At 35.3% G+C, this 106,293-nt stretch overlaps 2 protein-coding genes across 2 annotated transcripts; both read left to right on the top strand.

Moving 5' to 3' along the window:
* Positions 1-650: 650 nt before the first annotated feature.
* LOC129225240 (protein amnionless-like) lies at positions 651-67,054 on the top strand. The gene is made up of 12 exons (XM_054859815.1): positions 651-763; positions 16,899-17,068; positions 19,509-19,599; positions 28,413-28,639; positions 46,042-46,182; positions 48,395-48,488; positions 49,870-49,949; positions 55,872-56,007; positions 59,175-59,279; positions 62,384-62,474; positions 62,974-63,148; positions 66,876-67,054. The coding sequence occupies exons 1-12, from the start codon at positions 697-699 to the stop codon at positions 66,975-66,977; spliced, it is 1,479 nt and encodes a 492-aa protein (XP_054715790.1). The 5' UTR covers positions 651-696; the 3' UTR covers positions 66,978-67,054.
* Positions 67,055-73,415: 6,361 nt separating this feature from the next.
* On the top strand, positions 73,416-106,083 carry LOC129225238 (WD repeat-containing protein 26-like). Its single transcript, XM_054859811.1, has 14 exons — positions 73,416-73,811; positions 80,392-80,491; positions 80,678-80,734; positions 80,820-80,956; positions 84,971-85,068; positions 85,446-85,602; positions 85,692-85,830; positions 87,258-87,398; positions 91,992-92,111; positions 92,816-92,961; positions 94,662-94,740; positions 99,279-99,408; positions 103,540-103,722; positions 105,868-106,083. The coding sequence occupies exons 1-14, from the start codon at positions 73,615-73,617 to the stop codon at positions 105,894-105,896; spliced, it is 1,713 nt and encodes a 570-aa protein (XP_054715786.1). The 5' UTR covers positions 73,416-73,614; the 3' UTR covers positions 105,897-106,083.
* The last annotated feature ends 210 nt before the right edge of the window (positions 106,084-106,293 follow it).

Genomic DNA, 106,293 nt, shown 5'->3' with positions numbered 1-106,293 from the left:
GTACTTAATAACATTCTAAACTACTGGGCTTATACATTTTTCTTTTTAGTTTTTTTGGTTTTAACGCAGTCGGGTTTTTTGTTTTTATTTAATAATTTTTTATTAAAGCTTCAGCTACGGATTTGGTACTCCCCTCCCCAGGTCCACTATTTAGGAGTGTCAGGGGAGGTCAATCGCCCCCTCCCCTGTTTTTAAGAAATTAATATTTTTGCATCATATAAGTGGGCGCGTTTTTTCTGCTTTCCAATAAAATTTGCATTGTTTGACACATCCCCCCCCCTCCCGGAAAAATTCGAAATGATGGGCCTTCCCGCCTCTTTTTCAATATTGTTGTCCGGGGCCTGTGTGTCATTTTGTTATGTGTTAATATGCCCCTGTCCTTGATAACGAAAACATCAATTTGTCGGAATCAAATTATTATTTTTTTTTCTAATTAGATTTCTTCTTTTCGTTTTTCTATTTTCCCATTGTTTTCGGTTTCCAATTTTTTCATGGAATCTCAGAAACTTTAATGGAGAATAACTTTCTTCGTAATTTTAACAGTACCGTACCAGCCTCAACAGAGCCCATCTCTTCCGTTGTGCACCGCCTGGCACGTGGTGAGAAATGGAAATATGATGCGGAGGAAAACACTGAACGAAAATCGAAACCATTCTCCTTCGCGACGCGGCGCGGTGTGAGTTAGGACGTGTAACGATGGAAATTTCTTGGAAACGAGTTTTGTGGATGTATTTGTTTGCTTTTATTGGAAGTCGATTTAACAGTAAGTAAACTATCTGATTATTGTAAACTAGTGGTACCCGCACGGCTTTGCCCGCAATAGAAAATTAAAAGGTCTTTTGGTTCGAATGTATATTTACAAATAATGTATGGTGAATTTTCTCGCCAATTGGCTTGTGCCCATGTTACGGTTCCACTTTATCATAATTTCGTAATTTACTCGTCCATCTTATGATAATTTTGTTCTTAAAATTGGAATAGAAAAAGAACCACACCGAATTGTCGAAAAATCGCTGCGAGGTGCACACCCCTATGCTACAAATTAACTTTGTGCCAAATTTCATGAAAATCGGCCGAACGGTCTAGGCGCTATGCGCGTCACAGAGATCCTGACAGACAGAGATCCGGACAGACATCCTACAGACAGAGAGACTTTCAGCTTTATTATTAGTAAAGATAGTGCAAAATTTAACTTCAACATGTGGAAAACAACTATTTTATGATTCAAAATTGAAATTTAGGCTTTTTTGATTTTTTTAAACTCCAAAAATTTAGTCATTGTTATTAAGCGTAAACATTTCGTTTCACGTATTAGCAAAAACCCCACTAAGGAGGATTTGACCCTCCATGGGGCGAAAAAGCCCCATGTGAATTCCAGAGCATCAAAGGACCTCTGTGAAAAATGACTCAAATATCCGACATAATTGGATTTTTATAAGAAAAACCCCTGTATGGGAGATTTTTGCCCCATAGGGAGGCGAAAAACCCACTATGGGCAGGGGCGTGCACAGAAATTCTGGGGCGAGTTGCAGATGGCTTTTCCGAGCCCCTCTCCATATTGTTTACCACTATATTTCACCCATAGTTTTTAAAATATTGGGCCCCCTTCAGGCTTGGGCCCGGTCAACAAGTGTCCCTTCTCCTCCCCTGTGCACGCCCTTGCCTTTGGGAATTATTGAGCATCAAAGAAGCTTGGTGACAAATTTGGAAAAAAAAAACCGACGTAAACTGTGGATTTGTATCAGGAACAAGCACAAACCAACATGCGTTCATTTTTATATGCGTGTTAGATCAATGAGTAGGGTAGGTGAGGGTAAAGCCCCGCGATTTTCAGTTTTTATACCACCATGGTCAATAAAGGGCATGCATTCCCATTTTTTCAAATTAGAGTCATTGGGTGGGTTGTTACCTATAATCCTCCAAAATTTTAGTTACGTCTGATTAGTAATAATTGAGAAAATTACAATTTAGCGGGAACACAAAATTGCGGGATTTTGCCCCACAAAATGGGGTAAAACCCCGCAATGCGGATCTTTACCCTACTCAAAATGAATGTGAATAAAAAGAGTGACTGCTTGGTAAAAACACTTGAAAACCTCCTTGAACCATTGGTTTATTGTTATTCAGCAGTACCAAACTTAAATATTTCACACTTTTAACCTTTTTTTTTTTTTTCTTTTTAATTTTGTCACGAAAATATTTTCTTCTCCACAAAAGGAGGATTAAGTGCCCGGGAAAAAATGACAGCCGCATTATAAAAAATAATTTGAATGCCTGAAGTTATAATTTAATTGAATATCTAGTACCCAGTGCTTTAAGTTAACAGTACACTAGGTTGAGTTTTCTAAAAATGTTATTGCGTCGTGGATGGAACCGTGTCCTGCTGAGGTTACGACAATTTATTTATAACGTCTTCATTTCCAATGACTCTTCTTGTGTCTCAGCACATTTGCAGGCTTCTAGGTGTTTTACGTAAAAAAAACTCTCTACATAACCTCCCCCTTCTTGTCATATTGAAGTTATCTTGGCCACATTGTGCAGGGATAAGCTTTGAGTTATTCTCTACAGTTTCACTCGAAATTATAGGGAAATTTGTTTCTTCTTCGAAGTCCCAAGCTTTTGTTCCATTTTTCAGAGAAGTCTTCAATCGATATTTTTGAACCTAACTTTAATGTCTACCATACAGAACGAAGAGATGCCTGCAATTAAGTTACGTGCTTCATTAAGCTCAACATTTATCATGGTTCTGAGTTGCTTTTCTTCTGAAGGTACTAGAATAAAAAATTATTCGTACTTAAATGTTCAAAAAAAAAAAAAAAAAAAAGAGAAGAAATTATTACATTAATGAAAGCACATTTGAATTGAAATGAATGTAAGATTTTACCTAACAAATCTTATCCGAATTAAAACTTCATGAATTCATGTCCACCAACAATTAGTTTTTAACGATGAATAAGCTGTACAAAACACCATGCTAAACAAAGATATTAATATTTCAAAAAAGAGTCAATTTTAAACCGAGTGGAGAGAATCTTTGACCTTTTGGCGATGCGGGGTTTTACCCCAAAACAACTGCGGGGATTTTCCCCATTTTGTCACTTTCTGAAAAACACCCCATGTTGTTTTTAAGCAGCCATTAGAATAACTGTTTTCACGCGAAGGTGAAGCTTTAATGTACCAGTACTAACATGTAATTCATTGATTCTTCTTTTCAAATTCTACATTTTACAATGTTCAAATAATATATTAGAAAAGTTAGATCAAAGTAGTAAAAAACAGACTTATCCCCTTTCTCGTCTCTGGAGTGCCTAGTCAAGACAAAATTTCATTGATCAATAGGTTTCCATAGGACAAACCCACCACCTAGAGGTAAATTTCTTACTCCAAGGTGATCAAGTTAAAATGTCGGTGCGGGTTTTTACCCTACGCGGGGCTTTACCCGCACCTACCCTATTTGATTCAATCGAGTTTAGGAAATGTGTATTTCTTTCTTTAAAGCAGCTTCATAATCAAAAATGTGTTTCCGTTTTTCTAAATTTGCCTCCTCAGCAACGCAGGTCATGAGCAGAGGCGCCCTAATGGAATGTCACGGAAAAATCATGACCTCCTAAAAATTCAACTTTTCAAAAAAAATTTCTTATGAATCGGTAACTTTGGAGACAGATTGCAACATTGCGATTTTTTTTCTTTTGAATTTCTTACTGTTTACTATCATTATTATTTTTAAATGGTACGTACTGTTCCTTTTCATTCGATACAATTACAGTATGCGTGCATGTTCGCATTTTATTATTCAATAAATTCAGAATTTCATTCGGTAAAATGAGGATCCCCCCCCCCCCAAATTTAAGATCGGACGTCCCTTCTCTTGAACTTCCCAGCTGGTGACCACCCGTAGAATATTACAGCGACATTGTAACTGAGCTATTGCGTATTCGCTTGTAATTCTTCTACCTGAACTCAGCCTATGCACTGTATAAAAGAAATAAAAAAGGAAAAATTAACTTGAACTCTGAAATTTTGAATTCAAATTATGTTTTTCGCAATCACGAGTTGCGACAGGACCCTACTCATTGGAGGCTATTGTTTCTAGAAACAGCTCCTGTCCCCCCAAGACTACCCCTCCTCCTGGGCGGTTCGTGTGTATAGTTGTGTGTGTATGTGCAGGCGTGTGTGTATGCGTAGGCGCGCGGCGTGCGTGCATGTGTAGACTTGTGTGTGTGTGTAGACCTGTGTGTATGCACGTAGGCGTGTGTGTATGTGTGTTAAATCTTGTGTGTATGAGCGTGTGTGTATGTATGTGTGTGTGTATGAGCGTGTGTGTGGGGTAGGACATGGATGCCATTGATCAGGAAAAACGGATTCCAGGAGGCAGTGCTCGGAGCCGCGCCTGCAGAGGCCGGTGGGCGGTGGTGCTGGTGTCCCTGGTCCAAGCTGAAAATGGAACCACAACATCAAGGACGGTGAAATAAAAGCAAAAAGCAATCGTGATTGCTCAATAAATAATAAAATCATGTAAACTTCTTGGAAATCTATGGATAGCTAATTTTGTAATATCTGACAACAACATGTCTGCCAAAACAATAGGAAAGTTTCCCGCTTTAGCTCAGTTACTTTCCTGAAATTAACCTGGACAGTTTCTGATGAATTCAGAAACCTTCCCATCAAAAGCAAGTGCTGTATGTGGATTAAATCAGGAACCTTCCTAAAAAACTTATTATGATTATAGTAACAGCCTGGCACCTTCGTGATTTACCAAGAGTTTCTAAAGCATTTTAGCAAATATGGCAAAGCTGAAACAAAATTTCAAGCAAATACTGAACATCTTATTTACTTGCCTTTCACTCTCATTTGGGGTTCAGTCAATCTGGACGAGCCGTAACTTAGCTGAAGGAGATACATTTTATAACGCTGAGTATATACAGGTAGTTATCAAAATAATGGAAACACCTGTGAATAAAAGTAATTTTTGAATGTGCTTCGTAAGTAATAAAGAATAAAACTAGGTATCTGTTTTTTTTTCAATTTTTTTAATTTTTTTTTAATATAAATAGCAATGTACATATTCTGGTAGTATATGGCGGTTTAACTGAAATTCTGGAACGCTTGGATTTTTTCAAGCGCGTGAAATGTCGGACCTTTCAAATTTTAAAAGAGGCCAAATTGTTGGAGCGCGTCTAGCTGGAGCAAGTGTAATAGAAACATCATAACGTTTTAGCTTTTCTAGAGGTACAGTATCCAAAGTCATGACAGCATATACAGAGCTCGGTAAGACAAACTCGGCAAAGCAAAATAGTGGGCGGAAAAAGAAACTCAGTGAAAGAAACCGACGGGTATTGAAGGGAATTGCAATGTCTAAAAAGCGAACAATAGAAGCAAAAGTGGGCCGTGGTACGACGATCGGTAGAGTGTCGGATTCGGGGCCGGAGGGTCCTGGGTTCGAACCTCGATGGTCGAAGACCCACCGTCGTCATTAAAGGGGACTGGGCGACGTTAAATATGCTCGTGGTCTCAATGTCCTCCAAGTGAAACGATACCTCTGGGGGTGCTAGCACCAGGCAGCTATTAGCTCCTGGACTAGTTCTAAATTCACATTAACTGTTCGATCCGGTGATGGTGCTGCCATCTATCGGTATATAAAATAATGGAGGCAAGGCACTTAGTATGCAGTCCTCGACATAAATACAGTTGTAGTCAGTTGTGACTCGGAATAGGAATAGGAATAGGAATAGAAGCAAAAGTGACCACAGAACTTGATCACCATCTGGATTCACCAGTGTGAGTGATTACAATCAGAAGGCACCTTTATTAACAGAATATTTATGGCAGAGTGCACTCTCAGAAATGGACTTTCAAATTTGACGAAATTTTCTTCGTTTTTGACGAAACCACTTCCAGGGATATGCTCCGAGCGAACATTTCGTCAAAATGAAGAAACTGCTTTTGTTAGTGTTTTGAGGATGCGAATTTCGTCAAATGTAACGAAATATTTCTTCATTCTAGTTTCATCAAATTAACAATCATTTTCGTAGTTTTGAGAGCATTAGTTTCGTCAAATTAATTTCGTCGTATATGAGGACGTTAATTTCGTAAATTTTTAAGAAAATTTATTTCCTTTTTTTTCCCCTTTGAGCACATTAGTTTTTTTTTTTTTTTTGAGAATACAGTCGAACCTCGTTAATTCGAACACGCTTAAAACAAATAACTGCTGAAATGAACTTTTTTGCAATCCTTGTCTTATTGTTTATTGTTTTTTGGATAAAGCGAACCACGTTTTATAATAATCGATTTTAATGGTTCCTTTAAGTTCGTTATAACGAGGTTCGACTGTATTTTAAAAGATTTGTGTGCGTGTGATCAAATCCTAACTTCAGAATCTTACCACCGTAGTTTCCCACTTTATTGCATATAGTCACTTTCACAGGCCCGTCATTTACGGGGTCAGGGGGTCAATTGATCCCCTCCCCCCCTCCCGTCGTGATTTTTGAACATTCATGTTTTTACACATGATTGGCCGTTGTTTTAGTTCGTTTTCTGTAAAATTTTTATTGAGTACAGACTCTTTGTCATATTTGGGAAAAAATTGAAACAACGGGCCTGCAGCCCCCCCCCCCCCCCATAAAAAAAGACAAGTAATTGTTAAAAAAAGAGGCACATAAAATATGTCAAGCAAATTTTTATTTATGTAAAAATGCAAACAAACAACTTCTTAAAAAAGGTAAAACAAATCATAGCAGATTGAACTCCCCATGGTATCTAATTAACCTCCCCCCCATAATGGGGTTTTCCTTCAAAAAATCTAATTTTTGTCGGATATTTTCCAAATTTGGCACAGAGGTTCGTTATTTGAGGCTCGGGAATTCACACAAGGTCGTTTATGTCCCTCTATGTGGGGGGTGGGGGGGACAGACGACCCCGCATTGGGGGTTCTCCGTATTAAAAAAAGTTTTTGTCCGATCTTTTTTAAATTTGCCACAGAGGTTCTTAGATGCTCAAGAATCACGCAGGGTAGTTTTCATCACTTTATAAAGGGGGGGGGGGGGGGGGGGGGGGGTCCTTGAAAAAATCCAATTTTTGTCGGATCTTTCCAAAATTTGACACATAGGCTCTTTGATGCTCGGGGATTCACGCAGGGTGATTTTCGGCCTTCTATGGGGGGGGGGGGGCAACCCCTATAGTAGTTTTCCTACAAAAAATTCAGTTTTTGTTGGATCTTTCCGAATTTGGCTGAGTTTCGTTATTTGATGCTCAGGAATTCTCATAGGGTGGTTTTCTTTCCGCAATGGGGGGCAACCCCCATACGGGAGGGGTTCTTATAAAAAAACAGTTTTTATCATATCTTTTCCAAATTTGGAACAGAGGTCCTCTGATGCTCGGGAATTCACACATGATAGTTTTCAACCCTCCATGATGAGGAGGGGGGAGCAACAGCAACCCCGCATTGGGGGTTCTCCTTATATAAAAAAAGTTTTTGTCCGATCTTTTCTAAATTTGCCATAGAGGTTCTTTGATGCTCAGGAATTCACGGAGGTTAGCTTTCCTCAATGTATGGGTGGGGGGGCAACCCCGATGGGGATTTTCCTTGAAAAAAAATTAGTTTTTTGTCAAATCTTTCCAAAATTTGGCACAGAGGTTCGTTCATTGATGCTCAGGAATTCTCATAGAGTAGTTTTCGCCCCGCTACGGGGGACAACCACCAAATGAGGGGTTTTCTTACAAAAAACCAGTTTTATCATGTCTTTTCCAAAATTGTCACAGATGTCCTTTGACGCTCGGGAATTCCCGTTTTCGTCCCGCTATGGAGTGGGAAACCACGTGTGTGTATGTGGGGGGGGGGGGGGGGGGGGGGTCTGATCTGTTCCGAATTTCGTACATTTGTCTTTTAATGTTTCGGAATTCTCAAGTGTAGTTTTCATCCCGCTATGTGTGGCAAACCCTATAGGAGTTTTCCTTATAAAAATCCAGTTTTCGTCGGATCTTTTCCAGATTCGGCCCAGATATCCTTTGATGCTGGAAATCCACATAGGATAGTTTCCCATGGGGTAGTATTCATATGGGGTACTACCCCATGTGATTAAAGAACCTATGTGCCAAATTAGAAAAAGATCTGACAAAAGCCTGGATTTTTGTAAGGAAAAACTTCCCTAATGGGGAGGGGGTGCCCCGAAAGGGGAAAGAATATTTCAAACTGTTTGAACTACATCGCTACACCGCGATGCAAGGATGGTGATGCATCACGATGTGGAAATTCCTACATCACCCTGCCCCTACTGGGAATATAAAAGTACTACTTCCTCAGCAGATATTGGGTTCTGGAAAAATAAATCACGTGCTACTTTTATGCACAGTTAGATCGATACATGCTCGAAAGAAAATTGCTGAAAAGTTTCTTCTTCATTGAATCGCATGAAAAAATTCCAGAAAAAAAAAAAAAAAGATTTTTATCCAACTTATACCACAAATTTCAAAGAAAAAGTACAATAAAATGGACACCTTTAAGTTAGTACATATTTGTTCTAAAATTAGATACAGAAAATAAAATTAGATAATCTTAAGAAAAAGCTTACCTTTTTCAAATTAATTATTTGTTTTATTAATTTTGCTTGTATGTAGAATGTTTATTTGGCCAAATTTATGTTTAATACAGGAACTTTATTATTGCATGCATTTCATACTTCATACTTTGAAAACAATTCTCTGCCAAAATTGCAAAAGGTATTTGAAAATATAAATCTTAAAAAAATGCAGATGTGAAATAAATCTTTTGGTAAAATTAATTTAGTGTAATGTTTGTTAAATAATTATAAAAATATATCTTTGCTTTTTACCCCTAAGTTTTTATTTTTATTTCCAAACATGTGTAACATGAAATCAATGTATAATATACGAACACTTAGAATATTGTTATAATTAGGAAAAAGTCTTCGTCTGTCCTTGTTCCGATTATCTCCGTGATGTTGGATCCATCCTAAAAGAGTTTTAAAAAGAGAATATATACATAATAAGTAAAAGTTTAAGTCGATGGGTGTATGCCCTCATGCACATGGATCTTTTTTCTATTTCGAGGAAAGTTTTACGATTAAATTCAGCAGTTTATTTCTGAAATAAAACATGTTTTCACGATTTCTTTCAAAATCTGAGGGGTTTTTTTTTTCTTAAGTTAAAATGCTACGATTCGCTTGTGACTTTGAAAAGCATCTGATTTAATTTTCATATTTTTCAAAATATATGATTATTTCAATGCTGACAGCTTTTTTTCAAGCAGATTGCAAGAATGAGTTATTTTTACAGCGGATGAACAAAATTTTTATTTAGGCAGCTAGACTCTCAGTTAGTTTCTGAAATTAATTTCTGAATAATATTCTAGAATTAGAGTTTCTTCAATTTATCGAGAATCATCATTATTTAGCCATTAAACGAGTTAATTCTTTTGCACATCAAGTCGTGAATTTTCATTTTTTTTTTTTTTTTTTTGAGTTATAAAAAAAATCAAAAGTGCGAAAATTGTTGATCTGTGATTTTTTTTAAATTTATTTTTTATTTTAACCGATAGCCAAAATACACCGTTTTTTTTTTCGATTCTCGTGTTCCGTTTTCTTCACGAATGTTTTCTGAAGTACTCTCCTCCCCCCCCTACCTAAATTAGTTCCAATAAAGTACTTATGAATTAAGTAGTACTGAAACTGGTGATTATGATTTTATTTGCACATTTTTCAGAGATTTTATTGTGCTATGTTATCAATAAACAACATTTACTTACCGAGCTTTACCTTCTTAAACCACTATCAAATTAGAGTCAAAAACCCAGGGCTCCAACACTCGAAGCCACGCTCCATTTCATAAGATAACTAGTAATTACATAAAGCTACTTTCTAGCTGATGGATAGGGATTTAGTAGAAAAAAAAACTGATTTTTCTGCTATACTGGGGATAGAGTACTTACAAAATGAGGCGTAGCTTAAGGGAGTGTGTACTTCGGATTTTTTTAACTCAGCTGGTAATGATTTTAAGAGAGAATGCTTGCCAAGTATAGTTGTTAATTGATAGTATGGTACCTTGAAATCTTTAAAAAATATTCAAACAAAATCATAAAATCATCAGAATTAATCACTAGTACAAAAATATTCAAACGTAGCTCTACTTACTAGTTTGGGACGGAGACGAAGGGAGTATCACTTTTTAACTAAGAATATTTGATTTTTAAAATATGCAATTTTCACGCAGTAAATAAAAAAACGCCAAGGAAGAAGAGCTGCCAAAGATAGGGGAAACCCAATAACAAAGTGCACTTTCTTGTTTGTTTGTGTCTTGAGAACTAATTGACTGATATCAATGGATTTTTTTTCAAAGGTATATAATGAAAATAGGGACTAATGTGGTGAGCTAAACTTGTTACATATATAAAGCTTATCATATATTTCCATTATCCTTTCAATTTTTCAATTGAAGTTCGGTTAAATTTTCAGACATTTTACTTTATATCCAGCAAAATCACAACTCCAACTAAAAGATTTGGATTTATTGGAAGTTCATCTATAAAATGCTTCTTAGTCTGATTTAATGTAGACCGGGATTTCTCACTTTTTGTTGACAATATCTTGAGGCGGCAAATATGGCAATAAAATTAATGCTGCATTTATTTTAGCTGTAGAAACTATGTATAATGGAAAAATTCATAATTATGACAAATCATGTAACCCAAATTGACATAGAAAAACTTATAAATTTAGTGCATGAAGTGGGAAAATAAACAACAAAAAATGCTTATTATTATTACAATTTTCAAACATGCTATAGGATCTTTTCTTTTTTTTCTTTTTAAATCGAGGTTAAACATTAAAACTTCACTTCAATAATTTATTTTAATTTGCGGAAAAATTGAAAAAATATTGAAAATATTGTGCTGAAATATCAAGCACAAAGATAATGTTCTTTATGGAAATTAATATTTTCTCTATCTTAAAATGATTTCATCAAATTGATATTTACTTTACTTCATGTTTTATGCAAGTAAAAAAAAAGGCTGCACAAATAATGAACATAAGCACCTATTGCTAGAAACATCTGCCGCAGGGAAAGAGATTATATAAACAACGTGGGGTAAGCTGGTAAGCATATTGGGGGATTGGTATATAGTATTTGCTTAAGAAAATAAAAATGCAGAATGAAACAAATTTGAATTATTAAACTAAAAAATACACTTCGTTTAACAGAATTATTTTTTTTAAATTCATTGAGGAGAATGAAAACACATAACCATGTAATATATTCCATGTTGAAATTAAAAGTTTCAAAGTTCTATGCCTTTTATAAAAGCGCTGTATTTATCATCTGTGTTAGTTAAGCTACGGTGGAGGGTTTTTTTTTTTTTTTTTTTTTGTAAGTTTAAATTCGTACAAACTCTTTAGTCATGTTTGTAATTTTTTGTAACGAAATAAAGGAAGTACCCTTTTGGAAACAAATGTCAACAAACCAACATTTTCTTTTACAAATAAAAAAAAACAACGCTAGCTAAGCCTAACGTGGAGGTGACTCAAAGTTAACACACACAGAATTCTAAACCTAATCGAACCGTTCATTTTCAATTTTAATGTGTTTTAAATACAACTATAAACACAACACTAAACAAAAATGTAACAATACACAAAAGAAGGCACATTGCACATACAAATTTCAATAAATACTAACCTTTTTTATGAATCCTTTAGAATAAATTGAGGTAAGATAATTTAACGAGCAAGTACAAGATTGAAACGAAAACTCCCAGAATTCACTGCAATGTGACGAAATCGGGACGAAATAATTTCGTGAAAAATTTGAGATTTCTGGTTTCGTCAAATATCGCGTGATTCGGTGACGAAAGGATCGTCGAAAATAACGAAATAGTGCTCGAGGATTGCCGGATCGTCAAAATTGAGCGTTTCATTTTTGACAGTGTGGCGATTCCCAACACAGTTGTCACAGAGTGTTTCCATTATTTTGATAACTACCTGTATCTTTTAAGTGGTAACTATATAAAAATATTCTTCACGACAATGGGAAGCAAGTCGACCACCGCCACAGGTCACCCATAAAAAAGTACAACGTCGTTTATGCGTCTTTCAAGGGAACGTTTACAAACTACGCTTGAACAAGAAAGATATATAAACGAAAGCATTTACGATGACCTAACTCAGTCAGGTGGATCTCATAAGTGGGGGGCGGGGAATACAACTAAAAGCTATAAGACTTTTAGCGGCAGCAAAAAATTAAAAAAAAAAAAGAAGAAAAAAAAAATAACTTGAATTCTGAAATTTTGAATTCAAATTATGTTTTTCGCAATCACGAGTTGCGACAGGGCCCTACTCATTGGGGGGTATTGTTTCTAGAAACAGCTCCTGCCCCCCCCCCCCAAGTCTACCCCTCCTCCCGGGCCGTTACGTGTGTATAGTTGTGTGCGTGTGTGTATGCAGGCATGTGTGTTGTGTAGGCGCGCGTGCGTGCATGTGTAGACTTGTGTGTGTGTAGACCTGTGTGTATTCACGTAGGCGTGTGTGTATGTGCGTAAAGGCTTGTGTGTATGTGTGTAAAGGCTTGTGTGTGTGAGCGTGTGTGTGTGAATATGTGTGTTTGTAGGACATGGACGCCATCGACCAAGAGAAACGGAATTCAGGAGGCAGTGCTCGGAGCCGCGCCTGCAGAGGCCGGTGGGCGGTGGTGCTGGTGTCCCTGGTCCAAGCTGAAAAAGGAACCACAACGCCAAGGACGGTCAAATGAGAACAATAAGCAATCGTGATTGCTCAAAAAAAAAAAAAAAAAAAAAAAAAAAAAAAAAAAAAAAAAAAAACAGAAAAACAGAAAAAAAAAGAGTACAAAATTTTGTTAGGGCTGATTTTGAGAGTATTGAAGCAGACAAGAGAGTATTGACACAAGCCTATCAACTTAACTCACCACATAGTATTTTGAGAAGTAACAAACACTTGTTAAACATTTAATTAAGCAAGTATGACTTGTTTAAGTAAAACAATTGATTTACTAATATCTAAAAAATGAATACATAAATTAAAAGTTACTGCTTGTGCTAAATCATGTTTTGTAAACAGATATACAAAGTAAAACAAATAATTATGCTCTGAAAACTTTGACATTTCTGCTTTTTTTTTATTTTTATAACTTCTAGTTTCGGTTTCTAAATTAGAAAATAAAATAAGTAAAAGAACCATAACAAAGGGAAGAGAGGCATTGCCCCCCCCCCCCCCGGTTTGCCGCATTGAACTCAATTGCAATTTTTGATACTAACGGGGCTGTTAACCGGGATTTTCTCACCAAATACAAAACTGGCGTATTCCCAAGGGGCTAGCAGGCGTCCTTTCTTTCATATGGTAAAACTTTCGGTGGATGCCAATATCACTTTGACGTTTTGACGTCAAGTTTCCCACCAGATGGAGCCATCTCAGCTCACACGACGCGAAACTGCACTAAGTTTTGTGCTTCCGAGAGTGTTTAAAACAAATGAATGCTCAAGGGATTTTTAACATTCTGCATAATTGCGCGATGTGAATGCTGACGATTTTCTGCATCTTCAGCCGCGACCTGGGACGTCAGAGACTAAAGCCACTTTACTGGTTTAATTGCTAAGTGAAACATTTTGTTTTGGGTAAAATTCGAAACATTATCATATTTTGATTTGTTGAAAATAATTTCTTTGTGTTTACAAATGCTACTTTTTAGCCTACTTTCCCAGTAAAAGTCAGAAAAAGAAGAAAAAAGCATGAAAAAAGGCTTAATGCATCTTAAAAATATCGCAAAAAACAAAAAAAAAGTCAAAAATAAATAAAATAATTAAATAAATACTGAAAAATTAAAAATTGGAAAGTAGGGATGGGGAAAAATGTCTGTCTGTCTGCCCCCCTCCCCTAATAACTTTTGAATGAATCGTCTGATTCGAACAAACTTTTTTTTGTTCGAAAGATCTCGACAAGGACACCTCATTCCCATATTTCACTTTTTGATTTGAACTATTTTTTGTTCAATTTTGAACAGTTCAAAAAAACTTAACATTAGCGCCTACGGGGAAATTCAATGCAATTCCGAATTGTGAGGCGAATTTGCTTCAAACAAACTTTGTAGGAAAAAGCGTTTGATGAAAAACTTGTTATAAAATATCTTTTTGATTTGAACAATTTTCTGTTCAAATTTGAACAGTTCAAATCCCTTAACATTAGCGCCTACGGGGAAACTGAAAGTCAATGTAGATTCCGTACTTGAAGGCGGATTTACTTCAAACAAATTTTGTTGGAAATAATAGCTCTTGACCCCAAACTCCAGACTTCGACTCCGAGAATTTAGGGACACTTGACTCCGACTCCGACTCCTGTGTCCGACAATTAATCGGACTCCGACTCCCCGACTTCGACTCTGACTTCGTAGCCTTGGCAAAAATTTATACACGGAGGACAAATGACTGACTCCGATTCTTAGATACTCGACTCCGACTCCTTTATCTCAAAATGAGATTGACTCCGACTCCGACTCCGCAGCTATGGTTTTGACTGAGAAATAATTATTGTTGATCTGACTTGTTTTTATTTTTACGCTAAAGTTTTAATTTAGGTATTCAGTTTTCGGCGAATAAACTCGAAGTCATTTATAAACCTGGCAACGTGTCGTACCGCCTGGAGGAAGCAGACGGAGAAAGCCTTGGCCTGCACCAGGCTGTTGTGCTGATGAAGAAGAAGAAGAGGAATATTTTATTCCTAGAAATCAGCTTAAAGTATTTTAAAAATATGTTTGAAAAAATTCGCGATTTTAGCTATTTTTGAGTATATTGATCAGGTACTAGAAAGTAGCATGGGTATACGGGAAAGTAGGCTCGTCTAGTTCTAGACAGAACCTCTTGTTTCTTAAGGGAAGGCTCTTTTCGGAATTCGTACTTTTCAACGCCACGAAAACTGGACATTTGAGGCAGTGAGAAGCAAAGGGATGTTAGTGGCAAAATTAATCACTTGGAGATAACCAGTACACATGATAGGTGAACCTCTCCTCTGTCTTGGGGCAAGGTGGCACTAATAGCCCTGGTAGTTGCTGCTATACAGCATGATTTAGAAAAAAAAACATTCAATGAAAGACAACCTAGGCTGTTATCTTTAAACTCAAAACTTGAAAATGTCCACTTACATCCCTTTGCTTCTGACTGCCTCATTTGTGAAAAGGAATCTAGTTGAACCTATTCAAAAATAAATTGCAGTTATAAAAATTCTAACTCGACGAAATTAAGTGCAGTTATTTCTTCCCATTGCAAGGAGCTATCGAACTGCTCAGTTACAGTATCAAGAGACTGCAGTTCCGCCCATAGAGTAGAGAAATTACATAGAGAGGCCCCGCTATACTAAGAAATTGAAGCCAGAAGTTGCACCGCTGTATCCCAAGATCCTTAGCTTCTTGAGATACATCTTGATTCAAAACACTCCATTACTGAATCGCAATCGGTTGTTAATTTAAACTTAGTTATCGTTGCAAGTTTATGAAGCGCGTTTTTGAAATTGCATTAAAACATGAATTAAAATGATAACCAATCCGCAAGCTACTTTATACGGTCCTTTTGCGAGATTGGTAAAAACTGTTCTCGCGAAGCGATCATGTTATCATAACTCCGCTCATCATTGCACCGCTGTATCCCATAATTGCGGCTTCAATTTCATCTCCTTTTTACCATGGACGGGGCCTCTCTATGTATGTTTCTTTACTCTATGGTTCCGCCCTTGTTTTTGGCTCATCAGCTTGAAGTAGTCGTACCAGAGCAAAAGACGAAAAAACCTTCATAATAAAACTGAGTTCATAATAAAACTTTTCAAATTTACAGCTAAAAATATTTTAGCATGCCACTGGAGAGACGTCCGCAAACATGGTAGGGCTCCATTTTGAAAAATGAAGAAAAAAGCTAGGGTACAAACCTACAAATTACCTCCTAGACGGAGCAAGGCAAAAAGAATTGCAAGCAAATACTGATGAACAGCATTCAGGTGTGATAACAAATTTAAAATACACAATTGTAAAGACACACTCTGTTTCTTTATGATCTATCTTGCATTCAAGCACGTAGCACGAGTCGCATTGCATACTTCTAGATGCTGTAACGGAGCTGTTTCGTATTTAATTGTGATTCTGCGCAACATGCTGAATAAAGCAAATGCTGCATAACATCCTGGTGGGATAAAATTTTCTTGACTACCAGTGTTGGAATACACTCAACTTCTTTAAGATTTTTTTTTTTTCGTCTTAAATCTCGCAGCGCGTATGTGCCCGTTGCTGAATTCTGAAACTTAGCTAATCCGCATTCAATTCACGTGTTATTCTTCTGCCTTAACTCAATCTATGAAGCGATAATTTGTACTGTTTGACTATTGATTACATGGAAAGGCTAATGTCCGGTTTATAGGCGGAAATGGACGTATCTATTCGTTTATAGGGATGATGGTTTGTTTCAGATGTGCACTTTTGCATCTCTGTTATTTAGCCTTATTTTTGTAAAAATGAAAATTTGCTCACAGCAACATTTTTTAAATCTAAAGTATATTCGATCTATATTCTCACGGCAAAAACTAATTGATTTATTTATTTGCAACCAAGTTTTGAGCTTACCATTTTGCTTTTACATTCCTGAACGAAATGAAAATGTTTTATTTTCTTTTTGTTGTTTCCATGGAAACTATTTTTGTTTCCTCTTATTTTACTTTAGAGAATGCAATAAATGAATAAGGCACTACTGACATTATAAAACGCGTGCATCAAAATCCCATCGTTATTTTCCCTTCTCCCCTGCTAGATTTATTCAGATGGAATCGTCTTTACTTGGCAGATTGCCAAATTACATACAATCCATGGTCAAACAGTAACTTTTACTTCTTCCTCTGTTGTAGTTACGCTGTCGAGGGCACAAGACGTGAAAACTTGGCGCTTGACTACAAACTTCGACAACCCCCGGGTCTGGCAGGATGGAGTTCTACCCTGTGCGAACGACAAAGTGATTTTTCCCGCTTCACTCCCCATCACTGTTTACATGCCGGAAGTCTTCTCAGTACGAGAAATGGTAATGCACACTTTTTGCCTTATGATATATACTGTCTGACCATGGATTGTATGGAAAGGCAAACATCCGGTTTACATCCGGGCGGAAATGGATGCATCTATTACTTTTCATGGATGCCAGTTTTTACTTTGGTGTGTACTGTGTAAGCCTCTAAATTAAGCGGAGTATCATTCAAATGAGCGGAACACGCGCATCAAATTTTTACTCCCCCCCCCCCCTTCAGATAGGCTCGTCTTAACGTTTGCCGATTCCATACAATCCGGGGTCAAACAGTATTCTAGTCCGACCGCGAATGAAATTCGAAGTTAAATCCCGGTTATCACAAATTTGCCATTTCAACTGCGCTTGCGCGCGGACTTAGCTGATTTCAAAAATCTTACTAAAATGAATTACAAACGTTTTAAATTTGGCAATAAGCATGATATGGATACAGATAAAAATTAGAAATCGCAAAGTTTTCTCTGATTTAGTTTTTAGGCCTCGGTAAAGATTGAATTTTGCGTCTTAATTATTAATGGATTCGGTGTCTGATTTTTCTGCCCATTTTCAGACCAAATTTTTAACCTCAGAAGAGCGTACTAGAAATGCAGTATCACTTCTAATACAAAGCCTAACTCTCAACCTAAATAAAAATGTATTATTACTAAGTTGTTTACGCCTAACGTAAAATATCCGCAAAAGACGGATTTCTGTACTAATATTCCAATCATTTTTGAAGTACACAACGTGTTTTATATTTATGTTAAATAAACACTTCCAAACTAATAAATATTGAAGTGTCATTTTTCTCTTAAGATTATCAGTTATTCCTATCCGTATTTTCATATAATATATCATGAAATCGGTGTGAAAATATTCTAATCGCATTCATTAATTTGGTGGGACTCTCGCTCAGTCTAAATATAAACAAACAACACGAAAACTTAAAACAGAAAGCCCAAAAAAGCTAAGTCCGCGCGCAAGCGCAGTTTAGATGGCAAATTTGTGATAACCGGGATTTAACGTCTAGTGCGAATGAATGACCCTTGTCAATCATTTAAGAATACGAGTCCATTCCTTAAAATAGGTAGAGAAGGAAGAAAGGCCGCGTGCCATATGTTGGAGTTAGCAACATTTTGGTGATATGAAAAAAAAAGTACTCCTAGTATTTTTTGTTGTGTTTTTATTTAGACCTGAAAGGTTTTTCAGTTATAACTGCATTGAGTTGGCGAAAAGGGTAAAAATGACAAGCTTTGCATTCTTTATTGCAACCCTATGCTAATCTCACCGGTTTTCAATTCGCAACTCCAGCGCTCGAATACGCTACCTTGCGGTGATTTACAAAACTGCCGAAAAAACTAAAACATTGCACTCGACGTTAAATCCCGGTTATCACAAATTTGCCATTTCAACTGCGCTTGCGCTGACTTAGCTGATTTCAAAAATCTTGCTAAAAATAATTAAACATTTTAAATTTGTTAATAAATTTGAGATAGTAACAGAAAAAAATTAGAAATCACAAAGCTTTCTCTGATTTAGTTCTTAGGTCTCGGTAAAGATTGAGTTTTGAGTCTTCATTATTAATGGATTCGGAGTCTGATTTTTCTATCAAAGGCCCTTTTCAGGGTCAAATTTTCAACCTCAGAAGAGCGTACTAGAATTGCAGCATCACTTCTAATACAAAGCCGAACCATCAACCTAAATAAAAATGTATAATACTGCTGTTTAAGCCTAACGTAAAATTCTTAAAGATCATTTCACCTCAATTTAAAGCTCGAGAGTGATAAATACTTGGTACAGTTTATATATTTTTTCTTCTTTATCTTTCTTACTAATAATAAAGCTGAAAGTCTGTCTGGGGGATGTCTGGATCTCTGTGACGCGCATAGCGCCTAGACCGTTCGGCCGATTTTCATGAAATTTGGCACAAAGTTAGTTTGTAGCATGGGGGCGTGCACCTCGAAGCAATTTTTCGAAAATTCGATGTGGTTCTTTTTCTATTCCAATTTTAAGAACAAAACTATCATAAAATGGACGAGTAAATTACGAAATTATCATAACGTGGAACCGTAACATGGACACAAGCCAATTGGCGAGATACGAAATTATCATAACGTGGAACCGTAACATGGGTACAAGCCAATTGGCGAGAAAATTCACCATACATTATTTGTAAATATACAGGCGAACCAAAAGACCTTTTAATTTTTCTATTACGGGCAAAGCAGTGCGGGTACCACTAGTGATGCATGAGTTCGTTACAAAAGAAAGTTGGCTACTGAATGTGTTTAGTACTTGAGCCCATAACAGCCTCCTCAAAGCGCTTGTTGAAGAATAATTTGGTTCATTTGTAGATTAATAAATTCTAGGCTCGTCGTGTCAAATTTTCCCAAGGGGCGTAGAGGTTATAAACTCATTAATAATGTGACTGAAATATTTAAATACTTTTTAACTGTTGCAGGTGTTTCCACGCGATGGTCAATTTATCTTCCCAGAAAATGCGAGTATAGCTTTCACGGGTGGACGACAAGAAAATGCTTGTAAAGGCAAAGGTAAGTTGGGAAAAAAATAAATTGTACTAGACAACAAGATACTTTACTACACTTATGGCCACACAAAACGCAACACCATGAAGGAGTAGGCAGAATCAGGGCTGCCCACCCCCTTAAGAGCAAGGGCGCACCCCCTCCCTAAAAATCGCAAAGACCTACTAAAAGCAACAGCCTCTCTTCCCCCTCCCCCAAAAAAGGAAAAAACACCCATAAAAGCACCCCTAAAAATTTAAATGACGCAGTCTGCGCCATGACCCCCCCCCCTTCTAGGTGGGCGCCCTTGGGCAGAATGAAGCGAAATTTTGCACACGTGATGGTGACATTGATATTAGTAAGTGATTACAAAATGAAAGCAAAATGATCATTTATTGCTGAAAAAATCCCAAATGAATGGAGGTTTAAGTAAAGGAATCGCCTGGCATCCTGCACACAACAGTCAACTGGCCCCGCACGTCAGGCACATGTGTCGCTACCATCCTCATCCTGATGAGTAGAATCAACTAAAAGGACACTGCCACGCGCTCGCTCTGCACATAAGTAAACTAGTTGAATCAACTCGGTTCAGTTTTAACTGCGTTGTGGAGCAGTTGCTCGAAAAATAAACGAGTTGAATCAACTCGGTTCAGTTTTAACTGCGTTGTGGAGCAGTTGCTCGAAAAATAAACTAGTTGAATCAACTCGGTTCAGTTTTAACTGCGTTGTGGAGCAGTTGTTCGAAAAAATTCAGCTCATTCCAGTGATGTGGGACATAAAATCATTATTTTTTTTAAATGTGCCCTTTTTCTTTCAAAAATAAAAGTTGAGTCACCTGTCTTGTGTGGACACAACAAATAACACTAGTCAACTAGCTGACAGGCAACTTTTTAAAACTAAAAGTGGATTCAGGTTACCACATCTTGTGTAGGAGGCCTTACTTTTAATTGACTAGATATGGATACATTAGCTTGAAAGGATCTTAAATATCTTAATTCGTTTCTAAAATAAACCCAGATGATCGGGAAAAAAAACCCACAAGGAATGAGTACGAACAAATAAAAACGGGATCTGATTTTTCAAAAAACAGCTAAGTCAGGTTTATAGGAAAGAAGTCCTTCGAAAATTCAAATGCCAAGAAAATTCACTATTGGCGACAAAAAACATTAACGTAACAAAGCACACAGCAGATAAAAATTTATATTCCAGTCAATGAGTGCTCAAAACAGGGGTGTAGCGTGCAAGGCATATGCGATAATTTTTGACTTCAGAATATTGTTAGGGGTAGTTAGTAAGTAAACATACTAAAAATCCCCGCCCCTAGGGGGTGAGCTAAAGGTGAGAGGGAGAGAAAAAGAAAATGTTAGGTTTTTCGAGAAAACGTCGGAAACGGTGGGCAAAATGCGTTAAAAATTAAAATTCAAACAAAATAAAATTTCTATGAAACTGTGTCTACACATATTTGTCAAATTTCCACTACTTTTTCGGGTATATGTTAGCAAAAACCGATGATTTTCGGAAAAATTCTCTCTTTTTGTCAAACAATTGCTTTGAGTGTCTACCAGGATCAGTATTCATGAAAATTGTCAAAGATAATGTTGTAGAGCTTTAAATTTCCTTCAATTTGATATGCTATTTTGTTATATTTTATTCAACCAATCAAAAGTTACAGGATTTCAAACACGCACTTTCATGGCAAAAACAGGAACACTTGCCATTCACAAATTTCAAACCGACTCGAAAGGGTCGCACACTTTCTTTTTCCTCAATGAATTCAACAGTCCTGATTGACAATAAAGAAGTATTTGTGGATTCCTCCAACACAAATGATGTTTAAGGAGGGGCGGGGGTCATGAAATTGTGACTTTGCGACAGGGGGGAAGGAAAAGTAAGAAGTGTGACATCAAGCATTTTTTAATACGAAAATGTTTATAAAAATTAGTTTATGAAAAGTACCTTGTGACAAATGGGGAGGGGTCAAAAATGTTGAAAAAAAGTGTAATATCATTTATGGACAGCTTCTTAGCAAGAAATCAGACGGAGATTTGCCGAACTACGTATATGCAGTATGAATTAGCTCCATACTCATGGCAATGTTTAACGAAAGTGAACTGAGGAAGTGCAAAAAGCCAGCATTTCCTCGGTAAGAAATTTGTTAGAAGTAATTAATAAGTAAACAAACTAAAAGCCCCGACCCTAGGGGGGAGGGGAGTTAAAGGTGGGGAGGAGGAGTCTAATTTTGTGGTTTTCGATTATATCTCGGAAACAACAGGAAAAATGTGTTCCGAATAAAAGTGAAAGTTAGCTAAATTTATTGTGAAATTGTTTTATACAGATATGTCACATTTCCAGTGTTTTTTTAGATAAGCGTTCTTGAAATCCAATACTTTTCAAAAAAAAAAAAATCGCGTTCTTATTGTCTCAGAGTGTCTGTGCCAAGCAGGCGCTCAAGGGATCTTGTGCAGCAACCATGTGATAAGGACCCTGACTGTTTTCTTTATTTTAAAAATCCCCCGGCTGAACACTTGAACTGCAAATTCAAAGCTGATATCAAAGAAGCCTCCGCGACACCCAGCTGACAAGCAATCAAAAACTATGAAGTTCTAGCATGGTCTCAATTTCGTTACTTTTATTGAAATGAATATGTGACGCTATAGCATGATAATGAAAATTTTAATAATAGAGGGGTAATGTAAATGTAGCTGCCCGGCAGCACCTTTTTGTAATTTTAGTTCTCATTACATTATTACTAATCATATTTTGAAAGTGTTTATATGGAATATGGACTGACAGTAATTAGAAAATGAAAATATCATCTTTAAGGTGACAACTTGGTTCTATTCTGAGGCGGAAGGGTCATGTCACCAGCAGTGGAAAAGTTGTTCTTAGAAATTTTTAAAACCGTTTACCCGCCAATGTTCCAAAAATGGAACATCATATTTAAGTGAAAATTTTCCCAAGAAATAACGTTAAAATAAACAAGTTTTTTTTAACACAGTTTAGTCTTATTTCAAAGTATTTTTTGATTTCCTGCTTGATTGTTTATATGTTTTCAATTATTTATTGCGATTTTTCAAAGATGAGTGTTTTTTTAGCTTTTTGCAACTTTTTCTTATAAAATTTACCAAAAATTGGTTTTTTCAGAAAATGTGATGATATTCATTATAGTTGTGAAAAATACTTCAATATATGATTTTAAAATGCTTGTAGAAATGTACAATGATATTTCCGAAAGGTGTACCCCTTCAAAATAGCATGTTCCAATTTTGGAACATTGGCGCTTTTAGGGAGTCAAATTTCCAAGAAGTAAATCGTTCGACTTACAAGGGGAAATTTCATTTTTCATAATATATGTTTCTTTTTTTTTCTCATTTTGAATGTACTCTGATGTAGATGCTGGCAAAACCAAGTAAGTTTATATTTTGAAAGGATATGACGTTTCGTTAGCAAAGAAAATAATAAGTCTTCTGTTTGACGGACTATATGGCTCCGAATCCACACCTGCTCGGACATTTGCATTGTCACGTAATAATAAAAAATAATATTAGTGAGAGTTTTATTCTTCATATTTTAAATGCAGTTCAATAATTCGCTAGCTTTGTTTTCGGGCGAAAGGAAATTCTGTTTGACGTATACCAACTGTTCATAAATGTTAAAAAATGTCTACAAGATTTCTTACTGTAGAACAAGCTGTGGCTTATTTAGAGACATTGTCAGATTCGGATTTGTCAGATGTAGATATATGCCAATTACCCCCTGATGAACTAGGCAATATCACTGAGGAAGAATAGATGTTGACAGAGATGAAATCCTACAATTTTTTGGTTTGTTGCTATTGAGTGGGTACCATTCTGTTCCTTCTGAAGATATGTATTGGAGCAGTGCAGAAGATACATCTGTGCCAATTGTACTAACAGTTATGCCTCAAAATCGTTTTCGAAAAATAAAAAACAACTTTCATTTGATGGACAACCATGAATTAAAACAAAATGACAAACTAAGAAAAGTTTTCCTTATTTACGAAGAATTGTGTAAAAACCCTCAACAATTTGGTGTATTTCATGAAAAATTAAGCATAGATGAATCTATGGTTCCCTACTACGGTCGGCATTCATGTAAAATGTTTATTAGATGAAAACACATAAGATTCGGCTTCAAAATTTGGATGCTGTGCTCTTCAAGTGGATACCCATATTCCATGGAGATTTATTCAGGCAAAAAAGAAGGATCCCCTGATGTGCAATTAGGATCCAGAGTTGTAAATGATCTATTATCAGTTTTGACTGACACGTCTAAGCATGAAGTATACTTTGATAACTTTTTTACATCATATGACTTAATTTCTCAGCTATCAAAAAAAAAAGTGTACGAGCAACAGGAACAATTCGTGAAAACCGAACTGGCCATTGTCCACGGAAATCCAAAAAAGCCCTTTCTAAAGAAGATCGCGGAAATTTTGACTATCGATCCGATGGATCAGTGTACATGTGCAGCTGGAAAGATAATGCAGTGGTTACAGTAGCATCTAATTGTTATACACATGAGTCACTTGCATCTGTAAAATGTTACTCAAATGCGCAGAAATGCAAGATAGATGTGCCACAACCTCATCTTATCAAGAGATACAATGAAGAAATGGGGGGTGTGGACGTCTTGGATAAACTTTTAGGGAGCTACAGACCTCATTTGAGGAGTAAAAAATGGTGGTGGAATCTTTTTAGTAATGCGCTGAATATTTCAGTTGTAGCTAGTTGGTTACTTCATTGTGATTTACACGAAGTCAAGATGAAGCATTTAGAGTTCCGAAGAGAAATAACAACTCACCTCCTAAGAAGAAAAGTACGAGTGGAAAGTCCTCCAGGGCCTCGTTGTCATTTACATAAACGGTCCAGAGTGTCTGACGGACATTATATTGTATCTGCATCCCAAGGACGTTGCGCGGTGTGCAAAAAAATACGACTAAGAAATGTTTCCATTGCGACAAACGACTTCACCAGCAACGCTTCCTTTCATATGATGGGCAATATTTCTGTATTGGATTTTCTGAATTCTGATATGTACACAAATGCAATTTCAAATCTTATTTTTTTCCACAATAAAGTATGCTAAGATAAAAACCGCATTCAAAACCTCTTAGTTTAAAAAAATTCTCTGAAAAAAAAAAAACTTCATGCAAAACGCCAATGTTCCAAAAATGGAACACACTGAAAATCATAGTAAAAATTTTTTTTCTGGAAATTTTATTTTATTTCTGTATTTACTAGACATAAATAGACATAATTTCAAAAAATTACTCAAATTTGATCATCCGTCAATAGTTCGGCGGTTAAACGGTTTTAATGTATTGATGTCTTCATCGTCCCCTTCGTCTTGGATAAATATTTTGATTCCGTTGTTGCAACTGCCCTTGTAATGCAAGCTTGCAGCAGAGTAGTTTAACTATGATTTCTACAAGTGACCGGAAGGTCACTTGTAGAAAAGCAATCGGTCAAAATCATCTTAAAGATTCCGTCAGGAGCAACATCCGATTCCGAGAGTTTCGGCACGAGTTGGTCATTCCTCCTTTCCCAAACCCCCAATCCGGTACTTCACAATTCAGTTCCTAGCTACAGGTGTACCTGGTGGTACGGCAGAGTTAGAGATCAGTCTTGATGTTGGTAGCTACTTTGATAAATGATCTGTAATAGAGACGTACCGAGTAGCACTTTGGCCGAGTAGCCGAGTACCGAGTACTCGGCCTTTCACTCCTCGGCCGAGTACCGAGTTACCGAGTACTCGGCCTTTCACTACTCTGCAGAGTTACCAAGTACCAATTACGTTTTAAGAAGAACAACCGACATACATGCGATGAATTTTGAACTTATTGGAATAGTAGTATAGACCTCCTTGGTACATATAATAGTTTTTAAAACTAAATTCCTGCTGAAATTTAATTACGCATTACATAAAGAATTTTGTTTGTGTCAAAAATTTTACAAAAAAATATTTTTAAAATTAAAAATAAATAAATAAAAGGTATGATTAATCAAGTTGGAATTAAAACAAATTACAGTAAAATCCCTCTAATGCGGACACTAACAGGACGATTTTTTTTGTCCACAATAGAGAGGGGTCCGCAGGACAGGGGTTTAATAATGTTATTTGCATTGGAACTGGGGAATTAAAAATTGTCTGCATAAGAGGGGTGTCCGTTAGGAGGGGTTTCACTGTATACCAATCAGTTATAATACTATTCCGCCAAACATAAATAATTTTTAAAAGCAGATAAAACAAATGTGCAGGAACACTGCAGACACGTGTTTCACCGCCCCCCCCCCCCCCCGTTACAAGGAACTTCTTTTTGAGTGCATAACATATGTGAGCTAAAGAATGTAAAATTCGACAAAAAAATCCGACTTTTGTCGGATGCCTTTAAATCCATGAGCTCCCATTTTGTGCATTGAAAAAGGAATTCCTTGTAACGCCAAAACACGTGTCTGCAGAGTTCCTGCACTGTGCTTTTAAGGTTGTTTTATTTTTTAAGCAAAGGTATTTTTATATTTTTTATAACTAGTTTTTGTTTGTAGCAAAAATCCATTTTTAATATAAAAATTCCATATTTTTCTATACTTACCTTTTTTGCATAATTTTTAATAAATAAGTTTTATTTACTTTGGGGACAATAAAATAAAGATTTATTCCATTGAAGCATTACAAACTTTATTATTCTCAAAATTTAAATTTGACTTATAAATTTTAATTGTAAATGATTGCAGAATATAATGCTTGCTCTCTTTTTTATAAATTTTAGTATCTGTCTTGTACAATATTCAATTTTTTGCAACTACTCGGTATTGGCCGAGTATCTGATCAGAATTTGGCCGAGTACCGAGTAGTTACCGAGTACTCGGTAAGTCTCTAATCTGTAACGGAATTCATTGAGGGATTTTTCTGTGGCTTGAGCACCATGCCATGAGAGATATATATGACCCCAGCAGCCTCTATGGATTCAGGGGAAGAAGAATTGTTGATGTATACCTTAGGTACATGTTGCATGATTTTAGATTTCTGGTACATTTTGACAGCAGAATGTGGTGATCAGTTGGGGATTTGGCTATCAAGAGAACAACCAGGAGGACTTTCTCTCAAATGATAGCTACCGAAGAATTTTGCCATCTTATACTAGCCGTTTTCGCAATATCAACGTCAACATCACTTAAAGCTAGGAGCGTATTTGTCTCGTTTTTCAACAGCTTCATCATTAGCAGATTTAACAGCTGACTGTTATTAGGGAAGTTGGACAGAAACCTTCTTGTTTGACCGTCGTTTCAATTGTCTAACTGACATTGAAGTTCATATGGTTTATACAGTCGTCTCTTTTTTGCCTAACAGTTTTGTAGACTAGGTATCCTCAGTAACAACGAATTCAAATTGAATTAAATCAATGTCGTTATCAATTTCCTTAAACAATATGTATAGTGCTGACTTTCTGCACGTCATCAGTCCACCAATTCATACTGCATACACATAATTTTGCAAATCTTTGACCGATTCTTTAGTAAAGGGCTGTCCATATAAATAATGTCACACTTTTTTTTAAACATTTTTAAGCCACTCAGCCCCCCTCCCCTTTGTCACAAAGTTCGTTTTACAAGCTATTTTTCATAAACATACTCGACATCAAGCATTTTTTAATACGAAAATCATATTCGTATTAACACTTCTCATTCACACTTCTTACTCTTTCCTACCCCCTTGTCCCAAAGTCACAATTTAACGCCCCCCCCCCCCTTAAACATCATTTGTGTTGTAGTAAAATCCACAAATACTTCTTTATTGTTCATAAGGATTGTCGAATTCATTGAAGGAAGAGGAAGTGCGCGATCCTTTAGAGTCTGCTTGAAATTTGTGAATGGCAAGTGTTCCAATTTTTGCCATGAAAGTGCCTGTTTGAAATTCTGTAACTTTTGATTGGTTGAATAAAATATAACAAAATAGTATATAAAATTGAAGGGAATTGAAAACTCTACAACATTGACAATTTTCATGAATACTGATCCTGTGAGGCACTGGGAGCAAATGTTTGACAAAAAGAGAGAAGTTTTCCGAAAATCATCGATTTTTCATAACATATACCCCGAGAACTATTTGAAGTTTGACAAATATATATCTGTAGAAACAGTTTCGTAAGAAGTTTATTCAGCTTGCATTTTTATTTTAAACGCATTTTTTCAACCGTTTCCGACATTTTCTCGAAAAACCCAACATTTTCTTCCCCTCTCCCTCCAACCTTTAGCTCACCCCTAGGAGCGGGGACTTTTAGTGTGTTTACTTACTAACTACTCCTAACAATATTCTGAAGTCAAAAATTATCGCCAAAAAGTTATTCCATGCACGCTACAATGTGCTCATTGACTGGACTATTATGTTAGGGAAAAATGCGTGTGTGGAGGTAGGGGAGAGGGAGGGAGGTGCTCTTGAAATATGCTATTTTGACAATCCACTAATAATGGTTTTCCTCCTGGAATATCCATCATAAACTTAATATGGACAGTACAGGACAAACGTGCCCATAACTACTTATAACCTAATACCCTATTTTTACATTGTTTTTGTAAATAATCAAAAAGCGGAAGTAATTGTTAGGCGTTATGACAGAGAAAGTAACTTAAGGAAAAAGGGTACAGGAAATAGGGAATAGGGCAAGACAAAAATCGCGTTATACAAGCACTATACAAGCACATGTTTCAAATATGATAAATAAATACAAACAATCGATAATAATTAACAAGTATTGAACAAATACGCATAAATATCTCATACTTTTCAGCCACACTTTAATACTTCATTCTACATCATAGATATCTTCTTTCGACGACCTGTTGATTTCTGGTACGATCCGTCTGGCTGGAACATTACATCAGACAGTGCATTTCCACGGGTACCCTCAAGAAGAAATGGCGCAGTCCCTCACGCTTTCCAGGTTCCATGTCGAATGGATAAAGTGCATTTTCCATCCAAGATGTCCTTCCAAGTGCACCACGACTATCCTTCAACAACTGTAGCTGGCTTGCAAATCAATGATATCGTAAGTGGAAAATTACAGTCGACTCCCGCTACAACGCGATCCGACTTGCGCGAAATGGCTATAACGCGAGTTTTTCAGGAGCAAGGAATTTTAGAGGTAAAGCCAATTTATCGCTCTCAACACGAAAATATTTGGAAAGGAGTCGTGATGCTAAGTTTCGGCTTTGTTATTGACTACTAAACATTAATTCGTGAATGTACTTCATCCTTTGAACGTAATTGTACTTCATCCAATGAATGTTCATCCTTTCAGAATCACAACTACGCAAGTTCCCACACACCGCACTTCTAAACATAGCATTGTTAACGTGTATGTTTGTGTGTGTGTGTGTGTGTGTGTGTGTGTGTGTGTATCACCACTCCTCATTTTTATCTTTACTAATAATAAAGCTGAAAGTCTCTCTGTCTGGATGTCTGTAGGATGTCTGGATCTCTGTGACGCGCATAGCGCCAAGACCGTTCGGCCGATTTTCATGAAATTTGGCATTTATTATAGTTACTGGGTTATTCTGTAGCATGGGGGTGTGCACCTCGAAGCAATTTTTCGAAAATTCGATGTGGTTCTTATTCTATTTCAATTTTAAGAACATTTTCCGGAGCAAAATTATCATAAGATTCATGAGTAAATTACGAAATTATAATGACGTGGAATGGGAGAGCAAATGAACACAGCCAATTGGCAAGAAATTCGTCATCCATTATTTGTAAATATACAGGTGAACCGAATGACCTTTTAACTTTCAACTGCGGGCAAAGCCGTGCGGGTACCACTAGTTCAAAATAAGAAATGTGATGAAATATCACCTAGGCACGGTTTTTCACCTAAAGTTTGAAGACGGAAGCAAAAAGCGAAAGTTTGCAATAATTTAAGAAAAGATAAAGATTCCTGATACGCTTGAACAACTAGAAAGTGGGTCGAAGGTAGCACGGCAATTAGGTATGGGTGAATCTTTCATACGTTTAATTAAAAGTCAAGAGAAGGCAATCCGTATAAGTCCAGGGGGTCCCAGAGGGGTATTACCATAGATGTAAATGTATATATCTCTCTCCCATTGATCATTGATTTTGTGCATCGTAACAGTATTTTATGTTCAACTAGCCGCCTGCGGCGACCAGCTGGTTCGCTTTCTTACGCAATTCGCCTTTTCTATGCAAGCAGCCACCTACGGCGGCTGTTTGACTAACTTGTAATTTACCTTTTCACTTCAAGTTTGCCGCCTTCGGCGGCTGTTTAAATAAATTTGGCAGCAGTATTACTCAATCCATCTCTGCCTTTTTTTGTGCCATTCACATTTTTACGCCAAGATTGCCGCTTTCGGCGGCTATCTACCTTTACGGTCTATCTCTAAAATTTCTTATCCATCTCTATTTATTTTAACCTCCCCGGCCATTTCCTAATAAAAACAAAAAGATCACTCAAAAAACCGCCTTTTTTATTTCGGTAGAGCAAAAATAAAGGTTATCTCCAAAATTCCCCGTAGCGTGCAAGTAGCGTTTGACAAAGAAAAAAAAATCTCGCTGTTTTTATTGAATTTAATGTGCACAACTATGAAATGTAACGTAATATAGATACAGCAAAACGTCCAGCTTGGGGGGGGGGGGGGGAAATGGAAAAAGAAATAAATGCAATCTCCAAATAAAACAAAAAGGAAAGAAAAAAATCAAGCGCTGCCGGAAAAACACATGGTCAACACGTCATAAAATGTAGAAGTAAGCTATATAGTAAAAAAAAAAGATTAACATTGTTTGCAATTAAGATTCCATCGTAAATATTGAATCGAAATCCAAGTAGTGACGTCAGAGGCATAAAAGATTGAAGAACGCTTTTTTCGACCGATGCGTGGAAAGACATAATGTGTTCAGCATTAAAAAAATTGTAAAAAAAAACTATTGCGTATTTTTAAGAACTTTTTTCTTTTAAAGAGGGCGAAATGTTTTTACTATTACCAACTTAAATTTCAGAAATAAGGCTTTGATACTTCTCGCAGGATGATATTAGAAAAAAATAAAAACCAGGAAAAAATGCAAATTAAAGGTTTTTTCAAAAATTCATTAAAAATACAAAAATTGCTCTATCTTCAAATTTTTTTCGTTCATCATATTTAAAATTAAATTTCCTACACTATAGTACGAAACATGTTTGTGTGGTGCGATTGGTTCGGGGTCTGTAAGGTAATAAGTACTAAAAAGTGCAAAAAAACACATAAAATATTAAATAACTTTTTTCTAATTAAAATATCAAAAATCGAAGCCCGAGGTGCACATCTTCGGCAAAAACTGCACCTGTATACCAAATTTCATCTTTCTAGTCCTTACCGTTTTCCCGGGAAGCGCGCCACACACACACACACAAACATCTTATTTTATTATATGTATAGACTAGCCGCCTTCGGCGACCAGCTGGTCCGCCTTTTTACGCCAGGGTTGCCGCCTTCGGCGGCTGCATAGATAATTTAGCGACGGTATTAATAAATGTTTTTCTCTATATATCAATATTATCATATGCTTTTTTACGCCAGTGTTGCCGCCTTCGGCGGCTGCTTAAATAAGTTTCGTGGCGGTATCAATCGGTCTATATCTATATCATTATTAATTTAAATAAAATATTTTCTAGACCTAACTCCAGTTCCGTCGTTTGGAATATTTTTAAAGGAGGGGCAGGGGAGACACAAACTGCTTGCACTTCATGCAAATTTTGTCGAAAAATAACAAAAAACACTTCCACTTTTACTTGAAAGCATTGTTTTTTCAAAGTCATGGTGTGTGTGGGGGGGGGGGGCATTGACACCCCGTTGAAGTTCCTTAAATAACGGGCATGTCTCTTTCTTACTCTCCATCTACTATATCGACCTCTGCATTTGTCTATCTATCTATCTATCTATCTATCTATACGATCTATGCGTATCTACCCCTGACAGTAATTAACAATGTTTTCAAATCGCAGCGGCGCCCCCCCCCCCAATCCCCGTTGTTGTTCTTTAAATAACGGGGTCTGTCTATCTCTCACTGTACATCGACCTGTAGATTTATCTTTCTCTAGATCCATGGAAATTTACTTCTGATAGTAATTAACCATCTTTTTTTCAAAGAAAAAAAGTATTAATTCGAGAACAAAATTAAAAAAAAAAATTTTTTTTTTGTACACTCAATGTATATCTATCTACCTATTCGATCCATCTCTAAATTTTCTCATCTATCTCTATTTATTTTGATATAACCTCCAATCTTATTCCCTAACAAAAAGAAAATCATGCAAAAAAAGCGCGCTTACTTATTTATTAAAATGCACAAAAAATTGATGTCTTTGTGGTACCCGGAGTTTGCCTAAGTATAAAAATCATTGTTTTTATTTAAATTCAAAAAAAAAAAAAAAGAAAAAAAATAACTTTTATTCACATTATAGAACAAAGTAATGTACCAAACCGCTAAAAGAAAAAGAGCTGAATTATATTACACAACAATGCATCAACTGAAACCAAATAAAAATAATTAATGAAACAAAAAATGCATTCAGTTTTTAATATTAATAATCAAAGATATTTATGATCAAAATCTTAGCTTTAGCAATGACGAAGTCACAGCATGGCCAACTTCAGAACATCGCTAATAAAAAAACACAAGACCTTAAAAGCACAGCTTGACATAATGCAAAGAAAATTCGTTCCTCCAATTACAATTTAGCGATTAAGATTCGATGCCTCACATCGAATCGAAATCCAAGTAGTGACGTCAGAGGCATAAAAGATTGAAGAACGCTTTTTTTCGACCGATGCGTGAAGAGACATAAAGTGTTCAGCATTAAAAAAATTGTTAAAAAAAAAACTATTGCGTATTTTTAAGAACTTTTTTCTTTTGAAGAGGGCGAAATATTTTTACTATTACCAACTTAAATTTTAGAAATGGGGCTTTGATACTTCTCGCAGGATGATATTAGAAAAAAGTAAAACCCGGGAAAAAATGCAAATTAAAGGTTTTTTCAAAAATTCGTAAAAAAATACGAAGATTGCTCTGTCTTCAAATTTTTTTCATTCATCATAGTTAAAATTAAATTTCCTACACTATAGTGCAAAAAATATTTGTGTGGTGCGATTGGTTCGTGGACTGTGAGGTAAAAAGTACTAAAAAGTGCAAAAAAACACATAAAACATTAAATAACTTTTTTTCTAATTAAAATATCAAAAATCGAAGCCCGAGGTGCACAACTTCAGCAAAAACTACACCTGTATACTAAATTTCATCTTTCTAGGCCTTACCGTTTTCCCGGGATGCGCGCCACACACACACACACACACACACACACACACATACACACACACACACACACAAACATCTTATTTTATTATATGTATAGATAATGCAACTTTTTTAAAAAAATACGGTAAAAATTCAGCTCTTCATGTTAGAAACTGTAATATATAGTTAAAAAATGGCCAAAAACAGTTTAAAAGGTGTTTAAGTGTATAAAACGATTGGGTATGTTAATGAAAAAATCATATACACAACACTTTTCTACAACGCGAAATTTCGACTTACGCGAGGAGTCTTGGAACGGAATCCCTCGCGTAAGTCGGGATCCGACTGCACGAACTGGTTGTTTTCGTTGCAGGGATACAGTCCTAGTAGAGAAACAACTTTTACGGAGATCATTTATTTCATTGATAACTGCATGCAAGGTCAAAGAGAGAAGAGCAAAAAATAGTGGTTGGCGACAAAATCTATTCTCTAGACAATAACAACTTGAGACGGTTCTAGAGCCACATTAGCTGGAGATACGTTGCATTAGTTAAAGTTTTTTCCGGCTGCATGGCTCCTAGGCGTAAATGTGAAATACAAAAGTTCTATTAGATCAGATGAGAGTAAGAACTGAGTAGCTTACGTTTGGCTGTGACGATTTTTAAGCATAAAATGTTATAAAGGGAAAGCAAAACTAGTCAAATTATACTTAGACTAGCAGTACCCGCACAGCGATGCTCGTGCTAAAAATTTAATGGAAGTCCGTTGAATTAAAAAAACTGACGCCCCCCTTCCCTTCTAATGTGAAATGATCGTTTCTTTGTATGAAATGCGTACACACCTTTTTTTTTTAAACTATTTAAGTTTCTTTGGAATTTAAAACTTTTCTTCAAATTATTAAATTAGATTTATAGTTGCTTTAAAACTCTATTTAGCGAGTGAAGCGGTTTTTACTGCAATTTAAAATATTTCGCCAAATAAACAAAAAAAGACATCAAATAATATCGTTCAAATGTAAAAATAATTCCGCAGCTCTATTGTTTATCGCCAAACATGCCCAGCAACCACGCTATCATAATTTATCCGTCTATATATATATATAAAAAAAAATCCCATGGAACATTCAAAAATCATCGGAAAAAAATAAAGATAATTAATTTGAATTCTGAAATTTTGAATTCAAATTATGCTTTTCGCAATCACGAGTTGCGACAGGACCCTACTCATTGGGGGCTATTGTTTCTAGAAACAGCTCCTGTCCCCCCAAGTCTACCCCTCCTCCTGGGTGGTTACAGATGTATAGTTGTGTGTGTGCAGGTATGTGTAGGCGTGCGTGCATGTGTAGTCTTGTATGTGTGCATAAGCCTGTGTGTATGAGTGTAGACGTGTGTGTGTGTGTAAAGGCTTGTGTGTATGAGCGTGTGTGTGTGTGTGTGTGTGCAGGACATGGACGCCCCTGACCTGGAGAAACGGATTCTAGGGGGCAGTGCTCGGAGCCGCACCTGCACGGGCCGGTGGTGCTGGTGTCCCTGGTCTATGCTGAAAAAGGAACCACAACATCAAGGACGGTCAAATGAAAGCAATAAGCAATCGTGATTGCTCAAAAAAAAAAAAAAAAAAAAAAACATCATCCCGTGGAACATTCAAAAATCGTCGTCGGAAAAAAAGAAGAAAATGTCGTCCATTTCACTCGGATAAAAACAAATCAAAAGCTTCTTTTCTTTCAAAACAAATCGCCAAAACAATGAATTACATTAACGGTTGCCTTGGAACTATAATATAATCCTAGACTGAACTGCTCAGCGCCTAACGTGCCTTAAGAGCTACGTTGCCCGATTTCGCTCGGTCTACCTTGAGAACAAAAATTGTGTCAAGTGAGATATATTCAACAATTAATTAAAAGAATGACTTACTAACTTAAAGAATAACTTAAATAAAAGAAAAAACACCATGCAAAATTACCCTTCCAAACAATGACGACAGATATTAAAATATTTTTAAGAAATTAAAATGCGAAAGATTTAAAAGCGTAACCATGGAAACATGAAATAAGTTTAAGAGTTGAAAATGAGAAAGATGGAAATAACAAAGACTAATATAATAAGAATAGACTGAGCTATGGCAACCCTTTTGCTGCTCATAAACCAAACCATGTGACTGGTGGATATCCTAGCAACAGCGGGCGTTGATTGTAGCAGACGATCAACGTCCGCGAGAAATAAAATAAATGGAATTGATGGAACACGGAAGAATGATCTTTTATGGAGTCCGATTTGTAAATTTGTTATTCTAAGTGGTAAATATTTTTTTAATATAGAGAATTTTTCGTTTAGATCGTATTGTGCATTTTCTTTAGTCAATTTCAATACCTCTATTAGCAATTAAAGATGCAAGCGCCAAAAAAGAATCGGCAAACGGTAAGATTTTTACCTAAAATTTCAGTTTAAGATACCGATTAGTACATTTTTGCGTTAACGCAAAACGTTTACGCCATTACGTTCACGCCAACGCTGACGTAGCAGTTCCAAATGAAATAAAAGTTACTGAAAACTGTAATCAAAAACTAATGCCAAAATAATGCATAACTAAAAGAAAAACAGTTCAATCTCTGCAGCTGGAAAAAAAAAATTATAATGAAAATACTGTAAGCAAGAACTTGGGTTATTGAGAATGGCAACGATGGAGATTGGAATTACGATTTTTGTGAGACGTTGGATGTTTTTCGGAATTATCGAGTTTGAGAAAGAGATTTACGTTTGATGATTAAGTGATGTAACGTTTTTGATGTTTACTTTGTTATTGAATAAAAGCTCTTAAGTTTTACACTTCAGAAGTGGGATAATAAAATTTTTTTTGAAGCAATGTCCTATTTATCAAGAGTCAGGAAGAGAGATTTGCAATATATTGCCACTGAGTTAGGAGAAGATGATGTTAAAAACCTAACAGTTATACGTTTGATCAAAGTTATCTTAAGTAATGACAATTATGAAGAAGAAATAGTTAAGGGCATCATTTCGAGCTTAGATGTCGAACGACTCAGTGAAGAAGAACGTGAAAAGCGCCAACATGAAAATGAACAGCGCCAACAAGAAATTGAAAGGGAAAAGCGCCAACATGAAAATGAACTGCGCCAACAAGAAATTGAACGGGAAAAGCGCCAACATGAAAATGAACAGCGCCAACAAGAAATTGAAAGGGAAAAGCGCCAACATGAAAATGAACTGCGCCAACAAGAAATTGAAAGCGAAAAGCGCCAACATGAAAATGAACTGCGCCAACAAGAAATTGAAAGGGAAAAGCGACAACAGGAAATCGAACGGGAAAAGCGCCAACAGGAAATTGAAAAGTTGCAACGCCAACAGGAATTTGAAAGGGAACAGCTCCAGTACCAAAAGGAAATTGAGCGAGAAAAGCGCCAACATGAAATTGAGCGCGAAAAGCGCCAACACGAACTTCAGTTAAAGAAATTAGAGTCAGAAGCAAAGACTATTACCAGCAGCGCAGTGTCAGAATTACCAAAGGTGGATTGGCAAGCTCAGTTAAGAAAATTCGATTCAATTAACGACGACATAGGGTTGTATCTTGTCCATTTCGAAAGAGTGATGACGCGAGTTAAAATGGAATCGACATTGTGGATGGCGTGTCTTACTGGAGTATTGCCAAGTGATATTGTTGAATTAATTCTGAAAGAACCAGAAAAAAATGCCGAAGATTATGCTTACGTGAAAGATTTGCTTTTAAAGCGATATAAATTAAGTCCCGAAAAGTTCAGACAACTATTTTACTCACATAAGATTAAGGATGGAAAGAGCTGGCATGAATATTATTATGAGTTAGAAACATATTTTACCGGATGGACTACAGGACTAAAAATTGAAAGTGTGGACGACTTAAAAGGACTGATAATCTCTGATCGTATCAAAGAGGTGGCTCTTTCTGCAGTAAGAGATTACTATTTGAGCACATGGTCATCATTAAATACACCAATTGAATTGACTAATAAGATAGATGAATACATAGAACTGGACAATTCTTTTAAGGGTAAACTTCAAGTGAATGACCGTCCAGAGTTTATTTTGAGAAAGAATCATACTTCAAACGAAAGTTGGAATAAAGACATTTCGCGTGTTAGAGCTACAGAATCCATAGTATGTTATAACTGCAATGAAAAGGGACATTTTTCTCGTGACTGTCTAAAATTGAGACGACCCAAGTTGTGTACCAGGTGTAGAATGGAAGGTCATGGAACAAAGGATTGTCCACAGAAACCCTCTATTTCTCCTCTAGTGAACATTTCTCATTCGAATCCTTCGGACAGAAACGTAAGTACTAAGACTATCGTTATTAACGGCATCACTACGGAGGCAATCATGGATACCGCAGCAGACATATCAATGATTAAAGAAACATTTGTAACTAAAATAAATGCGATCATCTTAAGTAAAATTTCAACCAACATACGGGGTATCGGTGGAGTTACGGAGTCTTTTAAAATAGTCACAGCACAAGTAACAGTGGACAATGTACATTTGACAGATGTCAAGCTTTATGTGGTGTCTGATGGCACTTTTGAGGGACCTAATATTCTCATTGGAAATGACATTATAGATTTTCCCGATTTAGTCATGGTTTTGACAAACGTCATTGCGAAGCTTATAAGTATTCAGTTGGCGATGTGGTTGTGATAAAACGAGCGCCAGAATGTACTGGAAGTAGCACTAAAACTCAAGTCAAGTACCGAGGTCCTTTTGCAATAATTAAAGTCCTACCATCAGATGTGTATCAAGTTGCGGACTTCCGAACACAAGGGCAAGGGCGCAAAAGGCGGCCACATACGACTACTGCACACGCTTCACAAATCAAACTATTTCACATTGTGAACGAAGAAGATAGCACACTAGACAATGTGACGTGCAGCTATTCAGATGATGAATTACAAGCTAGCGAACCGTTACCGTCGAGCGAACTCATCTCCCCGTTTCCCGAGACTGATGAGACTACACAGCATATGAACGACGAAGTATATACATTCCGTAAGCAAAGAGCCAAGAAGTTGCCTATTCACTTGCAAGACTATATACTCTAGGTCGTGGACGACTAGATTGTAGGATGGCCGATTGTAAGCAAGAACTTGGGTTATTGAGAATGGCAACGATGGAGATTGGAATTACGATTTTTGTGAGACGTTGGATGTTTTTCGGAATTATCGAGTTTGAGAAAGAGATTTACGTTTGATGATTAAGTGATGTAACGTTTTTGATGTTTACTTTGTTATTGAATAAAAGCTCTTAAGTTTTACAATACATTACGTCTTAAAATACATGTCGAGTGCCAAACTATAGATAATGTTGCCATCTAGCAACCATACCGCCAAAGTTTTTGCCAAGCCTTCCACCAGTCACATGATGTATCCATGAACCAATTTTTTCATCAGCAAGTCCGGGAAAGCTCGGTCTACTCTTATTATTAGTCTATATGAAATAATCAATGGATTCAAAAAGCGTAACCATGGAAACACGAAAATAAAATGGTTGAAAACCTGAATCAAAATGACGTGTTTCGAAATTGATTTAAAAACGCTTGTAACTTTTTTTCCTTTGAAGATAGAAGCTAATTTTTTCGACCAAAGGTCGAGAGAGATCTGGAGTAAAAAATCTCGCCTTTTTCAATGGAGTCAAAAAGAAAACTGTGGGACAATTCATTCACTTTTTTTTGATAGATTTAATGAAGAAAGTAGTGCCTAAATTTCAGCTAAACCTAAAAAAGTTCGAGCTGAAAATGCAAATTACTCCCGTCGTAATGAAGTTAGAGCATCGAAACAAACTCCTTAGAATGCGGAAAATTGTACCCTTTTCAACGATATATAATATTAATATGTGCAAGTCATTTTTCATCCCTTTAATAGCCAATAATAGGCAATTTACGTGAAATTTGGGCCTAAATTTGAATAAAAAAAGAACTATTTAACGGATTTTTTCGAATTATAGCCTATGTTACTCAGCAAGAAAGCACCTTTCCTATAGTGAAAGAATTTTTCAAATAGGTGCAGTGGTTGCGGAGATTACCTCGAACATATAAACACACAAAAATCCGCCCTCTCTCTTTATAATATTAGTAAAGATAATAAAATGGGGTTGTTTCCTTCAGTCAAAAGTAGTACTTTTAGTCATTGAAATGAATAGAATGAGCAAAAAAAAAAAAAAAAAACGTGGACTCAGAAAATACTTTCATTTTCCCAACGGTTTTTTTTTTTAATTAACTTTTTAAAATGTCCGATTTTTCAAACAAGGCGGGGTCTTGATGACGTCACAAATGATGTTCTTTGCCGCACCTTTCTACCGCGTTTCCACGTTATGATAATCAAGAAGCGAATTAACATTGCGCTCTACGCTTGCTATAAACCATGTCGTTGCCAATACACGTGAGTAAAGATGCGAGATAAATATTTTTTCCTGTGAATGGCAACACTGAATGGTATTTCATCATTTGTGACGTCATCGGTAGAAGCGTAAACAATGAAAGCGCACCGATTCAAGTTATTTTTTAAAAATATTAAACTTAGTCAAATTTTTTAAAAAAATGTCAGCTCCTCTGTTTTTAAGCATGCTATTTCAGAAAAAAATACTTTTGAAATTTTGGAAACGACCCCATTCTCGTTCTAAACACTAAATTCCTAACTCCAGCGTTCGAATACGCTACTTGCGGTGATTTATAAAATTAAAGAAAAAGGTAAAACATTGCGTTCCACGTGTGTCTGTTGGTAAACATAGGCAGTTTGTTACGAGTGTTAATTAACGCATTCGATGTGTCTTAGATTGCTGTCGGCAACAGAAATTGTTTCGTCCCGTAATTGTATTCTCGGGTTTCTCAAAGTAATGTTAGTTTTCATTATTTCCCTCTAAAAAGTGAGTTGATTGTCGTAAAAGACGAAAGCGTAAACACAAGAAAACTCTGGATTAACAAACTTCGCCTTTGCATGAAATTATGTTTGTCTGTCCGAAGCTTTTTTTTTTTTGTGAAAAAGATAACGTTATACCAGGTAATTTTTTTTTATTGTTTTATGTGAATGGGGTCGTTTCCAAAAAATTTTTAAGTATTTTTTTCTGAAAGAGCATGTTTAAAAACATAGGATCTGACCATTTTTGGATAAATTTGTTTGCGTTTAATATTTAAAAAAAATTACTTTAATCGGAGCGCTTTCATTGCTTACGGCTTCTGCTGATGACATCACAAATGATGAAACGCCATTCAGTGTTGCCATTCACAGTGCAAAATATTTAATTCGCATCTTAAATCACGTATATTGGCAACGATAGGGTTGATAGCAAGCGTAGAGCGCAATTTTAATTCGCTGCTTGATTATCATAACGTTGAAACGTAAGAAGGACGCAGCAAAGTGCATCATTTGTGACGTCATCAAGACCACGCCTTGTTTTAAAAATCGGACATTTAAAAAAATTAATTAAAAAATAACTGTTGGGGAAATGAAAATATTTTCTGGGTCCATGTTTTTTTTTTTTTTTTTTTTTTTTTTTGCTCATTCTATCCATTTCAATGACTAAACGTAGTACTTTTGACTGAAGGAAACCACTCCATTGTAAAATAAATTTGATTTATACCTTTGAAGGAAATCGTATATAAGAATGACCAATTATTTTTTACTTTTCAGTCCCTCTTTGTTTTTGAAGTCGGTTCTTTTTTTTTTATTTAAAAATAATTTATTTTCAAAAATGAATGCATAATAAGGTTCGAAGAAAGGAAAAGGAAAAAATTTTACTCACACTCTTTCAGAATGCAAACAACAGTTAACAAAAATAGTAGCATTGAAAACGATCTTTTTGCAAAAGTCCCAATCGCTAAGCAAACCCTTCATAAAAACGCTACCATAATAAAAATCGCAATCGTAAAAAACGAAACTTTTCGTACAAAAATAGCAATATCATACATTTCTGATCATAAACATGTTTTATGACATTCCATTTTCCTATTTTTTATCACATTAAAAACTAGTATGTTGTGGCCATCACGAAACTTTCTTCTATATTTTTCTTTTTTTTTTTTTCTGATCCCTCCCCATGCTTGACGAGGAAGCAATATTCCCAACAAAAACAAAATTACACATGCAAAAACTTGACGACCATCCCAATGTCTGAATTATTGCAAAAGCAAAGCAAAGAGCGAAAATTGAAAGTTATTTTAAAAGCCTTGCTTGAATTAATTACAAATATTTTATTTGTTAACAAACATAAGATGGCAACAGTTAAAAATTTTAAATCATTGAGATAATATTTCCGATCATTTCCATACAATTAAAATCACGAGAAATACGCAGACGACAATCTATTACGATTTATCTTTCTTATTGTTGCATTAATAAAGCTATTTTTATTCGCAAAAGAAAAAAAAATCAACACCTCTTGGAGCGATCGGCGTCAAAATTGAACCAAAGCCAGTTTACATATGGATTCACATATATTCCAAATTTCAACCAGAACGTAGCATTACTTCTTGAGATAGGGCACTCAAAATGGAAAAAAAGAACGGGTGATTGCGCTACCCCCTTTTTAGCTGTTGACACAAAAATAAAATCAGTTCTTATACCCACTAAGGGCTACTTGCCGATAAATTTTTCTTTCATTCCGTTCATTATTTCTTGAGATACAGCAGTCACAATTGACGACAAAAAACGTTCTATAGCTCAACCCCCGTTTGAGTTATTGACACCAAAATTGAATCAGCACCTGTTCCTGTTAATACCAACATATGGACCAAATTTTGTTTGATTCCGCCAGTTACTTCCTGAGTAATAGCAAGCACGCGTAACTCGAAAAACGTCCCATTGCTCCACCCCCCTTGGAGGAATTCGCGCCAAAAACTAATGGGCACAAGTTCACATAGGGGCACATATGTGTACCAAATTTCGTTCGATTTCATGCGGTAGTTTTTGTTGTAGAGCGGCCACAAAAAACTGGTCACACACAGACGTGACACACATACACACACACACACACACACACACATACACACACACATACAGACAGACATTTTCCAAAAATGGTCGAAATGGACTCAGCACACCTCAAAACGTTCGAATCCGTCAAAATTCGAAATTCGAAAATTTGCACGAATCCAATACTTTCTTCTATATATTAGATATAGAAGAAAGTAAAAATCTATACATATAATAAAATAAGATGTTTGTGTGTGTGTGTGTGGCGCGCTTCCCGGGAAAACGGTAAGGGCTAGAAAGATGAAATTTGGTATACAGTTGCAGTTTTTGCCGAAGATGTGCACCTCGGGCTTCGATTTTTAAAATTTTAATTAGAAAAAAAGTTATTTAATGTTTTATGTGTTTTTTTGCACTTTTTAGTACGTTTTACCTCACAGACCCCGAACCAATCGCATCACACAAATATTTTTTGTACTATAGTGTAGGAAATTTCATTTCAAATATGATGAAGGAAAAAATTTGAAGATAGAGCAGTTTTTGTATTTTTTATGAATTTTTGAAAAAACCTTTAATTTGCATTCTTTCCTGGGTTTTATTTTTTTCTAATATCATCCTGCGAGAAGTATCACAGCCACATTTCTAAAATTTAAGTTGGTAATAGTAAAAACATTTCGCCCTCTTCAAAAGAAAAAAGTTCTTAAAAATACGCAATAGTTTTTTTTAAACAATTTTTTAATGCTGAACACATCACGTCTTTCCACGCATCGGTCGAAAAAAGCGTTCTTCAATCTTTTATGTCTCTGACGTCACTATTTGGATTTCGATTCGATATTTAGGATGGAATCTTAATCGCAAACAAATGTTAATCTTCTTTTTTACCAATATAGTTTACTTCTACATTTTATGAAGTGATGACCACGTGTTTTTCCGGCAGTGCTTGCTTTTTTTCTTTCCTTTTTTTTTTGTTTTATTTATGGATTTCATTTATTTCTTTTTTCAATCCCCCCCCCCCCCCGCCCAAACTGGACGTTTTGCTGTATCTATATTAGGCTACATTTCATAGTTGTACGCATTTATTTCAATAAAAACAGCGAGATTTTTTTTCTTTGTCAAACGCTACTTTTTGCACACAATGGGGAATTTTGGGGATAACTTTTTTTTTTTGCTCTACTTGAATTAAAGAAAAAGCGATTTTTTGAGTGATCTTTGTTTTTATTAGGAAATGGGCGGAGAGGTTAAAATACAGATGGATAAGAAAATTAAGAGATAGATCGTAAAGGTAGATAGCCGCCGAAGGCGGCAATCTTGGCTTAAAAATGTGAATGGCACAAAAAAAGATAGAGATGGATTGATTAATACTGCTGTCAAATTTATTTAAACAGCCGCTGAAGGCGGCAAACTTGAAGTAAAAAGGTAAATGACATGTTAGGCAAACAGCCGCCGTAGGTGGCTGCCTGCATAGAATGGCGAATGGCGTAAGAAGGCGAACCAGCTGGTCGCCGCAGGCGGCTGTGATGAAATAAGATGTTTGTATGTGTGTGTGTGGCGCGCTTATCGGGAAAACGGTAAGGTCTAGAAATTATTCTATTCAAATTAATAATAGTATAGATATAGATTGATTGATACCGCCACGAAATTTATTTAAGCAGCCGCCGAAGGCGGCAAGCTTGGTGTAAAAAGGCGGACCAGCTGGTCGCCGCAGGCGGCTAGTAAATAAATAAATAAACCGCGGTAAAACTTTTCCGTTTTTTTCCCCCGGAATGTAGGGGTAAACTTATAAGCCAATTTTGTATTTAGGTCGTTTATGTTTACTCTCCAAAATAGTCGCTGTTCTTTACAGTTTACTACAAAATACTCGTTTTTGCCCATAGTTAGCTAAAATAAACATTATAGTCGTCTTTGCTTCAAAATAATTAGCTTTAGTCGCCAGTGAGAAGGGGAAATGGGTGGAGAGCGGGAACGTTATTTGGCCTTGACACGCCGATTCTCGTAACATGGACTATATAGCGTTTTTTTTTTTTTTTTGTATTTTTTTCATTTTTACAAATTGATTTTTTCGTTAGAATTGCCTCAAATGATGGAGTGGAAATATGATGACTGCTCCTTACCTGTTACTAACTTAGTTATCAACTTTGGTATAATTCACCTCAAACTTATGTGATTTAAATAAGGATGGATTTAGCTTTTGGTTTTGGAAGGGCTTTTTAGCTTTTGTGCATATATGGAGGAACTGGGCGTCAAAATTCTCGTGGTAATGGTATCCGCCGATAGCGGTGCTATATGAAAGAACGGATGCTATATCGGTGGAACGGTCTGCAAAAGACAGTGCCTCGAATGCATCCCCATTAGAAAGAAAACGAGCTGATGTGTGCATCACATGACTTCCTTTTACTCCAATTTTAGGATAATAGTGCCTCTGAGTGAGTAAAAAAACACTTTAAATACTTTCATTCCAAGTCTGTTGCGAACCGAAGCAAAGAAAACGTTTTATACTTATAAATTTTCCCAATATTGGCAGTTTTAATGTGATTCATTGGTTAACTTACTCTCTAAATAAGTTCAAATTAAAATCAGATTTAAAAAAAAAAAACCGCCAAATTCGTCGCCAAGTTCGCGACAAAACTTGTCGTCCAAAAGCTTGGCGATATATTGCCAAGTGTTTGCCAAATTATAGCACCGATTGAGTTTACATTGAAATTAACAATGATTTTACCCAAAAAAGGTGTAAAAGACCCCCTTTGGAGCATCCAAATTCAACCAAAAGAGAAGGTGCACAACTAGACCCCACTTGGAGTCTATGTGCCAAATTTCAACTTTCTAGGACATACCGTTCTTGAGTTATGCGAGATGCATACACACAAAAGGCACGTACATACGGACGTCACGAGAAAACTCGTTGTAATTAACTCGGGGATCTTGAAAAGGAATTCTTCAGGTGTCTATACGTTCTTAGGCATGTGTCCACGTGTGGTCGGGTTGAAAAGAAAAATCAGTATTCATTCGGGGACGAGCAAAATGGAAATTAAGGTCTTTTTTTGAGTGAAATTTTTTTCGCGAATACAATACATTGAGAAGGAATACTAATGGAGGGAGCCACAGCAAATGTCTCAGTGAAATAAACTTGGGACCCAATGTTTCCCAGGCCTGGTGACTTGTTTGGCTGGGAAGTTGTCGCGTTTTAGCACTCAATCGCTCTTTTGGCATTAAATATTTTTCAGACGACGCGACGGCGCTTATTATGAAGTCGGGACTACGAATCAGAGAAACTCTGGCTCCAACTCCTTTACCGCATAACAAGAAATAAATAACGGATACAAATACAGGCCTATCATTCAAACTCCCTCTCCCCATTTCTTTCCGGATTTTAAAATATAATGTAACTGCACTTTTTAAGTATTTTGATGTTTATTCCCTGAAATGACGGGCATGTACAAATAGTTTAAAGTGTTCTGTTATTGACCGAAAATTTATGGATTCATATGTATTGTAATCAATGTTTTGAAATGATTTCATACGCAGGCATACTAGTATTTAAATTGAAGCATAATGAAAATAGCAAATCTTTATTCTTGCGCATCTGCTGTTCACAGGAGCTTGTCGAGAAGATTCTCGCCAACAAAGCAAATGTACACAAAATGCTTAAGAGCCGTTAAAATAATTACTAGTTAAGTAAAAAGTGTTTTTATGGAACTAAAATGTTATTTGCACTCAAGATATACAATGTTTTATAACTTTTATAGGTAAAATAAGTACAAAAATTTAAAAATTATAGGCAACTGCGGAATATGTACTCGTTGAATGCATATAAATGTTATTTTTTCTCTATTTAGAAGTAAAAAACATTTGTACATATTAGGGAAAAGTTACTGGACCTCCTGGTGTGGCTTTTTCCTCACAGTTTACAATGCTAGAATACTGCACTATTACTCTAAATCTAATTTTTCCCTTCTACAGTTAAAGGTTGTTATCATGCATGGCTTCAGCTAATGAAAACTTTTTCAGCGGTTACGGTCAACTCGAAATTGCTCCCCATGTCACATGGTACTGTTGCCGCATCAGGATAGTAGGGTTGCACTCTCTCTATCTATTCCTTCTCAATGATACAATACTTCTTTTTTTGTTAAAGGAAGTAAAAAAAAGAATATTTCTGACGTTAAATATTTCTCACTCATGAGTAAACTTGTAATGTTTAAAAAAAAAAAAAACCTTTTTTCTTCTAGGGTTACACCGAACAGCAGTTCAGGAGCCTGTTAGCCACTCCTGTCGGAAAGATGTTGTTTCCGGATAATCCCGGAATCCACATTGCGCCTGTGGAGTGCAGCGATCCGACAGGATGTGCCTGCGGAAACGACAGTCCACGGGTGAGTGGTGAGATGCCTATGTTTAGAACTTAGAAGTCGGAAGATATTTATATACAGGCTACGAAAGATGCCAATGACAGAGATCAAATGCATTGGAAATGTTTGGCTTTAAGTGTCGATGGGTTGGATGTTGGATCCCGGGCAATGATGGGATTCAAATTATTGAGGACTAATTTATCGAAAGTGTTCTTAAGATGTACAGGAGGTGAGAAAAACGAATCAGGGTAAGAGCAAAATAGTTTTATCAACTTCTCTGGGTACAGAATGGAGCACGAAAGCACAGAAAATCATGGCCCAGAATAAAAAATGTTTGTGTAAAAAAAAAAATTTTAAAAAAATTTGAATTTTGACATCTTGAATTCAAATTATGTTTTTCGCAATCACGAGTGTGTGTATGTAGGCGTTTGTGTTTGTGTGTGGGGGGTATGTGTGTTTGTGTGTAGGGGGTAAGTGTATGTGTGTGTGGGGGGTAAGTGTATGTGTCTGTGTGCTGGCATAAGTGTGTGGGTAGTTGTGTGTATCAATGTGTGTGTGGGGGGGGGATATGTATGTGTCTGTGTGCAGGCATGAATGTGCGGGTAGTTGTGTGTATATGTGTGTGTATGTGTTTGTGTATGTGCGTAGGTGTATGTGTGCGTAGGTGTATGTGTGTGTAGGTGTGTAGGTGTATGTGTGCGTAGGTGTATGTGTGTGTAGGTGTGTAGGTGTATGTGTGTGTAGGTGTATGTGTGTGTATGTGCGTGCGTGTGCGTGTGTAGTTGTGTACGTATGCGCGTGTGTGTAGGACACAGATGCAACCTGGAGACGTCTTTGGCTGTAGGAGCAGCAGCGTGAGGAGCCGGTCGACGGTGATGGTGCGGAGGGTGGCGGTGGGAAAATAAAATGATAGCACGCCAAAAACAGTCAAATGAAAGCAATAAGCAATCGTGATTGCTCAAAATAATAATAATAATAATAATAATTTGAATTCTGAAATTTTGAATTCAAATTATGTTTTTCGCAATCACGAACTGAGACAGGACCCTACTCATTGGAGTTATTGTCTCTAGAAACAGCTCCTGTTCCCTCCTCCAAGCCTGCCTCTCCTCCTGGGCGGTTACGTGTGCATAGTTGTGTGTGTAAGTGTGTAGGCTTGTGTGTGTGCGCAAACCTGTGTGTATGCACGTAGGTGTGTGTGTGTATGTGTGTGAGTGTGTGAGCGTGCGTGTGTGTAGGACATGGACGCCTCGCAGGCGGCTGGCAGGTTGCTCGCTGGTCCAAGTTGAAAAAGGCACGGACGCCAAAAACAGTCAAATGAGAACAATAAGCAATCGTGATTGCTCAAAAAAAAAAAAAAAAAAACAACAAGGAGATATTGCCATCTTAATTTTGGATATGTGCCCTTTTGAACGAAAACCTGAATGTTGAGAGTTCCAATTTCACCAAAACCCTAATATTTCACCTTCTCATATTCTCTTATCGAAGTGCATGGACCTAAAAGTAGTGGATTAAAATTTGATGATTTTGGACATGTGTTCCTTCGGATCCAAAAGCCCTCGTACTACAGATTCTTTCAAAATATGTCCCCTTTTGTTCAAAATAAAACGTGCAGAGGATGGATTTGTTACCTTTTGATCAAAAAGCTGCACTTTACCCTTAAATAGGATTTTCCACGTTTGGACTTCTTGAGATTAAGTGATTTGATATAGGTCATCTGAAAGATTTAGAAAATGTCATTAAATAGTTTTTTCTAAAAAGTGGATAGGTTCCCTTTTGATAAACTACTTAATTCACGAATCCGTATGCTTGTTATTTTTTCAATTTTTATTGGCGGGGGGGGGGGAAGATAATAATAAAATATTTAAAATAAATAATAATTAAATAAATAAATGCTCATTTATTTCAACAAAAAATAAAAAAACGTTTTTAAATAATAATATTTTTTTAATAGCGTTTTGGTGTTCCCTAGCAGACATCCGACAAAAGCATTTGTCGGTTGTCATTTCATCCAGAAGCTCACTTATTTTGCATTGAAAACGGGATTCCTTATAACCCTGAAACACGCGTAAGCAGTTTTCCTGCATTTTTTCTGCAATTATACGTTGTTATTTCTTATTTTTACTTTTCATGCATAAAGGTATATTTATTTAACTTTGTATGATTGCCTAGGTAGAGCACTTTGGCTCTCCAACAACTAAAAAACTACTTTTTATTTCTATGTTTCTTTTCGAAGGTACTGCCTACAATTTGCATGTTTGAAGTGAAAGATAAAGCTTTGGATTGCTCTGATCCAATCGAAGTAGTAGGACACTGTAATCCAATGTGTGGTGAGTACTTTCTGTGGATTCTTAATTCATGTAACCACTAACCAATATAAACTTCGTTAAGTTTTCATCGCAGCAGGGGCCGACTAACTAAAAGTGGGGCCCAAGGCCCACAATGCTTTGGAGGTACCCTCTGCATTTCATCACTTTAAATCAAAGCACTTTAAGTCAAAGCAAAATGATGTCTAACACTTATTTAAAAGAGGAATTTTTATTGCTAACACAAAAATACACATATTTCGGTTGCTATGCATAAGTTTTTAAAACATTTGGGGCCCCTAAGGGAGATGGGGCCCCAGGCCTAACTGGCATGTGCGGTAATCAGGCCCTGCATCGCAGCATTCTATTTTCCAGCACCAATTACGGCGTGCTGCGGAATGGCGCGATTTAGAAATTGGTCGATCGTGATTGAACGTGCCCAAATCTCAGAGCAGACGTCCAATAGAGATAGCGTAGTCTGGCTGTGGTAGAAAGATGCTTGACTTTGAATGAGCTCATTTATGTCTGGTTTAAGGTCCCTATGCACAGGGTGTTCCGTTTTAACCTGCATTTAAAATGTTTTAATTTTGATTACGTTTTTGAGATTTTAATATTTAAATAAATTATTTTACGGAGTGAGGGACGTCTTTCAGTTCCAGCTCCCAATAATACCTGCATTTGCTATCACCACAAAAAGATCTCAAGGTGAAACTTTTGATAAAATTGACTTTTCAATTGGATATTTTCAATTCGCAACTCCAATAAACTATAGGGAGCGCTGCAGTCACTGTCTAATGGCGGATGAAGAAGGTAAAACAAACATGAAAAAGGTAAAATAAACGCATGCCGTTACTTATAACTTGCTTTGACGCTTAGTGAATGACAGTATTCTCCCATCGTGTTTGTGGGAAGCTTTCTTTTCTATTCTTCTGAAATCACATTACACCACAAACTGTCTGAAGCCTGCAATTTACCCCCGAAGAAAACACGTGGAATGGAATGTTTTACCCTTTTCGGTACCTAGTAGTGTTAACCGCGTATTCGAGCTCTTGAGTTGCGAATCTGTGGGATGTTCTGTCATATGAGGCAGTGAGAAGAAAAGGGATGTAACTGGCAAAACTAAAAATTTGGATAGAGCCAACACAAATAGTAGGAGAACCTCTCTTATGTCTTGGAGCTAGAGATAGTACTAGTAGCCCTGGTAGGTGTTGCTGTACAGCATAATTTATATTTAAAAAAAATACAGTGGAAACCTACATTATCTTTAAACGCGTTTTACTTAAACTTGAAGATGTCCACTTACATCGCTTTACTTCGCACTGCCTCATATGTACTGTATTAGAGCTAGAATGATAAAGTAAATAAAACACAAACTATTTCTAATATTTTTAATTCATATTTAAAGGTGCAAAGATTACAATGAAGTATAAAAGTGGCTTTGCCCTTAGCACAGTTTTGGAACTTCATGAAAGTGTATTGTCCAAGGTAAGTATACTTCGTATTCTTTTTAAATTAATACAATGGTTAAGGAATAACTTTTAGCATTGTAATGGAATTGATCTTTGATCAATAAAATCTTCCCTTTTTTCCTGTTTTTCACTCCTCCAAAATGAATGTCACTCTTCTAAAAAAATGTCGAGAATTTTCACATCTTTCAAAAAATAAACCCAACAACGTCTCTGTATAATTAGTATGTTATTCAGTGTGACTTCGTTTAACCAGCGAGACCTCAATTTCTTCAATCGTTTGTCCTAAATGCATATTTCCAATTGCAAATATGGAAAAAATATGATGCTGAGTTTAGATATTAGAACTTTTAAGTGAAAAAATACAGAGTCTAACTTTTTATACGGCCCCTAGGTCCTGACGATTATATTTAGGGAAATAATATACATCAACAAGTAAAGCCAACAAAAAGTATTAAAACATTTGCCACAAACAAGGAAATCTTTGAGTTTAAAATTCGAAGGAATCTTGCTGAAAATGAGGTGGGAATATGAAGATGTGACACAATTTAAAGACGTGCCGTTAAAGTTTAAAAAAAAGAAAAAAAAGAAAAATTAATTTGAATTTTAACATCTTGAATTCAAATTACAATCGACTCCCGCTACAACGCGATCCGACTTACGCGAAATGGCTATAACGCGATGTTTTTTAACCAGTCAAGAATTTTAGACATAATGCGAATTCCTCGCCCGCAACACGAAACTTTTCGGGAGGGAATTGTGGTGGCGGTATTGGCTACTGAAAAATGTTTTTTCGTGAATGAACTTTCATCCCTTTAGCATCACTGAGAGTGAAAGTTCCCACAGCACTAGTCTGATACATCGCTTATACAAATAACTACTCCTCATTTTCCATTTTTTTTTTCATTCTAAATGTGAGAGTTGTTGAAATATAATGACACCTAAGAGCGCTGTTTCATCTTGTGAAGATAGAAAGAAAAAGAGAAAATTTCTGACAATTAAAGAAAAACTAAATTATGTGATTGAACAAATGCGTCGAAGGTAGCACGACAATTAGGCATGGGTGAATCTTCCATGTATAATTAAAAGTTAAGAAAAGGAAGTCCATCAAACTTCACCAAGTAGTATCTAAGCAAAATTCCAAAATTATGAAAATGGAAACTGCTCTTGTATTGTGAATTTAAGAAACCAGGAAGAGGGGTGTTGCATTGCCAATTGCCATAGATGGAAACGTTATAAAAGAACTAGTGAAGCAACTGTATTGTGTATTTAAAAACATAAAAGAATAACGATTTGAGATCACGCAGCATAAATCATCATCATCTTCACTTTTTTAAGTTACAAATATCATTACTGGATCCACTGTCCAGTTAAACTATAGTGCATTTGTTTTTCTTATTACATACTGTATGTAGTGTACTGGTTTATTTTATGTCTTTCTTTCCCATCGATCATTTATTTAGTGCATCGTAACAGTATTTTATGTTGAATAAAACTTTTTTTTTTAATTTAAAATATAAATAAAAATTCAGTTTTTTATGTAAGAAATTACTGTATAGCTAAGAAATGGTTTTTAACAATTTGAGGTGGTAAATATCTTTATAAAAGTTTTTACACATACCTTTTTCCACAACGCGAAATTTCGACTTACGCGAGGGGTCTTGGAACGCATCCCTCGCGTAAGTCGGGACTCGACTGTATGTTTTTCGCAATCACGAGTGTGTGTATGTAGGCGTGTGTGTTTGTGTGTGGGGGTATATGTGTTTGTGTGTAGGGGGTATGTGTATGTGTGTAGGCATGTGTGTTTGTGTCTGTGTGCTGACATAAGTGTGTGGGTAGTTGTGTGTATGAATGTGTGTTTGTGTGTGGGGGTATGTGTACGTGTGTAGGCATATGTGTTTGTGTACGTATGCGTGTGTGTGTGTGTAGTTGTGTATGTATGCGCGTGTGTGTAGGACCTGGATGCAACCTGGAGATGGCTTTCGCTATAGGAGCAGCATCGTGAGGAGCCGGTCGACGGTGATACTGCAGAGTGTGGCGATGGGAAAATAAAATGATAGCACTCCAAAAACAGTCAAATGAGAACAATAAGCAATCGTGATTGCTCAAAAAAGAAAAAAGATCTTTTTCGCTGCTTTTGAAAAATTAATGCAATTTTATAGTATTATGATACGTGAAAGCATAATACGCAATCTCATGCAACTCGATTCTAAATAGAACTTTAAGGACCTAGGAGCTATACAAAAAATTAGTTTTTTTTTTGAGCAATCACGATTGCTTATTGCTTTCATTTGACTGTTTTTGGCGTCCTTTGATTTTATTTCCCCACCGCCACCCTCCGCACCATGACCGTCGACCGGCTCCTCACGATGCTGCTCCTATAGCGAAAGCGGTCTCCAGGTTGCATCCATGTCCTACACACACGCGCATAATACATACGCAGCTACACACACACGCACGCACACACACATACACACAATTACCCACACATTTATGCCTGCACACTGACACAAACACATATGCCTACACACACATACATACACACAGTGCTCGATTTCAGGCGGAACGCGGCGGAACGGCGTTCCGGAACCTCTCTCTGTAAAAAAACTAAATTATTTGAAAACAGTTAAAATTCTTTGTCAGTGAGTAGACTCATCCGCCGCGGCGCACGTGCACCCCTCCAGGTTAGAGATAGACTCGTCCGTCTGGCGTCTATTCCCCATTTCGTTCATCACTAGATGCTCAGTTGCTCAGTCGTAGTCCCGTAGTCAGGAGTCCGTGTTGTCCTGTACTGTACTCTACTACGCGCTACCCACTTGCACACACGGTCGTCTTTTATTTATCTCTGTTACGTTACTTAGGTTAGTTGTGTTGAAGTTTATCAATGTATGCGAGTGTGATTGTTGTGAAATAAGATGAACAAAAAGTTAACCGATTTTTTTTTACCCTCGGGTGATACTAAGAGACTTAAGCGAACCATTGATTGTGAAGACAACCTCACGCAACCATCTTCAACGACCTTACAACTGTCAACGAGCACTGAAAAGGTAACCAGTTCAGATTCTGACGAACATCACTCTAAAGAACAAGGACAAAAGGTTGAGTGTAACGACAATGCCTTGCCAGATTGTTGGACTAATTTTCAAAAAACTGATTTTTGCGAAAAATATGACTGGTTGTTAATTAAAAATGGAAAGTTAGGATGCAGTACTTGTAAAGAAGTAGGGATCTTATCTGTTAAGAAAAAAACAGGTATGAAAATTTCAAAAGAATGGGCAAATGTTGAAATAGACAGTTATGGTGACACTAAACAGAAAAAGCAAACGTCTTTAAGGAAAAAGATTTTTGACCACAAAGAGAGTGCTGGTCATAAGGCAGCTGCTGAAATCCTAATCGAAAGTAAAGACGGAAGACTGGAGAAAACTATTTTGAGACAGAACTCTCATGAAAAAGAAATAACGGGGAAAATTTTCCGAACGGCGTACAAGGTTGTTAAAGAAAATCAGTCTTTTAACAATTTTGAAACGGAAGTTGATTTGCAAGAATTAAATGGGATTAACATGGGTCGCATTTTACACTCAGACAAAGCCTGTGCTAAAATTGCTTTGCATATCAGTAAGGAAATGAAGAAAACCTTTGTAGATGAAATCATTAAGAATGATACAAAACTTGGTTTGATAATTGATGAATCCACGTCCTTAAGTAATAAGTCAAGTTTAATAGTATACGTTCGGTGTTCTTTGCCTAAAACCGGTATGAGTGGCTCCACTAACGTCTTTTTGGATCTAATAGAACTAGATGGCGTTACTGCTAGAGCTGTTTTTGACTCTTTGATGAACTGTCTTCGGTCTAATGGACTATCTGACGTATTTTTAAGTAATAATTTAACAAGCTTAACTTGTGATGGTGCTGCTACTATGATCGGTAAGCACAAAGGCGTTGCAACATTATTTCGTGAGAAATTTCCTTCTGTTATTGTTTGGCACTGTGCAAACCATAGACTTGAGCTGTCAGTGTCAGACGTTATTAAATCTGTTTCAGAAGTTAATAGGTTTAAATCTTTTATTGACAAACTCTATGTTGTCTATCATGCTTCACCAAAGAACAGCAGGGAACTTCGAAGCTGTGCAACTCTTTTGGATACAGAAATGTTAAAAATTGGAAGAGTCTTGAGCACCCGTTGGGTGGCATCTAGTTTTAGATCTGTGTCAGCTGTTTGGACGTCATATGAAGCATTAGTCGAACACTTTAAAGAAGCTTCAAATGACCCATCTAGAGACAGCAAAGATAAAAGTACTTTTTCCGGACTTCTTAACAAAATCACAGAAACTAATTTCATTCTAGACCTGGGATTGATGGCAGATGCTTTGCAAGAACTTTCAGAACTAAGTGAAGCTTTACAACATCGTAATGCAGATTTGAACTATGCGAACAGAAAATTGCTAATCACAGTTGGTTTATTTGAAGAAAGAAAAACAGTTCCAGGGTCCTACTCAACAATGGCTCAAGAAGCAGTAAACAACTTGTCTTTTTTCGGAGTTCCTCTCCACACAAAAGAAGGGAGATCAGACAATCAGCCGTTGAACCCCAAAATATTTTACGAGGCCCTTAAAACTTCTATTGAAACGAGACTACTTGATGACAAAGATGTTGAGTTAGCTACAACTCTTGAAGTTATGGATACCAAAACCTGGCCGACGAAACTCCCAATAACTTTTGGGGAAAATGAAATGAGGAAACTTGCTTCCAGGTTCAAACTTAACGAAAGACAGTTAATTACAGGTTTACGCGAATATATCTACTCCAGAGAGTTACCAGAAAGCCTCAATCCTGTAAAACAATCAATTGACTCGGTTGCCATTTCATCAAGTGAATGTGAAAGAGGATTCTCTCAGATGAACTTAATAATTACACCGCTGCGATCTTCACTCAACATAAGAACGGTTTCTGGCCTGATGTTTTTGAAAATTAATGGACCTCCTCTTAGACTGTTTGATCCAGAGAAGTATGTTAACTCTTGGCTGGTTTCTGGACACCACTCGGCGCTAGCTGTCAAGAGTAAGGAAAGATCAAGAGAAGGCAAATACGAAGAAAACATGATGAAGTTTTGGAGTATATTTTAAGAACAATTTTTGAAACAGTTATGTTGTATTGTTTTACTGCTTTTCATTATGTTTATTAAAAAGTTTGAGTTCAATAAAATATTTCTTTCTTTTTAACCGAATACTCCCTTTCTTACGTGGTTGGCAGTTTGACTTGTTGATTGACTGTGTTAAAGTGTTGATGTTGCTGACTGAAATTTCTTCTTACTTGATTAGTCAAAATATTTGTTTCAAGCCTTACTTTTTGAACACTAAACTATTGTTGATTGAGAAGTAAAAACAGCCTAAAAATGCGTAATTTTAAACTGAAATTTTGAAAATTTTCCGAGAGCCCCCGGACCCCCCTTTAGCTGGGGGGGGGGTATGGATACCCCTCAGACCCCCCGGTGTGTCCGCCCTTAACAGAGTTCCGGTACCTCAATTTTTAGAAATCGAGCACTGCATACACATACCCCCACACACACATACACACATTCATATACACAACTACCCGCACACTTATGCCAGCACACGGACAAACACACATGCCTACACACACATACACATACCCCTACATACAAATACACATACCCCACACACAAACACACACGCCTACATACACACACTTGTGATTGCGAAAAACATAATTTGAATTCAAGATGTCAAAATTCAAATTAATTTTTTTTTTCATTTTTTTTTTCTAATTTTTATATCGCTTCAAACTTTTAATATCTTAACTCCTTAGTAGGTCAATTTTGCAATTGGAAGTACGTACAAATTAGACTAACGGAGAGAGGTCTTGCAGGTCAAACGTGGATGTGCTGTTGATACACGTATGACAAAAAAATAAATGTTTTCAGCCCGAGTTCCTGGCAGTTGATAGTTTCACTTCGAAGACTCACGACGGACTCATCCAGTCCATTTTTGTTGATGGCTCTGAAATAAAAGGATTGGCGAACAAAGCAGCTAAGCTAATTCATGAATATCTCAGTAAAGGTACTTGTACTGTTCATAAATTGTAGTTTTGTAAAGTGAAACATCTTATGCAAGGGATTTGGAATTCTAATCCGTATGCTTTTTGTGTAAATAGTTGTTTGTTAATTGTTGACAAAAACAATAAAAAGCTGAGCTGATTCATGAATCTCTCAGTAAAGGTGCTTGTACTGCTTTCTTACATTCTTGTAAAGTGAAACATCTTATGCAAGAGCTTTGAAATTCTGATCCGCAAGCTTTTTTTGTGTGACGGAAGTGACGTAGTTGTTTTTTAATTTGTTTGTAGGGGACAAAAACAATGAAAAATTATCCTTTTATATTATTTCTGTAACCTGTTTTTTGTTCCTACGCAAGATTTTCCTCAATTCTTGATCGATTTCTTTGATTTGCATCTCATTTTCAAGCTTATCGTGCAGGCTAATGACGAAAAATAGACCCACGGTCTAAAAATTGTTTTTTTTTCTATCAAAAAAAAAAACTCTTTTAAAGCACCGAACTGAGGTTTTCAGTTAAATTAATAAGTTTAATTTGCGCTCCGGTCGACAGAACTGAACAGCTCGATCGGCAAAGCGTTCGAATGATAACCAGAAGAACGAGTGTTCGGGCCCTGCCCGGACGATCTGCATCAAAAAGTTAGCCAGATATCAAGTATTACATAAAAACGATAAATAATGCAAAAGAGATAGTAATTTAAACGAGATTGATACGCTCCTTGATGTTACGAAAATTTGATGCAACATGTAGCTTTATCCATTCTTAAGCGTAGATTTTTTTTTTAAAGCTTTGACTTCGGGCAGAAAGCTAAAGCATAATGTAAGCGAAAATATAAGTATCAGTTTTAAGGTTTTAGACTACAATGGAATAGTTTTTTGTTAGGAAAAAAATAAATCCTATACTGAAATGTAGATTGTTCTAATGACAGTTTTTGACTCTTTGTACAAATAAAAAAATTTCTATCACAAATTGAAATTACGCTTTCATTCAGTTCAACTATGAATATGTATTAGAATACGAAGTAAAACATTAAACTTACTAACAACTTGATAGGTAAAATATCTTTTTTTTTTTTTTTCTTCTTTCGGCAAAATAAAACAAATAGTCACATTTATACCACATTCGAAAAGCTACGCTTAAAAAACAAACTTAGTTCAACTGATTTTGTATTTTAACTGTTCGGTTAAATGATGAACACGTGCTGCCATCTAAGCCATAAGGGTTCAAGCAGCCTGCTATAACACTTCTCTTCAATATCTTACCTTATATATTATTTCTGTGGATTATTTTTGTGCCTGTATGCGAGATCTATCTTATTTCTGGAAGAATTTCCCCCCTAATTTTAAAGCTTATCGGGCCAGATAATGATGAAAGACTTACGGTCTAAAAATCAATTTTTCTGATGCGCCCCTTGCTGTTGCAAAACCTTGATGCAGCCTGTAGTTCTTAAGCGGATTTTTTTAAGAAAAATTTTAATACAATTTTCCATTTTTTTTGCATCGCTTTCAGCGAAAAAAAAAAAAAATACAATTAATTTTTATTATTATTTTTTTTTAATAAAGCTTAAGGCACTGGACTTTTTGGTAGAGCGTCCGGCTATAAACTAGCTGAACTTCGGGCCTACCCGGGCTGTCTGACATTATAACTAATATAGATTAATATTACGCATTACATGTACTCATAACATACAACATATAACACACGTAAGGAAATAAAATCAATACGACTGGAATGCTACTTAGCGTTTCGACTCCTTTATGCAGGATACACTTATTGTTCAAATAAGTTGACTATTAATCGAAGGATGTTCTTTCTTTTTTTTTAAAGCTTTGATTCCGTTCAGACCACTAAGCATAATGTAAGCATATAAAAGATATTAGATTAAAAAATTCAATTTTCAAGGGAATCCTTTTTGTGCAGAAAAACTTTTTCATTGTATGCTGAAATGTATATTTTTCTCATAGGAGCATTCGACCTTTTGTATAAATGAGAAAATGATCATGGATGCGTTAATGCTCTGCAAAGAATTACAGAGAAAAATTCTTGATGACTGCCAAAAGACTATCATAGCCAGCTCCTCTTTATAAACGGAACACGAAATTAATTTATGTTTTCTTTATGCATGTTGTGCATAAAAGTTGATATAAGTACACATTAAACTTATCATATAATTAGTCATCACTAGAATGAAGTATTTTGTTACCTACGGAACCAAAACCCTATTTTAACACTAGTATTAGATCTCAATTTTGGCGGTTTCGATTTACGCGGCATTTCCGTGGAACGTAACCCCCGCGTAAAAACGAGGGCCTACTGTACTACCTAACGTAACTGAGTAGGTTTAGTTATATATATATTTTTTAAAATACTGTATTTATTATTTTTGCTTAAAAATAGAAGACCTATTTAATTGTAATTAAAGAAGAACAGATTTTTTTTTAAATACCAAGCACTTTTCATAATGCAATTTATGAAGATTTTTTCAAAAGGAAAATTATTTTCAAATGAAAAAAGAACCGACTTCAGAAAACAAAGAGGAACTAAAAAGCAAAAAATAACTGATTACACTTACATTCTATTTCCTACCCAAACGTATAAATCAAATTTATTTTACAATTTCAGTACAAAAAACAACTAAACTAACCACCCAATTATGAAATAAACACTGATTTTAATTACTATACGATGACTTATTTTAATACCTAACTAATTATATACGATCTCTTAATTTTTAATAGCCATTTGAAGTCGGGGCCTCCTATAAACTACTACCTAACGTAACTGAGTAGGTTTAGTTTTAAAGACTTTTGGTTTTGTTAAATTAGTGTTTAACTCAGGATTTGCTGGGTTGTCTGTAACGTTAGATAGTAGTTTATAGGAGGCCCCGACTTCAAATGGTTATTAAAAATTAAGAGATCGTACATAATTAGTTAGGTATTAAAGTAATTCATCGTATAGTAATTAAAATCAATGTTTATTTCATAATTGGGTGTTTAGTTAAGTTAATTTTTGTACTGGAACTGTGAAATAAATTTGATTTATACGTTTGGGTAGGAAATCGTATGTAAGTATGACCAATTATTTTTTACTTTTTAGTTCCTCGTTGTTTTCTGAAGTCGGTTCTTTTTTCATTTGAAAACAATTTTTCTTTAAAAGTATCTTTCCTTATTTCACAGATATCAAAGAAAAGGGAATGTACAAAGTAGAATCGGCAGAATTGCAAAAATCAGAAGAATGGGCATCCGGAATTATGACATACGATCGCTTGGGAACAGATGACGGTAAGATTCAATCAAAATACTCATATCCTTTGAAATTCAATATTTTCAAAGTCTTCTTTTTAGAATGGAAAACAAATGAGCTAAACGTCTGCTGTTTCCATGGTTCCTTTACGGCAGGGGTTCCCAACCAGTGAGTTGCGATTCGATTCCAAATGCGGACGAAAATTATTCTGATGGGGTCGCGACATTATTCTTATTATCAAAATACACAAGATTGCAACTGTATTGTGGTTATACAATGGGGTTGTTTCCTTCAGTCAAAAGCACTACTTTTTGTCACTGAAATTGATAGAATGAGTATAAAAAAAAAAAAAAAACATGGACCCAGAAAATACTTTCATTTTCCCAACAGTTATTTTTTAATTAATTTTTTAAAATGTCCGATTTTGAAAACAAGGCGTGGTCTTTATGACGTCACAAATGATGCACTTTGCTGCGTCCTTCTACTACGTTTCCACGTTGTGATAATCAATGGCGAGTAATTTTCAAAGTGTCACGTTCTCAAACTTGACCGTGACAAATTGACAAATTTTAAACAAATACAACTGAAACTGAAATTCTTTAAAGTTATGCAGTGCTTTAGTGCAAATTTACTGCAAAGCGAATGTTAATAAGTGAGTTGAATGGGTTGGTTTCCTTCAGTCAAAAGTATTACTTTTAGTCATTGAAATGAATATAATGGGCAAAGAAAAACATGGACTCAGAAAATACTTTCGTTTTCAGAACAGTTTTTTTCAGTTAATTTTTTAAAGTGTACGACTTTTCAAACAAGGCGTGGTCTTGATGACGTCACAAATGATACACTTTGCTGCGTCCTTTTACTACGTTTCCATGTTGTGATAATCAAGCAGCGAATTAAAATTGCGCTCTACGCTTGCTATCAACCCTATCGATGCCAATACATGTGAGTAAACATGCGAATTAAATATTTTGCTCCGTGAATGGCAACACTGAATGTCATTTCATCATTTGTGATTTCACACGACAGAAAAGTAAACAATGATAGCGCACCGATTTAAGTAATTTTTTAAAAATATTAAACTTGGACAAATTATTTAAAAAATAGTCAGATTCTATATTTTTAAGCATGCTCTTTCAGAAAAAAAATGCTTTTAAAATTTTGTAGACGACTCCATTGAAGCTTCTAAAATCATGGTGCAGTTATCGCGCATGTCAGTTATTTTTGGCTATTTTCGAAGTTTTTCATCTGACAACCCTAGTCTGAGAGATGTAAATAAAGAGCACGTGATGTATGAAATCTCAGATTAGGTTTAATATTAATAGTGATTGACTCAGCTTATTATTATACGTGCGTCGATTGAAACCTGAAGTGCCATTTTTCTATTTGATCTGCTAACATCGGTTCAATAAAAAAATGCTTTTTTTTTTTTTAATTTTATTTATTTTTTATTTTTTCATATATCTTACTACTATTATATTTGCGAAAGTTTGTCTGTATGGATGTATGGATGTATGGATGTAGGGATGTTTGTTACTCTTTCACGCAAAAACTACTGAACGGATTTCGATGAAACTTTACAATAATATAGCTTATGCATCAGAATAACACATAGGGTAGTTTTCGTCACGTTATGGGGGCAAAACCCCCTTAGGGGAGCAATAAAATACAATTTTCTTATAAATTCTCTAATATAGGGATGAAAAAATACTTGCACATATTTACATTATATGTCCATCGAAAGCTCTGATTTTTCTGCTGAAAATGGCACCTGTTCCAAATTTCTAAGTAGAATAAAAAACGAGTTATGACCTTTTTAGTTACATGCTCGAAGGCTTTCCTTAACACAATATAGTATTTAGTGTATCATCTCAACTCCCTGTCGATAGCGACAATTGTTGCATTGTTGACTATCTTTGATTTTCGTGCCTGTTCAAGGCTTTTCTCAAGTCAAATCTTGAAGTAAGATTTTTGCACAAGATTGGCAAATAATATATGATTTGTCTAATCATTTTCCATTTAAACAGAACTTTAATGTAATTGATGGTTTTTATTCTTATTTACGCTGATTGAACACTTACTCATTATCCAATCAATCAGCAGATCGCCAAAATTTTTGCAGAAAGATTTCCGTAGCTGATGCATTTGGCAGTTTTTTTCAACGTCGCTGTTTTTGAAGCCGAAGACTACGTCATAATGTTTCTCAGCTTTCACCATGTAAACAAAATATCGCCAATCAAAGAATCTTTAAAAAACTTTTTTTACTGTGTTAAATAATCCAGCAACTAAATTAGGCAAATCCATAAACAGCACAAAAACTTCCATTAATTTTCCTTTTTGCACAATTTCAAACAATCACCAAATTGTATTACTTATTTTGGTAACATTTCGGATGAAACTGTTTAGCGCCATTTTATGGTGACCAAAAATATCTCAGCATCTAGCGACGATATCTCTGTAACGAAAATTAATATCATATCGTTTTACAAAGTAAGGAAAGAAGGGGGGAGCATCATCGAAGGTATCCCAAAACGATTCCCGCAAATTCGGTAAAATCGCACCAAGAGCCCACAATGATTGAAATTTCCCAAAATAACTAAAGCAAGTATAAGGGGATTACGAGCAACTTCAATAGCAATACAGAGAAGGTTTTAGACTCCATGTTAAAAAAAAAAGTATCAACAGATTAATCTGTTTAAACATGAGAAGAATAATTTCATGTTTTGGAAATTTGTATATGCTTAAATATAGTGCTTTCGTTTCTAAATCAATACTATTTTGTTCTTTATACTTATTGCTATTTTACTTTTATGGGTAAGGAAGAAACTCTTATTTTTAATCACGTCAAAAAGATGTGTTTTAAATTCTTTCACTTAAACCAGAAAAAAAAAAAAGCAAGTAACGATTTTTCTCATAATTATTACTGACCCAGGCAACGCCGGGTATTTTTGCTAGTTAACCATAATCTTGCCTAAAATTCTAAAGCTTCTCGTTTAGAGAAAAAAGTTTCTGGTCACCTCAGTCATGGGGTGCTACAGTATGTGAAACATGTATTGATCCACAATACCATGACAGCCAAACGGTGCATCCGTGGTATGTATGTAAAAATTATTCTAATATGATTTCTCCATTCCACATTTTTTAGGCTTGTCTTCGGGTGGAGTAGCAGGAATAGTTATTGTCGTCATAGCATTGATTGGTACTGCTACAGCATTTTATATTTACAAGAGGAGACAGTAAGTACATTCTTCGATGCTTTTCACTTCTAAATAATGCTAACTGGCCTTTTTTTTTTTCCAGCTAGATCAGAGTGATATTTTCAGTTGCTTCATTGTTGCCTCGATCCTCTTCCAAAACGACTCCGACTGCTGCTAGGACACCCTTAATATGGAGGAAGTCAAAGATGTGACCAGGGCTATGGTCCATGCTTCTGTCCCCATTTGACTTCTAGTTTTTTCGTACCTCTTTGCACTTGTCATACGACAACAGCAATAGCAACAACAACTGAGATTTTGATGCTTTTGCTGCTTAATTTGTCGCACGAACCAGATGAGATTCTTTAGAATTTCGGTCAGGTAAAAAATATTGAATTTGGTTTTTCAAAAGGGAAGAAAAAATCGACAATTGATTTTTATCTTCGATTTAAATTGAATGTGTTCAGAAACTATGTTTGAGTTCAATGTTCTGTTACAGTTTTAATTTCTCTGAAATTCTAAATAGCCTGTTTTTCAACAGAATCCCTGGATTTTCATTCGCCAGATTTGATTTACGTGCTGACAAAATAGAGCTGGAACTGGGAACCACACCGCACGAGGATCTGCAACCTGGGGACATCCCTACCTCTGGCGACGCACCGGTCAAGGACAACGCTTTCGATAATCCTGTTTATGGCACCAGCATCACTTCGGAAGTATGCTCATTCGTGAAATCTTTGCGGAATGTTCGTATTCTAAGCTGCTGAGGTCATTTCACAGAAATAAAAATTTTATTGCTTTTTGCCCCATGAATATCATTATTCATGGAAAGAGGGCTGCGTTGTCTCGGCAGGTTAGACATCTAACAGAGCAATGATAATTTAATTAGCCATCCAAAGATGGTGCCACCAGTCATTCCCAGATTTTAGACACGAAACTAATGCGGATGGAAATTTATTATTCTAGCTGTAGCAGAGGATCTGTTACTCTAGACGTACAATTACACAATAGATGGTGTCACTGAAATCAATGGTTTTTAAATGTTGTTTAAGATGCCATCTAGTGTGTAACAAGATAACTAGAGCGGTAGATTTCCTGCTAAACTAATCTCGAAATTTCTCCAGTCTCACAAGTCAAGTACAGTCTCCCTTATGAAAATGGTCTATAGAATTCTATAAAAAAAATTCTTTAGAAATACCTATATGGAATCTTATAGAATTATGGCCCAATTTTCTGTAGGCCGTTTTCTATAGAATTCTATAGTGAAAAATTCTATAGGTTTCTATAAAATTAGTTCTATAGAATTCTATAAACTTCTTATAGAATTCTATAGAGTTATTTTTATAGAATCCTATAGAAAATTAGGCCATAATTCTATAAAACTCTATACAGGTATTTCTTATAGAGCCTCTATAGATCTTTTTATAGAGCCTATATAGATCTTCCTATACAGCCGCTAGATCCTATTAAGAGTCTCATAAACCAAATTATGCCTAAAAATATTAGGTGCAGCAATTTATTACTACGATTACACATTATTGTTAGATAAAGACTCTTCATAACACTGGACAGTGATACCATTTGGGAGTGCTAATTAAATATTAAAACCCCTATCAGTATACTAAACAATGTTAACACGTCCAAACTTTCGGTTATTGTTACTTACACATAAATTTATGATGCAAAAATCACTAGTAAATTAATAATGTTATTACTCAGTTATAAGCTTTATTTATTTAGCAAAATCAAATGCTATTTCCGATGCATAATGAAGTTCATTCTGGATTTAAAAAATTCAAGTTTTGTTTTATAACTACTATTTATAAATTTTTTCATTCCCAATTTGTTTAATATAACAATAAAAATATAAATATAACAAAACAACACAAAAATAATACATACTTTCTAACGAATTCGGCAAGATTCAGCCATTTTCATTGCAACCCTTAGAGGATCGCACGTGCAAGATGGACGCGATCGCCGTTCGGGGCAGAAAAGGGAAAACAGACTGGCGCATGCGCAAAGAGATTGAGAGAAATACTACTGGCAAACTCTCGCGACAAAATACGGAGTTGCATCTTGGAATTTTGATTATTTTATTTACTAAGCAATGTGACAAGAATTTTTACGAATTCTCACATTTTTAGAATTAATTTCAATGTTTAGAAGTTTTATTATTACTATACAATAACTTAAACATTGTAAATAATAAATAATTTTTAATCTTTTATGATTATATTTTTTATTTAATTAAGTTTGATTTTTTTCATCGAACTATGACAAAATGCAACAGTATTATTATTAAAGACCATACTACAATCCGCCGTTGTAAGAAAAAATATGACCTTAACAAATAATTAATTGTTAAAACAATTATTCTTAAAATTAAATAGATTAATTAGGAATTAAACCATTTCATTTTAGGGATTAAACTTCCTAATTAATTAGGACTTTTTAGCCTTTCCAAAGAAGTATTATATAAACACTAATGAAAACTATAATTGTAAACAAAATGAACGAATTCTCAACTTTTTACAAAATTCTACAGTAAGGGAAGTTTTCTGATCAAATTCTATAGAAACCTTATGCTCAAATTCTATAGCAGTTTCTATAGAACTTTATAGAAGAAATTCTCTAAAGAAACTTCATTTTCAAGCTCTATATGGATATCTATAGAATTATATAGAAATAATTTCTATAGGAACTTTCTTATAGACTTCTATATAATTTTCTATAGAATTCTATTAAGCTCTATCAACCATTTTCGTAAGGCCGTAGACTCTGGTAGATTTTCAACTATCGACACACAGGACTTTCGGGTCCGCAGATGTTACGAGACAGTACCGCGCATGTACTCGAAAAAATTTTACGACCTCGGGCATCAAACCTGAGATATTCCAATCGGGGATTTTCCCATAGGGTATACTCTATATACGCCAAATATTCTCAAACATTTTTAGACACATTATGTATAGGATCGCATACACAAATCGTGCATAATGGATGACTGAGCGTCGGGGGGGGGGGTGCACGGGGGGGGGATACACCTGTTGGCCTGGGCCCGAGCCTGAAGAGGGCAAAATACTTTTAAAATGAGGGGTGAAATATAGGGGTAAACAATATGGAGGAGGGCCCGTAAAAGTAATTTGTGGGCATCAAAATTTTTGTTCACGCCCTTGCTGAAAGTATACCCCCCTGAAAAATTGATGGGAACATCACTGATACCAATCACGTGTCTGATGTCGTAAGGCTCCCCACGGTTCTGAGTGAAAGTTCTATTTAGCAACAAAAATAATGTTGACTCCAGAGCAATGCGTCCTCGGGGTGAAGAATATTTGGAAGATAGTATTCTTCTCCAAAATGATTATTTACGTGCCAGAATGAATTCTGTTCAAAATTTACGATTGCTAGGGCTGGTCCGTTACGGAAATCACGAAAACGGTCTCTTAACAAAATTATTAGCTTTTATTATCAATTAAAAAAAAAGTCCCAAAAGGCTTATGAGAGACAGTAAGAGTTTTTGAAAATAATAATTACAATAAAAGCACTTAGCAAAATGGTTGAAAATTCGAACGTACCCAGGGGGTCTGCACCTCAAAGCCCAAATTCTAAATTTCTAATTAGTTTTTTTTCATAGTTAAATGTTTTACGTGATTTTTAGCCCTTTTTTGTGTTTATTTCGTTACACATCCCAAACAATCGCACCATACAATTTTTTTCGTACTATAGTGTAGGGAATTTAACTTTAAATAAGATGGCAGAGAACGTTTTGAAGACTGACCAAAAATTTTTGAAAAAATCTTTATTTTGCTTTTTTTCCTCGGTTTAACTTTTTTCTAAACTCATCGCGCACAAAGTATGAGAGATTTCTTTCTGAAAATTAAGTATATGTAATATAGTAAAACATCTTTTGAATGCAACTTGACAGCATTCAAATGAAAAGGTCTCGAAGAGCCCATCGCCAGACGCAGGTGTTTTTTTTTATTATTATTATTTTAAGGAATATTTGACCGGCGCTAAATTTTGTTCCCTCACAGGAGAGATAAAACCCCCTGTCATCCCCATTGCCACGTCACTGGGATGCAGTGATTCGAAAAGAAAAATGTTTGCACTGATTGAAATTATAAAGCACACACGAGAAAACAATAGTAGAATACAAAGTTCAAATAAGAAACACGGAACGATTTATGAACTCCTCGCAAAAATGTACTGATACAGTGACCCATATATGCAAATACAGCAATCTCTCCCCTTGTTACTTTTTCTCCCCGTGAATAACTGAACTCTCTCAAAGTCGGGCCTCTTCTCACCAAAACTAAACTATCCATGGTCGTTTTGCACTGAATAAATATCATTAATAAATAGAAATGTCATTGTTTTGCCCTATTTATTTCTTAGTAATAACTCTGTCAAGACTGATATCTTTTAAACTTCCATTTTCAGTCACCAGAAGAGGTCCAGAACATCAGGGAAGGAAATGACTTCATTGAAAATCCTATGTTTGTTATTTTCGACGATTCGTCTTCAGAGCAAGGAGAAAAATGAACTGATTTTAAAATTATCAGTGTTCTTTTGTTCTCTTTAAGAACGTTCGTCATTGCAATAAATAAAACTTTGTTTTACCCTTTTTGTCATGTTTTTGTGCAATTCGGATAGTGAGCTTGGTTTAATGCATTACCATAGGGAACCTTAGAGCAGGGATCAAAATGGAGGGATCAAGACCAATCATTGGCTTAGCAAAACCTGACCCAAAGACCCCCAAAGTCACGTGACTCAACAATGACGAATGGCTGGCATGTTTTGCGTGAAACAAGCGAAAGAAGCCTGATTTCTTCCAATGCTTGGCTTTAAAATCTATCACGTGATTTGGGGTCTTGGTTTCATGAATGAAAGTCTTCATCCATTTTTCTCAATGTAAGTAACATCCTTTCATGTATTTCAGAAAAAAAAAACAACGGCATTACAAAATATATCTAGTGACTTTTTATTTATTTAGTTATCCTTTCTTCATTCGCTTCGCGTGCTGCAGTAGCTTATGAAGAGTTGCAAATTTGGTGCTCATTTCGGACATGATGGCAATAATGTTTTGTTAGCAATAACAAACAAATATGGAGGCAAGCAAGGGTCATCAGATAAAATGTGTACAGAGAAAATTCCGAAACGTAGCAACATTTCTAGCAACGCTTCGGGATTTCACAGATTTCCATCAGTTTCCCATTCTTTGTGAAAAGTTTCCTGATTTCAGAAATTGGGTGGGTTTTTTTTTTCGTTAATTAGCATCACTGCTTTTAACTTTAGCACTCAATTGTTCTTGTCGTTTTGAGATTGTCAATCTGGAACATCTATAACAAAACCGAAGGCAAAAACTTCACAAAGAAGTAAGTATGTATTAAGCCCAGTAGGTGATCTACCGCTATAGTCTACCGCTATATATCTAGCTACTCAATAGATGGAGCCACTAAAACCAATTGTCTTTTATATGCAATGAAAGTGCCGCCACCTATTGAGTAAGTAGAGTACTTGAGTGGTAGATCACCTATTGGGAGAATACCAACTCTGTTTGCCCACTGTTGAAATGGAATTGGCAAACGTCTAGTTTAGATGAGTCTATCTGAATGAGTGGGAAAGTGAAAAATTTGATGCGCGTGTTTAGTTAATTTCACTCTTTGACTGCTTGATTTTGAAGCAAACTCACATCTGCAAACGCTGGCATCCCTGCAAACTAATAGACGTAATTAATAGACCAGATGTTCGCCATTTCTTGTCAAATGTAGTCCAAACTTTTTCATTTCGTGGCACCCTTTGAAGAAGTAGAATATTCTCAAAGCACCCTGTCTTTTCTCTGCCGTATTATATGTATTCATATTTATACCATTGACATTTCCTGACACACCTCGTCTCTTGGGGCATCCCAAGGTGCCGTGCCCCCCACCCCCCCACTTGGGAACCTCTGTTCTAGGCAATTCCAAAAAGAAAGTGACGAGAAAATGTTGAGTCTGTCCTCTGGTTTGGTTAGAATTGAATGGCTCTGAGCAGAAATGTGACAAGCCACAAGGAGTGGCTTTTCGATCAAAATTTTTGTTTCTCATAACTAAAATTGAAATAAACATGACAATGTATTATGTCATTTGGAGAAAAACACATCTGGTTTTAGTATTGCAAAATATAGAATGCATATTACCTTTGAAAAAATCTGCAAATATTTTTTATACGTTGGAAATTGGCCAACTGAAAAATTCACATCATGTGGCATATCACATTCTTACCAAGAGCCTTTCAATTGTTCATTCACTTAGTTGTTGAATTTTTTAAAATTTAAATTACCCAAACAAATTCAGAGCAATCAAAGTTTTGAAAGTTCCACTACCCTGATCGCTTCGCTCGCCTACTCCTGTTCGCCGCCTGCGGTTGCTCAATGCCGTTTGCGGTGGGTGAAAATTGAGGATTTTACAGTCGAAACTCGATATAACGACCATCTCCGTGCCGGAGAAAAAGGTCTTTATAATGAGTGGTCATTATAAGAGATAGAATTTTTTAATAATATACACATGCATCATGCATGTTCCGTTGTTCAAATACAATTGTTACTTTTTTAAAGACTCCAGTAAAATGCCCAAATTATTTTTTATCATGGGAATTTTTTTTTTAAATTATGAGTGCAAAATGTAATGACAAAGTATTTCTAAGTAGAAAATATAGGAAAAATTGTATTACAGTACTTAAAAATCATTTATTTTCTGAAGATAAAATCAGAAACAGTTGCCTATTTACACATGTAATTTTTACAAAACATAATTTTCCATTTCAGTTATAGATGATAAAAAGTGTTTTTCTTGCTTTTCAAAGAAACACTTAAAAGTCTCTTGAGCATTTGAAACATTTTTCATACTGGGAACTTTGGTCTCAATTTCTTCTTCTTCATCTGATCCTGATACATTAATTTGTTTTTGTGCACAATATCGAGAAATACTTCATTTTCTGACAGACACGTGTTTGTCACATTCTAAATCATAATTGATTTTAGCATAACAGTCAAAGTTTAACACTTCTACCAATTTCATTTTTTTTTTTTTTTTAGAATTTTTTTACAGCGTTTCATTTTCTTCGTCGAAATTCTCATCTTGGATTGTCTGACAAATCATTTAAGCATTTTTCCTTTGCTTTTTAAAATCAACATGGTGGATGCAATTCTCGATGTGTCTTTTCTGAATTCCATGCTGTTTTAGAAAGATGCAAAGCTGTAAGGATACCCACTTTGTAATTTTCACCTTCTTCCAGTCTGTAAACGATAATGAAGGTCATTTCAAGTGACACATTAAGTATTGTTGGAAAAAACACCAGGAATAGTGTTTGCTGAATTTGGTCGCTGTATTGAATTAGATGATGCAGAACGGTCGTTATACCGGAAGTAAATTAACATAGAGTTCATTGGAACAAAGTTGGGACTTTTACCACAGGTCGTTATAATGGATTGGTCTTTATAATGAGTGGTCGTTATAATGAGCGCCGACTGTAGTAGTATTTTTATCGATTCATATCTTCGGTTCGGTGAAGAAGGTGCGACAAGGTCCGAGAGCTACCTCTGGACGTACCGTTGTATTCAACTGTACCAGCAGTATTGACCTGGTAGACATGGGCAGTCCGGAGGAGGAGGGTTTACAGACTCACAGAGAGAGAGAGAGACGGGGTTATCGCCAAATCCTAACTGCCTGCGGCGGCTGGCCATAAACCCCACCTTCGGCGGTGTATAAAGGGTGATCCGTCCCTTACCGCCTTTCGCTTTACGATACATTACCAAATTTTAGGGTTTAGAGGGGTAACACAGAGCAGAATAGCTGCCCCTGGATGTCCTGCATCTAACGGTACCAGTATTGACTTGGTGGACATAGCCAGTCCGGAATAAATAGGATTACAGACATACACACAGACAGACGCGCACAGAAATGTATAGTATAGAAGACTATAAATTGCACATGTCATTAAAGATGTTTTTTAATGTCTTAAACAGAATACTAATTATTAACAATTTTTTCTGAAAAAAAATGGGTTTAGTTGTTCATTCACTGATCAGGTTACCGTGAAGTAGTTAATACATATAAGATAAAATCTTTTTAGCTATCTGTGTGAAGATATACTCAGCTTGCATATGAGGTATTTTCCCTTCAGCTCTGCTGTGACTGCTCCAGATTGATGAGACAGAAACAATGGGAAATAGCAATACCTAGAAATGTGCAGTGTTGCAAGGTTTCTGAATTATTCAGAAAGATTCCAGGTTTATTTCACAAAGGTTTCACAAAGACTTTTAGCGTACCGTAAGAAATTCGCACTCGTCATATCATGACTAGTAATTTTCTATATAGCAAAGAAATGGTAATTGCGATGCGGTAATATAGATATACATATTATGACCACTTGCACATAAAGATTATATTTACAGCGTATACCGTTAGAGTATTTTATTTCTTATCAATGTTAAATGATGGGAATGGATTATCTGGAAATTTTGTATTTAGATAAAGTTTTGCCAATAAATTCATCTGTATAGATGTTTTTTCTGAAAAAACGTGATCATCATACACACACACACATACACACATATTAAAAAAAATTAAAAAAAAAAAAACAAGTTTTTAAATGCAAAATCTGTTTGAGTTAAGCCTTGAATAATCGCATGCGATTTGTAACCATGAGGACGAAAATTGATCTCTCGAAATAAATACTGAAAACAACGAACTAGGCATAATCTCATCGTCATGGTAATCTGAAAAGTCACAGGAACGTCGAAAGCGGTCAGATGAACGGAACTGGCCGACAGGCTTTTAATGAATAACAAAGCTTTTACAGTAAAATCCCTCTACTGCGGACACCAACGGGACAATTTTTTTTTTTTGGTTCGCAATAGAGAGGTGTCCGCAGGACAGGGATTTAATAAGGTTATTTGCCTTGGAATCAGGGAGTTAAAAATTGTCTGCATCTGAGGGGTATCCGTTAGGAGGGGTTTTACTGTAAGTCGATGTTGGATCATGTTGAGTGTCGTGCACCTTCGTACCTCTTGCGCCGCGAACGTTCCGGGGGTGCTATGTACGCCACTGGTAATGCGGCTGAAATCCAAGTGCTCCGGCTCTGGGGGAATTTGCACCCCTGGTCTGTTGTAGTGTTCAATTCTGTTTTTGTGTTATCTATAGAATTTAATTTCGCTGCATTTCCTGTCAGTTATATTTTCATTATATACTTTGAACATTTCCTTTCTAAGCAATCATGATTGCTTTTATTGTTTTCACTTGAGCGTGAAGAATAGCATCCTATCCTTTTGAGGCCTCCGCGCGCGGGTATCCTCCCGGGTGGGGCGCACTCCTCCAGCTCCTCGTCTATATTCCCCGAAATCGGCTTTATTCATACCGGACTCTCTCGAATTTACACAATCCTTTTTGAGATAAAAACAGCATCCAACAAACAACATCCATCGTCCAGCGCAATGACATATAATATCCAGTCCCTTGCATTAATTTGAATTTTGACTGCGATAGGAACCATTTGTGGAAACAAGAAATCCAACGAGTTGGCTCCGATCGAAATTCGCGATTGCGAAAAATATAGTTTGAGTTGTCAAAGTTCAAATGATTGCCAGGGCGGGTTGGATTCTAGATGTTGTGCGCTGAATGTTTTTTTTCCCTTCTTATTTTTATTACCTTTTTTTTTTCACTTTAGAAGTTCTTTTTGTGTTTAAAAAGTAACACAGTGGGCTTTTGATTTTGCTTTATTTCTATATTTTAGAAAAATACGGATCTACCTTTTGATATCGTGGACACTTCACGGCATCCCTGATTCCTTACCTCCATCTGCGGCACATTCTTCGACAACCTCTGGTTATAGTATTCGTCAATACAGCACGACAACATTGTCGAAACGTTAGGTATGAGTACCTGCCAGTGTTGCAAATAAGTATGTCTTTCGATAATGGCGGATCCAACTCTATCAAACATTGGCCATCCTTTGCTTCCAATATTGGACGACACCTCATCACAGAACCTTATCATTGAATAATACTGAACTCTAGTGTATGCCAATATTTTAAATATGTTTACCTTTTGATTCTGGCCGATCCAACTTTGTCTTTCCTTGTTTTTTGTTTAAATGACACAATTACTCGCAACCCAAGAATTGAAGACGTTTTAAACCTTTACTAGCGTCCCTGTGACCAAACAGAAACATTTCAGTAGTTTCTATTTCATAATTGTATGAAAGGCAGTTTTTCTTTTCAATTCATCTGAAAAATTAGTTTTTAAAATTTTAATAACGAACTGCCTTTTCTCTGGATTGTATTCGTTCACTGATGTGATTATCTCATAACGAAACATCAGCGTTCAATCTTCGAGTTGAACCGAACCATTGCTTCGGTCACTCGTCTGGTCTGCTAATTCCATATTAGCTACCAGTTAGTTTTGCACTCTTCGCTTTCTTAAGAGGTTTTCCATCTTCAGCTCAGTCACTTTCCTATGCCGGGCTGATGAGTGCTAATAAGCACGAAACTGCAGTCCTCGGCTGGAAATGACTGAGCTGGCGGTGTATTTCATGTATCATCAGCTCTATCTTGTTTCTCTTTTTTATCCCTAGGCGGCGTACTTCAAATCTAGAATGTCATCAAAACGTGTCAGCAATCGACAATTAGTGTCTTTCGTAAGCTAAATTTTCAGCCTATATTACTCCTTGAATTGCAATTTAATTCACTTTAGAGAACTTTTGGCAGTAACCTAACAACAGCTTCGGAAGTTTGATATTTATTTACTTTTTTCCCTACCTTGAATAATTTATTCGGAAGAAAAGCAAAAATGTGACATTGAACACGAAAACTAGTTATTACGGGCCGCTCATTGGTTCATTACTGTGCATCCCACAATTCTCAGCTCTGACGTCAGATTTTGCGAGAGAAGCTACAGCTGAGATTTCGCTATTGGCTATGTTTACAAAAGTTGATGGTGGCGTACGAGGACTAGTGAGTTCTGCGAATGAGGTATTTAATGATACCTTAATGGATATCGTTTGAAGTATTTGAAAACGAAATTAAAGTGGATTCAAAAAAGTCGCATTTCAAGCAAGCCTGGCATCGAGTGCAGATTCCGACGACGGTGGAGTATCTCCCCCACCCTTAAAAAAGCAGCGCCTTTCTGCAGTCAGTACTAACATGCAAGCCAGTAATGGTTGTCACAATGGTGAATCTGCTTCAACTAGTAATGACTTGCAAAACGGTAGTTGTTCCTTGGAAGACAGTGGTGAAATTAATGGAGAGGTTCATAAGACGATATCCTCAAAGATAAGATCCCAAACAGATCAGGACATAATACGTCTAATTGGCCAGCATCTCCGTGGTCTGGGTCTAAAGTAAGCTTGATGTCTATTAATTTACATTAATAATTAACTACCTCTAAACAGCACGGTTTATTTCCTTTCCCTTTATCACCGTAAAAAAAAAACAGGACTTAAATTATAGCTTTCGTTTGCATTGCTTGAAATCGAACTATCGTGCGTCACACTTGTGTTTCGTAGAATGTTTACAATATATTTTGTGTTCGAATTTGTTTCTTGCACCATGTGTAATTTCATTTTTCTTTCTGCGTTTTACTGTGAACACAACAACAACGATATTTAAAGCTTTGTCAAATGCATGCATTGTTCGATCGTTATCGATTGTTTACGTACACAATTTTAAACCTCATCTCAGATCTCAGAAAGTTCTCTCAAGAATAACTCCGTTATTTTCTGAAGAATTTTCGAACGTGTCGCATCAGATGATTTTTATATTTCATTTTCTCTTTCTGCAGTGCTTCCTCAGCGATCTTTGGAATATTGACGATCTTTTTTTATCTGAGGCACATTCTACAAATGAAATTAATTTTAATAGTTGGGATTGCAATTAACTACTCAGATGTGTTGCTATCAATTCTTAAGTTATCCTTTTTAACTACAAATTATATTGCTTCCATTAAATTTATTCTGTGCTACTGTTGTAGTGTAGTTAGTGATCCTTAATTATAGTTATTACATAACTTTTGTTCATCAAGAAAAAATGCTCAATTTTGGTACAATACTTTCGTTTTAGTTTGAAATGTTTTGACTTTCTTGTGAATCTTCTATTAAAATGATTTGGGATACTTACGTTTTTCTAAGAATATTAGAATGTGTTTGATGGGAGGTTAAATACATGTTTTCTAGAAGCATAGTTTTCTAGAATTAGGTCCCTTAAATATTTTAATAGGTATTTAAAAGCAATCTATAATTACTTAAGCTTTATTGTTATTGATTGAATTAAGAAATAAAGTTAAAAGCTTTATAATCTTTCCTGAAACTTTAAAGTTTCACAATGAGACATGAAACTTCACATGTCAGGAACCAAACAAAGATCTGGCTGAATCTAAGAAAAACTGAATTTTCTGTATTTTTCACTGTAATACTATCATGCTGTGAAAAGTTTTCAGTTTCTTATTTCATATTTGAAATCTTCTATCACATGCCAATTGCTGCTATTTGTAATATGACTAGGTGTTATTTGTGACTTCTTTACTTGTTTTTATGTCATGAAAAGAAATGGATTTTAAGAACTAATTCATCATAACTTAATAGAAAGTCAAAACATTGTGAATATCAACTAATTATGAAAATGCAAAACACATTAATTTTATTTCCTGTCTTGTTGATGAATTTTGAATTGTTTTCTTCTTTTTCATTTATAGAGTTTGAAAATTGTAAAAAGGAAAATATGTATAAAATGTCTTTGCTTGTATTGGGGAAATACTGATTTTTGAGAAATGTGTAGTTCCTCAGCTTAATTTATGTACTTCTATTATTATTTTATTTAATCTATTGTTCTAAATTGCTGTTCTTTAAAGCTGAAGTTTCCTAACTTAAAACATTCAAATTGTGTCTTACCTTCAATCATTTTTGTGTTATAATGTGATGTTTATACCTATGTAAGTTGAATATTTGATTTTAAAAAAAATATTATATCAAAAGAAAAAAAGCTCCAAAAGCTTTAGTGAAGGACCCCCCACACACTTTTTTGGAAACCTGTTAACTACAAATTCTATTGGCTGTAAATTGTTATTATAGTCTAAAGGCAGGTAGATATTTTCATGCAATTCTTTAAGAATTATGAGATTGTTTTAGGTAACCACTGAAAGTGCAACAACTCGTGTTTTAACTTTCTACAAAAATTGTATCTTTGTTTTCTCGTTAGAAAACAAGCAAATACATTCATGAGTTAAATTCACCATACTTCTTGTGTGTGTCAAGAAAAAAAAAACATAGGATCTAATCTGGCCTACCCTGACTGAAGAGTACTTTATTTTCTCTGGAGCTATTTTTTCTAGTGATTTTGCGTTGTCTTATCCCATAACTAGAAATGATAATTTAATCTAGTTAAACAAAATCAAATCATTAATTAATTTACTAAAACTAATTTTAATGTAAGATATAAGTCATTGTATAATTGTGATGACAGGCCAATCTAAAGGTTGACATGTTAGCGAGATTTCACTAGCACTTGTTTTGGGGACAGATCATTTATGCGCACTATTTTTAATTTTGCTGAAATTTGAATGGTAGTTTTTTATGATATATACAATATTTTTCTTTTTCTTCAAAACTTTTTTTTTATTTTCTGTGGTCAGCCCATAAACATTTTGAAACTAGTCCCGACTTATGGTTTGCTTCAAATTGCAGGGACCACGTTAAACGTTTTCCATTGCACCAAATATGATAAAATCGTAAGCTCGGTGAAAAAAAAAATCTAATTTGGCGAATTTATTGGCAAACAGAAAATTCTCCTAACTTTCCATAGAAAAAAATATCTCCCTCCTCTTATCCTCAAAAGAGTATCAAATAGTATTTTAATATTTTAATACTTTATCTAGAAAGAAAAATCATTTTTTTTGTAAAAGAGTAGCCATTTTCTCAATTTTAGTTCATTTAATCTCGTTAGATTTATTAAGCACAATGAAATAGGCTTTTTCTGTACTGTTCATTGGTGGAGCAGCTTGGGACAGTGTCCCCCAACCTGCCCTACTTAAATTGTTATTACAGTAACCCCTCGTTATATCACGCTTTTCGGGGAACAAAGAAAAAGAGTGATGTATCCGAAAGCGCTATATAACGGAGGTCATTAAAAAGTCATAAGTCCAATGCACAAGTAAATTAGCATTCGTTCTTTTTGACATGACTTTTTAATGGTTTCGATGTAGTTAACGAGTGTACTATCACGCCTATTAAAATTTAAACAAGATTTAAATTTAAATAAATTTTCACCATCAGAAAGTTAAAAACATCAAATGGCGAATGAAGACGATCTTTCTGAGCTACCGCGAGATAAGAGTGAGCATTCCAATACTCTCTTATTTCCAATAGACTTTCTAATCCGTTTGACTTGCTGTAGAAAGCATGTGAAAAGTAAAAGTAACCACACTGTTTATCAGAAAACTCTTACCCGTTGAAATCATTCTTCCTTTCTTTTATGCAAATCCCAGTTTGTGCAACCAAGCACAATTCTTTTCCCTACTAGTATGACACCTGCTTGATGTCTCTCACTCATTGTAAAGGCAATGTGTCAATACAAAAGAAGATGTCAAGTAGTTTAGACTATCTTAAACTGAAATATACTACGTGGGTATGTACATTTAGATGACATTAATTGCTTCTGCTTTTCCAGTGAATTCAGAAGAATAGCTTCTTTTTGTTCATTGACAAAATAAAGAAGAAAGAGACCTCTGATCAATACTATATGTTTTCAGACATGGTTTCAAACTTAAAGCAAAGTTTTTTTTTCTTATTTTAGGCTTTAATGTTTCGGGAGACCCAAAAAAAGAGCGATATATCCGAATGAGCGATATAACAAGGGGCTACTGTATATATCAACTTTTTGAAGGTTAAGACTTAGCAGCACAATACATTTTTTAACCTTTAAATTATTATGAAAGGACATTTTTTAATTCCCACATGCTCTGATTGAAATTATTTCATTTCCTACTTAAAAATGTCAATAATGAAACCATCTATTAATGTAACTCGGAATCTCTCAAAACAATGAAAATTAGATCCGTCTTTTCCTGTTAATGTAAGGAATTTCAAAGTACCTTGAAAAGTAGATTCTGCTGTCATCGATGATGTCCTAAGAGAACTAATTTCTGTTTACAAAACTAGGGGACTCTGCCCCCTGCTCGCTGATGCTCACCAACCCCTAAAGATTGCTTTGCAAAGATTTAAATAGTCAAGAAACAGATTAATAATGCATTTTGGGCTCTCTTTGGATCAAAAAGCACCCCTACCCCGTGTTTCAAAATAACTTGTACCAATTTGCCATAAGGGCTGAGCGTTGCATCACTGCAGTTTTGTTCGTTTGAAAAATCTCTTTCATATTTGTGGCCTCTAGTAATATATTTTGCTCTTTATCTCGGGGCTTGAATAGAGTTGAGCCTAAGATTTTCCGTTAAAATCGAAACCTTTAAAGTTTGGGAATAAGAAAGTGGAAACATGCAAATCGAAAATACTTAACTATGGCAACCCCAAATAAAACATCAATAATTTTAATGGAGATGAAATTATTCAAACTTAATTTTTAACTGCTTGTAACTTTTTTTCTTTTGGAGATAGAAGCTTATTTTTTTGACCATAGTTCGGGTTATATCTGGAGTAAAAAGACGCTCTCTTTCCATTGGTGTCAAAAAGAAATCTGTGGGACAATTTCTTTGCTTTTTGCTAATAGGTTTAATAAAGAAAGTAGTGCCTAAATTTTAGCTAAGCCTAAAAAAGTTAAAAACGCAAATAACTTCCGCCGTATTTAAGTTGGAGCATTGAAACAAATTGAGTAGAACGAGGAAAATTCTACCCTTTCCAACGATATATAATATTAATGTGTGCAAGTAACTTTTCAGCCCTTTAATAGGCAATAATAGGCAATTTACGCAAAATTTGAGCTTAAAAAATTAAGTACAAAAAAACTAATTCGAATTTTAAAAAATAAAACTTTCAGGTGCACACCCCCGGGGCTCGAAGTAATTTTGTACAAAATTTAAAGGCTGTAGGTGCTATGGGGTCTCCTGGACACACGTCCGCCACAGACTTCCTTACAGAATTTCTTTGAAACCTTACTTTTATTTACTATAAAGAGATTAAAGCTGAAATTTATGGTGTCCCAAGGTGCCCCACCTTCTCCTACTATAAAATATTTAGCTACAAAAGGGGATCTGCAGCATTTACATCACAATCAGATATTTAGTCCAAAAGACCTATTTGAATTTGCCAAAATTCATACTACAGGAGTACAATATGTGACCCCAAATTCAAAATGCTTGAGGCCATGACCTTTCCGAATTTGGATTCAAAAAATAGTGAAAACTGTGCTGTCATGTAGTATTTGTCACATTTCTCCTTGCTTCGATGTATGCTTGCACTAAATTTCTTTTATTTTTCGATCAAAGAATTATCGTTCACCAAAACTGGATGTTAAAAGATTACTGCACAATTATAGCAAACAGTTAAGCAGTTTAGGAATAACATCAAGAAATGTTTTTTAAAAAGCTGAACTGAACTATGTTTTCAACAAGTAATTTCCGAAAGTGAACAGTTTTGAACTTTCAAAACTGAAAGAAAAAAACTTTTTTTTTTTTTTTGAGCAATCACGATTGTTTATTGCTTTCATTTGACTGTTTTTGACGTTCCTTTGATTTTTCCCACCGCCACCCTCTGCACCATCACCGTGGACAGGCGGGCTCCTCACGATGCTGCACCTCTAGCGAAAGCCGTCTTCAGGTTGCATCCATGTCCTACACACACGCGCATACATACACAACTACACACACACCCGCACACACACAAACACATACACACATACACCTATACACACATATACCTACACACACCTACACCTACACACGCAACACACACAAACACATACACACATATACACCTACACACACATGCAACACATACACACACAAACACATACACACACGCATACATACACACACATACACACAACTACCCACACATTCCTGCCTGCACACAGACACAAACACATATGCCTACACACACATACACATACCCCCCACACACACATATGCATTCCCCCCCCCCCACACTTATGCCAGCACACAGACAAACACACATACCCCGTACACACATACGCATTCCCCCCCCCCCACACACACAAACACACATGCCTACATACACACACTCGTGATTGCGAAAACATAATTTGAATTCAAGATGTCAAAATTCAAATTAATTTTTGTTTTCATTTTTTTATCATTTTTTTCATGAATATTTAAGGAAAAAGTTCCGGATTTCAAGTGTTCCAGATTTTTGGATTCCGAAATTGGGGTCTTCATACTGTAGCAAGATGTATTTTATGCTATATAGCTGAGGAAATAAATTTCATAACTCTGCAAGAAAAATGTCCCAAAAATGTTTCTTCAGTTCCTGGGACAAGAGTAAACAATTTTTTCCAGCCATTGAATGAAAAGAGGTTGATAATGGAACGTGTTTTCTCTTTTTTAACAGAGTGTTTTATAGTCACTAAAGTCTTGAAAATATAACATATTTGAAAATTGATCATGAAGGTAATGAAAAACTCCCAAAAGTTGGGACTGGGTTATAAAAATTTTCCATTCAATCCTCCACAAACCTTTCAAATCACTCCGATTGTGTTTTTCTCTCCCATCTCAATAATGAATTAGGGATCAAAGTGCAATAAAATCAAGCCTGAAATACCTGTCTCTTTTCTTTATTTTAGTTTTTAAAAATTTGCTTCCATTTTGTAAGTTTTTAAAAAACTGAATTTTTACTTTTAGTATATCATATTTGGTTTGGTTGTCATGTTACTGTGTGAAAATTAGTTTTCCTCAAATTAACATTTTGATTAAGAAATTAAAAATTATTCACAAGGCGTTACACCTTTCCTTTGTTCTTCTAGCCGTACAGCAGAACAGTTGATGAAAGAATCGGGTTGTCGATTGGATCATCCTTCTGCAGCCAAATTTCAGGCCCATGTCATGGACGGTGATTGGACAAAGGTAAAACTACATAAAGTCAATCTTGGTTCCCCCCCCCTCTCTTTTTTTTTTTTTTTTTCAGCTGCAATTTACAACCCTCATTTTTGTCCATTTATGTATTTTGTGCTTTTAAATAGTTTTAAAGTAACACTTAAAAAGTGTTCAAAAGGATTTTAATTTTGAATGGAATTTTTGTGTTGTCTACAGGCAGAAACAGATCTGGGGGACTTGAAACCACTTCTAGAAAGTCATCATTCCCTTGTTGTAAGCATGTTGAAACCAGATATTTTCTTTATTGAGCCCTGTTTTCTATGTACTTTCATTGAACCTTCCCAAAAATTTTTTTCAGGAGATGAAATTTTTATTACTGGAGCAAAAATATCTTGAATATCTTGAAGACGGACATGTTTTAGAAGCATTACAATGTCTAAGACATGAACTTACACCTTTAAGGTTTAATACAAACAGAGTACATGAGCTAAGTAGGTAAGAGAACCTTGAAAATTTCTCAGCCATGTTGAGGTAAAAAAAATCTATATACAGTAAAACCTGTCTACAACGATACTGTTGGGACCTGTGAAAACTATCGTAATAGACAGGTTATCGTCATAGACAGTTTGATTATTCATGCTGACAATTTGCTAGAGCCCAAAAAAAAAAGATTTTTATAGACAGGTTATCGTTATAGACAGTGTCGTTATGCGCAGGTTTCACTGTACAGTATAACCCTGATTTACGATTGTCAAGGGACTGGAAAAAGTTATCGTTAAATTAAGGATATCGTTAAATTGAGGAGCACAGACATTCAATGCAGACAAATCCGGACCAGTTAAATATATCATTAAATTGAAGTTATACTGTATATATATATTTATGCAAATATTAATTTTGATAGACGTGAAGTGCGGGAAAAAATCATTTTTTCTTTTGGGCCTCCAAAAGTTGCTACCATTTCAATTTAACTAACTTATATTCTTCCCTCCTTGAGAGGAAAAAAAATACTTATCAAGTGTACATAAAAGTTTCAACATACAGGAAGAAATTCATAAAACTCTTGCGGCAAATCTTAAACTAGGTAAATTTTAATGCATATTTCAAACCCAACATCCTTACAATCATATAAAGCTAAGACAAACTAAACATGTTCCTTCTCAGAACTTAATGATTATCAGGGAAGAATTAAAATAAAAAATTACTGATCTGCTGGTCAGGGATCACAGAAACATCCATTGACCAGCAGAATATAAATTTTACTGGCCCATGGGACCAGTGAATTTTTGTCCCAGTTTTCTTTTCAAAATTTTTAAGCATGAATTAATTTTTAAAGTGTCGAGGGAAAGGTAATTTTATTTACAATGTTACAACATATTGTTTTGGCCCCACCCTATTTACACCCTCCCAAAGCAACAATAGAGATACAATTTCGTTGACTAAATTCTCTGACTAGTGGTGATGTTTCTGGAAAATGGCCTTGCTCTTTCTTTCCCCAGTCACTCAGAAATTGTTAAAAAGAGCTGATTTACTCTATTTATGAAGTCAATATTGTTTTGCTTAATTGTGTAATATTTCTTTAATTTTTCCATTGTTTAAAACCAGGACAGGATTAGACCATTAAAAGTATGTACGAACCAGTGAAATTTTGTAATACAGTGAAACCTGTGTAAGTTGACCACTTGCGGTGCAGTACTTTGGTGGTCAACTTAGACAGGTGGTCAACTTATAAAGGGGGTAATGATTTTTTTTTTGTCATTTCTTGCACCATGTATTCATTTTTTGACTAATTGACACTTATTCTTTCCGTTCAACTCACTTTCATCGTTTAACGTTACTTTGAAACAATAAATTTAAAATGTTATTCAAATATTTTTAGAGGTTATTTTCTCAGAATGACGTATAATGTGTCATGTAAATTTAAAATTTCAGTAAATTGATCCAAAAAAAAAAAATCATTGTTTATAAAAAGTTATTTGATATTAATAGTTCTTAAAAATTCATAGCTAATCAAAAATAACAAATATTTCGCTTATTTTTCTTTCTCATATACATTTATAACCATGATGATCTACTTTTCAACAAAATTACTCCTTATTGAAGTTTGGTACACTTATTAGACACTAGTTTTGGAAATTCCATATGTGTCAGCTGATTTTCTCTGGATTTCTCCCTTTTCAATTAATTTTAATATTTCATACTTTTTATAAATCTCAAGTTCAACTAACTTTCTTTTTGAAGCCATTTTATGTAAAACTATAACACAAAGAGCAACAAGCTGGACTCTCATAGTTCTAAAAGGCAGTTGAAAATGAAAATGTCCTATTTCTTAATCCCTTGCACTAGAAATACTGCAATGCAAATAACTTTTACTCTAACACAATTCCAGTGTTGCCACAAAATATTGCAACTGGAAAAAAAATACTTTGTACTTTTCTACTGACACATGTTTTCATTGAACACAGAGTACAAAAGGTAATCTCAAATAGAACGACAAAAGAAAAACAAGTTTAGAGAATAAAAGGGTTCTTAGTAATTTTCCAATGTGGTTAAACTTACAAGGAGGTTTAGTTATGCTGCTGTTTTATTTAGTTGATAAAATGCTGGTCTGGCATCAAAAATATTCTTGGAAAGCTATTAAAAAAATAATAAAATAAAATAATTTGCTAAATTAAGTTTTAAAAAATAAACCAAGTGGTCAACTTACAAAGGGTTTTTTACAATATTCCAAACCAAATTTGGGGTACATTAGTGGTCAAGATAGACAGGTGGTCAAGATAGAAAGGTGGTCAAGTTACAGAGGTTTTCCTTCATTATACAAGATAGGACTAATTCCGTTCCTCACAAAAGCGGTCAACATAGACAGGTGGTCAACTTACACAGGTGGTCAACTTTACAGGTTTTACTGTACTTTTCTTTCGGACTTGTGACTTTATTTTTTAAAAATTTTTACCCCTGACTAGGATTACACTCACAGTCAGCGATTGCAGGAAGTGCTTGCGTCAAATTAAATCAGTGGCTTTTAAAGGCTTGCCTGTATTGCATTTTAAAGGTTCTTCTTTCCTGCAGCATTTCTCACATGCTGTCACACATGAATGATTTTCTCTGTTTTGTATTGTGTATGTGTTTGCATAGGGGGGGGGGGGGAGAAGAGGAGTTTGATATAAGAAGGTTTTGCCTTTATATAGAAGTTTGGTAAGACTACATTTGGAGTATGCTGTTCGGTTTTGGTCTCCTTAATTTCAAGAAAGATATTTCTTTATTGGAAAGGCTTAAAAAAAAAGAGCTACTAGACTAGTAAGGGGACTTTTAGATTTGGATAATGATGCCAGACTTAAAAGGCTTAATATGTATAGCCTGGAGCAAAGGAGAGTCGGAGGGACATGATTCAATGTTTTAAAAGTGTCAAAATGAAATATGTTTATGGATTCAACTTTTGCACAGAAAGCAGGACAAGAGGTTATTTTTTTAAGCTATTCAAATCTCAGGATAACCTGGAAATTAGGAAAAATTACTACTTTGGTAGGTTTGTGGGCACCTGAAACAGCTTACCGAAAGAGGCTGGAATGAACGAGGGGGAGAAATAGCTTTAAGAGGTCCATTGACTTTCATTGGGGAGCAATAAATAGACTTGGGCCAGCCTAGCTGAGCCCAGAGCCTGTTGATGGTCTTCACATTTGTTTTTGTGTGTTTTACTCTTCTAGGCATTGTATTTTAGAACTAGGCCGCTGTTTTTGTAGCATTAAATCTGATTTGATCGACTTACTTGCATGTCTTTTCATTTATGTTTATGCGTTCTAGTACATGTCTTAATATTTTTTTTCATTTTAATCTTAAAACTGAAAGAAATCAATGCACAGAACAAAAAAAAAAAATGCAAGATATGAAAGTGAAATGAGAAAGTGGATTTTTAAAATAAGAAAATTTTCGAATTTTTAACTGATTTATAATTTATACAATAGTAAAAAAAGCTATGAACAAATTTCAATATGAGAATACTTTTGTACTATTGGTAATTTGACTTCTAAAACTTAAAAAAAAAAAGTAAATGAATAAAAATAACATTTGCTCAGATTTGCACTTGCCTTTTTTACAACCCTGTCCTCTTAGATTTTCTTTGGTAGGTTTTTTCTGCTAATTTTAGAATTTCCAATGGACATGACTACCTCCACCATACAGGCATTGCTGATATACCTGACTGCTCCCTGCGTTTTCAGGCAAAACAATGAACTTTTTACATACAAGAGCTTGTGCCTAGATGGCCATCGCTCTTCCATTCTACTTCCTTTTGACAACTCTATCTTGATGGCTTCTTTGTATTGCGTTGCAAGAAGGGAGATATAAGGGTGTGTGGGTTGTCCAATCCATTCCAGGGTGTAATAATAATACAAAGATTTGAACCTTTACTAAGAAATTATTTTTTTTTGTAATTGTGTTACACTGTGCATGAAATTTCAAACATTTTTATATAATTTAAGCTTATAACAGCTCATTTTATTACCTTTTTAGTTACATGATGTGCAGCACAGGTGAAGAATTGAGACGTATGTCTCATTGGGATGGAAAAGGAACACATTCAAGACAAAAACTCATGGAAAAGCTTCAAGGTATATTTATTCATATAAACAAAGAATTTTCCTAACTTTTATTAGTGTTTATAAATTGCGTATTTTTCAGGTACCTTCTTTCTTAATTTTATAAAAACCTTAAAATCACTTTGTAGATTGAGTATTAAATATTTTGGCAGAATTGCTTTTTGCTTATATGAGAAAAATTAAAAAATTATACTGATGATGCCTCTGAATTTGTAGTCCTGGCTTCCTTCCCTAGGTTGGAACCCAAGGGGACCTAGTAGTAATTAGGGCCCTTAAAAAGATTTACTGTTTATTTTTTTCTTTAGAGAATGAAGCATATAAAGTTATGCTTTAGCTTTCGTGTAAGAGGATTGGATATCGCATGCTGATAAAATTTCTTCTGTTTTCAGCATTTTTACCCCCTTCCGTTATGTTACCACCCAGACGGTTGCAAACGTTACTACATCAAGCAGTTGAACTTCAGAAAGACAGGTGTCCTTATCACAATTCCAAGGCGGAGAGCAACTTGGAGAATGTTTCTCTACTTATAGATCACACATGTACAAAGTAAGTATTCCTTGTCTTCAAGTCTTTCCCAATTGATGTTTAAATAATTTGAAGCATTAATTGAAATATCTTAATGATTACTGTTGTAGGGAACAGTTCCCATGCGAGACGGTGCAAGTTCTCAAAGATCACTGTGACGAGGTCTGGTTTTGCCGTTTTTCAAATGACGGTAGAAAATTGGCCACTGGGTCTAAAGACACTACAATTATCATTTGGGACGTCAATCCCGTGAGTAGTGAATAATTGTGTTTGTTTTCCCAAAATCTATTTCTTATAACATTTGTCTGATTTTTATAATAACTGCATGTTAGGGCTGAATGCTGGATACATCACAAAGTATGGTATAAATTCAGCAATTGCATTTTTTTTTGAGCAATCACATTGCTTATTGTTCTCACTTGACTGTTTTGATGTCCTATGATTTTATTTTCCCACCAGCACCCTCTGCAGCACCACCGTCGACCGGCCCCTCCCGATGCTGCTCCTCTAGCGAAAACTTTCGCCAGGTTGCATCCATATCCTACACACACACACATGCCCATGCATGCACACACACACCACTATGCACACAAACACATACACACACACCACTATGCACACAAACACTCATGCCCGTACGCAGACACAAACACACATGCCTACATACACACACACACTCGTTATTGCGAAAAACATAATTTGAATTCCAGATGTCAAAATTAAAATTATTATTATTATTTTTTTTTTGATGCATGATAATTTTGTATTATTTCTATTTAAACTTCAAGTACTAGTGTCTTTTAACATATTAATGCATTGTAACATTAGGGTGTAAGGTTGGCAGTGTTTAAATTTCTACTTTACCCAGCCCTATACTATGTACTATGACCTTGTAACAACCTTGTTAGCAGTGTGTAGTATTGTGCCTTCCCATCTCTTTTGAAGCCCAATATACTAAAAAATGCGAAATGGTTTGAAACTAACTCACATTGCTGAAAATTACCAAACATAAATAATGCCAGAAACAAAAGTTGCCGAAAAATTGAGGAAATAATGCACAGATTGTTAACGTTATTGTTGCTTTACATAAAGTCATAACAAAAAAATATCTTTTTATAACCTCATTGAAAATTAACCTGTGTCATTGTTGTCACCAAAGATGTCGAGGGTTGGGGGATATTTTCTTTGTCCTGAAAACTAATGGGAAAATTCTTACTTCAAAGTGTACATTTTTTAAAAAAATATTGTATTATAGTATTTTTGCAACACAGTAATTTGAAAAAATATCGTATTGCAATATTTTTCAATATGTTGTGGCAATCATTCAAATAAATAAAATGTGGTGTTTTATCACTCAGCTTTGTCAACTCGCCTTTCCTCTTTTCCCAATGGTATCTCTTGTTGGTTTGGTTTCAAGATTTTTTTTGCTCAACAAGATCAAACTTCAAATAAACTGGCTGATATACTTAGAATGATTAAATTTTTATTTAAGTTGAATGAGAAGATAGTGAAAATATGAACTAAAAAGTCAAACCTCCTGAAATTAAATTTGCATTATAATTTGTAATTTGTAGTCACAATATTAAAAAAGTCATTTCTGATGCAATAAATTATGCAAAATTGTATTTCATTGGCTGGAAATTTTGTAATTTCCTTTGAATCATTTGTTTCAATAGGACACATTGGAATTAAATCATCGAAGAACATTTGAAGGTCATCCTGGCGGCGTTTCCTTCTTAGCTTGGAGTCCTGACGATACATATCTCATTGCATGTGGCCCAGATGATTCATCAGATTTGTGGGTTTGGAATATTGAGGTTTGTACAAAGCTTTTATCAATTATTGTATTCACGTTTAATTTTACTTGGCAGTTTATTTTGAGTCCATTTGCACCCCTGACTACATATTTGAAATGTAAGTAACATTTGCACTGCATATTTAATTGAATCGTACTTTGTTTGTTGATTGAAGTTTTCTAAGGAAAAAATTTCACTATTAAAATTTGTTGAAATTATCTTTTGGCTAAGATTAGAAATTTGGTTAAGGGTTTTAAAATTTGGCTAGAATTCTTTTTTCTAGGGATTTGAAACAGGGGTGCTCACAAGGGGGGATTATGGCGCAAGTTGCGCCATCAAAATTTTGGGGCAGGGAGGATTTTTAAAATTGCTTTTTATTTATTTATTGATTTATTTTAAATTTAAATTAGTATTATATTTTATTCTGTTTATTTTTTATTTCATTTATTTAGTTTGTATGTGTGTGTGTCATTGGCATAGCACAGAAATTTTCTAATAAAATAATAATAATAATTAAAAATAATTAAATATATAAATAAATGAAACATATTTAAAAGAATAAATAAATAAAAAATATTAAAAATAAAAAATAATAATAATTATTTTTAAAAAATAAATAAATAAAATAAAAAGTAAGAGCTGAAAAGAAAAGGGGAGAGGAGAGAGTTGAGGAAAATTAGGGGGGGGGGAATTTACGCCACTGAACTTGGGGGGGGATGGGCACCCCTGATTTGAAATCCCTAATGCGGGACCTGATAATATTAACTATTTCTGTGCATTAAGCGACTCCCTACATTTAAGTAAGGTTTTTACAAGAACAAAAGCTGGTCATTTAGATAGGTTCCACTGTATCATAAATGTGGGCCAAGGGCTCCATGAACTCTTAACGGTGATTGTACCGCAAAACTGCCACAAGTAGAAGGAACAGGTAAGCAAACTGTAAGACAAGAGTGAAAGATGTTATAGTTTTAAGACCACCCTAGACACCAAACTGTAAAGATGGTTTTTCATATATTTGTAATTTGTGTGTTCCTGTTTATGTCTGTACATGTACTTTTTGTAGCCATTAAATGTGTTTTGTTCACTATTCTTCGTCATAATTGTGATAATTCCTGCATAAGTAGTCCAAGTATTTTAGCTCATAAAAATGCAATATTTTTAATGAAATGAATTGTTGTATCTATGTTTAGAGTTGGTTGTATTTTTGATTAACTGAAAAGGCTGTGCTTGTTATTGTGCAATGTTTTTAAATTGTTCCCCCCCCCCCTTAATTTTTTTTTCATTTTTTTTTCATTTTTATAAATTAACTATTATATACACTCTAAGACAAAAAAAAAGTTGCACCAGGAAGGTGTGGACCGATGTGAATGAAATTTGGAGGGATGGTTCTTCTGCCTAAGATATGCAAATGATTAAATTTCCAGGTTAGGGTTGCGCATGCAACGCGCGCAGGGTGGCCCTAAGCACAGCGCAAGACCAGCTATATAAGGGCGTCCAGTAGAGCAGCAATTTTAATTTAACTCAATCTGATTTGTTAGTTACGTCGTTTAACATTGGATTATGCCTCGAAATAAAGTTCGCAAGCAATTTACGCAACCAGGAGTGTTCGAAAGGGGTCGCATAATCGGCCTCCGAGAAGCTGGATGGTCATTTCGACGGATAGCACAGCACGTTGGTTACACTGATGTTACTGTTGCACGCATTTGGCGGCAGTGGACTCAACAAGGCACATATCAGCGTCAACCAGGCTCAGGGAGGCCGAGACAAACCGTACCGAGGGAGGACCGGAGGCTCGTAAGGCAAGCTCGTAACGATCCAACCAGCAAAGTTGCCGACCATAGACTAATAATAAGAGTAGACCGAGCTTTCTCATTCTTACTGATGAAGAAAATTGGTTCATAGATGTATCATGTGACTAGTGGAAGGGCTTGGCGAAGACTTTGGCAGCATGGTTGCTAGATGGCAGCATTATCTACAGTTTGGCACTCGACATGTATTTTACGACAATGTGTTTTCATTAAAAAAAACTTCCAGGTGCAGAGATTGAACTGTTTTTCTTTTAGTTATGCACTATTTTGACATTAGTAATAGTTTTTGATCAGTTTTCGGTAACTTTTATTTCATTTGGAGCTGTCAGCGTTGGCGTGAACGAAATGGCGTAAACGTTTTGCGTTAACGCAAAAATGTACTAATCGGTATCTTGAATTGAAACTGTAGGTAAAAATCTTACCGTTTGCTGATTCTTCTTGGTCGCTTGCATCTTTTATTGCTTAGAGAGTTATTGAAATTGACTAAAGAAAATGCACAATACTATCTAAACGAAAAACTCACTATATTAACAAAATATTTACAACTTAGAATAACAAATTTACAAATCGGACTCCATAAAAGATCATTCTTCCGTGCTCCATAAATTCTATTTATTTTATTTCGCGCTGGCGTTGATCGTCTGCTACGATCAACGCCCGCTGTTGCTAGGATATCCACCAGTCACATGGTTTGGTTTATGAACAGCAAAAGGGTTGCCATAGCTCGGTCTACTCTTATTATTAGTCTATGTTGCCGACATCCAACGGGCTGTGGGACCTTCCATCAATCAGCCAATAAGTGGTCGCACCATTTGCCGACGGCTGCACGACGTGGGACTGCGCTCACGTAGACCGTTACGACGACTGCCATCAACAACATTGCATCGTCGGAAAAGATCGGAATGGTGCCGTACAAGACGGACATGGAGCGTCGAATGGTATCGCGTAGTCTTCATTGACGAGTCCCGCTTCTGTCTTGGTGGAGACGACAATAGAATCCGCGTGTGGAGGCAATGTGGTCAGCGCCAAGATTTACGGTTTATTGTACAGCGTCATACGTCCACGAGACCTGGTGTCATGGTGTGGGGCGCAAGTGCATATGATGCAAAATCACCTCTAGTGTTCATTAACGGTGCTTTGACCGGCCAACGTTACGTTCAAGAGATCCTGCTTTGCCATTCCTGAGCACCCGTGTTCGGCCGCTATTCCAACAAGACAACGCTCGACCCCATATTGCTGCCGTCTCTAGAGCTTGTCTTCAAGGCCTAGACAACATGGAGTGGCCGGCATATTCACCAGACCTGTCCCCAATCGAGAATGTGTGGGATGCCATGGGACGAGATGTCAACACTCCACCCGTACCTCGAAATCTGCCGGAACTCCGTAACAAAGTTAAAGCAGCATGGGATAGACTACCACAGGACTTCATTAAGAACCTGTACGATTCGTTACCAAGACGATTAGCATGTTGTATTCGGAATAATGGCGGCCATACCCCATACTGAATGTTACCCATTTTGTGCAGGGTTTAAGCTGAGTTTAAAAGTTCTTTAGCATAAAAGCTAAAATTAAGGGAAAAGTTTTAGCAAAATGCTAAAATATGTTTACATTCTCATATCTTTCTAAATGCCTCTGTGTTTCATCTCCAGTTGAAAATAATTGAAAATTTCTTCTATGATATCTTTAAAGCAATAAGTACAGCAGCGTTTTTTTAAACATAAAATAAAAGTCTTGGATTATGCTTATCATTAAGAAAACATATGTTTGGTTTTTAGAAAATTGCACTCTCCTCTTCCTAATAATGCAGTTTTTGAGGGGACATAATGCCGGATAAGACAAAGTATTGAACTTGATTGTAATTTAAGCATCTTTGCTGAGATTTCAAGATTAAGTTGACTATCGCCATGCGTGCTTCCTGTCTTGGATTATAAGTTTCCTTTTTTAAAATTAACTTATTTTTTAGTTGAGCAAAAAAGCGAAAGTGCTTTGCTTTACTTTCGCAATTGAGATAGTGTTTTCGCATTTTGCGAAAAATGCGATCGTAGCAAAAACCCTGATTTTGTGTATGTTGTTCAATAAATTTTGCTTATATCGTTCTCATTTTCTAATCATTTACTCTTCCATATACACTTAACATACTTTCCAAATGTCATTGTATTCTAAGACTTCCTTCATGGTGCAACTTTTTTTTTGTCTTAGAGTGTATATATATAATAATAATAATAAAAGTGAAAAATATTGAAGTTGAGGCGAAACCCTCTGCTTTTAGTTTTAGGTTTGAGCTCTTGTTTATAGTTTAGCGTGTGGTGCGTTTGTCCAATGTTACTCTATATTGCATGTACTGGAGCTTAAACATTCTCTTTTAGTTCATAGTTAAAAAAATTTTGGTCTTTTGACTATATTTAATGATTCCTTTACGGCTGATGAGCTCTGGATTCATACTTTATCTTTTCCTATTTAATAGCTATTTGCAATTTTCCTTTTTATCATCATTATTTTTTATAATTTGTTTAATATTTGGAATTTGGCTTGCTTATTTTATATATATATATATATATATATATATATATATATAAAAATAAGAATGGTCATAATAATTTATTTCTAAAATCCTGATATTTCTTTCAGGTTTAGAAATTGTGAATTTTTTCTTCTGAGATTATGTTGAACGATATTCTTTCTGTTATCTTGAAAGTTCAATTCGTTATAATATTAAAGACAATGTTAAGTGTTGAAATTCAATTTAATTAAGAAAATCTCAACCAGTGCCCTTTTTGTCTGACTGATTTCAGAGTTTCCATTTCAGATTGGAAGTCTAAGGGTAAAAATGAACCATTCACCTGAAGATAGCCTAACAACTTGTGCATGGCATAAGGATGGGAAGAAATTTGTGTGCGGTGGTACAAGGGGACAATTTTACCAATGTGTAAGCAACTCTGCACATTTATTCTTAATTTATGTCAAATGTGTGTGTAATAGTGGAGTTACAAGATGACTAAAAACTTATTTTCATGGTATAACATTCAAAAAGTCACTCATCCTTAATTTTTGCACACAATGCAATTTGCATGATTAATTCACGATGCATAAAATCTGTTAAAATATGTCAATGAAGAGTTAAAAGTTTCTCTTTTTATAATTTATGTTAGAGATTTGGGGACATTCTTAAAGATATGAATGCAAGTTCTTCAAAATTTCAATTTAACAGTGAATATATATATATATATATATATATATATATATATATATATATATATATATATATATATATATATATATATATATATATATATTTTAAGTATACTCACCTTTAAACATTCTCCACTTATACCTTTTTCTGATTGTTTTTGAAGAGCTGCACATTTGATGTGGAAAATGCCTGTAAATTGTGTACGTACAATGGAGCACCGTTTATATGTTTCTCTTTTATATGTTTTAATCAATTACACGTTTTTCAAATTGATCCCTGCAGAGTCTAATACACATTAACGTATACCTATAATAATTTTTTTCTTCATTTACGTGCTCTTTTCAAAAACGTATAAACTGTGCTTCACTGTATTTCCATTAAAAATGCGTAAAAGTATGGGGTTGTTAGTTGCATTTCTTTTAAAATTTGATTTTCTGTAGGACTTAGATGGCAGCATCTTAGACTCTTGGGAAGGTGTTCGTGTGCAGTGCCTGTGGTGCAGGAAAGATGGCAAAACTGTTCTTGCCGCAGACACACACCATCGTATCAGAGCATATAATTTCGAAGAAATGACAGATGCTAATATGTTAGTAATTTTACATTTTTCTCACATGTAATAAGACTTTCCCTTTTATGTCCCTTTTCTCACATGTAATGGAGGGGTTTTTTTCAGACTTTAAAACTCTTTTATTTTAAAACCATGTAGACATAAATTTTGAAATTAATAATTGTTTTTGCATTTCAATGTTGTTTTTTACTAAAGTAATCTGAGATTTTTTTCCAACAACTCATGAAATCATTTGAAATCGAGTTGTGGACATAAGTAAATATTTTTATTATTTTTTAATTTTTAAATTGCTGTATTCATTCATTAAAACCTAAGTCCTTGATTAGAAAATAGCTCAATGTGACCGGTTGTTGTAAGATTTAAATTTGTTTTACATAAATATGTCGATTCTGCTGTGTGCAGGTCTTGGGCAATAACTGCATTTTTTTTTCTTTTTCTTTTTGCATTTTTCTCATCTATTGTACATTATCTTTATTGTACATACTTGCTTATTTGGTTTCCGCTGAAAAAAAGAAGGCGCGAAAAAAAATCTGATTTCAACATTTTCCTTATGTTACTACTGAATCCACCACACATTTCTTCAAATATCTTGAAAACTAATTTCTGCCGATACTGCCGTTTACCTGCACACGGCAGTATTATTTACGTAAGTAAAACTACATTACTTCTATACTTTAACTATCACCTGTTATTTTTTCAGCAACAATTATACTGCTTGAAAATGCAGTTCAAAATTATTTCCAATTAAATTTTTCAGTTTTATCATGATTAGATATGTCTTAAAGAATGGTTTTAATAATTTCTTAGAATTCTTATGTTAACTGGTTCCTGGAAGTTAAGTATTTGTTTTTGATTTCCTACAATATTTCTCTGTTGATAATTTAATATGCTATTTTTACCAAAAAAAAAAAAAAAAAATGGAGCATCGTTTCAAAATATATTTTTAATTAACAGCTTAAATCATTTTAAACACTGCATTTTATTTAAATTGCAATGTTTTTCAGGTAGGGCAAAGAAAGGGAACCATTGTCATTGGTAACGTAAATCAGGGAAATTTGGTGAACTTAATCGGGGAAATCAGGGAACTTTTTTTCCATTTCCAGTCGCCACCCTGTATTATTTCCTCTGAGAATTAATGATAAAAATTTATTAAACTAAATATAATTATTCTAGCTGTTAATATTTCGTGTAAACTTCTACTGATTACATTACTAGTACTAACTGATGCTATAATCGTCTTAGATGAAAAATCTTTTCATAGTTATGAATTTGTATTAAAAATATAAACAATTTTTGTTATACTAATGTGTAGTTTATAAAGGATACTTTCAGTTTAGAATATCTTTGATATCTGGTAGCAATTGTGTTCTGTTTGGCAATTTTTTTATTTAGTTTTCAACTGGAAGGAAGGAGGGAAAGATACATTAATGATGCATTACAGAAATACAACTGAATTTGAGTTTATAATACTGAAACAGAACTAGGAGCAGTTTGCAAATACAAAAAAATTTTTGTTAAATATTCCTTTAAATGACGTTTGATGTTTTTGTTCACAATGAATGAAAAGTAGTTTGTGGGTGCTTTTTTCAATAGGGGGGGGGGAGCTTCAAATAAATTTGCTCATCTCTAAAAGAGCATCTTCACTCTTAACTGAAATGTTGAATTTCTCAAACATTAGTGGCCTTATATTTCACAAAATTCTTCAATTTTATTTCCAGTTTACAAGAGGGTCATTCCGTCATGTCTTTCACCTGTGATGAAACTGGCAGGATGGCTTTGCTGAACGTTGCAACTCAGGTCAGTGGGAATGATGTTTGAGCGACCTCCTTGGATTTATATTGTTTATAGGTTCAAATTAAGCTCATTTGTCATATATAGTGACATTTGTTGAGCAGAAGGTAAAATGTGGTTGGTGTGAGCAGTTGTGCTGAAATTCCTTTCTGATTCACTTCCTGGATAGCGTGCTGTATGTAGCATTTTCTGGCGTAAAGTGTCCAATTACACTGAAAGTACTTATTGCAAATGAAAATCTAGATTTTGATAAAATCGTGAATCGTAACATAATATGGAAGGAAGTATTGGGTTAAAAACCAATTTCACCATAGTAAAATTGACTCCAAGTTCACAATGTTTTGATTAATGACAGGAAATTGTACAGTGGAAACAAAAATGTAACAGATAGTTTAATGGCAAAATGTTTATTTAATTGCATTCAGAATCTTCTTTGTTTGGTACTAGACTACTTGAGTTATAAAAAGGTCGCGGCGCATTTTCAATCCTAGCAATTTTTTCATATTTATTGTCGCCATGTTTGGCCTTAGAAACTACTTTTTGGCAATACCATGCGTTAAATATTTATACGCAACCAGCTACCAGAGCTTCCTTAGGTGGGGAAGAGGAGGCCTATGTTCAGTAGTAGACTTCTTACAGCTGAAATGATTATAATGCTGATTAAGTGTTTATACACACACTTGTATATCCAGAGCTGCCAACTTTTGGAAATCTAAATTTGTAGTAGAGTTTTGAGTAGTGATGTTCCAGATATCCGTATCTATATCCCCATATATCCGAGGGAGAATAAAGATCTGTATCCGTTATTTTCTGACGGATGTTAAACGGATCTTTTCAATTCTAAAAATTCTCAAATATTTGGATAAAAGACTAAAATTTCGTATAAATTAGGTTTTATTCCCTATATTAAAATTAAAAGATATCATTTCAGACGTCAATTTGAACCCGCCGTCTCAAAAAAGGAAAGGGTAATAAATTTTTAAAGTGTATCTGTGTGTCTATTTGTGGCATCGTAGTTCCTAAACAGATACATTGTTTTTGATAGTTCTTTTTTCGTTCAAAAGGTGACTTGACCGAAAGTGTTCTTAGCTTGGCCTCGTTTTTGTGGAACTTTAATTACCGGAGATATTAATAAAAACCGACTTGGCGTTTTTCAGGATTATGGTAGTAAAAACTTAAAAGTTTCCTGCGTTTGATATTTATTTGGAACTTCCAATTTGTATACCAATTGGAGCTATAATCTTGTTCAGTAAATTTTATATACAATTCAAAGACTTTATACGCGTGATTGGTAGCGATTTTATAGTCGGAAGATAAGGAGAAAAAGCTCAATGATTTAAAATTTCTATCCGCTGTCAGTTCATATTCGTTAACAAAGTCTTTTCTGACCCGTGAAATCCATCTTAATATGAGGTCGGCCCTCTGGGACATGTTTTTTTTTTTTTAATGTTTATCTAATATTAGTTTTTGTTATTGATTTGGGATTTCTGTTATTCTTTATTTTGGTTTTTCTCCGCACCCTTCAAAAAAAGTGAGACTAAATTCTCTATTTAGAGTTTGTAAAGGTGTTCCCGGCTCTGTTATTCCTTGGGGCGGAGAAAATTGGTTTTAATGGGTCAGCGCTGCATTTATGCTGAAATAAAATGCTAAAAATTATTTCTAGCCTGTCCAGTAGCAACTTTGCACTCTTGCTCCAGTATCCTACATCTACCGAGCAAGCTAGAAATAATTTTTGACATTCTATCCAAGCATTAATGCAGTGCTGACCCGTTCCTTCCAAGTCTCCCTCAATTTTAACAGATATTTCTTTAAAGGGTAAATTATAGTCTTGATTATATTTTTTCCGTAGATGACATTTTTTGAAGAGTGTTATTATTCTGATGGGAATATCTTCCGTAACAAATTTTACACTTGGCTAGTTGAATTAGGTAAAAAAAAATGAGATCCGTATCTGCGGATCTTGACACAAATGATCCGTATACGTATCCGCGGATCTACTTTTTTAATGATCCGGCACATCACTAGTTTTGAGGGGGAGGGGGGGGGGGGGGTAAAAGACATGTTTTATAAGAAATGTAGCAGGCATAAAGAATAAGTAACATAAGTAAAATCCAGAAAGCACCCCCCCCCCTCCCGTATTTTCAAAACCAAACTTAAGGTGGGGGGGGGGGGCAATTATCGATATTTTTGACAGTGGCTTTCATATCAGGTTATTTCTAAGTTTATTCTCGCGACAATTTTTAAACAATGTGCTTTCCATGTAGTGTCTACTTGGAGTTCATTTTTATTGTACGTTCCGAATTTGTTCGTTCCAAATAAGTTTTTTTTGTAACACATATGAACAAAAAGAAAAGGGGCCTTAGCATCAAAATGTCACGACAAGGTGGAAGGAATGAATCCCTGGAACTGGCAAAAATTTTTGCATGATTTTTTTTATGTGTAATATTGTTTGCTTTACTTTTGCTTTTTTAGAAAAGAGAACCTGCACATGGGGGGAGGGGGAACTAAAATTCTGAAAACGTTCTGACGAGCAGAGCTGAAAATGTGGTGGTGTGTGTTTTGAGGGAGTCGCAAAAGATCGGCAGAAATTACAAGGATATACTGGATTACAGAATGATCTTACTTTCCGTTAAAACGCGGGAGGGGGTATAACCGATGGAAAGGTTACTTTTGGGATTTCCTGATACATTTAGGACAAGTTCTTATTTGTTTTGAAATTTTTTTATCATTTTAAGTATGATAAATTCTTTTTGTTTATTTTTAAACAAAGATTTGGAACATTAGTTAGCACAAAAGTATTATTATCTGAATGATTAATAATATGAACAATATTATTTGAATGACAATATTGATTGAAATTTTTTTTAGGGTTAAAAAAGAGAAGAAAATTAATTTTTGGACACGTTTTCCTAGCTTCATAGTTCAAGGTTGTAATTCATAGAAACTACGATTTTTTTTGTAGCAGTTGGCAGCTCTGTAGTATATCTCTCGTTTTTGGGAAGCATATCCAACGACTGACGAGAACCTTAATATTTCGTTAAGGTGATGCTTTTCAAGTATATTTGAAAAAATATTGAACCTGAGAAAAACAGGAGTTGACAAAAAATAAGTCTTTAAAAGCCGAGCAAGGCTCGGTCGTCCAGGTACTATATATAAACAGAGTGATACAAGGCAAAAATAATCGTTAAGGAAATTCTTAAATACAAAATTAAATGTATGTTGTTCAGAGAAAAGATTCCTTCACAAATTGTTTATGTGGAGTTATGGGAATGAAATTGTTGTAGAACAATAGTATAACTCAACAAAATACTGTCTGAAGTAGATAAAAATGTGCTACTGCTTATTTTGCAATGAAATTAGTTTTTTTTTTGACATGGTCAAATGTTCACTGTATTTACCATTAGAAGGCTCTGTTCTCTGTGCACGTTGCACACAAAGTCAGCTCCTGGTTATCACCTGAAGCTGTAAGGGCACTAACCACTTTAAATCAATAAAAAATGTGCTTAGTTCTTGTACTATTTCAGATTATCTTTACTGTTAGAGAAACATAAGCATTTAGTAACTTTCATAGCATTGAATTTCATACAACTTTATGAACTTCAACATCAATTTCAATTGTATGTAAATATTAACACTTTTTTTCTATTTAAATAAATAATACCGCATTTTCAAGAGTAAGAAGTACATCGGAATATATTCTCAAGGAGGGGGGGGGGGGTTTAATGTATGCTGCGCACCCGCCATAAGCTCCGCATCCAACATTAAATAACTTAAATAACGCAATTAGTAGCAAAGAAAGCTGGAGTAAAATGCAAATGAAAAAAAATATTTTTAATTAATGAAACTTTTTATACTTAACTGCAAATATAATTTTCTTACTTTGGAGGAGACGTTGGTTATCCAGAGCGAGAGACGCGAACTCTTCTCCTCAATGCCTCGCCAGTGTCCCTCTCTGGTCCAAGTAGCACAAACTATATTGATCAACGTAGAAACAACATAGGTTGAGGTTTGAATATCGAGCAATAACAAACAAGGTTCTTGAAACATATAGAACTACGTCAGAAGTATATTTTATTGCCAACTTGATTTAAAAAGTCATTTTTACTGCTTATTTTGACGTTTGAAATCAATTAATCATTATTAAAAGCGTTTGTATAGTTTTATAGTTATTTATATAAAGATCAGAAGCAAACTAGGCAAAATTGCAAACATCGAAAAACGTTTTATGTTAGGAAAAAATAATGAAACTCTGACGTATTTTGACGTGACTGGCGTTAAAAAAAAAAAGACTGTCTGTTGCACCCACTTTATGCGCCACATTGGCAATTTTCTTTCGCTTTTTTTTTCTTGTATACGCCACAACGCTTATTCCCGAAAATATGGTAGTCTATGCATTAAAATAATTAAAATGTTACTTTTTTTTATTTTCAATATTGTGTGTATGCCCCGCTAGTTTTCTCCCCCTCCCGTTTCTGTAATTTTCTTAATGTTGGATTATTTGATTTATTTTCAACCAGTGCATATCTTATTGTACATTCTTTCAGGGTGTTCATCTCTGGGACATCGAAGACAAAGTTCTAGTACGTAAATTTCAAGGAGTTACACAAGGCTATTACACGATTCATTCTTGTTTTGGTGGTGTTAATCAAGTTTTTATAGCAAGTGGTAGTGAAGGTATTTAATGCTTTAATACAATTACAGTTATATGAAAGAAGTAGTGACTAATATTTTTTGATTTGGAAATTATTGAATAATCTTCACGTTCTAATTTTATTCTGCAAGCTATAATTATTTTTGGGCAAAAATTTTATGAATGTCATTAAATGTATACATATCGAGTTTGGTACTAGCCCATGAAACAGAATTTTTTCAGCAGTCTGCGACACAGATTCAAACCCCCCTAAATAGTCTGCAATATTAAGGAACTTTTTCATTAGTGTAAAATTTCTGTTATAATGTACCTCAAATAATATTTAAGGGTAAAGATAAGCAAGAGTTTTAATTATTTTAAAAATCACCAAAAGTTATGAAAAGTTGAATCATAAAATTAATGTTACATATCATCGCATCAGCGCAACTCTATGACATTTAACCCCAGGAATAACACTAAGATATCCTACTGTTGCGCTGAGGCACGGATATGTTATATGAAAGTTTATTTTTGTAATAAGAAATATTTTAAAAGTGTATAGTATAAATCTCTGATGGTCGGTCCCTAATTTAATAATGGACAAAGTCCTGAAAATGAGCTAAAACTGTCCTAGTTAATGTGTGAAGGGGGGGGGGGGTTATCTAGTTAAAGCAGTTGACATGTATAAAATCTTAGCAAAAAGGGACAACATATGCATGTTTTAATGTAATGGTTCGTACATGCATTTTTGATCAAGTAGTAATATGTTGAACTTCTGATTATCCGTGGAATTGGATGACACAAGTGCCGGGGATAATAAAAATTGCGGATAAACCAGAAAAAAGGTAAAATAAGGGACAAATAAAGTAAATCTGGTTCTTCCTCAAAAATTTGGCTGTATCAGGGTTGCCAACTGCTCCGCATTTTGCAAAATTGTTCCACAAAAAAAATGGCGAATGCGGCTCCGCAAAGAAGTTATTTTACTCCGCATTTCCCTGCCGAACGTTTTCAAGCTTATATTTTGCTATTATCATGTCAAACATGTTAATATGGGAAGTTGAAGATGATTATACCCAAAGATTGAAATAGTGTTTAAAGCTGTTTTATGAATTTAAGAATAATTATGAGGCTTAAGCTCTAAAGCAATTTTAGTTAAGTGGCTATAGTTATTTTTATTGATTTTTATACAGAATACCGAACTGCTCCGCAAAATTTCAAATTACTCCTCCAAATCACCACAGATGCTCCTCAAATTGGTCCTTCGAGGTTGGCAACCCTGCTGTATTGACGCATAATACTTTCTGCAAACTGAAAATAGTACAGTTAAATTTTGTTGTATTTTTGCACAACAGAACTTAACATCGAAACAAAAGTATGTACTATGAAGAAAGCACGATAAATAACTATACAGTAAAGAACCTTTTATCCGGGAACCAAAATAACGGGAAACCAGAAAACCGGCAACTTTTTCCCGATTTTTTCCGCCATTTTTTAAAAAATATACCATTTTGGTAAGTTTTGAAAACTATGCATTTTTTCTGAAATACCAAAAAGAATATGAGCGATTTCTTAATAAACACCATATTACTCACGGAAAACTCGGGGAAAATGTTTGCAAATACCAACTTCAAATGGTTGTCCTTTATGCGGGGCAAAACTTCACAAAAAAGTAGTGGATTCTTTTTCTTTTCCAAACAGAATGTGAGGGTCTCAGGTATTATGAATACCTTCAGTTTTTTGGTGTTCAAAATAGTCTCTCACTCTTAGTTTTTAATATTTCGATATTTATGAGCTTTTCTGAACTGTTTTCTTCCTATTTTAATATGCACAACTATTTATTACAGTAATTTAAGTTTTGCAAACAATCGGCTAATAGCGCTTTTTAGCGATCCAGAAAACCGGGAAATTCAGATATCCGGGATAGCGATGGTCCCGAACTTCCCGGATAATTGGTTCTCTACTGTATTAGCAAATAAATAAATAAAACAAAAGCAACAGAGTTTAAATTTACAATTTTTCAGGGGGGGAACCATTGGTATTAGCAGTTTGCTGCGAAAATGCCTGTTCCTGTTGGCAAAAGCCATTTATTTTGGTTCTTGGAGAGATTCATAAAAAGCTAGAATAGAAGCTTAGAACTTACTTGTTCACTCAAACTATCCTAGAAATACATTCCTGTTTTAAATGTCGTTGAAAAACCGGCGTGCGTAAACCCCGAGCGTATAGAAATCCCCAAGTGACTAAACCATAGACTAATAATAAGAGTAGACCGAGCTATGGCAACCCTTTTGCTGCTCATAAACCAAACCATGTGACTGGTGGATATCCTAGCAACAGCGGGCGTTAATCGTAGCAGACGATCAACGCCAGCGAGAAATAAAATAAATAGAATTGATGGAACACGGAAGAATGATCTTTTATGGAGTCCGATTTGTAAATTTGTTATTCTAAGTTGTAAATATTTTGTTAATATAGCGAGTTTTTAGTTTAGATAGCATTGTGCATTTTCTTTAGTCAATTTCAATAACTCTCTAAGCAATAAAAGATGCAAGCGACCAAGAAGAATCGGCAAACGGTAAGATTTTTACCTACAGTTTCAATTTAAGATACCGATTAGTACATTTTTGCGTCAACGCAAAACGTTTACGCCATTTCGTTCACGCCAACGCTGACAGCTCCAAATGAAATAAAAGTTACCGAAAACTGATCAAAAACTATTACTAATGTCAAAATAATGCATAACTAAAAGAAAAACAGTTCAATCTCTGCACCTGGAAGTTTTTTTTAATGAAAACACGTTGTCTTAAAATACATGTCGAGTGCCAAACTGTAGATAATGCTGCCATCTAGCAACCATGCTGCCAAAGTCTTCGCCAAGCCCTTCCACTAGTCACATGATACATCTATGAACCAATTTTCTTCATCAGCAAGAATGAGAAAGCTCGGTATACTCTGATTATTAGTCTATGGACTAAACACCCAGCAAGTCAATCGCGTGTTTCGCCCATCGGCGGACGTGACGTCAGGCCTCATGAGTTGAGGATATTTCTGCTGGTAGCAGTCAAGAATGCAAATTTAAGAAATAGCAACAGTTAAAAGGATTAACTGTAAGTTGCTTTCAGATGCAACAGATGTAAATTTTGACGACGTCACGTCATTGCTAGGGAGTAACTGAGATGGTTTGAATAGAAAGTCAATCAATCAATCGTTCTCTCATGATTTGGTTCCGTTCTGCAGACGGTGTGTTTTGATTTGAGCATGTGGGCTCAATAGATTGATTTATCCACGCAGAGGACGTGGAGGTTTTGAGATATGTAGTAACAAGATTTGACAGCCTGCTAAAAGTGCAGGATGTTCTAAGACAGTGCCCTACAAGTAACGAAGGAGTTTTTTTAAGGCATATAAATTTGAAGAGTTGATGTTTTTTTAAGTATTAGGCCTAACAGGGCCGGAAGGTTCGTCTGGCATATACTCGATTACGGAGCCGGTCGGACTGGATTGAATCCACTATATGGTGAGGTAGCCTCTGCTAGTGGAAGGTTCCTGTTTTGCTTGAAGCTGGGCAAATAATTTCCTGTGCTGCCTCTTCCGTGGCATGGGTGTGCCTGGGATTGATTGACCATGGACCTTGGTCTGCTGTCCACGAGTGGACGTTTTCAACTCGTCTGAACATCCCACAGATGGATGTTGCCTTCGTTGTTATGTGTGCCAAGTTTAAGGTATGGGCTTCCAGTGGTATGATTATTTAAATAGTTTTCTGGACAGCTACCATCGTTGTGGCATGGAGTAGGGTAAATTTTAAAAATATTAGGAACGTTTTAGAACTGTTGATGGTTTTTTAAGTAACTGAATCTTGTGATATTTCTCTGTGACATTTGTTTGTTGGGGGGGGGGGGGTATTATTATATTTGAATTGTCAATAGGGGATGTGCTTTTTATAAATGTTTGATTGTTTTTGCCTATTTACATTTTACACATGTTTTAAATAAAATGTTATTTAAATTGAAATTCAGTTTCCATTGCTTCATTTCTCCCGAACTTACCATTCCACATCCGTTGGTCCACCTTCAAAGGCCAACAGTTCCTGATTCTTGATCGACTCTCGGACAATCGGGAGTTTGCTGTATCAAAAATTATTTTTATATTACTGAAATATTTCAATATTTTGCTTTTTTCAGACAATAAAGTTTACATCTGGCACATCAAAAGAGAAATGCCTATAGCCGTGCTCTTAGGCCACACACGCACTGTCAATTGTGTTTCTTGGAATCCCACCTACCCTAGCATGTTAGCGAGTGCCTCAGACGATGGAACTGTCAGAATTTGGGGACCTGCTGAAAAATATCGTTCAAACAGTAAAGGTAAAACATGCTTGTTATTTGAGGTGTTTCATATCAAAACCAACTCGACTATTTTTTTTTTAATTTTTACTGGAGGGATAGAAAACATTTCATGCTCTACCCACTTAATATTTACAAAGGAATTAATCTTTGTTTGAATAACCATTGGTGTACTAATTCATTTTGTTTTCTTTTTTAAATTAACAGTATTATTTATTTACCTATAAAAATATTTTGAATTGAGCTGGTTTTGAAATGAACCTTTTTTTTTCTTTTTTTAATTTTCCTTTTAAATACCAATTAAATTCATGTTGTATCTCAAAACCTAAAATGGATAACAAAAATTTGTAATGCTTCAAAATATATATTAATTTATGAGGTTTAAAATTCATTTTCTATGTTTTGTCTTAGCAAATAAATCTATTAAATTTATAGTCTTAAGATTATTTACAGTATTGAGTTTGAAACAATACTGTAAAGTTTTTAATGCATCTTTTTGATTTTATAGCTTGTGCTTGAGCTTGCTTTCTTTTTTACCATCTGTGCCACATCTTTAAGGGGCAAGCCATTTTAGGAGGCTACACTTTTAGTGTTTTTATGAATTTTTTAACGGGAAGAAAGAATCAGAATTTATTCAAACTAGAGGATATTTTAGTCATGTTTTGATGTACACTTGGTAATTTTTGCAAGTTAATTTTGCAAGTAATTTTTGAGTTAAAAGCTGCTTTCCATGGACAGTCGCCATCAGAGCTTGTTGCTGGTGGGCATTACCGAAATCATAATTTTTATCTGTAATCACTAATTTTTTTTTTCATTAACAACATATTTTTTAAGAAAATAAACCTAATTGTTGTCAAAAAAGCAGAAAATTGCATGTTTTTGAGGTGTTTGATTACAATGTCATGTTTTTCTACCATTTTCCCCCTCAATTTTTGTACTAAAAAATATTTTGTAATCATAATATCGACCCAGAGTTAGGCTCATATAGATTGTAATTGAATAAAGAATATTCGCACAAATTTTCAGAAAGATGGGTGAATAACTTTTTGAGCTAGAATCCCACCAGTTGAAAAAAAAAAGGTCTTTTTGTAAAAAAAACGCGTTTGAGTTGAAAAAAAGTTGCAAAAATGACCATCAGAACTAATAATAATTTTGCATTGAAATTTTGGCAAAATATTCTTGAATAGTTTTACTAAGATTTTAAAACACAAAAAAAAGGGGGATTTTTTGATCCGTGTAAACTAGTTTTTATCCTTAATTTGTGCTCTGAAGACTGAAGAAGTCCTTGAAAGCAGCGCTGCATGTATGATTTTTCAAAACCAAGGCAAGAACTTGAAGCTGCCGCCCTAGCCAATCAATATTCAAGTTTTATATCTAGTTTCCAAAAAAAGGAAACAAATAGAATGAATTTATCTCCCCCTCCCCCTGAAGTTGCGGCCCAGAGCAAGGACTTTTGCTTGCTCTCTCTGAAAGCGCTTGAACCCTTCAAATAGTGTATGCACCCTGATTTAACCCCTTAACAATCAGATAATTTTCAAGAAAACGGTCAGAAAAGTGTCTTTTTTTTTTAATTTGAGAAAATGATATAAAAGTAAGTGTATGAACAACATGTGCATTCATTTTTTCATTTTCAATATTTTTTAGATTGAAATTTTAAAAAAAAATTAAAATTTTATGAAAAGTCAACAAGCAAGCCCAAGCAAGCAGCGAAAATTTAAGAAACACGTCTTTTATACATTAAAAAATAATTTTATTAATATTTTGTGTAATATAAGTAAAGATAAGTAAATTTTTCTTGTGTGGTAAATTTCAAAGCTTGAGGTACAGAGGCCAACGTCACAATCTGGTAAGTTAGAACCAAACTTCCTTTCTTCATCTCTGCAATTGCATTTAAAATGGACTGGTGCTGCCATCTAGTGTATAAAGAGAGAAATAAAATGTATTCCGGGCGAAATAAATGAATTGGTTTTAATAGTTTCGTCGCGTTAATATTGCACACCCCAGCACGACACTATCACAGGAGCGAGAAATGGAGGTGGAAACCCCAGGAGCGAGCGGGAAGGGGTTAAAAACATGCTCGAAAGTAATTTGTGGTTGTGTAAAACAAATTCTTGTTGTGAATAACAAAGTTTTCACTGTATTCTCATTATTGTTTCTTTATTTCAGGACAATCCCTAAGTATATCAAATGTATAGCCTAACTTTTAAGTAGGAACCTCTATTTAATCCATTGGTGGCAGAAACGGAAACCCGAAAGCCTTCTCGAAGCAATGAATCTTCTCCGGAGAGATTCGTTGAGACGAACCAAATAAGTGAAACTCCCTGTGACTTTCCATCTTAGGTCCATTAATAGGAAAGGTGATATTCACACAAGGCTGCAGAGGTGGCGACCTTCACCAAGTTTTGGGTTTAGCTCTTCGGCAGTGAATTATTGTGCCTATGTTTCTGAAGTGTTTGCATGTGCTTCTCATCTGTTTGATTAAGGCCCGAATTTGGTGGTAAATTAAAGCGGTGCGATTTGAGAGCATGTACGTAGCATTTTCCTGTTCGCTCGAGCACATTTTGATTTGATGTTTTTGGTGTTTTCATTTCT

The sequence above is a fragment of the Uloborus diversus genome, chromosome 6, assembly GCF_026930045.1.
Source record: "Uloborus diversus isolate 005 chromosome 6, Udiv.v.3.1, whole genome shotgun sequence".
Lineage (NCBI taxonomy): Eukaryota > Metazoa > Arthropoda > Arachnida > Araneae > Uloboridae > Uloborus > Uloborus diversus.
This window is presented reverse-complemented; position numbering and strand designations above follow the sequence as displayed.

Excerpts from the sequence above, each read along its gene's own strand:
- LOC129225238 (XM_054859811.1), top strand. The coding sequence starts at position 73,615 with ATGCAAGCCAGTAATGGTTGTCACAATGGTGAATCTGCTTCAACTAGT. Across the intron at positions 80,735-80,819 it reads AAAGTCATCATTCCCTTGTT|GAGATGAAATTTTTATTACT; the intron begins GTAAGCATGTTG and ends AATTTTTTTCAG. Across the intron at positions 92,962-94,661 it reads GAAATGACAGATGCTAATAT|TTTACAAGAGGGTCATTCCG; the intron begins GTTAGTAATTTT and ends TTTTATTTCCAG.
- LOC129225240 (XM_054859815.1), top strand. The coding sequence starts at position 697 with ATGGAAATTTCTTGGAAACGAGTTTTGTGGATGTATTTGTTTGCTTTT. Across the intron at positions 62,475-62,973 it reads TATATTTACAAGAGGAGACA|AATCCCTGGATTTTCATTCG; the intron begins GTAAGTACATTC and ends GTTTTTCAACAG. Across the intron at positions 63,149-66,875 it reads GCACCAGCATCACTTCGGAA|TCACCAGAAGAGGTCCAGAA; the intron begins GTATGCTCATTC and ends TTCCATTTTCAG.